We start from the raw sequence: 143,444 nt of genomic DNA, 5'->3' as shown, positions 1-143,444 counted from the left end.
GTACTTCTCCTCTGAGCACGCTTATTCACCTGTCAGATGGTTATCAGTGCCTGCCCTACTTCCCTCTCGAGATTGTGTGGCTAAAATGGAGAGACAGTGCAGCAGGTATTAAGTTGCAATCTTCAAACTCAAGTGTCCAAGGAATACTTCTATGTTTGTGAAGCGTAAGTCCAGCTCTGAGGACCCAGTCCTCTAAACCATGGGAAAATTAATCTGTCATTAGTGGGGATCTTCTCTGCCTTGGGGTTGCTCCAGGATTCTGGGGTCTTCTGCCACATCAAGCCTCAGAGAGGGCTTCTGGTCACCCATCAGTCATCTGCCCTACTTGTTCCTGCAGAGATGCCTGGGGATCCCAGCCTTATACTCCTAGCCAGCCAGTCGGCTCTGCTACTTCCACAGGACTCAGCCTGCCCTCTGAGGGCATGTCATCTCTCCTGGACATAGATCCCTGTGACTCCCTTGGAGGGACCATGAGGCTCTATCTTCTCTCTCTCTCTCAGTGTTTTCCAAGGTGCTTCCCACTTTCTAAGACACTCAGCAGCATTTAAGCAGGGGCTTTGACTTTTACAGAAGAGACTCAGCTCATCAATCAACTCCTGTTTTGCTTCCTGTAAGAATCCCTGAGGCAGAGGAAGTAGAAGGGCCAGGCTATTGGCTTGGAGCACAGGGATTGAGGAATAGAGACAAAGCAAAATGCATTCGTACGTCAAAAACCCATCCTGCCACAGGCATGCACCACAAAGCTTGCATAGATCGTGAAGGGCCGTGCCTTGGGCAGGAGTGACACAATGCCAAGTCCAGCCTGTGCAGAGGTTCAGTTACCTCCACGTGCAAACAACATCATTTGGATAATGCCTGGCCATAGCAAGCCATTAATAAAAATTTGTGGAAGGGATGAAAGAACAGAAAGGTCTGACTTCAGTCCCAAGCAGCAAGCTTTTCAGACTTAACCATGGCCATCAAAATCCACACATCAAAGGCTTGATACCTGGCATTAGCCTTTGGGCCCTTTGATTTCTCTGTTGTTCTCAACCCAGGGCAGGCTCTGCAGTCTAAGAGCCAGTGCTGTGTGACTGCCCTGGGCTGTTCCTCAGTACAAAATATCTTCCCAAGCCATCTTGGAAATAACCACATGGAAAATGACCAGTAACATTGAACACTGGTGTTTTCTAGTGCCAGGTGCCCTCCTGTCTTCAATGCAATATTTCAATTAATCTGCATGAGAGCCCTATTACATTTCTCTTTTTACACCAAGAAAACTATGGTACAGAGGTGGGTTCCACCCTACATCGTCTGACTCCAGAGCATGTGTTCCTAACCATCCTGGTACACACTGCCTCCGTTATGCCTACACATACATACAAACACTCAAAACGAGCTCTTTTTTTTTTTTTTTTTTTTTTTTTTTCCTGAGACAGAGTCTTGCTCTGTCACCCAGGCTGAAGTGCAGTGGTGCAATCACAGCTCCCTGCAGCTTCAATCTCCTGGGCTCAATCGATCCTCCTACCTCTACCTCCTGAGTAACTGAGGCTACAGGTGTGCACCACCCATACCTTGCTAATTTTTTTATTTTTTGTAGAGACAGGGTCTTTCTATGTTGCCTAGGCCCATCTCAAACTCCTGGGCTTAAGTGAACCTACCACTTCGGCCTCCCAAAGTCCTGGGATTACATTGTAAGCCACCACACGTGGCCACTCATTTTTGTTTTACTAAAAAAAAAAAAAAAAAAAAAAAATCTGGGCTACTTGCAGTGGTTCATGCCTATGATTCCAGCAGTTTGGTAGGCCAAAGCAGGTGGATCACTTGAGGCCAGGAGTTCAAGACTAGCCTAGCCAACATGGAGAAATTCCGTCTCTACAAAAAATACAAAAATCGGCTGGACATGGTGGTGCATGCCTGTAGCCCCAGCTACTCAGAAGGCTCAGGCAGACAATTGCTCCAACCCGGGAGACAGAGGTTGCAGTGAGCTGAGATCTCATCACTGCACTCCAGCCTGGGAAGCAGGGCAAGACTCTTTCTCAGAAAAAAAAAAAAAAAAAAAATCTGGAAATTTGCCCACTATGGAAGAAGCAAACCCAGTAGCTTTGTAAGGACACAATTCTTGGCTTCTAGCAGGAGTTTGTGGGGAGGGGCTGCCCTCTCTAGTCAGCACAGGCCCATGGCCAGAACCAGCAGGGCTCCTGAGTCGTAGCAGCCCTTGTTTGTGTGTGATTGTGCCCAACCACCACCTTCACTTCTAGGACTGCCCTGCGGGTCCGAGGCTCAGAATACAAGATCCCAACTGCACCATCCCTCTGGTGCAACATCTTCAGGGCTTTCTCATCATCCACACAACCAGATCCTCAGCCTCTTCTGACCTGCTGTGGAGCAAGCCCCGGACTGGAGTCTGGAGAGCTGAGCCTTGTTTTCCTGGGACCGTGGCATGTGGCTCGGCCTCCCTACTGCTTGGCTGCTGCTTCTGTAAAATGAAAGTCTGCACCTCTCATTCCTTCCAGCTCAGACGGTTTGACTTCATGAATATCTCTGGAGCTTTAGCTCCTAGCACGGCCTTTCAAACTCCACCCAAACTGCTTGCCTTGCCCTGGACTCCTCTCATACCTTTTCTCCCTGGACTTTTGTTCGTGATACCCCTTCCTGCACAATCTTCTGCCTCCCCCACCCTCATCTCTGCCCATCCAAATCCTACTTATTCATTCTCCCAGCTCCAGCCCAAACATCACTTCCCCCAAGAAGTCATCTCTGATCCCAAGAAGAAAGCCATCTCATCCTCCTCTGAACTCTCGTAGCACAGTATCTGTGACTGTCGCAAGGAACACAGCTCCCTACCCTTGTTTTTATGGTGGTTTGTGTCCTTGCAAGAGGCACTGTATTGTATTGTTTGGGTTAAGGGTGCAGGTTTTGAATCAAGTAGACTGAGGTTCAAATCCAAGTTGCCCTGACTGTGATAATCTGGGGCAAGTGACTTAACAGTTCTGAATTTCACTTTACTCAGGTGTAAATGGGAAGAACACAGCGTCTCCTTCAGAGGTCTTAATTCAATAGAACAATGCATTTAAAATTTTTCTTTTTTGTGTGTGTGACAGGGTCTTGCTCTGTCACCCAGGTTGGAGTCCAGTGGCACAATCATGGCTCATTGCAGCCTCCAGCTCATGGGCTCAGGTGATCCTCACACCTCTGCCTCCTGAGTAGCTGGGACTACAGATGTGAGCCTCTGTGCCTGGCCCTCTATTGTCTTTCTTTTTATGCAAGCTCCTGGAGGGCAGACAAAGCTTCTTTCTCATCTCCTTACAGAAGCTCAGCACAGGGTCCATCCTGAGCATGGCTAAGCATTTTAGAATAAATAATCAAAAGTCATTTTGATACAGAGAGGAGACAGGAAAACACAGGGTAAAAGAGGGTGGTTCCCCAGCAAAGGCCCCACCCTCAACCCTGGAGACCCTCATCCCTAAATGGGGACAGCCGTTCCTGTTTTCGTGCCCAAAAAGTTGCCTTTTGGCCCACCATGCATCCTATCCCATACCTGTTTGAGGTTAAATCCTGTTCGAGGTTTATCCCGCCTGCTCCAGAGGCAGACGAGCAGGTGAAAGGACGAGGAGACAAGCAGATGAATGGTGGAACGATACAGCAGGGAAAGAGAGAAGAGAAGGAACGCCTGAAGGCTGAGAGGAGTTTGACTGAAGGTGGTCAGGGAGGAGTTTGGCCGCTGGATGGCCAGGGTCCAGGGCAAGATCATCTTCCCACTCCATCCCCACTTCTGCCTCCCCATCCATCCCACTGAGAGCCACCTCCACCACTCCATAAAACCCCACATCATCCTACAAGCCCATGTGCGACCTAATTCTTCCGGGTCCTCTGGGCAAGAGCTTGGGATACAGAAAGCTGTCACACAGCCTTCCACCCTTGCAAAAAGGCAGATGGTCCATTGAGCTGGTTAACACTCAAGCCATCCACGGCAGGGCTAAAAGGGTACACTGTAACACATGCCCACTTGGGCTCCTGCACCTGTCTGTCTGCATGCTCCCCCTCTCCTCAGGGATTTGAGCAGCCACTGGTGACCAAACAGGTGAGCCACACCCCTGTCGCATGTCCTGCAAGGGGAGTCAGGGAACTCTCCCATTTTGATTTCAGACCGTACACAAATGTTCACAGCAGCAATAGGCAAAAGATGGAAGCAATCCAACTCCCCATTCACAGACGAAGGGATCAACACAGTGTAGTCTATGCATACAAGGGAATAGTATTCAGCCTTTAAAAGGAAAGCAATTCTGACACATGCCACAACATGGATGAATCTTGAGGACATGACGCTAAATGAAATGTCAGTCATGAACAGACAAGTACTGTATGATTCTACTTATATGAAGGACCAAATTAGTAGTCAAATTCATAGAAAGTAGAATGGTGGTTGCCAGGGGTTGTGGGGAGGTAGAAATGGGGAGTTGTTGAATGGGTGCAGAGTTTCAGTTTTGCAAGGTGAAGAGTCCTGGAGACGGTTGGTGGTGAGAGTTGCACGACAATGCGAATATGCTTAACACTAATGAACCTTTAAAAAAAACTAGTTTCAGGCTGAACCCCTCAAGGGTCTTGGCAGGAACAGAAGCAGCTGAGAAAAAAATATGCTTAAAGTTTTAAAATGTTTGGATATAAGTATTGTTTGTTTTTGTTGGGTTTTTTTGTTTGTTTGTTTGTTTGTTTGTTTTTGAGACAGAGTCTCGTTCTGTGGCCCAGGCTGGAGTGCAGTGGCGCGATCTCGGCTCACTGCACTCTCCACCTCCAGGATTCAAGCGATTCTCCTGCCTTGGCCTCCTGAGTAGCTAGGATTACAGGCACACCACGCCCAGCTAATTTTTGTATTTTTAGTAGAGACGGGGTTTCACCATGTTAGCCAGGAATAAATATTGTTTTTAACGACTGTGAGACTACTCATATATACATCCACCCAAAGCAAGCGAGCTCATTTTTCTTCTCCTTACTGTTCTGAAGGGTGACATGGAGATCATCAGCACAGGAAGGATCTGAACGACCTGCTGATTACAGGATAATATTCATACAATGAGGTTAAAAGCACTGGCTGAAAAGTTCTTTCATAAAATCTGCTACATGAGAAGAGAAAATAATTTATGAGAACATGAACAATTAGCACTTTGTAAAAAAGAAATAATGCACTTAACTTGATCCCTATATTTAACATCAATTAAAGATTATCCTCATGAATGAAACTCGACCTGGAAATTAACAAGGGATTTAAATTGCATTATGCACACGAAAGAGAGAAGCCAGTGCACTGGTTCAGGGCTTCCAATATTCAGCTAGGACGGCATCTATACAGTAAGGCCTGGCCATTTCCTCACATTTCTCTGAGCTGAAGACGTTGCTGCAACACAGAGGAACATTTGTTTCAGCACAAAAACCCCATGATAAAAATCTCTGGGTGGCTACAAACATAAGGTTGGCACCTTTCGCTTTTAAAAATAACTTCTGGGTCATTTTTTACCATAGAACTAACGCAGAGATTCCCTTAAAAGGACGTCTCTGCTGCTCCGAGATTTGAATCTGGATCATTTTCCATAGGCCTATTCAAGTGAAACTATAGGGCTGGGCTAGGTCAAAAATTAGATTCCGGGTCACCTGGTTCCAAGTCACAGAATAATTTATTCCCTAAGATGCACAGCTTGAAGGGCGCGAAACAGGTCTTAGAAAACAAGTGTGGAGGCCGGGCGCGGTGGCTCAAGCCTGTAATCCCAGCACTTTGGGAGGCCGAGACGGGCGGATCACGAGGTCAGGAGATCGAGACCATCCTGGCTAACACGGTGAAACCCCGTCTCTACTAAAAAATACAAAAAACTAGCCGGGCGAAGTGGCGGGCGCCTGTAGTCCCAGCTACTTGGGAGGCTGAGGCAGGAGAATGGCGTGAACCCGGGAGGCGGAGCTTGCAGTGAGCTGAGATCCGGCCACTGCACTCCAGCCTGGGCAACAGAGCATGACTCCGTCTCAAAAAAAAAAAAAAAAAAAAGAAAACAAGTGTGGACTATAGTTATTTATGTGTGGTTTTTTGAAAGTGTTATTGTGTATTGAGTCAGACTCTGTGCTAAGCAACCCACAAGGCCAGTATTACTCTCTCCATTTTATGTACAAGAAGACTAAGGATGGGAGAGGTCGTGTACCCAGGTTCCCTCCAGCAGATCTGGGGCTGGGACCCAGGTTGCTCTGCTTCTGATGCTCACTAGTAGCCACTACCCTTTACCCTGGAGAGCAGCTACAATGGTGGAAACACAGACACCCCCAAAGAGGACCAGCCTGAGACTCCCTAGGTGCTCCAGAGCCTGCACCTAGAACCTGAGACGGCCCCTTCCGTTTGTCTCCTTCTGGTACAAAGCCTCCGCCGCTTGCCAGGGGACATGTCAGAACCACAGCTCTGATGCTGATTGCTAAGAATGTGGCCCACTGGGAGGAAGGAGAGTGCTTCGTGCCATCTTTCAGGCCCCCTGGAGGAAAAGGTCTTGTTCACAGTGCAGAAAGTGCCCCCGAGACACTGGCTTTGGTTTTTTTTCCTATCACTGTCACGCCTGCTTCATCCAAGTTTTCTGGTTATTGTGCCTAGTGCCGGATCTGCGAACAATTTACCTCTTTGCTGAGAGAGTGAGAGAGAAAGACAGAGAGACAGACTCAGCCCTCGCAATCCTGGCTTGGTGTGTGCGTGAGTGCGCAGGTTTCCCTATTCTTATCTTGGGAAAAGAGAAAGCAGATGTTAACCATCACCCCTTGAGAATTCACCTTGCTGTGCTGTAAAATTCTGCATTATTAACATTCCAAAATCCTTCCACTCTTGTATCTTAGATAGGAGTGAATATTTGAGAATTCAAAAATGTGGAGAGGATGGAGGTGGCAGAAGTTTATTAAATTGGCCCAGGGCAGTTTTGAAATTTGAAAGTTTCTCACACTCTCTGGCTCTGAGCCAACTCTCAGCCGACTTGGCTGAGCAGTCTGTGTAAGGGTTTCCCATCAGGTACCCCTCTTTCCATCCTTATGGAAGCTGAAAAGCAAGTGTGGTTGAGTACCAAAGGAGGACTCCAGACTTCTCCAGGTCCATCTGGACTCCGGGGCACACCAGAAACAAAGCACAGAAACATAAGGAAGATCCTCAAAATGGCTTCACAACAAGTGCATCAAATATTGGTTAAATTAATGAATAATTTTTAAGGCAAATAATTCCAAGGCAACTTCTTTTTCACGTAAGTCAGCAATGAAAACTCAGCAGTTTCTTCTTCCTCTGATCTGGCTGACCCAAGCTAACTGACCCATTGGAAAGCAAAAGATTTGGGGGTTTTGTTTTTGTTTTTCTCTGTTTTAGAAAAAAAGAGCGAGAGAGAAAGAAGCAGCAAAACCAAACCAAACATCAACTCATTGTAAAACTGTAACACAGTTTAAAAGGGTGTTTCCCAAAAATACAAATGTGCTTTTCAATAAGATAACTGCAGGTGTCTGTAGTAATAGAGCAGAGTGATTAATTGCAAGGCTTTGAATCAAAAGGACTTGGGCTTTTGCCTCTGTCTCTTTCCAGCTGTGTCACCTTAAGCCAGTTAATTAATCTCTCTGGCCCTCAGTTTCTTCCACTGTAAAATGGGGATAACAATAACACCTATTTTACGAGACTGATCTGAAGATTAAACGAAATAATGGAGATAAAGTGCACAGTATCTGACATCTACTAGGTGCCCAAGAAAAATGTAAACTGCTGTACGTTATTATTTTCATCACCGTCATCGTTGGTGAGGTCATTTTTAAGCACCTTGGCCCCCAGAAGGAGAAGCATCCACAAGTCCTGCCTGAAGCCACAGCTGGGACGTGGTTTTCATCATGAACTCAACTCAATGATCCCCTGACATGAGGCAAACTGCAAAATCAAGGCCCCTTCTGGTGGGGGGCGGGTGGGTTCTCCTCCCCAACCCTCACTCCCCACCCCCCGGTTTTGGTTGCAGAATTCCCAGCTAGCTACGGAAGACTTAGAACATTTTGGAGTAGAAAGAAAAGAAAGACAAAATAGAACCTTATTCCAGTACTTAACGGATTCACTACAGTCCTCAATTAATGGAATTCTAAAATGTGCCATCTTTTAAAGAAGAAATGACCCAATACCTACGCTCTGATCTCTGTCTTCGCCATGGGTAAATTGTTCCCTAACCCAAGTGCCACCCTCAGAAGACTCAGGTGAGTCCTGGTACCTCCTAAGCCTCACGGAGACACACTTGGGTTTGCTGTAAAAGGGTGGAGTGGAGCCCAGAGGAGGCGACAGATGTGTGTGCGAGATTGTCACAGATCGGGGTGAAACTGAAAAGGACAGTCTCATTAACCCGAAATAACCAGCCAAGCTAACTGACCCAGAGCCCATAGTCTCTGAGCACTGGGGGACATGGGAGTTTGCTGAAGCCTCTGCGCCAGGTGTGGGAGGCTGAGTGCGCACCCTGCAGAGCTGTGCAGGCGCTCCCCCGCCTGAGCAGACAGCCATCCATCACTCCAGGAGAGGCAGCGGTGGGGACGTGAACTCGGTCACCTCCTCCCCCTCGCTCCTCCCCGGCAGGCTCTGAGGAGCCGAGGCGGTGGCAGCAGCGCGAGGAACAGAACACGCTGCAAACTGCTTGGCTACCCCTTTACAAGACTGACGCCGCCGACACAAGTTTTTCCATTTCCCCAAACAGCCTCTCCGGCTGCCAATAAAGACGGCTGCTCTAGGCCCTTGCCTGCTGTCAAAGGGGTACTTCTCCAGCGGCTTCAGAGACGGCTTGTTCGCCCAGAGCTGGAGCTGCAGGCCCCTAGAGAGAGCCACCTTCCCCCTTGGGCTGTTGGTGAGCTCCCTGCCACCCTGGCCAATTGCATGGCTGTGTGGAATAATTACCGGGTAATTTGATGGCAGGCCTGATAGGTGCTGGGTACTGGTTTCGAAGGAGACTTCGAAAAGGTATTCTGCCGCCCTATGCCTCCTCCCAGTACAAGGCACAGTTAATGCCTCAGATCCCACACTGCCCCTCTCCTGGAAGTGCGCTCTGAGCCACTGGGGCCTAAGCCGAGTTGACAGGCTCCATTAGACAGCGACTCTGTCATGGAAATTGTGATCTTAACAGAGGGGCATGTGACAGATACCAATTCCACTCACATCCTTGTACTATGTGGCTCTCCCAGGGGGCTACTGATGGGATCAAGGGATGTTCACACCACCAGTCCCCAACTGCCTTCATCTGAGCTGACCTGTAAGGCCCAGATTGGGGAAGGCAAGGCCTGGAGAGCCACAGTCTTCAGTGCCCAACTCTGCTCCTAGGAACTAATGGCCCATGCACTCAGGCACAAAGCTTCAGATGGTTCTCAAAAGCAATGCAAAGTATAGAACTTTGCAAGGACTTTGGGATCTAGAGGATGTCTTTCAAGCAGGCCTGGCAGCAACAAGAGTCCTGGACTGGGAAAGCTGGATGTCCCAAGTGACCTTGGCAAAGGCCTTCCCCCTCTAGGCCTCAGTGTCCCCACCTCCAAGGGCCAGGACGAGGCCCAATTTCTCCGAATCTGAAGCACCCTTCAGGTCTGTTGCTGCCCAATGCACAAAGATGACTTGTAGGCCAGGTCACATTCACAAGATTGAGCCCCTTCCTCCTAGAAAAGAAAGAAGCCACATCCTGAGAAGCGTGAACAGAGAAGGGAGGTGACAGGGTCCTTTGTAGACCTCACCTGCACATCAGGCAGATCCCAGCACTGTAATGTCAGACCTTAAAGTCAGAGAACCTACCACCCTGAGGCCCAAAGAAAGGGGCCAATGAAACGAACCCATGAATTCATATCGGTGCACACTCCAGAGACAACAGGACTGACCCCAGTCCCCTGAGTCCCACCTCCCCTCTGATGTAGGGAAGGCAGGGTTTGCCCAGCACCACCACCTCTTCTGCCCACACAGATGTCTCTCTCCGGTGACTGGGCCCAAATCACCCATGTGCCAGCCTCCGAGACATGCCAATCTCTGCTCGCCCACAGGTGCCGCCGCGGGGATGGGCGGGTGCCTCCACCTGCCATTGTGGGTTCTGGGTGTAGGTCGCTGGGGCTGAGGCAGGCAGGGACCGGCCCGCGGCCTCTGCCAGCTAGAGAGATACTCCACATGCCCAGGTCTGGAGCAGTAGAGGGGAGAGAGGGAGAAGGCTTGACCATGGGTCACGTCTAAAGGGAGCAGATCAGGACATAGTCAGGCGGCCTCCTGCCGCGGATTTCACCCCACGCAGTCCCCGGGCCCTGTGGGTGCAGCCGGCATTGCCCAAGAGGGGCTGAAGGCGCCCCCGCCTGGCAAAGCCCACCCCAGCGCGGAGCCCAGAGCGCTACGCCTCGGACCCCGCGCCAGGGAAGCCCGGAGCAAGCCCCCGCTCCGTTCCGGGCAGGGGAGCCTGGGCTGCTTTCGGCAACTCTTTCCTTCCTTTGGTCACTCCGGCCCCGGAAACCTGGGCTAGGGTGCCAGCGACAGCGCCTCCAGCGGAGCCGCGCGCGGGCCCCTCCAGACCCTGGCAGCGCGGCTGCCCGCCCGCCTCGGAGACCAAGGCTGCCATCTAGCGGCCACGCGGGCGCCGTCGGGGACCGGAGCCGGGCGGAGCGCCGGGGGCTCCCGAGTCCGCGGCTGCGCGGCGGGGTTCCCAGGACTGGGACTTGGGCGCAAGCTTCAACGTGAGCTGTGTGACCCCGGGCACGCCCAGCCCTCTGGATCAACCGTCCTTTCTCGGTAAAACGGAGAGGATACAACTCCTCTGCTCGGGGTCATCGGGAGACGCGGGACCGAGAGACGACGCCTCCTCGTTCCCGAGACCACCAGCCCCATGCACTCCGCACCGCACTCCCGTCCAGGGAAGTCTTGAGGAACCCAGTCCCCTAGACGGGAGGTGGAAGGAGGCGCTGGGGAAATCCCGCAAAGCAGGAATCCGCACTGAACAGCAGGATCCTTTTCTAGGAATTGTAAACCCAGAATTGTAAATAAAATGCTAATGATTTATTCGTGCTCAAACGCCGGGGGCTGCGTCGCCGCTTTTGAAGACAGCTCCGAGCGTGGCTTTCCAGGAAGGCAGGCCTCCCCGCGGCGGCTTCCAGGGCTCCCCGGGGCCTCCTCCCTGGCCGCGGGTCCCGGCTGGGGGACAGGCAGTGGTTCTTGGTGGAGCGCTCCCAACCCGTCCTTCACTGAGACCTGGGTGGTGGTGGAGGAGGTCTTTTTCCTTCCATCCACAGCCGAGTGAGCCTCCTCAGCATTCACCCATCATGCCTTCAACCAATGCTTCCCCGTCGCCAAATACCTACTAAACCCTTAGCTGACCATTGGTAGTCAAAAAACAGTCGTGGGAATCACATCTGGAAGGGAAGATTGACTTGATGAGCCATCCTACAAATAAACGAGTGCTTCTAAGTTACAGTGCCTGGGGTAGGGGTGGGGCTGGGGAAGGTAAATACAGTTTTTTAACTTCCGGGATGGATTCCATCAAAGTTCTGAGAGCCTGAAGGGGCACTGAAGAGATCGAGTTTTAACCTTCTCTTGTGAGTCTTGACTACCCTACATATTTAAGGTATTTCACTAAAGGGTAAGCTTTAAAAAAAATAAAAATAAAAACAAAAATAATTCAAGCAATATGCATTTGCATCTGCGACTGCAATGGTAGGGTCTGGTGCCTGACCTGGCTGGGGAAGGGGGTGGCGGGGTCACTGATCATAGGCAAGAGGAGGTGGAAAACAAGGACTTTCCTTCAAATTATGCAGCCTGCCCAGCTGACCAGAGCAGCAGAGATGGCTCCGTTTTCAGCTGCTTCTCCTGAGTTGGCAGGAGGTGCGCAAGAGACCCCAGAAGCGGACTCAGAGCTACCTAGAGAAGCTTCCGTGGCCACAGGGCCTCCACCTCAGGGCCAGGAGACCTGGAGTGGCCCCACCCAGCTCTGGCGCAACTCCCTGCAAAAGCACATTGCAGGCTTTGTTTGTTTTTAATAAAAGCTTCTCTTTCCCACACTCCCTTTATATAGTTTCTAGAGAAATAGCACGTCTGGTTAATACTGACCTTCCTAAGGTCCTTTTGAATGTAAGACACAAATGTATCAAGGATGATCAAGATTCCTACCTCCGCCAGCAAGCTGATTTTTTGCATTTGGTGGGCCTCCATCAGACCACCAAGGCAACAGTCGTAGACTGCACTGTGGAGGAAATTCAGGCGTCCTGCAGAGGCCTAGGCTGAGTGACCTTTATTCTTGTGTTCACTGGACAAATGTTTATTGATCTCCGCCTATAGACTGACTCCATCCTGGGCCTTGGGGATTTAAGACAGATAAAACAACTCCTGCTCCCGGTGGGCTCACAGCCTGAGTCAGGTGCCTCCTTTTCAAAGTAAGGAATTCTGGGATTGCCACCCTTTGCCCCTTGGACCTCCCACCACCTCCACACACACAATTATGTGTCCCTTAAATTAGTGTATATTTTGAGGGAATTCATGAAACAATCAGGTCCCTGAAGCTTAAAAAAAAAAAAAAAAAAAGTGATATTTGGTCAGAGCAACCAGAAACAAAGTCCAAAAACAACCTCTTTGGGGCACCCTTGTTGTAATACCCATACCCTAGGCTGAGCTACGTTAAGGATCACACTTTACTTCATAGGGCAGTGTTCTAGTAGATTTCTTTTAAAATAATTCAGTGTTGGAGTCGCACAATGTTGGATCAAAGAAATAAGACACAAAAGAGCACACACAGTATGACTCTATTTACATAAAGTTTAAAGCAGGCAGCAATATGCTATTTGGGTGTAAAATTATGAAGAAAGGCAAGGAAATGATCATCACAAAAATTAAGATCGTGAGTACTTCTAGGAGGGAGAGGGTTGAGATAAAGGACACTTAGCTCATATAGTGGGCTTCTGTGGGGCTGGCAATACTCCATTTTTTACCTGGGTGGTGGTTACAAAGGTATTTGCTTATAAATTATTTGTCAGATTGTATCTATGTTTTATGCATTTTTATATATGTAATAGCCCAAATTTTTAAAATGTTAATAAAAAGATAAAGGAAGGAAAAGAACATCCAACCTATTTTTTAAACGCATTATAATTGTCTCAAACTGAATTCTTCAGTTTGGGTGTCTGTATCCTGCCTGAATTCCCTGTCACTGCTTGTATCAACCATTTGATAGGTTCTTGCAACATAACCTGTTGCAACAGGTTCTGATCCTGACTTAGCCTTATAGACACCGGGAAGGCAAAGAGCTGAGCCCAGGAGACTTGCGCTCTAGTTCTACAGTATTACTAATTCATTGTATGACCTTCCCTCTCTAGGCCTCAGTTTCCTCTACTGCACAATGGCAGGGGTTACAGGAGATGACTTTTCAGGTCTGTAGTCATGTGACAGGTGCCTCAGATCCCACACATCTTGCAGTGATGTCACTGCCAGAACAAGTGAACATCCCCAAAGTCAAGTCATCAAACACCCAAGGTAGCCCTCTGACACTGCCACAGACTGTTCCTGGGGACTGGCACCCTGCCTTTCACCACCTCCCAGAATCTACAGCTAGAGAATCACTCCATCAGTTCTCAGATTCCTCCCCTCTGCAGAGACAAGAAATGTCTTTGGGCCTGATGTCCCTCGGGGATGTGAACACCACTAAAATCCCATTGATTAATCGGGTCCCACCCTTGGATCAATGGCTGGCATTAGAGGAGCTTAGCGCAGTTTTATTAGTCTGGCTGCCCTCTTGCAGATGTTATAGATGAAGAAATAAAATGAGGAGGAGAGGGAAAAAGGACAAAATCATTAGTCTGAAAGGAGCAAAAGAGCATCTTCTCTGTTTTGTATTCAGATTTAGAGCTGCACTGTCCAAGCCAGGAGCACACGCAACAATCCATTTGTATGCTGTTTCCAGGAGTTCAGCTCGGCCTCCTGATTTCTCACTTTCCCTGATCACGGAGATCCCAGGAGCATTTGGTCCATAGCAACTGCCAGCCCAACCTCTGAAGCCATTTTGCAGGGCTACGAAAACACCTGAGGTCCCATTCATTCATTTATTCATTTCTCACAAGGGCAGAAGGCTTTTGCCTGACATAGGGAAACAGGCCTAACTATCTACCAGATAATCCATCTTGAAAATGTCATATTTGCTCTGAAGAGACTGGTCCTTCCACAGGCCTTGCAGAGAAGCCTGCTACAGTCCTCACCTTACCAAAGCTTTGGTTCCAACAGAGAAAACCCAAGGGCTCAGCTTGCTAAAGCTCTCCAGAGAGGCACTTTGAATTAAGACCAGAAATGCTTTTAAAAGACTCTGGTCTCTGGTCTTCTAATGATGACCTCTTCCTTAATTTTGTGATGGCTTCATCTGCCTCTTTCGATCATCTAGGTAGCTATAAAAAGCTAAACACCTCCTACTAACCCCATTAGGATGAAAGCGGAGGATTTTATTATTCATTTTTCACAGGAAGAAGCTCAAACTCCCCCAGGAAGTGTAAAAGGTAGGTTTTGATGTATCTGGTTATGGAGAGGTTGCAACAAAGCAGACCCTCCGAGAACGGGAATGTCTTGTGGAAGGACAGGCAGGAAAGGTTGGGGTGACCAAGCTCTGCAGGAAGGGAAGGGAATCATCTCAGGCAGTTCCACTGACTCCAGCAAGGCATGCATCACCACTCTGTGGCATAGACTGATTTCAGGACCTGCCTGGGAATCCAGGAATAACCCAAATCCCCTAGAACACTGTCTCTTGGTAATTATCTGTTAAACATTTGCAACACACACACAAAGGTAACTAAACAGAATGGTTCCCCCCAGGACGGTGCCGTTCATAACAGTAATAAAGCCCCTGCCACAGACAATGTCATTATCCAAACGCCATTAACATCAATATTCGTATCAAATACCATCTGGCAAAGGAGCCTGCAAACCAAAGCTCTGGGGCTTCCCAGCCTGGTGGGGAGGGGGCAGCCCACAGCCTCCTCCTTCTTCACCTAATGGCATGAGGGGGCCAGGCCTGCCTGAGAATCCAGAGCAGCAGACCCACCCTGAGAGAATGCTAAGGTATAAGGGAAAAGAAGGACAGGGCGGGTGAACAGCATCTAAGTCTAATTTATTCACTGTCATTGACTTCTCTTCAAGTCCTAATTACAAAGATGCAACCAACTGCTCCTTCACAATGTCATAATAGGAAACTGATTATTTGTATAAACCTCGGAGGAATCATTGTTTTGAAGAGAAACAGAACTTAACCTCCCGCCCGTCCCCGGGGTTGCCTTGCAGACAGCATCACATGCAGAACCCTATACTTAAGTTGAAAGAGCTTTCTGTGGGGAGTAATTATGTGACCCCAGAACACTAGTTCTTCCTGGAGAGAGAAAGGCTGGGTGCTTGGGGCACAGCTCAACTCCTCCTCTGGGCTGGATCCTGCTTTCAGGCCACTGCATCGGTGTCAGGCATGTGGCCTGAGAACCGGAGGTCACCCAGGCATGAGGCCCAGCATCGCTGAGCCTGGGCATGTGCAAAAAAAGAAAAAGGCAGGAGCCTCATGGGTCTGGAGCTTGACAAAGTGGTGCTGGGCAAAGGCAGGAAGAAATACAGGAGCAGGTTTCGGGGAGATCCTAACAAACCATGCCAAGCCTCATCCTTCCCTTCTGTCAGTTTTAGCTATTATGATTATAAGTGTCCACAGGTGAATAAGTGAATACCTGTTTATGGGGTTACGGTGAGGGTCAAATGAATTCATAGTAACAATTATAAAAATAATAATAGCCACCATTTATTGGGTTTGATATGTACCAAGTAGGAAGCTGAGTGACTCACATTTTATATCATTTAATCCTCACCACTGGCCAGGTGCAGTGGTTTCTTACCTGTAATCCCAGCACTTTGGGAGGCCTAGGTGGATGGATCACTTGAGGTCTGGAGTTGGAGATCAGCCTGGCCAACATGGTGAAACCTTGTCTCTACTAAAAATACAAAAACGAGCCAGGCATGGTGGCGGGCACCTGTAATCCCCGCTACTTGGGAGGCTGAGCCAGGAGAATAGCTTGAACCCAGGAGGCGGAGGTTTCAGTGAGCCAACTGCAGCCTGGGTGACAGAGCGAGACTGTGCTTCAAAAAAAAAAGAAAAAGAAGAATCCTCAGCATCACCATGCGAGGTTAAAAAGCATTTTTCCCCACTGGTAAAGATGACAAGATGAAACAGAGGGTCAGAGAAATTGGGTAATGTACTCGAGCTAAGGAATTCAGTAAGTGGAAGAGCTGGAGTTTGAGTCCAAATCTACCTTAACTCCAGTGCCCAAGCTCTTAACCACGATTCTGTTCCATGACCAAAGGCATTTTGGAATCTCTGATATACTGAACATGGGATTTAACTTCTGGCTCTACTGCTCGCTGCAGAGCAGTTGTGTGACCTTGGGTTGGTCACTTTGCCTCTCTGGGTCATCTGCCTGCCTCACAGAGTGGTGGTGACACTCTCAGAGGTAAAGGCTGAGACTGCTTTTCCTAATGAGTAAATGAAACTGTACAAATGGAAATGGCAATCAAAATGAGCTTTACTATCAGGAACAGGATGGCACAGCAGTTAACATCTGGGAAGCGGCAGCAGCAAGTGCAAAGAGGAATGGCTTTTGGGAAATGCCAGGGAAGCAGGCTCTATTTGAGCCCACGCTCTGGGACAACTACAGAGCAGATGTTTCCAGCTGCTCTCGGCTCTTTAGGGAGCACCCAGGGACTGGAGAGATGCTGCTTGGGCTATGGGCTAAGAATCGGCCTTTGGTCCCATACAATCCTGCTGGTGGACAACCACACTTCCAGAGCCAGGGACCTGGACATTGATAATGAGATCACAATTACTCTTAACATCAGCTACAGAATCATTTGTACTGAGACACAGCTGGCTGCTCGCAGCACTTAGAACAGATCTGACTTGCACTGTCTCTGTGGAAGTGAAGATGCTATAAGGCAGGAAACTCTTCTCTACCTCCACTTTAATCCCTTCTGGAAAGATACAGGGCTCAACAAATTCAAAAAATACAGGGAAATGAGGATCCACGCACAGCCTGTAGGGTTGTTCCAGGGAGAAATTCCTGCAGTGAGAAGGGGGTCTTCATATCCTAGAACTTTTTTCAATCATCCAGCACAAAGCCTTCTAACAGGAGACAGAGACAGGCTTGGAGAGGGGACACAGATATTGTCTGGAAGAATCTAAGTCTTCGACTCCAACATGGTTTACACTCTGTGTGTCTCCTATGATAAAGCCTAATCATTCGTCATGGCCTCCAGCTCCCTGCATGCCTCTTGGGGCTGATGTGGTAGATACTTGTGGAGTGACTAGAACGGGGTAGGTTTGGAGGCCAGGACAGAGCTAGGGTTCATTCACCTGGGAAAGCAAAAGACACCACTGCCAGAGGGGAGCAAAGTCAGAGCACAGCTCAAAGAGTCCAGAGCAAGGAAACAAGGTCCAGCGAAGCAGGTCAGGATCTAATGGGAAGCCTGAGTAATTGCATGAAATGACAGCCAGCATTTAGAGCTCACCTTTACGGCCAATGAGGACGTGACTCACGGCTTCCTCAGCCCTGTTCCAAAAGCTCTGGGTTGATGAAGGGTTAGAGTGTAGGGGGCAGCTTCTGTCACTGAGTACACAGGTGCCAACACTCTGCCCTCAGCCGCCCACAGTGCCCTCTGAAAACCCTGGGCACTGTCTTCTCTGACTCCAACCCACTAATGTCACAATTAGCGGGCAGAGGAAACTCTTTTCTACTTTTTCCTAACTCATTCAGGCGGAAGAGTCATTAATACTTCACGAGCAATGAAAAATCAAAAGGGGAAGACTTTTTTGCTGTATTTTTTAAACATTTGGGTAGGGAAAGTCAGATGTCAAAAAAAATCCCCATTTACCTGTTTTAAAATATGAGCAATTAATATTTTCCATGAAGGTTCATGCTCCCTCTCTTCATTCTGTTTGCAGGGTATTGTTAAGCCATGCTTTATAATTTGTTGCATGCTTAAATATTCAGTCTGTATTTCATTTGGGCTACGCATTTAATTCAGCCAACATGTTCATTTTAAGATCAATACTGTCATAACTATGTTGAAAAATTAAATTATTGTAACTTTATTTACATTTCTTAAAAGTACTGTGAAAATTATTCTTAACCAGGACCTAATCAATGTTAGAGTCTAAAAATATGCCACTCTGCATGAAGCTATAAAAAGATTAATGTACATTTTTTACAAGAAATTAGTAGCTTAATGAAGTGGATAAAAACGCTGTCACAATTTTTATTGGATCTAAATTGCATAGTAGTGGAGGTACAGTAAGTGCCTTCTACATAATGACATAATGAGTCATGACTGGTGCTGGAAGGCTAATTTGCCCTTAACTGACACAAAACCAGGGAATTAACATCCCAGTCGCTCTACGCCAATAGCAGATGCATTATTTCATTGCACAGCAGGGTTTTTAACTAAACTCTTAACTGTAGAAATATTGATCTATTCTTCTGTGAAATGATGAAATTGGAATTTTTTAAAAGGACGTCTTAAATTATGGCTGCTGCAGTGACATTTGCTTTCACAGAACCATGCCTGCCTCCAGAGCAGATGCAACAGGAGAAGTGTGGTTAGGCTCATACCTGTGTTTTAGGGTCTGCAGTCAGAGGAGAAAGGAAGAGGGGAGTTTATATGAGAGTAAATGCCGGCATTAAGCCACTGCGAGGAAATGACAGACCATCCACAGGTGCCTAATTTCTACAGTGACATTGGTTGAACATTGTCCCAGCCCATAAATTGGTTTACTTGGAAGATTGTATCATACTTGGAAGTTGTTTTGAATACAGCATCATCAAAACAGTGATACTCAATCTAAGTCCCAAATAAAATCTTAGTGGTGCAAAGTAGAATGGGAAGTAGTTGAAGTAGCTAGAGATCCCTATAAGAGGCAAGTATAAAGTGAGAGACACTGTACTGTCCTGATTTCCATTTTGTCATTCACTCATTCATTCATTCATTCATTCCTCCTCCGTGTGCTGGGTTATCTACAGAGTGCCAGGGATGGTTAAATACTATAACCTGTGGTGACTAATTACTGCTTCTGTCAAATAGTGTAATGCAACATATTTCTCTGTTTAACCAATGAATCAAAATTCATTTGGCTTTGAAATTTTAACAATAACTAAATTTAAATTTGTACTAACCACAGATACTTTGAGCTGTCACAACCCAGGAATTTAGAAGAAAGAAGAACAATGTACTGACAAACAGATATACATCTGCCACCTCTTCACCTCTTGTGTGTCTCTCTTTGACACTGTGGGTTAGCACACGCACAAAAAAAGGCAGCAGCAAAAACAATTCTTCGTGCTTGAGGAGCTGAGAAACCAAACCTATTTAAGTCAATTCAACAAGCCTGCAAAATATGTCACATGACCCAGGCATAGGCACACAGAATAGCAGAGGTAGTTTGATCCAGCCTGGAAGCTGGTGGTTCTCAACCCTAACTGACATTAAGCCACATGGGAACAGCCTTATTTACTTATAATCATGCACCTCATAATGACAATTTGCTCAACCATGGACCACACATACTACAGTGGTACCATATGATTTGATTTTTACTGTACCTTTTCTATGTTTAGATACTCAAATATTTAACCATGGTGTTGTAATTGCCCACGGTATTCAGTAAGTAACATGCTGTACAGGTTTGTAACCTAGGAGCAATAGGCTACCCCCTATAGCCTAGGTATGTAGGAAGCTTTACCATTTCAGTTTGTGCAAGCACACCCTGTGATGTTCACACCATGCTGAAATTGCCTAACGACACATTTCTCAGAATGTATCCCCGTCATTAAGCAACACGTGACTGTAGTTTGGGATGGGTCTGGTATCACTATTTTTTTTTTACTTACCCCAAGTGGTTCTAATGTGCAACTATGGTTAAGAACCACTATAGACATGTAATAAAACAACACCAGAAACTGCACAGACCACGCTCAGAGGATTGGAAGAGCTGATCAGGTTCTGACGGAGAGCTACAGCCAGGCCAGATGAGAGTGCACAAAAGGGCACTTGGATATTTTGCAGACTGCAGTCAATAAACTTGGGTCCTTGCTCTCAGTACAAGACCGTTTTCTACGACATATTAAAACCAATAAACATCTCCTCCTCCTATCCCCTTCAATTTTTATAGGATTTTTAAAAATGCAAATATGTATATTGTTAATTATAAAAAGGATACATATTCATTCACTGTAGAAAAATTGGAAAACACTGTTAATATGGTTTTAAAAAAGTAATGAGATGTTTCAAATCTATATTATTTTAAAGACGTACAAGAATCAATCTATTTAAGAATGTCCTAAAATTGATTGTTAAAGCATGTATGAAAGATCCTGTTCTTGTATTTTCATCAACATCGAATATCATCCTTTGAAACAAATGCCCATTTGATAAAGAGAAAGGGAAGCTTATTATTTTAATGTTCATTTCTTCTATTATTAGTGAGGTTTTATCAGTTTTCATGGTTTTGGCCTCTTCTACTTTGTTCGTGTCACACGCTAATATCTTTCCCTCATTTCGTTTTAGAATGTATTTTTTACTGGTTTGTAAAATTGTATAAAAAATATTAACTTTCGGCCGGGCGCGGTGGCTCAAGCCTGTAATCCCAGCACTTTGGGAGGCCGAGACGGGTGGATCACGAGGTCAGGACATCGAGACCATCGTGGCTAACACGTGAAACCCCGTCTCTACTAAAAAAATACAAAAATTAGCCGGGAGCGGTGGCGGGCGCCTGTAGTCCCAGCTACTCGGGAGGCTGAGGCAGGAGAATGGCGTGAACCCGGGAGGTGGAGCTTGCAGTGAGCTGAGATCCGGCCACTGCACTCCAGCCTGGGGGACAGAGCGAGACTCCATCTCAAAAAAAAAAAAAAAAAAAAAAAAAAAATTAACTTTCAGACTGGGCGCAGGGGCTTACGCCTGTAATCCCGTCACTTTGGGAGGCCAAGGTGGGTGGATCACCTGAGGTCAGGAGTTTGAGACCAGCCTGGCCAACATGGTGAAACCCAGTCTCTACTAAAAATACAAAAAATTAGCAAAGTGTGGTGGCGGGTGCCTGTAATCCCAGGTACTTGGGAGGCTGAGGAAGAAGAATCACTTGAACCTGGGAGGTGGAGGTTGCACTGAGCTGAGATCACACCATTCCACCCCAACCTGGGCAACGAGAGGGAAACTCCGTCTCGAAAATAAATAAACGAATAAATAAATTTCTCTGTTATACATAATAAGCATGTTTCCTAGTTTCTCTTGTTTCATTTAATAGTACATTTCGACAGAAAAAATATGTTCATTCTAGGTGTGTAAAGTCATACACACACCAGAATTTGTTGTTAAATTGCCTCTAATGTTTATCCTCCTTATCCTCTTGATGTGTTGATACGTGTAGGGCTTGGAGTCAGAAGGTCAGCACTCATCAGCTTACCAGCTGCGTGATTTAGGGCAAGCCACTTCACTTCTCTGAGCCTCCATTCTCCCTCATCTGCATCCTAACTTCTGTCAGATGGAAATTCAGTCAGCACTATAATGGCAAGGACTTTGCTCTCTTGTTCACTGATAGATCCCGGGAACCTAGAACACAGCCTTGCATCCAGCAAGCACTCAATAAGTATTTGTTGAATGAATGAATAAGCATCTGGCTTGGACCCTAGCCTCACTGTCATCCACAGCAAGCCCGGCAACCACTGCCCCTGAGCAGCCTTAAATGGATCACAAGCTGTGTCTCCCAGTCATGTTGTTTACATTTTCCCCATTCTTCCCCAGCACAGCGAAGCCTGTACTGAGTGTATAGTATGAATTCAGCCCTGTGCTGGGCACCCCTAGTGGATAAAAAGAGGTCCAGCAAATACACAGACCCTGCCCTTCAGCCTAGTGACTGACTGGCAGAATCTCATTAAATATACAGAATAATTGAAAAAGAAATGAATGGGCCAAAATGTGGGCCAGGAATCTTCAAAATGTTGGGGCTCAGAGCACGATACCCTGAAGTATGGTGCCTGGACATGCTGAATACTTTGAACTGAAGGAAAGAGGCTCAGAATTCTCTTTCTGATCTTCTCCTGCTCTTCTTTCTCCTGCTCCCATTTTTACCTAAAGGCAGGCCATAAAACTGAAATTCTGGCTGGGCATGGTAGCTCATGTCTGTAATCCTAGCATTCTGATCCCAGGAGTTCTGAGACCAGCCTGGGCAACAAGGCAAAACCCTGTCTCTACTAAAAACACAAAACAAAATTAGCTGGGCATAGTGGCGCTGCCTGTGTTCCAGCTACTCAGGAGGCTGAGGTGGGAGGCTCCCTTGAGCACGGGAGGCAGAGGTTGCAATGAACCGAGATCACGCTGCTGCACTCCAGCCTGGGTGACAGAGCAAGACTCTGTCTAAAAAAAAAAAAAAAAAAAAAGAGCCAAGAAACAAAAAACTGGAATTCCTCTTCCCCGAGTTAGATCACAGCAACTAGAACCCCACTCTCCCAAAGCCAGTCACAAAACCTGTGATATTACTCTAACCTTTTCCCCCTTTCTAAGAGCTAACCAGAAGGAAATTCTCTGACCTACCTTGTCTCATAGTAGGTCTTAAGACCTCATTCCAGAAGATGTCCTGCCCTATACTCTGGAGGAAGGAGTGCTGCATAGAAAGGTCAAGAAGAATCTGGGCAGAACTTGCAGGGTCTCCCCCTTCAGTCTGTTACCATGAGGTCTTACCCTCCATGTCCAATCCCTTTTCTACACCGCTGTCCATTCTTCATCTACTTGAAGCATAAAAATGGACAGTTTTCCCTGGGTCTCTGGTTTTCGTTTCTAAAGGCTCCCATGTCATGTAAAACATTTTTTTTTTTTTTTGAGACAAAGTTTCACTCTTGTCACCTAGACTTGTGTGCAACGGTGCAATCTCGGCTCACTGCAACCTCCGCCTCCTGGGTTCAAGCGATTCTCCTGCCTCAGCCTCCCTAGTAGCTGCAATTACAGGCGCCCACCATCAAGCCTGGCTAATTTTTTGTATTTTTTGTAGAGATGGGGTTTCACCATGTTGGTCAGGCTGGTCTCGAACTCTTGACCTCAGGTGATCCACCCTCTTCAGCCTCCCAAAGTGTTGGGATTACAGACATGAGCCACCACGCCCAGCCCATGTCATGTAAAACTTTAAATAAATCTATTAGGCTTTTCTCCTGTTACCCTGTCTTTTTTTTCTTTCTTGTCTTGCTGTATAGTGCTGATCCTGTTAACCTGTCTTTGTCAGTTTCACTAGACCTGGCCAGGAACCCTCAGAGGGCTGAGGAAACTTTCCGTCCCCTCCACTGAGGAATGCCATTAAGAAGGGAGATGCCGAGTCGGGGAATGTTCGTTACAGAAGGGACCCGCCAGGGGACTCGAAGGACAGCGACCCTCAGACACACAGAGAAGAGGAAGTTGGTAGGCTAGAAGGGGGAAACTAATGAGATAGGCTTATTTTTCCTCCCAAAACCATTGGCTTCATGTTCTACTTGACCACAAGACAATTACGTTTTATATTCATGATTTCCCTCACCCAGACTATTTTACTTGCTCATTGACACTTGTACCATATGCCAATGTATCGGTTTCAAGAAAAGCTCTCCTTTTATAGTTTTTACATATATAAGGGGCAGAATTGGAAATCCTAGGGAAAAAAAAATGTGAAATCCAGAACATGCAGCCAAGTCCAATTTTGCATTTCTGTTCTAAATAAGCCTCCTGAGTGGCTTATGCTCGGATTCACAACTGGTTCCTCACCTTTTTGGAGACTGAAAAGGCCAGGTTCTCTCTGTCCAGTTGGTACATGTAATTTTGCACACAAATTCAAGGGCTCTTAAAACCTCTGTAACCCACCCACGGACTCCTAAGATAGTTCAGTGATCTCCTCGCATGAGAAGTTCACTCTGACGAGTATCCAATAAACCCGACTTCAAATTCTGTAATCACTATAAATCTCTTTTGCCTAAGAAACATTATTTCTTTCTAGTATTTTACAACCGGTCACAAAAACTGGATCTTTCTGGTTCATTCATCCAGTACCTGCCTGAGCTCCTAGCCAAGAATCATGACCCATAGAGTATGTTAGTGTGTAACTTAGGGTAACACTAGCCGTTGTAATAAATAAAGCCCATAATCTCAAAGGCTTAACACCAGAGACATCTATGCACTGCTTATCAGTCCAATGCAAGTGTTTCTGGTCAGCAGGTGAACCTTCCACTGTGTGATCCAGGAATCCAGGTTCCTTCCATGTCAAGGCTCTGCATTTTCAAGTGTTTCTGTGCTCATCTGCAGTGATCTAGTAGAAGGGAAAAAAACATGGAGGATCATACCTGAGATGATTATATGGGCTACGCCTAGAAATAGAATACATCACTTCCACTCACATTCCATTGGTAGAACTCACATAGCCATCCCTAATTGCAAGGGTGACTGGAAATATCCCTATGCCCAAGGAGAAGAAAGCTTATTCTGCCTCTGCCACAACGGGTGTGTACAGCTACTCTTAGAAAGTTCTGGGATAAGCTGCTCAGAGTCCCAATGTAGCATTTTCCCTCCTTCCTTCTTCCTTCCTTCCTGGCAGCCTCTAAGAAGCTCTGTTACTATCAGGAAGGCAGATCTTTGCTCTAGCATCAGACATATGGGACTTCAATTCCAAACTATGCCAATAAAACTAGCAATATGTTCCTGCAGGTTCTCTGTGCCTCAGTTTTCTCATCTGTAAAATGGACCACAACAATAGCTCCAACCTCATTACAGTGGATGGATGAGATGAGAAGGCACAAGTAAGGCTCTTAGCACAATGGCTGGCAAGGTCTAAGCTCTCAAATATTAAGATACTCATGCTACTGCTAATCATAATTTTAATTAAACTAGTACAATTATTAGTATAGGCTAGCCCAAATTTTTTAAAAGAAGAAAAGGATCTAAGAGATAAGCATTGAGGCTCCTGTGAGAATTGAGATAAAATATGGTAAGGGGTAACATGAAAATAATACTAGTTAAACAGCACTTTTTTGACCATTATTTTGGATCTGAAAGAAATCAAGAATAAATGAAGGACTTGATACTTTGGAAGAGGAGAGTCAAGGACCTATAGAGGCAGGTCCAGATCTCCACTGTGTGGCCCACATCTCCATCTGGAAGGCCTTTCAAGGTCACTAACATCCCAGGCAAAATCTAGGAGAATCTGTCTCCTTTTCCAGATTCCAGGCACAGAAACCTGAAGGATAAAAACAAATTAGAGACCTTAACTTCATTTCAACAAATAAGAGACATTTCAGTGGTGAGCATTCCTCCCTCTCTACCTGGTTTCCTTCTCATTGCATGAATCATTCTAACTTCTGTTCCAGCTGTCTTCCTTCCATTGACTGACCAAGGCCCTCCCTAAGGCCCAGTTCTGCCTCCCACCCCACCCTGCTCCCACTCAGTATGCCAAAGCGATGTCTAACTCAGTCCTCTTGCCCTTCATCCAGCCTCAACACCCTAGTAGTCCAGAAAACATTTCCATGGAGATCCTGTGGCCCCTGACCCTAATGAGTTTCTTTTTGCCAGACAGCCTGCCTTTCTCAATTGTCCCATTCCCATCAATAGAATGCCACAGGGGTCATGTGAGGAAATAGTCCAAGAAGCCTCCATGCTAGACATCTAGCCAGGAAGAGCTACAGTGCAGCAGAAGAAAAGAATCCTCCAAGCATGGAAATGGCCAACAGCTCCCTTTCCAAAGTCAAGACAGGTATTCGAGAAATGTTTGGTAGAGTTATAAGTGTATTTCTCAGTTCATCTTCCAAAGCTGTAGAGGCAGTACCTTTTCTGGGAAAAAGCCTGAGTACAGAGCATGCCAGCACTGCTTTTCAGAGAAAGATAGGCCCCGTCTGCAGGTGCATTACCTGGGACACAAAGTCTGCATGCCAATTTGCATGGAGATAAGAGAGAGGACATGGAAAGAAAGGAAGGAATATTCACAATTTACTATAATGTGTGTGCTAGCACCTCTTTTTTAAAGAAAAGCGAAAAGAATATTGTAGAAAATTAATATTCCATTTTTATATTTCAAGTTTCTGTCTGTTCTGCAGGTTATGTTGTAATAAACCAAATTAATTGTCTCCCACATGACTTCTCATATTTTATCACTCCAGGCTGGGCATGGTGGCTCACGGCATTCTGGGAGGCCGAGGTGGGCAAATCACTTGAAGTTAAGAGTTCGGGACCAGCCTGGCCAACATGGTGAAACCCCATCTCTACTAAAAGCACAAAACATTAGCCAGGCGTGGTGGTGCACACCTGTAATCCCAGCTACTCGGAAGGCTGAGGCAGGAGAACTGCTTGAATCCAGGAGGTGGAGGTGCAGTGAGCTGAGATCACATCACTGCACTCCATCCTGGGCTATATATATATAGTTATTGATCAGTTCAAAAGATGCGTTTTAAAGTGTAAGAATCTTTTTTTTTTTTTTTTTTTTTTTTTGAGACGGAGTCTCGCTCTGTAGCCCGGGCTGGAGTGCAGTGGCCGGATCTCAGCTCACTGCAAGCTCCGCCTCCCAGGTTTACGCCATTCTCCTGCCTCAGCCTCCCGAGTAGCTGGGACTACAGGCGCCCGCCACCTCGCCCAGCTAGTTTTTTGTATTTTTTAGTAGAGACGGGGTTTCACGGTGTTCGCCAGGATGGTCTCGATCTCCTGACCTCGTGATCCACCCGTCTCGGCCTCCCAAAGTGCTGGGATTACAGGCTTGAGCCACCGCGCCCGGCCTAAAGTGTAAGAATCTTAACGTGGAAGTTGCAGCACTTTGTGGGCAACACGTTGGTAGTAACTGGCACTTTCAAGTGTGGGGAGGAACAACTAGTTTCCTGCCATTCAGTTCCTCATTGTAACTGTCCTTTGCAATTTTCTCAATTATATTTTAAACAGGTCTGAAGATGCACTGGTGTATCTAGTTCTTTTTACATTAAAATTTGTCTTAGCAAAGTCACAGCTGGGGCTCGTGAAGAGATTACATGGCTCTAGAAGAAAGAAAAACAAGCTGGGAGCAATGCCTCACACCTGTAATCCCAGCACTTTGGGAAGCTGAGGCAGGGGAGGACTGCCTGATCCCAGGAGTTTGAGACCAGCCTGGGCAACAAGGAGAGACCCTCATCTCTACATTTAAAACAGAAAATTAGTCAGGCATGGTGGTGCATGCCTCTAGTGCCAGCTATTCAGGAGGCTGAGGCAGGAGGATCGCTTGAGCCTGGGAGGTTGAGGCTGCAGGAGGCTATGATCGTGCCACTGCACTGCAGCCTGTATGACAGAGTAAGACCCTGTCTCAAAAAAAAAAAAAAGAAAAGAAAAAATAAGTATCCATGGAAGGATAAGGTTCTGCAGCCTTTTCCTTTGCCATATTTTCTCTCTCAACCATAAGTGTGAAATAATTTCAACAAACCTCATTTGACACAAAGAAAAGTGGTGAAAACAGATATTTTAATTCAAATATGTGGCATTTCCTTCCATGGGAGTCTTGAAGAGCACACACATTTACAACAGATATCCATCTGTAGAAGAGGAAGCAAGAAGTTCTGCTATAGGAATGTGGCTAGAGCTGTCTTAAGGCCTTTTTGTAACTCATAATCCATAAAGCAAATAATGTTAATGACCTTCGTTTTACCCAACCCCCTCACTAAAAAGTGAAAATCATCAACTGTTCCACTTCCAATAAAATGTCTCAAATCAGTCCTGAATATTATCCCAGGGAAAATACTTCAGGAATTCTTTGGATCTGTAAGTTAGGTGTGCACTTGGGTGATATGGGCAATACATACTTTCAGGACAGAGCATACATGCAGAAGCCAGAAAGCAAGAAGCTTGTTTAAATAATACAACACCGCCACCTAGAGGCCTCACACTTAAGGACTTAGACACCACCACCAAACAGGCTGAAAACGTAGACAAGCTACCTGTGCTTCGCAGCACAGCTGGCTTAAATGAGTAGAGATATTGAGGAAATGTTACAGAGTAAATATGCTTCCCGCTCACTACCTACAAAGACAAGGAACCAGTTTGGTGATGGTTGTATTAAGATATTTGGAAACCAGTGTAAAAATCATACTTCCAATCCCATGAAAACATTTCAAAACAGTGTGAATTTATTACACACTGATTGAATATGCATTTAATGTGTCAAATAAACCTAGAAACATGGGATATATAAACCAAGGTAAACAGGCTTCCTTATTGCAGGTCTTCTCAGAACCTTTCATATTTGACTGTAGGTAGTGAATCTCCACAGAGAGACTGCAGAATGCAAGTTTCCAAAACTTAACTAAGGAATCCTTTTTTCTTTCTTTCTTTTTTTTTTTCCAAAACACACCAGTGAGCAAATTCCCCCATCCTACTAGGAAAGGAAGGTCGAGCGGTAGTGTGCAGCTGCAGGTTATGGAATCAACCCGCATGGGTTCCCATTCTAACTCCACCACTTTACAAATGAGCTGTTCTGTATCTATTTCCCCATCTGTAGCACAGGAATGTAACACCTACTTCCCAAAGAGTTGCGAAGATTACAAGGTAATACATGTAAACCACCTAAAATAATTAGTGGTGGTTGGCTATCCTCCCTCATGTCCTTCTTGGATGTTATTTGTATCCAAAGTCTCCTAATGTACAGTTCCGGAAAGCTACTATTAACAAACAACACTCGCCTGGCACGGTGGCTCATGCCTGTAATCCCAGCACTTTGGGAGGCCGAGGCGGGTGGATCACCTGAGCTCGGGAGTTCGAGACCAGCCTGGCCAACATGGAGAAACCCTGTCTCTACCAAAAAAGTACAAAATTAGCTGGGCGCATGCCTGTAATCCCAGTTCCTCAGGAGCCTGAGGCAGGAGAATCGCTTGAATCCCGGAGGTGAAGGTTGCAGCGAGCCAAGATCGCACCATTGCACTCCAGCCTGGGCGACAAGAGCGAAACTTTGTCTCAAAAAATAAATAAATAAACAAACAACACTCCAGTTATGCCCAACTGCTGTCCGCATTCCCTTTACAGACTATGTTCCTTTGGGACTCATGAGAGGGACAGCGGGAGCATTTAAACTACCTAGCTTACTTACTAGCTTACTTACTAGCTTAGACAGAAAACAATGATATTAATCATCTCTTTTGAATAACTGGAAGGGCTTTCAGCATTTGCAAAACAAAGGACAGAGATCCTTACCAAAGTCTAAAATTCACACACAGTGCTTTCTCCAACAATGCTTGAATTTACCTTTTAAATCATTTCTCCACACAGAACTCAAGATGTAGAAGGTAAATTAACAAAACTCCCAGCATTCTATATTGAAACATTATATACACACATATATGTATGTGTATATATGAATGTGAATGGGAGAGGTGGTGGTATGGGAAATAGCTAAAATACCTTGCTGCTTAAGACTTTAAGGTTTTTTTTTAACCATCTGTCCTAGTTCTCTTTGAAGTAGACTGGTAGAGATCAACATCTACTGGGATGCAAAACATTTCAAGCAAAACCCTGATCATTTTATTCTCCCGTTTTCTTCATCCTGAGTTGTCTCCTTTCACATTTACTTTCTATTTCACAATTAAGGATTTCTCCTTAATCACTAACTGAATTTATAATTTTCAGTAATAGGAAAACCTAACATTTGTTGGGCATCTACGTACCACATACATCTTGAAGCATTCTCTCCGTTTAACCAATGGGAGCCTAAGGCTGGAGGCTGCAAGTAGAGGCACGCAACGCTGGGCTGCCAGGCCTGGAGGACAAGCCCTGTTTTGCCACTAACTAGATCTATGATGAGGCTGGCCACCCTTAGTGCACCCTTGACAGTGCCAGTTCACACCTGCTGCTCAGGCATCCTTACTAGTGGCATCCCTTCCACTCTAAACAGTATCTGGAATTTAAGTTATACAGTCCTCCTAGCTATAGCCTCAACACGGCTCCTTATCCCTCTGCACCTGTTTCCAAAATCTGAAAAAGGAGACAGGATTAGATAGTTTCACAAGAGTTTTTTCAAGCTGTTTCTGTGATTTCCATTTCGGAATTACAACAGCTTCTAAAGTAGTCCAATTATGAAATGTAAAGATCTTTCAATCTGTCTTCCTCCCACTGATAAATTAATGTCTATTTTTCTCTGATTAGACCCAACCTAACTAAATGTTTGTATAGACAAACAATGATTTAACAGATATTTAAGAGTCCATGAGCATGTCAGCTACTGGAGGAAAAAGGAAAACAAGCTGGAATTGGTAGAATTGTTTAAGTGTGTGTTACTTCACTCATCTCCTCACTCCTTCCTGGCTTGGTGCATTACTGATGCCAGGACCAGGATACTGCCCACCATGTGTGAGATTTGCAGATATGAAACGCCCAACCAAAAACATGTTCACCTGAGCTTAGATTTACTACCCTAAAGCAGAAATGGGCCAGGGGAGATACCTGAACACAAGGCCATGAAATTCCCACATCGGGATAGAACTTGAAGCTCTGACACATAAGAAAACGTTAACCACATGAAGCAGCAAAAGAAATGGATGAAAAAATGGCAAAGTGGGACAACCCAATGTTCTGCCACCACCCTCTCATACCTCAAGCAAGGAGAAAAACTGATTTTGGAGTAAATACATTTATTGATACCCATTTCATATATAGTTCAATGAAATAATCTATAAATATAAAAAGCATTTTTCTTTTGGATATCACCATGGTCCATGTAAATACTCAACAGTCAGAATCATCTGCAGGAAGCACTCCAAGTCACACTGTTAGGTTTACAGACCTGAATATACATATTGCATTAAACAGTGGCACTTATGTACTCAAGTGGTCCAGTGGCTTTGGAAAATATGACTACTGGGCATGTGGAATAGAAATAATGTGTTAGGTTTAAATCAATGGAAAGGGTATCAACCATCAACAAAAGCAACAATTATGAATTAATATCCTAGGCAAAGAAAGTACCACAGTTGACACTTGGTGTCAGAATACTGGAGACAAAGTATGTAAAACAATGCCTGTTGCAGCACCACGTGCTCACTCCAACTCCCAGTGGACAGTCCCCCAGTGCCTTAGGGTCACTTGTGGTCAACAAAATGCAATGAAGAAGCTCGATAGCTTAGAATAAAAGGTCTGTAAAAGCTGATATCAAGATTAAAGTAAGCTAAACATTTCAGTGACATAATGAGTTTCTCCCCTAGAAGGGGACTGTGGGAAAAACTTTTAATTCCCTTTGTTACACTGAGCATGATCATTTATCTAATGCAGAAAAAAGAACCCAGATATCCGGTACCCAGAACATAGGTGCAAAAATTTTCTTCCATTTCGAAGTTTTTTCAACACTTCCGAGGGAACTAATGCAACCACTGTTGAGCCTTGCTCTCCACCTGATGCAGCATAAAATTTTCTCTCATTTCTTCAATACAGGAATGTCTTGCTGCAGACTATGTGTCTTCTGAGTTAGCAAGCAAATGCATTTAAAAGGTCTTAGTTGTGCAATGTCCAAAACTGAAATCTGAGAGGCAGTGTTAGAACTTAAGCAAGGCAGGATTTTTAGAGTCTACTCAAATGAAAGCCTAAGTGAAGCATATAAAAATTCAGTCTTTTCTATTATTTTCAACTGGAATTGATGGCAACATTCCCTGGTAAGGATGGGTAACTGGTGTCATATAACTCCAGGTCCAAAATATCCCAACTACGTAAAGTGGACCCAAAAGAGGAGAAATACACACTTGAGTTCTGTGGTCTCCAGAAATTTTTTTTTTTTTTTTTTGCCATTTTCAAAAAAGAAATAGTAGCTTCAGTTGTACACCACCAGCTGAAGGGGTTTTCATCCAAATGAGAAACTCTACCCCTTGTCTCTAGTGGAACAGGCACCAGATTCCCACAAGCGGCGGCTCTCATGTCCTGTAGCACGTGGCATCCGACCCTGGAGTGAAGAGTAAGCTGGCACAGAGCCCCGACGCTGGGATTCAGACTAGATGGCGTTTCGTGGTGTGCCATTGTGTGTCAGCGCTTTCAGACTGGAGGCACTAGTCTGGTGACCACAGCTCCTGTGAGAAGTCACACCCACCTCAAAAACCTCATGAATAGCTTTTCGGAAACAGTGGAAGTTGTAGTCTATTAAACCTGCAGGAAGGAAAAAGAAAAGAACGCCTCCTGAATTGTCAATTGTGAAATTTTATATTTGGGTTTGCAGCCAAAAATAACTCAGATAAACACTGGTTGGAAATTCTTAAGCCTCCAAACTAGATAGCAACCTTTTCAATCGTAAGAACAGCTGGTCATCACATATATCTACCATCATAACATTCTGCTAGACAACAAATGCAATTAGACCACTACCTTGGCCAAATTAATACCTCTGGCATCCAAGTTTCAAATCACTCAATTCACATTCAAGAAAAGTAAAATATTCAAATACACTGTGTGGCCTGCTTGAACATAGTGTGATCTTTCAGTAATTTATATTTGATTTGATGAAAGTCATTAAATACTTATTGAACAGCACGATAGAGGGTACAATATGTCAAAGGAAACAGCAGATATGGTCCATGCCTTCCAGACAGGATATGCTAGCTGGGGCATAAAGCCAAACTACAAGAAACAAACCAAAACAATCTGGTGTCAAATTGACTACAACTGTGAAGGAAATCCAAAGGAAAAGCCAAGTGCAGGGCAAAGTAATCAACTGAAAACTTCAGGGACAAGAAAGAACTTTGGGAACACAGACACGATTTAATTAGGCAGAAAGGGGGAACAAAATCACAAGAAAACTGCAGGGACCTGGCAATGAGAGCACAGCACAGGCAGAAGACAGGAAAAAAAACGGTCTGACTGGAGAGTGGGACATCAGAGAACTCCTGGTAGGAAATACTAAGAATCAGGTCTGAATAAGTAGGTTACAACCAAATTAAGGTGGACTTTCAGCCTCAGAAAAGAAACAAACTATAAAAGACAAGTTTTGATCAATTCAACTACATTAAAATTTATTTCTGTGCCAAATGTAAAACAGACAATCAAGGAAATTTGAACACTGGCCAGATAGTTGATGATATCATTTAATCACTGTTAATTTTGTCGTTTATTGTTTTAAAAACCACTACCTTTTAGAGATACCTACTGAAACCTGTAGAGACAAAATGATTTCATGTCAGGCCTTTGCTTCAAAATAATCTAGTAGGGAAAGTGGTATAAATATGAAACACAATTAGCTATAATTTTGATAACTACTGAATCTGGGCAAATGATTAAAAGGCTTTTATTATACTGTTTTCTCTACTTTTTTACATATTTGACAGTTTCCACAATAAAATAAAAAAGCTTAATAATCTATAATAACTGAGAAGCTGTCCAGGAAACATGATTGAAGTGTGTCCGTGGATGAGGGCTGAACCAAGGAGCTGAATGCATACAGATTCCTTGTGCTGTCCTACCTTTGTGTACACCTGAAAATTCCCATAAACAAAAGTTAATTTTTTTTTTTTTTAGAGATAGGGTCTCACTTTGACACCCAGGCTGGAGTGCAGTGGTGCAACCATACCCCACTGTAACCTCAAACTCCTGTGCTCAAGTAATCCTCATGCCTCAGCCTCCTGAGTAGATGGGACTACAGGTACGAGCCACCACACCCAACTAACTTTTTAATTTTTTGGTAGAGGCAGAGTCTTGCTATCTTGCCCAAGCTGGTCTGGAACTCCTGAGCTCAAGCGTCCTCCCACCTCAGCCTTCCAAAGCACTGAGATTACAGGTGTGAGTCACCACACCCGGTCTAAAAAAAATTTTTTTAAGATTAAAATGGTTAGGAGCAGGCCACAAGTGATGCACACATGTAATCCCAGCTACTTGAGAGGCTGAGGTGTGAAGACTGCTTGAGCTCAGGAGTTCAAGACCAGCCTGAGCAACACAGCAGGACTCCCATCTCAAAATAAAAACACAAATAAAAAAATAAACTAACATAGAGAAAAATAAGGAACTGCTAACGATCAGTGCAAAAAAAGATAAATATACATTGAATAGGTAAAATGTGAAAGAAGAAACCTGAATAGCCATGAAAAGGTACTTGCCATGAAAAGACACTTGCTCTAACCAGTAATTTAAAAAGTAAAAATGAGAATCAAATAAGATACCCTTTCACACCTACCAGATTGATAATAATTAAACAGTCTGACAATACCAAGCGTTACTAAGGATAAGAAGCGATAAGAACTTCCATAGACCAGTGCCAGCCAGGGGTAAAAATGGTAAAGTCATTTTGGAGAGCTGTTTGGCAATATCTTTATTAGTCAAAGACATATGTACTCTTATAAATTCCACTCCTAAATGCATACCCTAGAGAAATTCTCCACATGTGCAAAGGCAAACTTGTTCATGAGCATTTATTACAGATTTGTAATTTTTAAAATAATCCAAATGTCCAGCAACAAGAAAATAAAATGTGGTATAGTCAACCCATAGAATACTATACGGCAGTGAAAAGGAATGAACTAGAACTATGTGTCATCAATTTGAACATATCTCAAAAACGACCTAAACGAAAAGAATCAAGCAAATTGCAGAAGACTACTTATATTTTTATATCATTCATACAATACTCTATTGTTTAAGGATAGACATGAAGTAAAAAAAAAAAATAGGAAAAATAAAATACATATAGCTCAAAGGAAGGGATTTCAATTGAGAAAAACACACAGAAGACTTCAACTGGCCAGGCCATTGGCTCTCATCTGTAATCCCAGCACTTTGGGAGACTGAGGGAAAAGGATTGCTTGAGGCAACGAGTTCAAGACCAGTCTGGGCAACATAGAGAGATCCTATCTCTAAAAAAATTTTTTTTAATTAGCCAGCATGGTAGCATGAGCCTATACTCCCAGCTACTCAGGAGGCTGAGGTGGGAGGATCTCTTCAGCCCAGGAGTTTGAGGCTACAGTGAATTATGATCATGTGGGGGCAATGGAGTGAGATTCTGTCTCCAAAAAAAAAAAAAAGGTTTTAATTGTATTTGTTATTTTAGTTCTTAAGTTGAAAGGTGCATATACATGTTTTGTTTTACCCAAAAGTTTGTGTACATCTGAACTATCCCATTAAAAACTCAGGTATAAGAGGGAGGACTTGTTGCAGTAAATAACAGAGCTACTGTAGATCCTTGAGTAGTTAAATAATATAAATTTTCTGAAAACTAGTCTGTCTTTGGGATAAAAGATGATACATACTACCCCCTCCACATATATGTCAACTACAGGAATATTATCAAGTAAGAGACTACTGCAGCACCACTGGCCTGAAGCAATGAGAACCTGGAGTGGAATCACTGACAGTGACAATGGAAAGGAAACCCAAGAAACAGTTCCAAGAAACAAATGATGAGATTTGGTGAAAATTCAATATAAACAACACAGAAGAATAGAAAAAAGAGATCACAAAATCTCCTCTGTGAAGCAATCTGCAAGCGCCCCTTCAGCAATCACACCACACAATTACCTAACTACAAGATATCTACGCTCGGACAGGAGAAACTCGCGTGACCACTGACAGAAGTATGACAGCCAAGAAAGTCACAAAGCAGGAGAAATACTCGTCAACCAATGATTGACATGACGTTGAAGGTAACATTCACAATATTTAAGAAAGAACGTCTTACTAATAGCTCCAAACATGGGACAAGAGCATGAGCCAAAGTCATAGCTGGAGATGTGAATTTTTCAATCACATAGAGAAGATTAACTGAAGCCATGTATTTGATGAGCTGACCTAGAAAATAAGCAAGCAGAAAGACCTGGCTCTGACAAACAGGACTGAGGGAAAAAAAAAAAAAACAGCCAGAAGAAACAGGAGAGGTGGTCGGGAAAACAAACACACAAAATATCCCAAGAATTCAGCTTCAGAGAAGCAAAGAGAGAAGAAAGTTTTCAGAAAGGAGGGAGTGACAAGATCACATGCTTAGAAGGATGAAAAGGCTGCAGAGTAAGAAAAGGCCACTGAATGCAGCAAGGAGGTAACCTGGTAACTTCTAAAAGTCTAGTTTCTACCATCAGAGTGAACAGGCAACATATAGAATGGGAGAATATTTTTACAATCTATCCATCTGACAAAGGGCTAATATCCAGAATCTACAAGGAACTTAAACAAATTTACAAGAAAAAAAACAGCCCCATTAAAAAGTGGGCGAAGGATATGAACAGCCACTTCTCTAAAGAAGACACTTATGCAGCCAACAAATATATGAAAAAAAGCCCATCATCACTGGTCATTAGAGAAATCCAAATCAAAACCACCATGAGATACCATCTCACGCCAGTTAGAATGGCGATTATTAAAAAATCACAAAACAACAGATGCTGGAGAGGATGTGGAGAAATAGGAATGCTTTTACACTGTTGGTAGCAGTGTAAATTATTTCAACCATTGTGGAAGACACAATGTGGCAATTCCTCAAGGATCTAGAACCAGAAATACCATTTGACCCAGCAATCCCAAAGAATTATAAACCATCCTACTATAAAGACACATGCACATGTACGTTTATTGCAGCACTCTTCACAATAGCAAAGACTTGGAACCAACCCAAATGCCCATCAACGATAAACTGGATAAAGAAAATGTGGCACATATACACCATGGAATATTATGCAGCCATAAAAAAGGATGAGTTCATGTCCTTTGCAGGGACATGGATGAAGCTGGAAACCATCATTCTCAGCAAACTAATACAGGAACAAAAAAACCAAATACTGCATGTTCTCACTCATAAGTGGGGAGCTGAACAATGAGAACACATGGACATAGCAAGGAGGACATCACACACCAGGGCCTGTCAGCGGGTGGGTGGCTGGGGGAGGGATAACATTAGGAGAAATACCTAACGTAGATGACGGGTCAATGAGTGCAGCAAACCACCATGGCATGTATACACCTATGTAGCAAACCCGTGCATTCTGCACATGTATCCCAGAACTTAAACTATGAACAATAAAAGTCTAGTTTCAGTAGACTTGTTCAGATGGAAGCCAAACTGCATTCAGTTAAACAGGTAATGAAAGCATCTGAAGGCAGAAAGGCTAGATTTAAAATGAAAGATCAAAAAAAGAAAAGAGAAAATCTGATCTATATATGGAAGGGAAGGGACAAAAGCAGTTTGAGCTTTTTTTTTTCTAATAGCTATTTGTCTAACACTGCAATTATTATTTTCTCTTGTTTTCAAGAACCTGAAAAGTTATGGCAAATAAATTAACATAAAAAACAGCTTTTTAAAATGCTATTACCTTTTCGTTCAAAGCTTTCTTCCCTTAGAATGCAGACCAGTGCCAAAAATTTAGTCACCTCCTTTAAATAAAGGACAGTTGTATTATTCAGCTTGATAATTGCCATAGATTCTTTGTCATAAGCACTTCCACTTCCATCTTCCTTTAACCTATTTTAAAAGAAAGTACTATTCATTACAGGTTTCCCATCTAGGCATATGCCACATTTACTTCGCACAATGACATCCGCCAGTTTCCCAAATGTCTCTGGGAAATAATACTGGCTTAAATATACTGGGAGAGAGTGTTGTTAAGGTATAGTGTTCCTAAACACAGAATCTCAGGGATTCCTATTAAAAACAACAACTCCATACACATCCTTTAATATAGATAATCAGACATTTGGAGAAAAAGGTGCAAACATATGTATATCTTAACCAGGGAAATGACAACACTACCAACATCTCACTAAGTGGAGCTACTCACCCCCTACACTGTGTTCCGTAAACCCAGCTGAGGTGTCTCCTCTCTTCACTGCCCTCAGGTCACAGGGCCCCTCTGGGACCTGCCACCTCACTTAGATGAGCTCCTTCAAGGCACATTCTATATGCCAGGTCAATCACATTTTCACAGAAAACATATTTTTTGCTTCCTCACAAAAGCAAGAAAATACTTAAGACTAAACAAGAAGAGTCTCAGCTAGAGACTAGTAGGGACTATGTTGAAATTAACAACTTTTAAAAAAAGATATGGACTCAGAGTCTTTTCTGATGTACTTGCCTATAAAAATCTAAAGGTTATCTAGCTATTGTTAGGAATTAAGAGTTGTCAAAAATGCTTTTTTAAAAGTATTTGCCTTCAAAAACAAAAAAGGTGAGGGAAATAACACTAAAAAGAAAATGTCGGCTGGGCACAATGGCTCATGCCTGTAATCCCAGCACTCTGGGAGGTTGAGGTGGGCCGATCATCTGAGGTCAGGAGTTCAAGACTTGCCTGGCCAACATGGTGAAATCCCATCTCTACTAAAAAATACAAAAAAAAAAAAAAAAAAAAAATCCATTAGCCAGGCATGGTGGCGCACACCTGTAGTCCCAGCGACTCGGGAGGCTAAGGCAGGAGAATCACTTGAACCCAAGAGGCAGAGGTTGCAGTGAGCCGAGACTGTGCCACTGCACTCCAACCTGGGCAACAAGAGTGAAACTTTTTCTTTGATAGCAAAACAATGTATCTTTTTTCTCCTATTTTCACTTTTCTATATTTTCCATGCAGTTTTTAATGAATAGGGGTGAGGCTTATTTTTTAAACTATTCCAAGCCTCACAATTTATGTTCTCATATGGTAGCATGAGCATAATGTCAAACAAAATTTGGGGTCTGCATGGTGGGTCATGCCTGTAATCCCAGCACTTTGAGAGGCTGAGGTGGGAGGAACACTTGAGCTTTGGAGTTCGAGACCAGCCTGGGCAACACAAGAACACACATACACACACACACAATTTTAAGGTGACAGAAATAACACTAAAACAGTTGTTAGTAGTTGACCTGAATACTGGCTCTTTACTCCTATTTTCATTTCTCTATATTTTCAGTGTATTTTTTTTTTCACGAAGTGGGGGCTTATTTTCACTATTCTGAACCTTGCAGTTAACCTTCTTATACATTTCTTTGATCCTCACAACAACTCTGAGGACACAAATTATTACTATAGCCCTATTTAACCACATTATGTCCTTTCTGCAACAAGCGAAAGTAAACTACATAAATACAAAGAAGACTATGCCCATTGAAAAGATACAGAGGCCAGGCACATGCGTACACCTGTAATCTCAACACTTTGGGAGGCCAAGGAGGATCACTTTGGCCCTGGAGTTCAAAACCAGTCTGGGCAACAAAGTGAGACTCCATCTCTACAAGAATATCCAAAAGTTAGCCAGGTATGGCGGCACACGCCTGTGCTCCCGGCTACACAGGAGGCTGGAGGACAGCTTGAGCCCAGGAGGTCGAGGCTGCAGTGAGCTGTGTTCACACTACTGCACTCCAGCTTGGGCAACAGAGTGAGACCCTATCTCAAAAAAAAAAAAAAAAAGGGTAGGAACTGAAGTTCATTAAAAATAAAGTGATCTCCTGGCAAAGTCAGGACTCAAACTTAGGGTTTTTAACTCAATTCCATGCAGTTTCCAGTACCTTAACTAATATAAAGTTAATTTGGGAAGGCAGAGTGGAGGGGAAATTAGTGTCATTTGCTTTTAAGAGTATAGAAGAAAACAACTTCCTTCTAATTGGAGAAGAGGAAGTTGTAAGTGCTACATGTTCTCAGCTTATAGTTAAGATGTCCCATGCAGATCTTTTTCTGTGCCACATGGAAAGTGAGAACAAGAACTAACTCTGACAACAGGTTCCAACACAAACAACCCTGAAGATGATTCCCTAAACCAGTACCCACAGCCAGCAACTGTAAGAAACTATAAAGTTCCTAATGTCAAGCCAGCATATGATCTTGAATCACACACTAACACGAGAAAGAAATAAGAAAGGCACATTCTATTCAAAGTCTGGAGATTAGCGCGACTTGATTTGGCTGTGATTAATAAAATTAAGAATAAAAATATGTTAATGACCATAAAATGCTTACTCAGAATCTGTAAAGCAAAAGATCTGCTTTCTACATTTATCTGTTTTAAGTTTTTAAGACTATTAGGAAAATATGCTTATCTGAATCTTAGTCAAAATAATGCCAAGGCAGGCCAAGAGTGGTGGCTCATGCCTATAATCCCAGCATTTTGGGAGACCAAGGCGGAATACTGCTTGAGGCCAGGAGTTCAATACCAGCCTGGGCAACACTATGAGACCCTGTCTCTACAAAATATTAAACTTAAAAAAAAAAAAAAGGCCAGGTGCAAGGGTTCACACTTGTAATCCCAGCACTTTGGGAGACCGAGGCAGGAGATTCACTTGAGTCCCGGAATTCAAGACCAGCCTGGGCAACATAGTGAGACCCCATCTCTACAAAAATCAAAAATCAGCCAGGCATGATGGCACACGCCTGTAGTCAGGAGGATCACTTGAGCCTGGGAGGCGGAGGCTGCAATGAGCCGTGATTGTGCCACTACAATTCAGCCTTAGTGACAGACCATGTCTCAAAAAAAAAAAAAAAAAAGTTAGCTGGGTATGGTGTGGTGTGTGGCTCTAGTCCCAGCTACTCAGGAGGCTGAGGTGCGAGGATCACTTGAGTCCAGGAGGTAGAGGCTGCAGTGACCTGTGGCTGGACTGCAGTGATGTAATCATAGCTCATTGCAGCCTGGAACTCCTGGGATCAAGCAATTCTCCTGCCTCATCCTCCTGCTTAATCCCCCAAGTTTAGCTAGGACTACAGGTGCACACTACCACACCCAGCTAATATAATGTACTTTATTATGTATAAGGTATTTTAAAATGTATTGGCTGGGAGCGGTGGCTCATGCCTATAATCCCAGCACTTTGGGAGGCTGAGGCAGGTGGATCACCTGAGGCCAGGAGTTCGAGACCAGCCTGGCCAACACGGTAAAACCCTGTCTCTACTAAAAATACAAAATCATCCGGGCGTGGTGGTGCACCCTGTAATCCCAGCTACTCGGGAGGCTGAGGCAGGAGAACTGCTTGAATCTGGGAGGCAGAGGTTGCAGTGAGCCGAGATCGCACCGCTGCACTCCAGCCTGGACGACAAGAGCGAGACTGTCTCAAAAAAATAAATAAAATAAATAAAATGTATCTAACACTGAAAATAAATTTCACAGCTAAATTTGATTTTTATATTATAAAAAAGTTGGTTTACGAAATTTTGATTTGTTTTAAATAAAAACCAAACGTTCTACTCATCCATTTTTTAAATCAGAAATGGGAAATATGAAACTTTCCTAAAAAATATAATAAACGGACAATGCCTCATTTTCATTATGTAAAGAATTAAAACAAGCCAGGGACGGTGGCTCACGCCAGTAATCCCAGCGCTTTGGGAGGCCAAGGCAGGTGGATCATGAGGTCAGGAGTTCAAGACCAGCCTGGCCAACATGGTGAAACCCATCCCTACCAAAAATATAAAAAATTAGCCAGGTGTGGTGGCAGGCACCTATAATCCCAGCTACTCAGGAAGCTGACGCAGGAGAATCGTTTGAACCCAGGAGGAGGAGATTGCAGTGCGCTGAGATCTCACCATTACACTCCATCCTGGGCAACAGAGCAAGACTCTGTTTCTCTCAAAAAAAAAAAAAAAAAAAAAAGGGCCGGGCACAGTGGCTCATGCCTGTAATCCCAGCACTTTGGGAGGCCAAGGTGGGCAGATCACAAGGTCAGGAGATAAGAGACTATCCTGGTTAACATGGTGAAATCCCGTCTCTACTAAAAATATAAAAAATTAGCTGGGCATTGTGGCGGGCACCTGTAGTCCCAGCTACTCAGGAGGCTGAGGCAGGAGAATGGTGTGAACCTGGGAGGCAGAGCTTGCAGTGAGCTGATACCGCGCCACCACACTCCAGCCTGGGCAACAGAGCAAGACTTCATCTCATAAATAAATAACAAAAGAGAGCATATAATCACAAAAGTTAAAGGAATAGATGGACAGATATAGAATAGGTTAAGACAAATGTACTCTCCTACTCAGAGGCAGCTGGAGAAGGACACGGAAAAATTAGGCAAAAGACCAAACTGAAGGGCAGAGTCAGAGGTGAAAGAGACATTTAGACTAGATGGAGCAGAGAGAAGACACAGGTAGTAGAAAGTAAAGATAATGCTAAAGCATCTGAAAAGCAACTTGAGAGTGCCTATGTTAACATACCAGGGGAATCTAGGAAGTCAGAGTGTGCACAGAATGTTGTTAGCTCTTTTTTTTTTTTTTTTGGTAAGGCTGGGGTCTGTGTTGCCCAGACTGGTCTCCAACTCCCGGCCTCAAGTGATCCTCTCACGCCAGCCTTTCAAACATCTGGGATTATGGGCACAAGCCACCACACCTGGCCATTATCAGCTTTTGAAAAGCCAGTAATTCTCCAAAGTTTTCACTAGTCCTCTGGCCTATCCTACAAAATCACTTGCTGGCTGGCTTTCATAAATTTCTATATAGAGTTTGGCAAATTTACATAAAGGAAGAGCTCAAATTTTAGAGAATTATTTTGGAAACTTGTATATATGGGTCAGATTTTTAAAAGTTCTTCCAGCATCCAAAATTCTAATTACTTTCTTTGCTCTCTGAAATATTGAGAATCCCTAATTCCACAAAGCCTGAGGTTAAATCAGGAACCAGAACTTACTTTGTTATTCACACCATTTTAAATAAATTAATCTAGCTTTTCAATCTAGCTAAGTTCCAGTAGTGAGAAGACACCGTGCAACCCTCCCCCATTCCCACAACAGTGGGAGAAACTTGCAGTGATAAACAAGTCCAGTTCTAGTCATGCTTTCCAACTTTTCTTAGCCATTCTCTGAAGAAGTAAGACCCAGCAGCCCACTTCCAGAAAAATCATGCTCCAAGTTAAAGCACTATGGTCAGAACAATCCCAGTTCATGTAGTACTACTTGCCAGAGGCCTCAGAAATTTGTCTTCCGGACAAATCAAGTTAATAGTTTTCTGCCTGTCTGAGATACTGCAGGAATATGTATATAACTTACCCATATATACAAGAAACATCAATTACAACATCGATCATGTCACAGCAAAGTTCGTAAGACTGCATATCCACAGGGGAACTGTCTGTTGCAATGTAGATTTTGCTGACGACATCAAAGAGAAAAGCTTTTTCAATACCTGAATTCTTGGAAAAACAAATGGGAAACTGTTCAGTATTTTTTAAGAATCACAATTTACAATGGATTAAAGATCTTGAATTACTGAATAACATCCAAGGCCATTTTTAATTCTATAACCCATACCAAAAAACAAATAGCACTTGCTTGAGAGACACTTCTATTATCCAAAGAATGAAAGTGGAATTATTTCTCTACTCTGATTTACTGACATAATTTCATGAGTCAAATGTTCTTCTTCTTCCTCTTTACTCAAATGAATTATTTTCTAAGACATCATAAAAAATTTAACAAAAATCTCTAAAAATCAAGCAATGCTACATTTTCAATAATCCTCTTATTAATATAACCCATCTCTGATTTGAATCACCTTGCTATCAAGAAAGGCATTATGTGGGAATTTACAAAGCATAAAAGAATTACACTTTGACATCAACATCTATTTAAGAATTCAGAAAATAACTTGAGTAATACTTTATGTTATTTATTTTACATGTCAAGCAAGTCATTAATCTTTGTACTTGATTCAGATTAATTCAAGACTTTTTTAGAAAATTTGAAAACACAAATATATTCACAAAAATGGAATCAGAAGCTGCAGTGAATTAAATATAAATTGCTCACTTACTGATATAAAGATATTTAATAGGTTTTCCAAGGTCGGCAGTTGCGGAATGAGTTTCTGTACCACCTTACTAAAGGCTTCAAATATTGAATGGTCATAGATACTAGTCAGATAAAAGCTGAAAAACACAACATAGCTTGATTAATTTGAAAAATACCTTATGTTCTGTGACAACTATTATAATACATAAAATTTTAAGTTTCTTAACATTTGATTTCAGTAAGTTCAATAAAGCCTCTTTATCTTGTCTACCATGCCCATTACTCAAGATGACAAATACACTTTCCCACCTGGCTTCATCTCTCTACTGGATTTACACAGAGGGCAACTGAAGTCGTACTGACAAAAGGATTTTCAGGTACATAAACTCCAGTATTCACTGAAGTCTTTGCAATCTGATCCAAAAAGCTTTTTTTAAGCACATAACTGAGACCAAAAATAAGATTAAAAACCGAGAAAGCTAGAAGAGTTATGTGACATATATTAAATAAGAATATAATTCAGGTTTCTACTAAAACGTCACCTCAAAAAGTTCTTTCCAGACCAGCCTACCTAAAATAGCACTCCTGTACCCAATGCTTTCAACCCCTTTCCCCTAATTTGTTTTTCTTCACACCATTGGTAAGTACTTAAAACGATACTATACATTCATTTAGGTGCTTCTGAGCTATGTCACTGAAAATGTAAGTTCCAGGGGAAAGAGACTTTATCAGTCGTGCTCCTAGCAGAAAGCCCACTTCCCTGAACAGTGCTCATAAGTATCTGTTGAATAAACAAATGAGCACAACTGGTGTTTAGAATTTATGTAAAGAACCTATTAAAGAGGATGGGAGTCAGGACTCTACAGCGAATGGAGGAATCTACAGGAGTCTGGAGGCCTAAAAGGACTTACGGTGGAAAAGTAACACATGTAGATTCAATAAAACATGTATTTGAGAGGGAAGCCTTTAACAATTTAAACACTGTCGACAATTCTACCTGCTTTATAGCTCAGGGAGTATAATCTTCATTATATAGTCGCATCCACCACACATTTATACGTATATATATTACAACATCAGAGACACAGAACTGTGTATACTACTTTATAGATAATTTAAAGATACTTTCAGCTGGGCGCGGTGGCTCATGCCTGTAATCTCAGCACTTTGGGAGGCCGAGGCCGGCGGATCACTTGAGGTTGGAAGTTCGAGATCAGCCGGACCAACATGGAGAAACCCCGTCTCTAGTAAAAATACAAAAAATTAGCCGGGCGTGGTGGCGCATGCCTGTAATCCCAGTTACTTGGGAGGCTGAGGCAGGAGAATTGCTTGAACCAGGGAGGCAGAGGTTGTGGTGAGCCGAGATAGCACCATTGCACTCCCGCCTGGGCAACAAGAGCGAAACTCCATCTCAAAAAAAAAAAAAATTCCTTTCAAGGAGCTGACCTAAGAACGTAATCTAGCAAGACAGGGGTCTAATCTAGATGTAAGAGCACTAGAACAGGTAAGGCCAAGATGACCCTATAGGTCCTAGGGAGAAAGGAATATTTTAGTGTTTCCTGTAGGCCAAAAGGCGAGCAAAGTAAGAATGTCCTACACCTTTGAGGCTTGAGGTAGATGGGGACAGGGAGAACCTGCAAGTCACAGGGCATTTTAGTAAGCTGAGTTTCTAGAAACTGGAAATGAAAAGGAGCTTCATCCATAGGACTGCTAGTACTAACTAAAAGCCTTTTTTTTTTTTTTTTTTTGAGGCAGAGTCTTGCTCTGTCGCCCAGGCTGGAATCCAGTGGCGCGATCTTGGTTCACTGCAACCTCCACCTCCTGGGTTCAAGCGATTCCCCTTCCTCAGACTCTCCAGTAGCTGGGATAACAGGCACACATCACAATGCCCAGCTAATTTTTTGTATTTTTAGTAGAGACGGGGTTTCACCATGTTGGCCAGGCTGGTCTCAAACTCCCGGCCTCAAGTGATCCACCTGCCTCAGCCTCCCAAAGTGCTGGGATTATAGGCATGAGCCACTGTGCCTGGCCTAAATAAAAGCCTGATGCAACTCTACTGAAGTTAACAAGGTCTAGGACCCTACATGGTACTGAGGAAAGGAATGGCATGTACCACTGAGGTGGGATGCCCTGGAAAGGAACACAGACAAGGAGTAAAGAGAATCAGAAGGATCCCCATGGAGCACTGGGGAACACAGGACAAGAACAGCTCAAAATCCAGGTAAAAACTATTAGCAGTGGATTCCCAGAAAAATAAGATGGAATTTTTATGGAGAACCACTTTCATTTTCTCCTACAAACACTGCTGAATTTTTATTTTTTTAACCATGAATTACTTTCAAATTTTTTAGAAATTTAATCCAGGCAAACTAGAGGTCAATGAGACTTTTCTACATGGTTTCCTAGAAGAATAACTGAAAGATCAAGCAGCCTGAGACCCAGGGAATATTAAAGGAAGGGATAGCGGTTAGCTTGAGCCCATAAGGAAGTCACAACAATAGAAGAGGGACAGAGAAATAACTTGCTATCTCTCTCCCCTGCTCCCCCTTTAAGCTACTTCTATCATCAAGAGAACATTTTCTTGGGTACTTTTTAATACTCATTTCTACCTATATCACCAAATAAAATAAGATGTACAAAAATATTCCTCATACACTTGTAGAATGCATATACAACAAATCAATCCTATCTAGTAGGTATTATTTAATGATTTGTAATAGTAGTTACAAACCAATAGTCCTCTAAATTTAATAGCAGCCTTATGCACATTTATAAGATAAACCCACCTAAGCCAAACTTTAGAGATTCATAAAAGTATAAAGTGTTTTAAAAGCTAAGATATATTAGAGTCAGTCCAGCGGGGAGGTGGAAGGCAGCCAGCAGGAAAAAAAAAAATGAAAAATAAAGAGTCAGTCCAGATTTGAAAGTGCACTCTCTTTATAAGGCTATTCCTACTAAGAAAGATACTGTCTAACACTCAAGCTAAAGACTTCTACAACAAATGTGACAGATTCACTTCACTGATGCAAGGCGGGGAGAAGTAATGAAACCAAAAGGAAGGAGTCCCAAAGCAGATTTATGCCATGAAGAAACAGCCTGACTCCAGTCTCTTGAGATGCATTTGGAAAAGCACCAGTGGAAACACTTCACATGACTTCAATCTCCAGGAAAATGCAAAAAGTGGGTAAAGTAATTTCTCAATATCAGGCTCCCCAGACAGCTTGGAATTCAACAAAGAGATCAAAAACATAAAAGATGTGGCAAAGGGCACACAGGTAGCAGAAACCTATGGTGTTTGTAATGACAGAGATGGGAATACATTTACACATTGTTCAGGGCTCTCATATCAAACACACATGTTGTTACCTAAGATGGAGTTTTTCTAGCCCAGCATCTGCAAGGTCATCATTGGCCCTTTGATGAATATCCCTCTGTGTTTCTATTTTGTGATCATCAGACAGACCATCAACTTTGTGAATAAAAACCTCAAAATTCATGTCTGGGTTAACTTTGTAGGCTTTAGAAACAGTAATGTGAAGTCTTGTTAAAGCCTCCATGTAGTCATCCTGTAAGTCAGAACAAAATATTTTTTTAAAAGAAATCTCACAAAAGTCAAGTAATGAGTTAAAGCCTCAAACCACCTCTTTCCCCAACCACAGAAAAATACTACCCTAATTATCATCCATATTCAAACATTCAAATATATTAACTATACTACTAAATAACTCTTCAATTGTCTCAACATAAAAAAATTCAATTACCAAGTTAATGCTTGTAATTTTTAATACTAATTTAAGAAAGGAAAAAGGAAATGAACATTTCTTTCCAACATAATTTTTTAAGTAATCCCAGCTCTGCCATTTATTCAGTGTGTCACTCTAAGCAAGTTGATTAAACTCTGATCTCAGTTTACTCATCTGTAAGATCAGAATTACAATACCTAACCATATTGTGAAGATTAAATTAATTAGATCCTGTATGTGAAGGCACCCTCTGTACAGCCTATCACTCAGAAAGCATTCTTAACTAATGCTTAAGCTTATAAAAAGTAAGCTTCTTAAAGGATAGGGACTTGCCCCATTCATCTCACTGACTGCCACATGCTAGGCCCTCCATAAATGCTTGATGAGCTAAGCTCAGTTCTGACAATTAAGTAAACTATGCACTCTAATACCTACTGACTCAGTTCTCATATTCTTCTTTATGTTATGAGATGGGATCTTTTCAGGGAATGACGCCACTATTATAAAATATAGCAACATCTACCATTAACCAATAAAAGTGGAAAGCCAATGTTAGCTGCTCATGAACTAGGACTCAAGGATGTAAACCACATTTCCTAATCATCTGATACTCTGTACCTGCACAATGGCATGTCTGCTCCCAAAGCACCTCTGCAACTGCATCTCTTACACTGTTAGGGAATCTACTGCCAAAGAAATAAGCTGCAAGCACATGACAAAGAAGATAAACAACTTTCCTTTGTTTCTACATCTTTTTCCCACCAGGGAAGAGAAGTAAACACATTACTAACTACCTGTGCGTCAATGACGTATATCAATGCTCCTGTTCCCCTGAAGATCATCTCATAGTCAAAGGTTGGGTCAAAAAAGTCCATTTGCCCAGGAAAATCCCATATCTGGAAATTCACAAAGGAGCTATTGGAAATGTCATCCTTATAAATCTTGTTGGTACTTTCCAAAAACAGGGTCTCGTTGGGTGACATCTTATGAAACACCACCTGTTAAAAGAAAACGGGCAATTTTATGACTATTAAACTTAAGACTTTAAATTTAAAATTCCACCCTGGTTTAACATTTAAACATCTGATCCCATAGCAAAAAAAAAAATTTGAAAAGTAGAAACTGAAGGGTGAATCCATTGGTATTCACTATCCCTTTATTTTCGACAAAAGAAGACACCAAATTAATTTCAATTAAATCTATTTTGGAGCTGAATCTTTTCTATGTTCTATGCACTGTACTCAGTTCTAACAGCAGGAATCTTTATCACCTCCATTAGCTTTTCTGGGAGAAAGTTAACGTTAATTCTGTCAAAATCTGCTTTAAGATTATGAAAGCCTTACAGCTAAAGCTTAAGAAGTCTGTTTTATTCAAACATTACTTAAATGCCTACCTCAGGCTCTGAGGAGTAATTTAAAAAGTGAAACAGACTGGACTCTGCCCTCACTGACTTTGCAGTCTAAGAAGGGCAGTGACTACACCAAGAAGAAAGTGAAAACGTCCAGCGGGAGGCCATGGGGACTGACAGGGAAAAGATAGCTCCCATGAGAAAAGAAACATAAAGGCATTTGTTAAGAATCACAATAATCGGCCCAGTTTGGTGGTTCACACCTGTAATCCCAGCACTTTAGGAGGCCGAGGCGGGCGGATCACTTGAGGTCAGAAGTTCGAGACCAGGCTGACCAACGTGGTGAAACCCCATCTCCACTAAATATACCAAAAGTAGTCGGGGGTGGTGGTGCAAGCCTGTAGTCCCAGCTACTCGGGAAGCTGAGGCAGGAGAACCGCTTGAACCCAGGAGGTGGAGGTTGCAGTGAGTGGAAATCACACCACTGCCCTTCAGCCTGGGCAACGAGCAAGACTCCATAACAAAAAAATAAAAAATAAAAAATTCACAATAATCACAACCTACACAGTCCTAACATAAGACTACTTTGCCTCTAACTTACTTTCTAGAAGAGAAAAATGAACAACTACTCTCAAGGTTTTCTCAGTAACAAATGTGAATAACTAAAATTAGTTTGCTAAAAACCTACAGTCAACGTACCCAAGTTTTGCTGTAGAGGTGAAAATCAAGGTAAATAAAACACAGTACTCCAAGAAATCTGGAAGAACGCTGTTCTTTAAAAAGATCCCATCTACAAAATATCACAGATTCAGAAAGAAAGAAAGAAAAATCACAGATTTATTGCGGATAGGCCTTTGCAACAGAGTGGAGAGGTGAAAAGACCAGATGCCTGCTGATACCAGTTTCATTACCAGCTCACTCCGCGTGTAATGGGTTTGGCTGATGCTGGAAGTCAATCTTGCCTTTATTTAACCCTTACTAAACAGTGTAGGCTGGCATGGTGGCTCACGCCTGTGATCCCAGCACTTTGGGAGGCTGAGGACGATCACTTGAGGTCAGCAGTTCGAGACGACCCTGGCCAACATGGTGAAACCCCGTCTCTACTAAAAATACAATAATTAGCAGGGTGTGGTGGCGCGCGCCTGAAATCCCAGCTACTCGGGAGGCTGAGGCCGGGATAACCGCTTGAACCCAGGAGGTGGAGGTTGCACTTAACCGAGATTGCGCCACTGCATTCTCCAGCCTGGGCGACAAAGCGAGACTCCGTCTCAAAAACATAAACAAACAAACGTGTACAGCCCTTCATTTGTTCACGAAAGCCCAAAAGTGAAAAGCAAACTAGGTCCGCAAAATATTCTCAAAGTGTCAGATTTTTATAAACACACCCCTACAGAGGGTAATATCACCAGTAATTACAGTCACCAGGCCACAACTACTGAAATGGGTGCAATCTCACTACCCAACTCCCGGTAATGTTACAGCGAAGTCTCTCCTTCACATCAGTAGCGAGAATTACAACGCCCAGTGTCTTAGTCACAACTCTTTCTGACGCTGCTCCCTGGGGCTCTGCTGGGAATCCCTGCACACTCAGGTCACCTGAAGTGAGAGCAAATCAAAACGGGCCAGGGGAGGGAGTCCACGAAGTTCTCCAAGTGAGAACTGGAGAGTGCGTCTCAGTTTCGTAAATGACACAGGAGCTGGGTCCCAGGGGGCGGAGGTCTTGGGCGGTGCCACCGGGCACCTGCCTCCCTGCAGCCAGTTTCGCCTTCAGCGCTCCACTTGGCCTCAGGGGACTTGGGCGTGGACGCAGAGGTCGGGGTCCCCGCACGGGCCGCGCCTGTGCGCTCGCAAGAGTGGAAGAGAAAGTGCGGAGGGACGGAGCGCAGGCGGGCCCCGGCCGCCGCCCTCCCGGGCGTCCCCGCTACCGGCCACCTGAGCTCCGGAGAGGGGGCGGGGGACAGGGCGCAGCCCCGCTCACCTTCTGGATGGAGGACTTGCCGCTGCGCCGGAGTCCCATGAGCAGAATCCTCGGCTTAGAGCTGTCAGCGCCCCCCGGGCCACAGCCTCCGCCTGCCCCTGCCCCAACCCCGCCGCCCGCCGCCGCTGCCTCCTCTTCCTCCTCCTCCACGCCGTAGCCGAAGTCCTTTGGAAACGAATCGGCCGCGCCGTAACTGCCGGCGAGGGGCGTCTCCTCCGCCCCGTACTGCAGGGACATGGTGCTGGAGCCGCCGCCGCCCGCGCCCTGACAGGCCAGGCCAGGCCGAGCCAGGCCGCCGCCTCCCCAGTCCGCCTCCGCCGCCGCCGCCACCGCCACCGCCGCCGCCCCCGGCAGCCGCCACCGTCCGGCCCGCCCCCCAGAGCCTGGCTCTCATAGGGCCCGAGCCGAAGTCCAGCCGCTCATTGGCCGTCCGAGCTGCCACTCGAGAGCAGCAGGGTAGGTGGTGCCCCGTCACGTGCCGGAATCACCTGACTAGCAGCCGCGGAGGGGGGAGGAGGAGTCACGAGGAGGGCGGCTCGGCCGCGCCTCTTGCCTGTGATCTGGCCCTCAGCCCTCCGCCCCGGCCCGCATGCACCGCTGTCCGCACTGCTCCCCTGCCTTCTTCCGGGCTCCCAGAGCACCGCTATGGAGATGCTCTCCCGGCATTTGAGGGAAGAATTGATTATCCTCATCCTGCAACTGTACTTTCCCAACCGATATTTGTTGATGCCTGCCGTGTCCTGGGTACCTACCAAGGGGCACAGAACTGGATCCGACTCGGACCCTGCCTGCCCTCAGGTTGCTTGAAGATGAACAGAGAGATCGGACCTCTGCGTAAGTAACCTCGCTACGAAATATTATGTGGGAAGGTCACGGATAAATAATGCTCGGGAGTTGGATGAGAAAGCGTCTGAGCAGATCTAGGTGGATGGATAGATTGGGATGTGCAAAGAAAGGTATGGGGGAGCCAGCCACACTGAGGGCAAACCTCAACCAAGGCAGAGTCACGGGTCACCGTGACTTTGTTCTAGCAGGTAGCTGGACCCTGATAGGAAAGCAGATGCAGCCAAGCTAAAACATCTTACCTTCTTTCTTCAGTAAGTCTCCGATAGTGGATACTGCTGCCACTTCAAACCCAACGGGACTCAATTTGCCCTCCTTCCCGCCTTGTCAAAGTCTACTCCAGGAATTCCATCCCCCATAGAACACTGCCTCTTCTATGACCTCGTTCAGATTAGAGATCAAAGTATTGAATAATGAAAGCAAACAAAAGCAAATGCTTGTCACCAAGTATGTCCGAGAAATCTAGAGGAATTTTTATCTTTGACAATCAGGCTCTAGAACTGGAACTTTGACAAGAGGATCCTCTTAAAGCACAGCCCTATACGCACATGCGGGAAGGTATAGGACTTTGGTTTTGTCTAAACCCGTAAGTTAGAGGTAGGATACACCCTTAGAGGTCATCTAGCCCAACCTCTGACCCAAAACGAACCAACTCTATAGTGTCTAATAGACATGCAGAATGCACTTAAACAGTTCGAAGGGAAAAGAGCTCACCATCTCGAAAGGCAGCCAACTCCACCGTGGTAAACTTTTGTTTAAAAATTTCTTGAAGTCGGCCGGGCGCGGTGGCTCACGCCTGTAATCCCAGCACTTTAGGAGGCAGAGGCGGGTGGATCACGAGGTCAGGAAATCGAGACCATCCTGGCTAACACGGTGAAACCCCGTCTCTACTAAAAATACGAAAAAAATTAGCCGGGCGAGGTGGCGGGCGCCTGTAGTCCCAGCTACTCGGGAGGCTGAGGCAGGAGAATCGCGTGAAACCAGGAGGCGGAGCTTGCAGTGAGCCGAGATCGCGCCACTGCACTCCAGCCTGGACGACAGAGCGAGACTCTGTCTCAAAAAAAGTATTAAAGTCAAACCACACTCCCTGAAGCCTAATAGAATAAAATAGGAATAGTCTTCATCTTTTTCATGACAGCACTTCAAATACCAAATTGCAGTATTCATTACCCACTAAGTCTTCTCTGTTCCTTGCTGAACATCCTATTTCAACCATTCTATGGTGCTATTCAATACAACTGATATACATGATAGACATGTTATTTTTCTGCAGTCAAACATGTAGCCGCTAGTCCTATGAGGAATGAGCACTTGAAATGTTGCTAGTGTAACTGAGGAACTTTTTTTTTTTTGAGACGGAGTCTCGGTCTGTCTGTCGCTAGGCTGGAGTGCAGTGGCACGATCGCAGCTCACTGCAACCTCTGCCTCCCGGGTTCAAGCGATTCTCCTGCCTCAGCCTCCTGAGTAGCTGGGACCACACGCGCCCACCACCACGCCCAGCTAATTGTTGTATTTTTAGTAGAGACAGGGTTTCACCATGTTGGCCAGGATGGTCCCTGTCTCTTGCCCTGCATTCAATCTTGTCAATTTCATCAAACATCTGACTCCTACAAAGCAATACTAAACAGTACAACTTTCAGAATGACCATTTAACACCTAGACAATATTTCTATTTGTACTTTCCAGAATGGAATTTTTTTTAAGGATCCATAGAGTGGTTCACATTGATAATCACTGGAACTAACACTTTGTCAGCAATCCTAGTGCCTAAATGTCTATAGCTGCATTTCTGAACCTAAACGTTAAGACTTGATACTTCAACTTTTTGGTTTAGGCCCAGCAGTTTGGGTATTCCACGTGGTTAATCATTTTAAAGCTTGTTTCAATATAGTCTTCCAAACAGACTTTCCAATTTGTGTCACAGATTTGGCACTACCATCTGGTCTGTATGTAATCCTTTACAGTTTGCAAGGCACTTTTACATCCGTTATATTTAATTTGATTCTTACAACCACCTTGTGAGGTAGGCAAGATGTGAAGTTGATATTTTATAGACAAAGCAACAGAAGCATAACAGGAGCTTAACTGGTGGGATCTATTCTCTCTTCCATCGAGCATCTTGTGGTATATTGTCTTCATCCAAATCCTTGACAGAAATGTTGAAGAGGACCTCTAGAGTCTAGGCTGATCCTGAATTCTTAAATAGCACTGACTGTTACAGCAGTTTAAGCAAGTCAGTTTCACCTAAAAGTGTGATTATCGAACCCACATGTTGCCTTTCTGTTCAAAAAGGATAGTACCAAAGACAGTCACAGTCACCTGGCTTACTGACATAAATATTAATACTAATCCAATGAGTAAAAAGCACATGAGGATTGGCTGCCACAAAAAAATTTCAACCTGTATCTACCAAAAAACTGTCACACCAACTAAAGAAGCCAAGTCTCCCTCTCTTCCAAAACCCTCATGGAGCCATGCTTTATTATAATGGTCTGTCACAGGTCCTAACCCACACTGTATTTGATTATATAGTCTCATAATTAAGTCATTCCTCTTTATCACACCCAGCACTTAGTCCACTGCTGCCCATGTAGGAGGTACTCAAATTGGTAAAAGAGAAATCTATTCAAGCGAATGATCTTCTGGGCCCACTCCAAAAACAAACTTGTGACTTGAAGAGGCACCACCAGCCATAGCCACATTCCTACTAACAGGGCTGATTTAAATGCCCTTATAATTGGCTTGGCCATAGTCTCCAACAGGTGCCAAGGCTTTTGCTAGTTAAACCAGTTTTCATTGGATCATTTTGTTTTCTATGTGTTTTGACCAAAAACAAAGAAAGGTTCTCTAACAAGAGAGAGAGAATATATGAAATAGGAATATGTCTATAAAATGACAGTCTTATCAGTAAGGAAAATAAGTGATCAATAAAACAAAACATCTGACTGTAGGTCTACCCAAAGAAAGGAAAAAGGACTAACAAACAAGAATATAGTGCTTTACCATTTACAAATCTTTCACATACATTCTCATTTGACCCTCACAACAACCCTGTGAGGTAGGCATCACGGATATTCTACTCATTAAACAGATGAAGACAGTAAATCTTAGAGCAGTTCACTGATATGCCCAAGGCTCTACAGTTAGTGAGTGATTTGTATTAATATCAGTCTTTGGCCTAAAAATTCAGCACCCCTCTTCCCCTCATACTTGTCCCACCTACTTCACAGGGATTATATAATGAAGATAAAATGAATTCAAGACTAGAAAAATACTTTGAGGGAGAAAAGCACTATATAATTATACCTACAAACTATGATTTTCCACAATATATGGCTCATTCCTCTTCTCATCTCAGCTTGTGTGTGAACCCAGAGTTGTATATTGCCTCTGTCCTGTGCTCAGTAAGCAAATAAGGCAGGCAGGGGGTACAGTGTGATCCTGTTTAAAGTTACATAAATTACAATAAGGGTAACTGCTATTATTAGGCAAACTGAAAAACAGCACAGAAAGGCCAGTGTGCAACTAGGACCCACTAAAGCTTAGAGCAAAGCAATGCAAGATTATCAGACAAGGCATGATTGCATAGAAGGAAAATGTGGTGTCAGAGTTCAAACTGGCACACACACACAGTTATCTAAGGCAAAGTGGTGGCAAAGAAGTTATTTGTTCCATGTTACACAAACAAGAGCAAAAGATTCATGGGAACCTGTACAAAAGCATCTTGTGTCACACAGATCTCTCCAGCTGCCTATAGGGAATATACACAACAGTGTCACCTTCAAAGAATGACTGTACCTGTGTTCATATCCTGAACTATACCAAGGAATAGCTCCATGCTAAACTGTCTTGGCTAAAATACAACCAGTGCCATCATTCCTAATCAGACTAATAAACAGAATGTCTTTTAAGGTAATGAGTTAGATGGCTGTGTTTAGGTTTTTTCCAGGATTTACTTTGGATTCTCCTGCTTTAAGACCCAAAGAAAGTTATATTGAGTTTTTATTGATGATTCTATGTGTTTTTAACAGAGTGTGATAGGTGAATTAAACATATTAAAAGAGTTCTATAGCATCTGTTCAGAAAAGATTATATACTATACAAACTATTCAAGTCATACAAAACCATTTTTCATTGTCTTTTCAACTGAGAAGAATCCTATTCAGCACGCTTCTCCTCCTGAGGTGGTTCATACTGAGCAAGCTATGGGGCAAAGACAGAGGAATTTAGGTGAATTTCATTCTAAATTGGGTAAAAAATAGAAAAACAAGGTAACTATTCAACTAGTTATCAAGCCAGTAAATGGTATTTATATCAGTTTCTATAACCATCCATTTTAAATCCTTCAGTGATTTAAGATTTAATACAATCGAATCTAATGAAAGCCCTTTTCATATAAACCTTTAAAATTGCTTTGAAACTAAAATTTCATTCCAGATCATGACTGTACTGTTCAAATACTTGATATGCAATAAACTGTATCTTCCCAAAGATTCATTTGCTTATAGGGAACTTTCTTCCTCTCCACCAAAAGTTTACTGAAAATACCCACTGAAAAGTAGATAAAGAGTTAGGTGACATGTCTTAACTTAGCCAATAAACAACTACTAATGTCTTTGAGTTAAAAGGTTCCAAAGAGTTAACTAGCATTACACATTGTGGAACCTTGGATAATTTAAAATAAATGCATTTTATTTTATGCTAAGTGTGGTTCCTTGCAAGAACACCAGGCTAACATTAGGGTTCTGCCAACTACCTGTTGGAGTTGAGAAGCTTATTAGACTTCACTGTGCTTTCATTTCCTCGCCTACAAAGTGGCTTGTGTACTTGTTTCACTTATCTCACAAAGTTGTTGAGAAGATAAATTATGAGAAATACTCAGAGTAAGGTAAAATACATTATGTGATTAAGAACGTTTTAAGACCTCAAAGACTTAAGAGTTGATTAACTTGAAGTTCATGAAAATTCTCACAGGACTTTGAAAAAAGAAAAAACTGGCTGGGTGCGGTGGCTCATGTCTATAATCCCAACACTTTGGGAGGCCAAGCTAGGAGGAACGTTTGAGCCCATGAGTTTGACACCAACCTGGGCAACATAGCGGGACCCCATTTCTAAAAAAATTTAAAAATTAGCCAAGCATGGTGGCAAATGCCTGCAGTCCCAGCTACTCAGGAGGCAGAAGTCGGGGGATTGCTGGAGCCTGGGAAGTCAAGGCTGCAGTGAGACATGACTGCACCACTGCACACCAGCCTGGGTAACAGAGACCCTGTCTCAAAAAAAGAAAGAAAAAACTTTAGCACTAGATAAAATTAACTCCTAACAAATTTACAGAGGGCCACCACATATGGCCTTGCAGACTATGAACTGTACACATTCTAAGAGGTACCATTTACAAAGCAGTGGCCCCATATTGGCCTACTTAAAATCAACTGCTTAAGAACTTCAGAACTGACCATTTACTTATAAAGAGCATTAACCAATATTCTCATCCTTTTGTTGATGCTGGTTCCTAAGAACCTTTTTTTTTTTTTTTTTTTGAGATGGAGTTTCATTCTTGTTGCCTAGGCTGGAGTGCAGTGGCACGGTCTTGGCTCACTGCAACTTCCACCTCCCGGGTTCAAGCAATTCTCCCGCCTCAGCCTCCCAAGTAGCTGGGATTATAGGCATGCACCACCAAGCCCGGCTAACTTTGTATTTTCAGTAGAGACAGGGTGTCTCCATGTTGGCCAGGCTGATCTCGAACACCCGACCTCAGGTGATCTGCCCACCTCGGCCTCCCAAAGTGCTGGGATTATAGGCGTGAGCCACCACACCCGGCCAGACCTCTTTTTGACCACACTTTGCTTCTTTGCTTGTCCTATTTCCAGTATGTCTTGTGGTTTTCTTTTTTTCTTTTCTTTCCCCCTCCGCGAGATGAAGTCTTGTTCTGTCACCCAGGCTGGAATGCAGTGGCACAATCTCGGCTCACTGGAATTTACACCTCCCGGGTTCAAGTGATTCTCCTGCCTCAGCCTCCCGAGTAGCTGGGATTACAGGCACATGCCACCATGCCTGGCTAATTTTTGTATTCTTAGTAGAGACAGGGTTTCACCATGTTGGCTAGGCTGGTCTTGAACTCTTGACCTCGTGATCTGCCCACCTTGGCCTCCCAAAGTGCTGGAATTACAGGCATGAGCCACCACGCCCAGCCTGTCTTGTGGTCTTCTAGACACAGCATAACTTTGGCCTTTGCAATTAATTCAAATTGATATTCACCCACCTTCCTCCCCTCCTGTCCATTTTAGTGAGGTTTTCATCATATAATTATTACAGGTAAAATTATCTTCACATGACTTATTTTTAAAATTTTACCTTTGCTTTCAGTTTTTTATTTTCTTCTACAATAGCTTCATATTTCTCTTTCATTTCAGCCAGTTCTAGGCGAAGCAGCTCTATTTCTGGATTCTCTGGGGTAGCAGCTCCTAAGTGATGCTTTAAAAAACTATTATCAATGTTAAGAACTTACTTATTAGACATGAATGAAACTAATGAAATAGCACAGAGTAGTATCAATATCCCTGACCAGAGTCACCCACTTTACCACCAATATCTACCCAGAGATCACCATCCAAAAACTCAAGTGAAAGTAACTTTCTCGGCCGGGCATGGTGGCTCACGCCTGTAATCCCAGCACTTTGGGAGGCCAAGGTGGGCAGATCATGAGGTCAGGAGTTTGAGACTAGCCTGACCAACATAGTGAAACGCTGTCTCTACTAAAAATACAAAAAATTAGCTGGGCATGGTGGCGGGCACCTGTAATCCCAGCTACTTGGGAGGCTGAGGCAGGAGAATCGCTTGAAGCCGGGAGGCGGAGGTTGCAGTGAGCCAAGATCACACCACTGCACTCCCCACCAGGCAACAGTGCAAGACTCCGTCTCAAAAAAAAAAAAAAAAAAAAAAAAACTAACTTTCTCAATATTCAGAAGTATTTTAAAGGTTATTATCTATCTAAAAAAATAAGAGTTTCAAAATAAAGCCTTTTTCTGACTTGAAAGATGAAAGGATACTCCAAAGCACTGTTAGGTTTCTCTGGTTCTTCATATAAGGCTACCAACACTGCAAATCAAAAAGCAGAAAAAGCAACAATTGACGTATTCAATTTGAATGGCTGAAATTATATTCCATTACCCAGTAAATATTAGGTGCCAACTATATGCTGAGCACGTTGCAAAGACTATACAATGCTGAACAAGACAGACAAGGTCCCTGTTCTCAACAAATTTACAGTCAAGCGTAAAAGATATGCAAGGAACTAGAGGGTATCAAGCAGTAATACTGGATAATGGGTTACGATAGCACACTGGAAGAACACCTAAGCAAGCCTAGGACATCAAGGAAGGATTCCTAAAGGAAGGCAAAGACCTGATACCTAGGGGATGAGTGTTTTAAAATGGGAAGGCCCAGGAGCAAGAAAACAATGTATTGAGGAACTGAAAATTCAAGTATGGCTGGAGATGTAATTTGGCAGGAAAGGAAGCTGGAAAGGTGGTCATGGCCACATTATGGAGGGTCATGCAAATTTGGTTGGCATATAATTAAACAGTTTTAAGGAAGGGAGTGACAGGATCCACTCTTAACTGCTATGTGAACCAGCTGGAGTGGGATGAGGATAAAGACAGGAAGAACGGTTAAAAGGCTGATGTGGTAATCCAGTTTAAAAAGACAGCAACCTGCAGTAGAGTGATGGGAGTGATAGAACAGTGAGAAGAAAGAAATTCGAGAATTTAGGAAAGAATCAACAGGACTATGGTAATTACTGGAAGACGCTCTGAATTCAAACATGGTCTTAAAAGTGAAGTTTGTTTTGCTAAATAACCACTAATCAAAAATTTTACCTGTAGTCAACATGCTCAAATCAACATTAAAATAAGATATACTTGAGTGGTTTCATATCTAATCACTCATATGAGCACTGCCTTGCTCTTCATCTATGGAACAAATTCTTCCTAGAATTTACTACTTCAATAAAAAAACTCTAATTTAGTGGTTGGCCTTTTTGTGCATGGAACCCTTTGAAAAATTTAATAAAAGCAAAAAAAGCAACCACACACAAAAAAATGTGGCTGGGCGCAGTGGCTCACGCCTGTAATCCCATCACTTTGGGAGGCCGAGGCGGGCAAATCACCTGGTCAGGAGATCAAGACCATCCTGGCTAACACAGTGAAACCCCGTCTCTACTAAAAATACAAAAAATTAGCTGGGCATGGTGGCCAGCAGCTGTAGTCCCAGCTACTCGGGAGGCTGAGGCAGGAAAATGGCGTGAACCTAGGAGGTGGAGCTTACAGTGAGCTGAGATCATGCCACTGCACTACAGCCTGGGCAACAGAGCAAGACTCTGTCTAAAAGAAAAAAAAACAGTGATAGATATCTAGACCTCAAGTTAAGTCCTGTTGTAAACCAACTTACATACTTCTTTTGTTTTAGAGTTTTAACAACTTACCAAAATAATATACAGTATGAAAAAATCAAATGGGCAACTATTTTTAACAACTTACATTGAGTTGTGATAGTTACTCTTCATCTAAATACACTTAACGGCACTATTTTTTGAGAAATTCGTTGTTTTTGTTTGTTTTTGAGACGGAGTTTCGCTCTTGTTGCCCAGGCGGGAGTGCAAAGGCATGCAATCTCCGCTCACCACAACCTCCGCCTCCCAGGTTCAAGCGATTCTCCTGCCTCAGCCTCTCTAGTAGCTGGGACTACAGGCATGCACCACCATGCCCGGCTAATTTTGTATTTTTAGTAGAGACGGGATTTCTCCATGTTGGTCACACTAGTCTCGAACTCCCGACCTCAGGTGATCCGCCCTCCTCAGCCTCCCAAAGTTCTGGAATTACAGGCATGAGCACCCAGCCAAATCCTAATTTTATAAGACATGAATATTAATACTCTTTCCTCTCCTCTTATTCCCCCACCCCATTTCTCTCGGCTTCTAATTTCTGTCAGTGGTACTTACAAGGTTGATCATTGCAGAAGATACTGTAAATACTAAGTTTCCTGTGTTTTTCTATAAATGAAATGCACTTCCTTCTAATCAGACAAGAACTCTATACCCAATCGTGCACCCCTTTTTGCCTTCGTAGCCAGGATTTTTAGAGGTTGATATACTGCTCAAAATAGCTAAAATGCTTCAGCTTCCAAATGATTTATCATCTTTATCTTTAGCCATCCTTTCATAGTGTTTTAATGTTATAAACTATTTCAAATCATCTTGGAAATAAGCTGTAAAAAATTTAGGCCAGACACAGTGGCTCATGCCTGAAATTCCAGCACTTTGAGAGGCCAAGGCAGGAGGATTGCTTGAGATCAACCTGGGCAAAACCCCGACTTACCCAAAAAAAAAAAAAAAATTGGTCGGGCATGGTGGCTCACGCCTGTAATCCCAGCACTTTGGGAGGCCTAGGCAGGCGGATCACGAGGTCAAGAGATCAAGACCATCCTGGCTAACACGATGAAACCCTGTCTCTACTAAATATACAAAAAATTAGCTGGGCGTGGTGGCGGGCACCTGTAGTCCCAGCTACTTGGGAGGCTGAGGCAGGAGAATGGCATGAACCCGGGAGGCGGAGCTTGCAGTGAGCCGAGACAGAACCACTGCACTCCAGCCTGGGTGACAGAGCGAGACTCCGTCTCAAAAAAAAAAAAAAAAAATTAAAAATTAGCTGGGCATGGTGGTGCATGCCTGTAGTCCCAGCTACTTGGGTGTCTGAGGTGGAAGAATTGCTTGAACCTGGGAGATTAAGACTGCAGTGAGACGTGACTGCACCACTGCACTCCAGTCTGGGCGACAGAGACCTTGTCTCAAAAAAATATATATATATGTAAATTAAATTTGTGAGGCTGGGCACAGTGGGTCATGCCTATAACATCAACACTTGGGGAAGCTAAGACAGGAGGATCACTTGAGGCCAGGCATTCCTAGGTGACAGAGTGAGATTGTCTCAAAAAAAAATAAAAAGTAAAAACAAATAGAATTGTATAAAGCACCTGTGTTTGAAGCTGAAAATCAAATTTTTAATAAATCACGTCAATACTGTGTTGGCTGATGTTATTTAGGAGCCTGGAAATCTAAGGAGATTAAAAGGTTAAATTCTAGTGGAGGCCAGGCGCGATGGCTCACACTTGTAATCCCAGCACTTTGAGGGGCTGAGGCAAGGTAAGGAGTTCAAGACCAGCCTGGCCCACCTGGTGAAACCTCGTCTCTACTAAAAATACAAAAAATTAGCTGAGCATGGTGGCGCATGCCTGTAGTCCCAGCTACTTGGGAGGCTAAGGCAGGACAATCGCTTGAACCCGGAGGTGGAGGCTGCAGTCAGCTGAGATCATGCCGCTGCACTCCAGCTTGGGCAACATCTTCTGTGTAGTCAGTTACCTCCTACAACTGTCATTTTTCTGCCTTTTACCATTCAATCTTTCGCTTGCTCCATCCAACCACTCTGGCCTCCTTATACTTCCTGAAACTCTTGACAGATATTGTTTCTTTCAGGTTTCTGCTCAAAAGTACTTAAGAAAGGCCTTCCCCCCACCACCCTATATAAAATGACACACACATCCCACCTGTCACTTGTTTTTTTTTTTTTGAGAAAGAGTGTCACTGTTGCCCAGGGGCACAATCACAACTCACTGGACCCTTGACCTCTTGGGTTCAAGTGATTCTCTCACCTCAGCCTCCAGAGTAGCTAAATTACAGGCACACACCATGCCCAGCAATTTTTTCTTTTAAGAGACGGGAGTTTTGCCATGTTGCCCAGACTGCTCTTGAACTCCTGGGCTCTAGCAGTCCACCCACCTCAGCCTCCCAAAGTGCTAAGACTACAGGCATGAGCCACGTGCCTGGCCTCACCTGTTACTCTTTATCCCTAACTTCTGCTGTATTTTTATCTGTAACACTTACCTCTAGCTGACACTAGGTATTTATGTATTTGTCTCCCTCAACTAGGACATAAGCTTATGAGAGCCGAGACTTTTATCCTCCTCTGCTTATCTCCAGTGTGCAGAACAGATGCCTGAGTAAAATGATTAAATGAAAGAAATGAACTTATGGAGTTTTTAGAGGGAATGACATTCAAAGCATCTGTGACACTTCCAGAGACAACATAGCACAGTACTTTCAGAGTAGTCCCTTAATACTTGCTGAAGTTTATTTGCAAAGAGGTAAACTATTATCTGAACCCCAAATAGGTAACAATTCAAAATTACTAGCCTGCTTTCTGCTAAGACCCAGGAGTTATGCTCCTAGAATTTTCCTCTAAACTTTGCTTCTGTCCAAAGAGCAGTTACCTACTTATTTCCCACACTTCCCAAACTTCCTAGTTTGACCCAAGTCCTGATCCCTGCCAACAATTCCATTCTACACCCTTGAAAATCCCAGTGAGTTAAGTGACATAGCAGGCATTTAAATTACTGTTAAGCTAATGAAGTAAACTGTACCCTACCCCTTGGAATCCTCCTGTTTCCGACACTTTACTCATCTACTTACTTAGATCTCGAAGCCACGAATGAAGAGATACAGCGTTAACAGTAAGTTTTCATTTTAAAAAGTGAAAACAATGTAACCATTTTGATATGCCCTCGAGCTCTTTAAACTGTAATTCTACTTTAACTATGAAATATACACAAAATAAAAATTGACACAGACTAAGGAATGGGGGCTGAAAAGCCACAGCCAAATTGGCCATGCATCTCCTACTTCGGGGATTAGGCTCACTCAACTATTTCATAGCCCACTTTGAAATTCGGTCATTTTTCCAGTTGCTCTTTGTTGGAGGGAAACTGTTTCTTAACAAGATTCTGAGGACTCCACAAAAACCGTAAGGTGGGAGGAATTGGGATCTGAAGGTCTTTGGCAAACATGTCCACTGCGGCTGCTCGAGGCAAAGCAACGGAAGTTGAAGAGACTTTGCAACAGCTGCAAGAGTTTCACTCCCAGTGCAGAGAAGGGTAGCGTAGCTAGGCTACCTCACCCGGGCGGCCTCCAGCAGCCAGGTCCCTACCGAACCCCGAGGCCCACCTCGCTGGACCCCGGACGGGCCCCATCTGTTTCCCCTCCTTCCCCACGCTACGGCCCGCTGGGGAAAGGGGCAGCGCCGGGGAGCACGACGAGGGCACGAGGTACCCTCTCCTAGCCCAGGCTCACCCTTGGTCAGCGTGTCCAGCACCCCCGACTTCTCCAAGTACCTCCGGAACTGCTCACGCTTCGAGTCGGCGGCCTGAAGAGACACCGGGGGTCAGTGGCCAGAGCCCGGGAGCCGAGCAGGAAGAAGGTGCTAGGAGTCTGGCAACCCCGCCTCCGCCTCGCTACCTCGGGGCCCTCCCGCCCAAACCTGCGCGCGCGACCCCACTCCCACCCAGAGCCGACCAACGGCTTGCTACCGCCCGCATGCCCCCAGCCACGCCGCGCCCCCCTCACTTTGTAATGGGCCATAGTGACAGCGGCAGCGGCGTAGCTGGCGCCGGAGACCGCGACTGGCGGGTTGGGAGCAGAACTGCTCATGCGCGGAAGGGGGCGCGCGGCTGCGCACTTGCGAACCACGGGCAGGGATCGCCGGGGTGTGGCCTGTTTTCATGGCGACCAGGACGCTCTGCATCCCCCGTTGCAGGCTGAGCCGAGGGAGGCTGCGTATGCCCGCCCCTCTGGCTGTTGGAGCCGCACCTCTTCCTCTTCCGGTCCCCGTAGCGATTCGTTTTCTTTGCAAGAGGTGAGATTTTGGTAACTCTGTACTGGCGTCCGGAGGCAGGGCCCGGGAGCACTGGGACTATTGCGAGAGGAAGGATCGCCGCACGGTGGTAGCGAGCTCATTTTTCTCATCTGGGACCTCGGAAACTGTGGTGACCCATAGGTGCTGGACTTTTTGGCTCTCTTCCTGAGAAAGTGCTCACGACTTTGCAGTAGCTGAGGAGGGTGTTTAGAATCATGTATTTTGGTTCCAGCTTTTATCTTTGGAGTCTCCTTGAGTCGTGGCTGACTTGATGTGGGCTTCTGGAGAATGAGCAGTAACGAGCTTGCAATAGCTTTTGAGCGCTGTGCGCCAGGCACTGTAGAAAACACGGGTATTTTAAATTTTAATCCTCACAACACCCTTGTAGGGTGCGTACTGTTAATTAAGTGGAGAGGTTAGATGTCCAGTGAGTAGAGCCGAGTCCAATCCGGGCAATGAATCACGATGCTATGAACTGGTGAAAGAAAGCCACGGATCTTTTTAAGATTTTATTTACTAGGTAGCAACATGTGATTATACTCGAGACATATCAGGATGCAGTCTAGAAGGAAACTACGTGATTGTGTTTCAGGGGCAAACAAAATTAACCCAGTGTCCAAGGTGGAATTATGTAGATGAAGAACCGTGTCCTAAGGCTGTGGTCTCTTCAAAGAGAAAACCTGATCAAACCATTTAGCCCCAGTTCTGAACATGTGATATTCCCAAAATCAGTTACACACATTCGAAAGAATATCATTAAAAAAAAAAAAAATCCTGATTTGACAACCTTATGTCTTTGGATTTAGAAGTGTTCTTTCACAATCTAGAATTAGAGCTGTTTTTCCCTTGCTGAAATGAGTTTGCCGTCTGTCTTAACAGCTGGTCTTTAGAGCTGCCCATATCTATTTTGTCCGTGCCCCACCACCACTAGGCTACTTCTCTGATAATATATACAATGTCTAAAAGCCAACCGCTGTCTAGATCTGAAGATCTGTGGGAACCCGCCTACCAATGAGATTGTTCGTTAGGGACACTACGTGATTTGGAGGACACACAGGATTATTACAGGTTCTGACCAACCCTAGCTCAAAGGACAGCCCTCCCAAAGAATCAGCTGTGTTTGGAATGTCAAGTGATTGAGACTTTCCTTGTGAAGGAGGAAGGGTTCTGACTATGCCCTTTCTGAACTGGCCTTTGAGGTTACCTTTAGGAGGTGACCCCTGGTTTTCATGTTCTGTAGAGGAACCCCATGTAGCTCTAAGCCACCGCGGTTTCCAATCGCAGTTAGCTGGCAAGGAGAAAGCTGTTTGGGGTGACTGCCTCATGTTGTTCTCTCCATCTATAGCAACACCTGGAATAGAACGGTGACCTCTAGAGTAGTAGTTCCTTTTGCGGTCTTTGCCTTCAGTTTCTCTTTTTTCCCTTAACTGGTTACCATTAACTTCTTTTCCAAATATTTTATGAGTGTCTTTGTTATTATTTGAACCGATGTGTTGAAAATGAGTACAGCTAGTACTAAGTGTGGAAATCTCGTTAGAAAGTACAGTTTCCTGTTCATTCAAAATGCATTTCTCATCATTTACACTGTGATTGTCAGGATTTGGCTGGAATACAGAAGATGAATTTAAACTAGGGTACACCGCAGTGTGTGTTTGCTTTTCCACTAACAGATTATAATCAGGGGCAGAAGGGAGTCGCTTCAGTGAATTTGCAGATGTGCTCTGATATTTGGCTACGTTTTGTTTTGCCTCGTTTGCATGGAATTCGTTATGTTCCTTCTTCAACTTGTATTTTCCCCAAATCCCTCTTTTAATCTTTTTAAAACCTAAGTGGAAAATTTCTAGAATGTTTAAGAAAAGTGAAATAGTGGCTATAGATTGCATAAATAATAGGAATATTGTCTTTTCTGTTGGTCTTGAGACAAAACAGTCGATTATATTTGGACACGGGTGGCCATGACACTTAAATAGAGGCTCTAAGTGAAATCCATATAAAAGGTACTGTCCAATCATGAATCCAACTTCAACCACAGAGCGAGTGAAAATGTGTATCACATAAGTGCAAAGCAAGGTTCCTCTGAGTGGAGCTTTATTTAGTTTCCTTTTCTCCAGCTGACAAAGCTCTTGCTCCAATCTCCTCCGATCCCTAGGCATTTCAAACTCTACCCCCTCCAGTTCTACTCTTAACTGAGCTTTCATCCTTTGCCTCTCTTCCTCTAGAACTCTCAGTCGGTACAATGCATGGCCCATGTAGACCAGGGATGGTGAAGACACAAATATCACCTGCAGAACCCAGTATCTAATGAGGGAGATAGGAAAGGCCTGGTCGTAGCATACATTTCTGCAGCCTGGTTGTTCTGTATTGCAGACGAAGCTGGACTGCTCATCATTCCAGACATCTTCAGCTGCTACACCCAGAACAAGCATTCGAAATATGAATAGGATGGTGAGCCAGGTCTTTCCAATCGTGGTGGAGTGGATGTGAACTTCCTCCAGAGTATCTCCAAGGAGATTCCAGTCCCCCATGTTTATTTAGTCAGCCATCTTAGCTCTGATCCCCATCAAATAAGAAGCAGTTAAATTCTTCCATTCTGAAGGGAGCACTATTTCTTAAAGCAAACCTATGGTGAAAATATAACAATATGTCACTTCTATATGCTGGTTGCTTTACTTTTTCCCTAGATAGCTGTGGGGTTTTTTATTTTTTTTTTGTTGAGACAGAGTCTCCCTCTGTTGCCCAGGCTCGAGTACAGTGTTGTAGCCACAACTCACTGCAGCCTCAACCTCCCAGGCTCAAGCAATTATCTCCCCTCTCAGCCTCCTGAGTAGCTGGGACTACAGGTGTGTGCCACTACACCCAGATAATTTTTTTATTTTTTGTAGAGACAGGGTCTCACTATATTGCTGCAGCTAGTCTCAAACTCCTAGACTCAAGTGATACTCTCACCTTGGCCTCCCAAAGTGTGGGGATTACAGGTGTGGGTCACCACACCTGGCCAAAGTGTTAATCTGTTACCAATAATATGTTTAAATTGTCAGGAATTTAAAATCACTTATATTTAGACATCACAATATAATGAAAAAACATGATACCTGGAGGAGGAGTGTATATATTCTCTATTAAGAATATAGGCTGGGCGGGGTGGCTCACACCTATAATCGCAACACTTTGGGAGGCCGAGGTGGGTGGATCATTTGAGATCAGGAGTTCAAGACCAGCCTGGCCAACATGTTGAAAGCCCGCCTCTACTAAAAATACAAAAATTAGCTAGGCATGGTGGCGGGCGCTTGTAGTCCCAGCTACTCAGGAGGCTGAGGCAGGAGAATCACTTGAACCTGGAAGGCAGAGGTTGCAGTGAGCCAAGATCATGCCACTGCACTCCAGCCTGGGCGACAGAGTGAGACTCCATCTCAAAAAAATTTTAAAAAAGTATAATTTTAGGCCATGTGCATTGGCTCATGCCTATAATCCCAGCACTTTGGGATGCCGGGGTGGGCAGATCATCTGAGGTCAAGGGTTTGAGACCAGCCTGGCCAACATGGTGAAACCCCGTCTCTACTAAAAATACAAAAATTAACCGGGTGTGGTGGCAGGTGCCTGTAATCCCAGCTACTCGGGAGGCTGAGGCAGGAGAATCACTTGAATCTGGGAAGCAGAGGTTGCAGTAAGTGGAGATTATGCCACTGCACCCCAGCCTGGGCAAAAGAGCAAGACTCCATATCAAAAAAAAAAAAAAATATATATATATATATATACGCACACACACATACACACACATATATATGTATAAAATTGTACGCTGGGCACGGTGGCTCATGCCTATACTCCTAGCATTTTCACAGGCTGAGATGAGAGGATTGCTTGAGGCCAAGAGTTCAAGACCAACCTGGTCAACATTAGAGAGACCCTGTCTCTTAAAAAAAAGAAAAATTTAAATTAAAAAAATAATAATATAATTGTAGGATTTCTCATCAGAGAGGAGTCATCTTACTTAGCTGAAGTTTATTATTGTTGTTGTTGGGGTTTGTTTGTTTGTTTATTTTGAGACAGAGTTTCGCTCTTATTGCCCAGGCTGGAGTGCAATGGCACAATCTCAGCTCACCACAACCTTCGCCTCCTGGGTTCAAGCGATTCTCCTGCCTCAGCCTCCCGAGTAGCTGTGGTTACAGGCATGCGCCACCATGCCCAGCTAATTTTGGATTTTTAGTACAGACAGTGTTTCTCCATGTTGGCCAGGCTGGTCTGGAACTCCTGGCCTCAGGTGATCTGCCTGCCCTGGCCTCCCAAAGTGCTGGGATTACAGGCGTGAGCTGCCACACCCGGCCTGTTACTGTTTTTCAACTGAGAACTTTTGGAAAGGTTTCTAAAACTACTAACTTGACCTTAACCTTATTTATTAAGATTATTTGATATAAAAGTTGTAACAAAGTCAATTTTTTTTCCCCAACATGCCATTACTGGCTTGAAAAGTCAGTAATTTTTTTTCCTTTCTTTCTTTTTTTTGGGACAGAGTCTTGCTCTGTCACCAGGCTGGAGTGCAGTGGCGCAATCTCAGCTTACTGCAGCCTCCACTTCATGGGTTCAAGCGATTCCCCTGCCTCAACCTCTTGAGTAGCTGGGACTACAGGTGCCTGCCAGCACCCCCAGATCATTTTTTGTATTTTAGTAGACACGGGGTTTCACCATGTTGGCCAGGATGATCTCAATCTCCTGACCTCGTGATCCACCCGCCTCGGCCTCCCAAAGTGCCAGGATTACAGGCGTGAGCCACCGTGCCCAGCCAAAAAGTCAGTGATTTTTAAATCTCATTTATACACATAGGACAATGAATATGCTTCATTTGAGAATTCAGTAAGATACAGCATTTAATGAAGCCAAAGGAAATAGATCTGGCTCTCACAGAAATTTAGATTAGTTTTTTTTAATACAAATTGAATAAATTTGAAATAAATTCTGGTTTCTTCCTGGCAGTTGGTGAACATTTTCAGATATTCATCTCAGTAATATTTATGAATATGAATAAAGTACTTATACTTTACTATGAAAAAGTACACTTTTTTCTTTTTTTTTTTTTTTTTTTTTGGCAGGGGAGACAGTCTCACTCTGTTGCCCATACTAGAGTGCAGTGGCAGGATCCTGGCCCACGCAACCTCCACTTCCCGGGTTCAAGTGATTCTTATGCCTCAGCCTCCCAAGTAGACTACAGGCAAGCACCACCACGCTCGGCTAATTTTTGTATTGTTAGTAGAGACAGGGTTTCACCATGTTGGCCAGGCTGGTCTTGAACTCCTGACCTTGAGTGATCCACCCGCCTCAGCCTCCCAAAGTGAGCCACCATGCCCGGCCCAAATTTTGTAAATTCTTATCATGTTAAAATGAACTTCAAGCCCGGCACAGTGGCTCACACCTGTAATCCCAGCACTTTGGGAGGCCGATGTGGGTCACCTGAGGTCAGGAATTCGAGACCGCCTGGCCAACCTGGTGAAACACTGTCCCTACAAAAATACAAAAAATTAGCTGGGTGTGGTAGCAGGCATCTGTAACCCCAGCTACTCAGGAGGCTGAGGCAGGAGAATCGCTTGAACCTTGGAGGTGAAGGTTGCAGTGAGCTGAGATCATGCCATTGCACTCCAGCCTTGGTGACAAGAGCAGAAACTCTGTCTCAAAAAAAAAAAAGAACTCCAAAAATTCTCAACTATTTTATGGTACCAGAATCTTTTTTTTTTTTTTGAGACAAAGTTTCCCTCTTATCGCCCAGGCTGGAGTGCAATGGCACAATCTCCGCTCACCGCAACCTCCACCTCCCAGGTTCAAGTGATTCGCCTGCCCCAGGCTGCGGAGTAGCTGGGATTACAGACATGCGCCACCACGCACAGCTAATTTTGGATTTTTAGTAGAGATGGGGTTCCTCCATATTGGTCAGGCTGGTTTCGAACTCCTGACCTCAGGTGATCTGCCCACCTCGGCCTCCCAAAGTGCTGGGATTACAGGTGTGAGCCACAGTGCCCAGCCCTGTGGTACCAGAATCTCATTATAGATACTACTTGAAAGAGATTGTTCACTGGTATGGTGGTAGTATTATGGAAACTTTTCACTGTAGCAGTATTTGACCTATTAAAGACATATAGCTGCTCTCTTGAAGGAAACAGTGGGTCAAGTTATAATTTAGCTGCTTGGATTATTTGCCAGTAGATTCCATATTAAGGTTGGTATCCCAGGTTATCTCAGAGGAAATATACCCCAAAAGAAAGATTTTTTAAAAGTGAATGTTTTCATTACTTTTCATTTAAAATATAAATATTTTCTATTTTTCCTGTCCCCTTTATATAAAGGGAACTGTTACACAATCAAACAAACTACTAAGATACAAAATGTGTTCATCACTAAAATCCTGTGTGGTGAGTATGTTGTTTCGCCCATCTTACAGATGAGGAAACAGAAGCACACCTTAATTTACCTGAGGTCACCCAGCTGGAGCTGACGTTCAAACCCAATCATTGTGGCTCTAGAGTCAGTTCTTTAAATTTTTTACTAAACTATTATTTTTCCTCTATGAGCAAACTTCAGATTTGCCAGAAAGAAACATTAAGAGATCATCTGTTTTAAGTTTAATCATTTAAATTTAGGAATGTCAAATAGTGACAGCTTTGGCTTTTTAAATAACTAGTTCTAGAGTCTTTAGTTCCTTTCTTCAGCCATTGTTCTGTTAATATGATTTGCAAAAGCATCAACCTTCTAAAATATAGTTGTATTCCTGAGACAGAGAAACTTGCCATTGACTTTATTATGTTAAGAATAGCATACTCTGGCCAGGCGAGGTGGCTCACGCCTGTAATCCCATCACTTTAGGAGACCAAGGCCAACGGATCACTTGAGGTCAGGAGTTTGAGACCAGCCTGGCCAACATGGTTGAAACCCTTTCTCTATTAAAAATACAAAAATTAGTCGGGCGTGGTGGCAGGCACCTGTAGTCCCAGCTACTCAGGAAGCTGAGGCAGGAGAATCACTTGAACCCAGAGGCAGAGGTTGCAGTGAACCAAGATCACACCATTGCACTCCAGCCTGGGCGACAGAGCAAGACTCTGTCTCGAAAAAATAATAATAATAGCATACTCTGACCCAACAACCCAAAGCACTTTAAAACGTAAGCAAGTTGGCCAGGCGTCGTGGCTCACACCTGTAATCCCAACACTTTGGGAGACAGAGGTGGGCGGATCACGAGATCAGGAGTTCGAGACCAGCCTGACCAACATGGTGAAACCCCATCTCTACTAAAAATATAAAAATTAGCCAGGCATGGTGGCGCATGCCTGTAATCCCAGCTACGCAGGAGGCTGAGGCAGGAGAATCACTTGAACCCGGGAGGCGAAGGTTGTAGTGAGCCGAGATCTGGCCACTGCATTCTAGCCTGGGCGACAGAGTGAGACTCTGTCTCAAAAAAAAAAAAAAAGTAAGCAAGTTAAGTCTAATTTATGGTTCATAAATAATAATAATAATGTAAGCAAAGATGTAATTCATGTTTATAATAATCATAAGCTAAAAACATTAAGTAATTATCAATACAAGAAAAACTGATTAAATAATGGACCACATCCACGGTGTGATACTATGCAACCAGTAGAAATGTTAAACATACATAAAAAGGCATTTGATACTTCATTTCAGTGAAATTGATGTTATAAAATAAAATAATATGGCCCCATTATTATAAATTTAGTTACATTTACAAATGTATACAAAAAAGTCTAGAAGGATTTTCATGAAAATATTAACTGTGATTAGCTCTGGATGTTGGGATTATAAATTATATACTTAATATATTGTAATTATATGTATTTCAATGTTTTACTATGAGCATTTTACTTTTATAATCATAAAAAGAAATAAAGGATTTTTTTTTCATAAAGGACAACACATAGTATTTCCTGAAAGAAGGAACAGTATTATTTAGCTACAAATTAAAGCTTTCTTAGCAAATGACATAAAAACTAGTATACATAGATACAGTCCCATAGAATTCAAAAGAAAAAGATAAAAACATTTGAAACAACTCTTTCTTAATAAGCTAAAACAGAGAGATTAACACAAACCTTTCTTAGTTTAGGTAAATCTGAGAAGCAAACCATATTTAGCATGGCCATCTTCAATTTATTTTCTGAATTTGTCCCTTTGCAGGTATAGAGCAGATTCAGTTCAGTTCAATGTAGTGAGTGAGTCATCCATCAACTAAAATCCATTTCCCTTTCTGCTTATCCTTGCTTCTAAAACAGCACCGTCCAATAGAACTTTCTGCAACAATGGAAATATTCTATCTGTGCTAGCCAATAAGGCAGCCAGTAGCCAAATGTAGCTATTGAACACTTGCAATATGGTTTTTGTATCAGAGCGATTGAATTTTTAATTTCAAATAATTTTAATAAAAATGTAAAGAGCTACAGCTACCTAATGGCTGCCTTATTGGACAGCACAGATAAAGAATGCTTATAATAGTCCTGATAACACACTGCAGTCTAGAAGACTAAAGTCATGAGCCCCAAATTAAGCTGAGTAAATGATTCCTCCATAACTCAGAGATGTCAAATTTAAAATGACAGGAGATATTTGTGTGCTGTTTGTACTGTAATTTTTGCCACTGGGGGAACCCAATAAAATGTCATTGTTTTTTGTGCAATAAACCATGTTTCTAGAACCAAAAAAGTCTTTCTTACTAGATAATAATGTCTTGGTCATCTGCCTTAATAAATGGGTCATGTCCGATTTCATAGATAGATCCTGATTCTCTCTCCCATGTTCTGTTATTGACAATTACATTGTATTTTAGGTCATTAGAGGTCTCTTCAGAGCTAGTGATCTGGCAGGTTGGGCGTAACAGATAGATATTTCTTCTCTGGGCTTCTTTGCCAACAATAGCTACTTCTCAGATTAAATACAAACATTTCACCAGGGACACATATATATATATATTTACATTTTTTATATTTTATATTTATATTTATATATTTTATATAAATATATATATTTAATATATTTTTTATATTTATATATAGACACACAATATATTCATGTTTCTATATTGTGTTATCTGAATTACATATGTGTAACACATAAATTATTAATAAACTTGAAAATTGCTCAACCTCACTAGAAAATACATATTTAAGTGAAATATTATTTTTAACTATCAAAATGCAAAATTTTCAAGATTTATAATACCTTCTTTTGGCAAGGTAGGGAGGCACTGTTACTCTCATATCCTGTAGGTAAGAATATAAATGGATACAGCTATTTAAAAGGCAATTTTTTTTTAATTTATTTATTATTATTATACTTTAAGTTGTAGGGTACATGTGCATAAGGTGCAGGTTTGTTACATATGTATACTTGTGCCATGTTGCTGTGCTGCACCCATCAACTCGTCATTTACATCAGGTATAACTCCCAATGCAATCCCTCCCCCCTCCCCCCTCCCCCCTCCCCCCTCCCCATGATAGGCCCCGGTGTGTGATGTTCCCCTTCCTGAGTCCAAGTGATCTCATTGTTCAGTTCCCACCTATGAGTGAGAACATGCGGTGTTTGGTTTTCTGTTCTTGTGATAGTTTGCTAAGAATGATGGTTTCCAGCTGCATCCATGTCCCTACAAAGGACACAAACTCATCCTTTTTTATGGCTGCATAGTATTCCATGGTGTATATGTGCCACATTTTCTTAATCCAATCTGTCACTGATGGACATTTGGGTTGATTCCAAGTCTTTGCTATTGTGAATAGTGCTGCAATAAACATACGTGTGCATGTGTCTTTATAGCAGCATAATTTATAATCCTTTGGGTATATCCCCAGTAATGGGATAGCTGGGTCATATGGTACATCTAGTTCTAGATCCTTGAGGAATCGCCATACTGTTTTCCATAATGGTTGAACTAGTTTACAATCCCACCAACAGCGTAAAAGTGTTCCTATTTCTCCACATCCTCTCCAGCACCTGTTGTTTCCTGACTTTTTAATGATCGCCATTCTAACTGGTGTGAGATGGTATCTCATTGTGGTTTTGATTTGCATTTCTCTGATGGCCAGTGATGATGAGCATTTTTTCATGTGTTTGTTGGCTGTATGAATGTCTTCTTTTGAGAAATGTCTGTTCATATCCTTTGCCCACTTTTTGATGGGGTTGTTTTTTTCTTGTAAATTTGTTTGAGTTCTTTGTAGGTTCTGGATATTAGCCCTTTGTCAGATGAGTAGATTGCAAAAATTTTCTCCCATTCTGTAGGTTGCCTGTTCACTCTGATGGTAGTTTCTTTTGCTGTGCAGAAGCTCTTTAGTTTAATGAGATCCCATTTGTCAATTTTGGCTTTTGCTGCTGTTGCTTTTGATGTTTTAGACATGAAGTCTTTGCCCATGCCTATGTCCTGAATGGTACTACCTAGGTTTTCCTCTAGGATTTTTATGGTATTAGGTCTAACATTTAAGTCTCTAATCGATCTTGAATTAATTTTCGTATAAGGAGTAAGGAAAGGATCCAGTTTCAGCTTTCTACTTACGGCTAGCCAATTTTCCCAGCACCATTTATTAAATAGGGAATCCTTTCCCCATTTCTTGTTTCTCTCAGGTTTGTCAAAGATCAGATGGCTGTAGATGTGTGGTATTATTTCTGAGGACCCTGTTCTGTTCCATTGGTCTATATCTCTGTTTTGGTACCAGTACCATGCTGTTTTGGTTACTGTAGCCTGGTGGTATAGTTTGAAGTCAGGTAGCGTGATGCCTCCAGCTTTGTTCTAAAAGGCAATTTAAATCTATCAAAATTAGCATAGCCTTTCTGCTTCTGGATACTTGAAATATTCACTTAGCATGCACACTCAGAGACACACCACACATGCTAGGATGTTCACATGGCACTGCTGGTAATTATACAAAAGCAGCAACAATTTACATGTCCGACAGAGGAATGGTTAGCTATGGTACATCTATATCATTCAGCAATTCAGAGAATAAAGATCTCTATGAACTAATAGAGAAAGGTCCCTAGGTCATGTTGTAAAGCAAGTTATAGAACAATACATGTATCACATTTATCCTGCTAAAACCTACAGTTTATAAAAATATCTAACGAGAGGCCGGGCGTGGTGGCTCACATCTGTAATCCTAGCACATTGGGAGGCCGAGACAGGCGGATCACCTGAAGTCAGGAGTTCAAGACCAGCCTGGCCAACGTGGTGAAACCCAGTCTCTATTAAAAATACCAAAAATTAGCCAGGCATGGTGATGCATTCTTATAATCCCAGCTACCTGGGAGGCTGAGGCAGGAGAATTGCTTGAACCTGGGAGGTGGAGGTTGCAGTGAGCCGAGATGGTGCCACTGCACTCCAGCCTGGGCGACAGAGAAAGACCCTGTCTCAAGAAAAAAAATACACATACACACACACACACACACACATACATATATATAATATATATGCATATATATATATATTTAGCTACAATTGATTAACAAAAACTTTTCCTAGTTGAGGTAAATCTGAGAAGCAAATGATGTTTAGGGGAAGTGATACCATGGACACCTCTAATTTGTTCTTTGAATTTGTCCCTTTGAGGGTGTAGAGCAGATTCAGTGAAGTTCAGTACAGTGGATGAATTGGCCATTAACTTAAACCCATTTTCCTTTCTGCTTATCCTACATAGAAAAAAGTCTGCAAGGATACATACCATACTGTTGTGACCACTGATGATAGTCATCACTATGGAAAAACAGCAGGTTTGAAGTGAGAAGGTAAAAGGAGATTTTGTTTGTTTGTTTATTTAAGACAGGGTCTCACTCTCTGTCACCCAGGCTGGAGGGCAGTGGCATGATCTAGCTCACTGTAACCTCGAACTCCTGGGTTCCAGTGAACTCCTGGGTTCCAGTAATCCTCCCACCTCAGCCTCCAGAGTAGCTAGAACTACAGGCAAGCACCACCACACCTGGCTATTTTTTATTTTTATAATTTATAGAGTTATTGAATGTTACCCAGGCTGTTCTCAAACTCCTGGGCTCAAGCAGTCCTCCCACCTTAGCCTCCCAAAGTGCTGAGATAATAGGCATGAGCCACTGCACCTGGCTGAGATTTTATCTTTTAACTTCTTGTTTGAATCTTTGTTTAACCAAGAACATACTCATAAGGCCAGGCATGGTGGCTCACACCTGTAATCCCAGCACTTTGGGAGGCTGAGGCGGGTGGATCACTTGAGGTCAGGAGTTTGAGACCAGCCTGGCCAACATGGTGAAACCCTGTCTCTACTGAAACTACAAAAATTAGCCGAGCGCAGTGGCTCACGCCTGTAATCCCAGCACTTTGGGAGGCGGAGGTGGGTGGATCACCTGAGGTCAGAAGTTCAAGACCAGCCTAGCCAACATGGAAAAACCTTGTCTCTACTAAAAATACAAAAATTAGCCAGGCATGGTGGTGGGTGCTTATAATCCCAGCTACTCAGGAGGCTGAGGCAGGAGAATCATTTGAACCCAGGTGGTAGAGGTTGCAGGGAGCCGAGATTTTGCCATTGCACTCCAGCCTAGGCAACAAGAGCGAAACTCAGTCTCAAAAAAAATAAAAAATTAGGGGCCGGGCGTGGTGGCTTATGCCTGTAATCCCAACACTTTGGGAGGCCAAGGTAGCCAGATCGCCTGAGGTCCTGAGGTCGGGAGTTCGAGACCAGCCTGGCCAGCATGGTGAAACCACATCTCTACTAAAAAAAAAAAAAAATACAAAAATTAGCTGGGCTTGGTGGTGGCCACCTGTAATTCCAGCTACTCAGGAAGCTGAGACAGGAGAATCGCTTGAACCTGGGAGGCGGAGGTTTCAGTGAGCCAAGATTGGGCCACTGCACTCCAGCCTGGGTGACAGAGCAAGACTCCATCTTAAAAAAAAAAAAAAAAAAAAAAGAGCCAGGTGTGGTGGCACACATCTGTAATCCCAGGTACTCGGGAGGCTGAGGTAGGAGAATTGCTTGAACCCAGGAGGCAGAGGTTGCAGTGAGCCAAGATCTGCCCACTGCACTCCAGCCTGGGAAACAGAGCGAGACTCCATCTCAAAAAAAAGAAAAAAAAAGAACACACTCATATTCCCATGTTCATACTTAAATTTAACTTTTGAAACAAATTTCTGATCAGTTTTTCTCAATATACTAAAGTATTAGCTTTTCTCACTATATCTAAGTGTATATGCCCTTCCTAATACAGTAACATGTTTAGATGGGTGTTTAATAAATACGTTGATGATAAAAGAAAAAATTATATTTCCTATATTCCGAGGACCTAAAACTACCATTTCCAAAAACATCATAAACCACAGTCTGAATTCTACACAGAAAAAGGACACATGCTTCTCAGCTTTCAGGTATGACATTTTACCTTTTGTAAATAAATCCTACCCACTCCTAGGAGAGCCATGAGCCACACGAAGGATGACAGTCTGATCACAGATGAGAATCTGAAGTCTAGGTATATAGTGTGCACCAGAAAGCCAGTACCAGGTTCCTTGGGATCTTAGACACGGTTTCAGAATCTTAAACTAGCAGTCCAGAAAATCCTCAGTCTTCTTCTATGAGATATTTCCACCATTCATGGTGTACCCCGCATAGATGTTTGTTCCTGTACTCCTATGATACTCTTCAGTATTGGGGGAACAGAGCACTGTTGGACCTCTAGGAGAGACTACAGGTTTCCAAGTCATTACCTATGTTTAAATGCTGCTCCCCTCAGACAAGTACGTAATTCTTTAAGGGTTTATTTAAGGGATTCTTTACGATTACTCTAAGATGCAGAGTAATAACTACCTCTCTGGGTTGTTGATAACGTTATCAATAAAGTATGTAAAACACCTCAAACAGTAGTGATCTATCTTCTGAAACAGTAATCTATTTTAAAGTGATTATCAGGAGTCTGACACAGGTATAAAAAGTTTTTATTATCAGCATTGTACAGTATTCATAGATTTTATGAAGCATTCTCCAAAATATATCCTCCAAGGAGAAGTCTGGTTTATAGAATACCATATGCCTGGGAAAGAAAGACCCAATCTCTAGTTTTGTTTTGTTTTTTGAGATGGAGTGTCGCTCTATCACCCACGCTGGACTGCAGTGGTGTGATCTCAGCTCACTGCAACCTTCGCCTCCCAGGTTCAAGCAATTCTCCTGCCTCAGTCTCCCAAGTAGCTGGGACTACAGGCACGCAGTACCACACCCAGCTAATTTTTGTATTTTCTTTAGTAGAGACAGGGTTTCACCATATTGGTCAGGCTGGTCTTGAACTCCTGACCTCAGGTGATTTCACCCACCTCAGCCTCCCAAAGTGCTGGGATTACAGGCATGAGCCAGTGCTCCTGGCCCCAATCTCCAGTTTTTACTACCCTTCTTTTCTCTCTTCTTCTTCCCTTTCTACATTAAGAAGCCCCTTCCTTAAATCCTAAGGTCCTTTTGTAGGCAATCTTTGCAACTGATGAGTTTAATGCTGTTTTTTCCTCTATATAAAGTTGTTAACCTTTGCTGAGACTTCTGTTTCTTCATAGAGTCTTCCTTTTTTTTTCCCCCATCCAGATGGCTTTTTATTAATTGGCTTATAATAGGAGCAGGTCAGTTTGCCGGAGATAGGAAAATGTTGAAAAACACAGCAAATAAGACACAAGCTAAATAAGCAGCGATTGCTATCCAAAACCTTGGATCTTTCAGCAGTGCTTTATCAAAGCAGCTAAACACCGTGTAGCCGATGGACATTCCAGCAAATCCACCTGCAACGTGAGCTGCAAAAGACACCTTGGGAGAAAAGGAGAAAATGGAAATAAGTGAAGACAATGCTAATTGTGTATTTCAGTTGCATCTCTCTTATTCAAACACAAATACCATCACAGTCAAACAAGAGTCTTAAAAGTCTAGAGAACTAGGGGTAAGACAAAAGAGATACAAAACTCCATGTGCACAGAGAGAAGGAGATACTCTGAAACATACAAAGCTAAGAAATGTCATTTTCACCCATTCTTAGAGTACAAAAGACAAGAGAAATTGTTTCTCGTTCTTGATCATCATTGCATTTAAAATAATTCTATATGATGCCAACTAAGAGAATGGTTGAGTTGCCATGAGGGATCTCTATAGCAGCATAATCTGATTGCACATACATGGGGTGTCACATTTAAAACACAAGTAATAACGTACACAACAAATACCCAAACAGAAACTACCAAATTCAAAGATAAATCCCAGCAAAACTGGAAATTTTTGTCAATTTTCTTTATTGTCAGTTTATAGAACTCAAATTTTCATTGCTGTTTTCCAATCTGCTTTTTCGTTTTGTTTTGTTTTTTGAAATGGGGTCTCAACTCTGTCACCCAGGCTGGAGTGCAGTGGCATGATCACAGCTCACTGCAGACTCAACCTCTGAGACTCAAGCAATCCTCCCATCTCAGCTTCCCAAGTAGCTGGGACTACAGGCACATGCCACCATGCCTGGCTAAACCAATCTGCTTTTTATTCTATGTGGACAGGAAAATCCATTCTCTCCTGTTTACTGGGTTTTTTTGTTGTTGTTGTTGTTCTGTTTTGTTGAGATGGAGTCTCACTCTGTCGCCCAGGCTGGAATGCAGTGACGCGATCTCGGTTCACTGCAACCTCCGCCTCCCGGATTCAAGCGATTCTCCTACCTCAGCCTCCCGAGTAGCTGAGATTACAGGTGCCTGCCACCAAGCCCGGATAATTTTTGTATTTGTAGTAGAGACAGGGTTTCACCATATTGGCCAGGCTGGCCTCGAACTCCTGACCTTGTGATCCACCAGTCTCGGCCTCCCAAAGTGCTGGAATTACAGGCGTGAGCCACCACGCCCAGCCATTCTCTCCTGTTTTGGAATAGCTACCAATATGGCAGGTGCAGTGAAGTAGAGCCAGTGATTAGGGCTATGAGAGAGTTAAGTAGGAAGGACAATTCAAAAGTCTGATTTCCTTAAAAATTTTCTTAACTTCCAAATGGAAATTTGGCTGCCCTAAATCACAGCGTTGTAACCCCTATTTGATAACCCTTTTTGACAGTAAACAAATTTCCATTTTATAAAAGAAAGAAACTGAACTCACCGGAGACCCATCTTCAGGAACAAAGAACCTTCTGTAGAGAGCAAATCCCATGTCTAACACAACTAGAAGGAAAAACACCCTGATAAAGGCTCAGAATCTCCACAATAGTACACCAAATGTTTTTGGTTCCCCTCTAATAATAATAATACTAGCTATCATTTATTGAGACTTAACTCTGTGACAGGTGCTTTTCTACGAGATTTTTTAACTCATTAATCTTCATCACAACCCTATGAAGTAGGAACTATCATTATCCCATTTTACAGATTTATTCATCCAACAAGCATTCATTGTCCTCTATGTGTCAGGCATCATTCTAGCTGGTAGATGGGCAGCAGTGGGCAGATCTAACAGACCTGCCTCATGTAGCTGACAAACTGTTGGCAGGTGTGGCAGGGAGGCAAACAAATAAGTAAAACATACAGTATGTCAAATAGTGCTAAGAGCTATGGAGAAAATACAAAGAGAGGAACAAGAACTAGGAATACCAGATGTCAAGTGTGATTTCCAATAGGGGTATCAAGGAGGATCTCTCTGAGAATATGACGCTGGACAGAGGTAAGGGTCCAAGTCATGCTGCTATTTGACACAAGAGTGTTTCAGAGAGAGGGAAGACCAAGTACAAAGTCCCTAAGCAGGAATATGCCTGGTGTGTTTGAAAAATACCAAAGCAGTTGAGCTGGCTGGATCAGTGGTTTTCAAAGTGGTTTTTACCAAGACCAGCAGTATCAGCTTCACCTGGAAACTTATTAGAAATGAAAACTCTTAAACCCACCCCAGACCTACTGAACCAGAAACCTTGAGGGTGGGACTCAGCTTTCTGTTTTGTTTTTAGAAGGTAAGTTGTACACTCCTTAGCAGATTCCAACTTCCATGGCTGTGTTTTCCAACTACCAACTGTGGTCAAGTTGTTGTTTCCAACAACTTTGTTTTTTGTTTTTTTTTTTGTTTGTTTTTTTTTTGAGACGGAGTCTCGCTCTGTCGCCCAGGCTGGAGTGCTGTGGCCGGATCTCAGCTCACTGCAAGCTCCGCCTCCCGGGTTTACGCCATTCTCCTGCCTCAGCCTCCCGAGTAGCTGGGACTACAGGCGCTCGCCACCTCGCCCGGCTATGTTTTTGTATTTTTTTTAGTAGAGACGGGGTTTCACCATGTTAGCCAGGATGGTCTCGATCTCCTTACCTTGTGATCCGCCCGTCTCAGCCTCCCAAAGTGCTGGGATTACAGGCTTGAGCCACCGTGCCCGGCCGAACAACTTTGTTTTAACGAGACCTCCAGGTGATTCTGGACTAGAGTTAGGGATAAGGTTGTGGGTGATGACATCGAACAGGTAGCAGGGGACAGATTATGTAGGGTCTATATGGGCCATTGTAAGGACTCTTAACTTTTACTGAGTGATAGGAAGTCTTTGAAAGCTCTTGAGCACAGGAGTGGCATGGTACATTTTGTTTGTTTGTTTGTGACAGAGTCTCAACTCTGTTGCCCAGGCTGGAGTGCAGTAGTAAAATCTTGGCTCACTGCAACCTCCACCTCCCAGGTTCAAGCAATTTTCATGCCTCAGCCTCCTGATTAGCTGGGATTATAGACATGTGCCACCACACCTGGCTAATCTTTGTATATGTAGTAGAGACGGGGTTTCACCATGTTGGTCAGGTTGGTCTTGAACTCTTGAACTCCTGACCTCAGCTGCTCCACCTGCCTGAGCCCCACAAAGTGCTGGGATTACAGGCGCCTGCCACCATGCCCAGTTAATTTTTATATTTTTAGTAGAGACAAGGTTTCACCGTGTTGACCAGGGTAGTCTCCAACTCTTGAACTTCTGACCTCAGGTGATCCACCCACCTCGGCCTCCCAAAGTGCTGGGATTACAGGCTTAAGTGACTACACTGGTGGTTTTACAAAGATTATTCTAGCTGCCATATAGGAAGCAGACTATAAGGGAGCAAGAACAGGAACTGGAAGACCAGCTGGAAAAATACTATTGTAGCAATCAAAGTGAAGAAGGATGGTGGCATTTTATACATAAAGAAACCAAGACACCAAGGCTCCACTCTCAGTCATCATGGTAATTGCCTGTAATTACCATCGGGAGTTCTGAAGGTGTCAGGCCATGAAAGCAAATGATTCCATATTCTCCAATAAAACTGTGAGAGCCAGAAGTTAGGCAGTCTTCCAGTAAGTCAGATCTGTGCTGCAAAAGGAGCTTCCGATTTCTTGGCCTAGAAGAACTCTGCCCTATATGTGTAGTGCTAGGAAACATCTCTTGCAGCTATTGCATTCCACACCCACCCCCTAATTCCCTGTGCTCTACTTAGTGAGCCACTGTGTCCTAGGAGATGAAAAGACCTAGTCCTTGCCTTTGGGAAAATAGCATCAGGACATGTGTTCTGACTAGATTCCCTTTCAATACTGTATTGATTGATGTTGAAGTCACTGGACAGAAATTGAGGTCGAGGAAGTATTCAATATTCATTTAATTGTAAATGACTATTACAAAGTGCTAGATTAATGAGGCTGTATCATATTGTCTTTTTGTTTTGTTTTGTTTTGTTTTGAGACACAGTCTCACTGTCACCCAGGCTGGAGTGCAGTGGTGCATTCTCAGCTCACTGCAACCTCCGCCTCCTGAGTTTAAGTGATTCTCCTGCCTGAGCCTCTGGAGCAGCTGGAACTACAGGCCATGTCACCACGCCTGGCTAATTTTCGTATTTTTAGTAGAGACAGGGTTTCACCATGAGACCAGGATGGTCTCAATCTCCTGACCTCATGATCCACCCACCTCAGCTTCCCAAAGTGCTGGGATTATAGGAATGAGCTACTGTGCCTAGCCCATATTTTCAATCATCATTTGCATTTCCTGGTCCACATAAATAACATGCCCATGGGTCTAGGAAAGTATTTTTAAAAACACTGCCACATAACTGGAAACAGTTACTTTGGTTTAGTCTTCTAGGATAGGAGACCTCCTCTCAGAAAGTCTTTGTAACCATTAGTATGTCAATTTCTCCAACCAGTTTCTCTCCATCTTGCCCCTTCCTATATCTGAGTCTGGCTCTTTCCTCTTTCTGCTTCCTAGGGGACTTTTCTTCTGGGTTGCTGCTGCCTCTAAACTGAGACATGTCTTCCAACCTGAAAATAAGCCCTTACTCCAAGAAGCCAAACCATTGTCCTCATTAAAAATTTGACATTTACTTTAAAAGAGTTGCCTTCATATGAATTTTTTTTGAGACAACCTCGCTCTGCCGCCCAGACTAGAGTACAGGCCGGGCGCGGTGGCTCAAGCCTGTAATCCCAGCGCTTTGGGAGGCCGAGACGGGCGGATCACGAGGTCAGGAGATCGAGACCATCCTGGCTAACACGGTGAAACCCCGTCTCTACTAAAAAATACAAAAAACTAGCCGGGCGAGGTGGCGGGGGCCTGTAGTCCCAGCTACTCGGGAGGCTGAGGCAGGAGAATGGCATGAACCCGGGAGGCGGAGCTTGCAGTGAGCTGAGATCTGGCCACTGCACTCCAGCCTGGGCGACAGAGCGAGACTCTGTCTCAAAAACAAACAAACAAACAAACAGACTAGAGTACAGTGGCATGATCACGGCTCACTGCAGCCTCGACCTCCCAGGCTCAGGCGAATTCTCCCACCTCAGCCTCCTGAGGAGCTGGAACCACAGGCCCACACCGCAACACCCGACCAATTTTTTTGTAGAGACAGTTTCCCTATGTTGCACAGACTGGTCTTGAACATAGTGCTTGATGAAGGAATGTTTTTTGGCCAACTGCCATTCACAATTAAGAATATTTATAACTTAGCTGGGCACGGTGACTCACAGCTATAATCCCATAACTTTGGGAGGCTGAGGCGAGTAGATCACCTGAGGTCAGGAGTTCGAGACCAGCCTGACCAATATGGTGAAACCCCATCTCTAGTAAAAATACAAAAATAAGCCGGGCGTGGTGGCATGCACCTGTAGACAGGAGAGGCTGAGACAGGAGAATTGCTTGAACCGGGAGGCGGAGGTTGCAGTGAGCCAAGATCACGCCACTACACTCCAGCCTGGGCAACAGAGCGAGACTCCGTCTCAAAAAAAAAAGAATATTTACAACTTAAAACAAAATTGTATACATTTCCAAAGAAACATGTTTCAAATACAAATGCATTTATATTTTATTAATCTGGTATATGTTGTAACTCTTCCCATTTTCAATAGTAGGTAAACCAGGCCAAAGAACTTTTGGAAATGAAGCAGACTGACTGAAGACCCCGTATCTTGAGTGACAACCTTTCTGTGCCCAAACAATGTGTCCTCTGATTCTGGGTGTGACCCTGAACAACTGAGGAGGCAGCTCAGCTCCTGCAGCAGCTCTGCTGTCTCCCAGATACTCACTCTCCCTTCTCTTAGGTTTTGAATTTGTTATGAAGAAAAAAATTAAGAATAGTATAAACTACAAACAAGTGAATTATTTTATCTCAGAGTGAAATATTAATGTTCTTACAATTAAATCATCAATAAACTAAAGAGTCCCTTCCCACAGACATAGTTGCCTCTGTTCCTGTAATGGGGATAATTGAACCCTTGATAGAAATTGCAAAATCCTGTTTTCTTACTATGTGGACAGCCAACATCTTAGGCTTTATCAGGTATAACCTCTGCCTTGGCTTTCAGGTCTGACCCCAGGGTCTGTCATTCTTCCACAGCCCTCCAGGTAGAGAAAACTTCAACTGGAGCAGGTCCGTCAACACTAGTTACCACCCCCACCTTTGATCTTGTTTTCTTCCATGCTCTATGGCCTGCTGTCATCTGGAATCTACCTTTACTCTCAGACTCAGCTGCACTTCCATCGCCTCTCCAGACAGCATTCTTCCTAACCTCCTTTAGCATGTGATTCTAGAATTCTTGGAGATGTCAAAAGCCACATTAGTCACCCTCTTGGTCTGGGCTTCTTGAACAGTTGCCCGCCACCCCCGCCCCGCCCAGCTCTCTATCATTAATCCTCAACTATCAGCTATCACTCAATACTTATATTCTGGATCAGTTTTTTTTTTTAATCTGAAAATTTAGAAATTGAGGAAGAAAAGAGATTATATCAGTGGTTTCCAAGTTTTCCCTTTGCAGACAAAATCACATACAGCTTCCAATATATGAAAAAGTCCAGTATATAAAACATAAGTGAAGCTATTGTGGTTCAAGTAGAGGGGGTGCCTAGGTCTCTATTCTCTTGGCTTCCCCCACTCCATAAAGATACAAAAAGCAAAAATACATCATGTAGGCATGTCTAAGAACCACGCACGAGAGCCTGTAAAACTCCTTTGTTTAATTCTTTCTGCTTAGTGCTGTGAAGTGGACAATTTTTTTCTAACTGTAGGTTTGCAGTTATTCTCCATGTTAGTGTTTGGGAAATGTGGAAAGGCCTTCTGAAGGCTAAACCAATAACATTGTGAAAATATTGTGTGAGTTGATTATGCAAAATAGGTCATTCTTGTCAAACCCAACTAAATCAGAGTTGAGGAGCTAGGGGACAAAAGCACTCAGAGCACACGGCACTGCTCCAACAATTGAATTCTCCACAAGCCCAGCTGCTGAAACTACCTGCTCTAACCATAATATGGACTAGTTTTACCTAATAGCTGCTGAAACAAATTGAGTCTAAGAATCAGGTCTAAACAACACAAGTCTAAGACTAGTTCTCCCCGCTATCATCACTCACCAACCAGCTCCCAAAGGCTGCTCTAGTGCCAATGAGCTTTCTTTCAATATAATATGTAAAATTTATCTTTCTAATAAACCCTCCAGCCTTTTCTTTTGTACTTCTGACATACCATAGACCTCCCAGGTCTGTGTGCATGCCCCAAATTGCAATTCTGTGATTCCCAAATAAAATGTTTAGAGATTTGTCTCTATATTTTAGTTTCACTTCGACAGTATGAAGTGTTCACAAAACACACTTACTTATCAGGATGATGACCAGCAGTCTGAAAATTCCAAAGGCAGGAATCATTTCTCGAAAATTCTTGCAAAGAGATAAATAATAATTATATAAGCTATCTATGGACAAATGAAACCTCAACTCTATTCCCTCTTCATCTGCTCTTCATTTGAGATAATCTTCCAGTGTCAAATACTTGCAAATCAAAGCATGAGTGTCACGGCCAAGTTTTTAAATGTATTTAGGAAGTACAATGCACTTTGGGAAATAAAATGACAAGATATTTAATTTAATGATATAAATGACACAATTTTGCTAGCCAGAAATAATCTCAATAAAAGTAATATAAAATCAACACTTGTCAATAAATAAATAGATAAATAAATGCTGTTAAACTAAGATTGATGAAATATTCCTAAGATTTTTCATTAATATTCATTTGATATTTCTTCATCCTCTTTCCCAGTAGTATTTAGCAAAGACTTAACTGAGATTTGAGTATTACCTTAATTTTTTGAGGTAATTTCAAAAACATTGAAAATATTCGTCAAAAATTATTGCAGGGATTTTTGTGGGGGGGCTCTTGCAGCGGGGGGGTTCTGTGAGGGGAGGTAGAAGACAGGGAGGGTCTCACTCTGTCACCCAGGTTGGAGTGCAGCAGTGCAATCTATAGTTCACTGCAGCCTCGAACTCCTAGACTCAAGCCTTCCTCCTGTCTGACTCCTGAGTAGCTGGGACTACAGGTGCACGGCAGCACACCTGGCTCACTGTGGGATTTCAGCTTTGGGTCCCTTGCATGTCACTGGCGAACTGCTGAGTGAGACATTTCTAATATAATTTATTGAATTACTTGTCCCTTCCCTTTCAAATTAGTAACTCTCTTCCCAAGGAGTAAAGATGCTGAAATAGGCACGTTTATTCTAAATCAATTATTTTCAAACTCTTGTGACCACGACCTACAGTAAGAAGTACTTTACCTAACAACCCAGTACACACATAAATCAAACAATAACACTGACTTTTTTTTTCTTGGGCTTAACTTTTGGCCACAATTCCTTAAAGTGAGTCTACAACCACTAATGGGTTGCAATCGAAAGTTGAAAAAACCACTTTACTTAGTGATTTCTATATTTGGAACAGTTTTATAATTGCTTTACACTTTTCTACGTATAATTTTTTTTTAATTTTTTTTGAGATGGAATCTCACTCTGTCGTCCAGGCTGCAGTGCAGTGGCACAATCTTGGCTCACTGCAACCTCCACTTCCCAGGTTCAAGCAATTCTCCTGCCTCAGCCTCCAGAGTAGCTGGGACTACAGGCGCGTGCCAGCACACCCAGCTAATTTTTGTATTTTTAGTAGAGATGGGGTTTCACCATGTTGGCCAGGATGGTCTCGATCTCTTGACCTTGTGATCCGCCCACCTCAGCCTCCCAAAGTGCTGGGATTACAGGCATGAGCCACCACGCCCGGCTTAGAAATTTATCCTACCGAAAAAAAAAAAAAAATTCACACAAATGCAAAGAGATAAATGCAAAAGAGCTTTTTTTTTTTTTTTTTTTTTGAGACAGAGTCTCGTTTTGTTGCCAGGCTGGAGGGCAGTAGCGTGATCTCAGCTCACTGCAACCTCCGCCTCCCAGGTTCAAGCCATTCTTCTGCCTCAGCCTCTCAAGTAGCTGGGACTACAGGCACACGCCACCACACCCAGCTAATTTTTGTATTTTTAGTAGAGACGGGGTTTCACCATGTTGGCCAGGATGGCCTCGATCTCTTGACCTCATGATCCAGCCACCTCGGCCTCCCACAGTGTTGGGATTACAGGTGTCAGCCACCACACCTGGCCAAGAGCATTTCTTATAGTGTTACTTGTAAACATGAAAAGCAAGAATCACCCCAAATTTTTTTCAATGAGCAATTCATTAAATAAATCATGGTGCATCTATATAGAGGATGCTAGGGAGCAGCTGCTAAGCTGGGAGGATTTCTAAGCACTGACATGGGTAGACAGTCAGGATGCTCTGTGATAAAATGCAGAACAATATAAGGGTGATGTCACTGTTACAAGATTAACATTGGTAGGATTTTTAATACATGTAGAAAAAGGTCTGGGCTGCTCTGCCTATGAAGTAGTTGTTCTTTTATTCCTTTACTTTCTTAATAAACTTGGTTTCCTTTAAAAAAATAAAAATAAAACAGGCTGAAAAAAAAATATGAAACTGTCAACAATGTCTTTCACTACCCACCCAACTGTTAACAGATACTATATTGAGGACCTTAACTTTCTACTTTTTTATTTAAAATTTTATGTAGTAATCATTACTTTTGAAATCAGAAAAAAAAAATGATAAAATATGAAAGGAAACTAGGTGTGGCGGCTCACGCCTGTAATCCCAGCACTTTGGGAGGCCAACGTGGGCGGATCACTTGAGCCTAGGAGTTCGAAACCAGCCTGGGCAACATGCCGAAACCCTGGCTCTACAAACAATAAAAACATTAGTCAGGCATGGTGGCCCACACCTGTAGTCCCAGCTATTCAGGAGGCTGAGGTGGGAGGATTGCTTGAGCCCAGGAGGCAGAAGTGCAGTGAGCCAGTATCACACTACTGCATTCCAGCCTGGGCAATGGCGCAAGACTCTATCTCAGAAAAAAATGAAAGAAAAGGAAGGAAACAAAATGGCATTGCCATACGATTCTCAGAAAAATTAGTGCTCAGTAAATATTGATAAATGAAGATTCATTAAACGAAAGAACAGTTACTGTTTTCTGTTTTTTTAAGAGACCCGTGGACTCCATCCCCGTGGTTCTTACCACCAGAACATTCATAAAATAGCCTCCCATCAGAGCATAGACTCCTCCTGAAGCTCCCACAAGATATCTGAGTGGGTCAAAGATGGAGCTGGCAAGGGACCCTAAAGAAATAAAACACAAAGGATCAGACATGACTATATGGATCAGGAAAGATAAATCTTTCTAATCTAAGGTAGACATTTGGGAAATTTGGCCTATTATATTAGCAAGCAACAAATCTATTTTGTCCCTTTCATACCATAGAAGTATAGCTGTATATGCTAACTACCACAGTGTTTCTGAAAACATTGAATGTTCATTAGAACAGCAACATAACAGTAACAATGGAGAATTGTCTGGAGCCAGAATTACCACCAGTGTGATTTGAGGAAGTTAGTTAACTTCTCTGTGTCTCAGTTTCCCTACCTGCAAAATGGGGCTATTAACAGAACTTACCTCAATGGATTGTCAGGGTAAGTAAATGAGTTGATGTATGTTTCGTGCTTAGAATACTGCCTGATGTGTATTATATATTTGTTAGCTATTCAGTTGGTGCAAAAGTAATTGCGGTTTTGCCATCACTTTTAAGGGCAAAAACTGCAATTATTTTTGCCTCAACCTAATATTATTGCAAAATATCCTATGTTTAGTCAAAACACCTGAGACAATCCAACATGTTACTATCTAATGGCTATCTTTCTCAATGAGCCATAATGTGCCCTCAGAATCCTTCTCAACATACCGTCCAATCAGATTCCCCAAGCAAGATGAATCCTATTTGCTAAACTCATCCTAGACTTGCTGGACCAAAACAAAGCTTTACAAACCACCTTATGCAAAGACTAAAATATTCTCTCTACACTGCTTAGTTCTATTACTTGGTCTATTCCTTTCAAGGCCGTCTTTCATTTCCTTAGTGTATAATACAATACAATACCTACTTTGTGCAAGAAAAAGTGTCTGTCCTTAGTAACTTTACAAAAAGGTGAACAAACGACTATTATAAAGTGCAAAATATAACAACTACTATGACGAAAATAAATTTATTGTAGGAGCACTTAGGAAGGAGTGATTTTCTAGGCAGAAGGCTGGAGTCCTTGCTACTCTGAGGAGGAGGAGATAACATTTTGATTAAACTTTGAAGAATCTTTAAAATTTGGCCAGACATGGCGGCTCACTCCTGTAATCTCAGTGCTTTGGGAGGCTCAGGCAGGAGGATTGCTTGAGGCCAAGAAGTCAGGAGTCTGAGACCAACCTGGGCTACAGAGTGAGACCCGTCTCCAAAAATATAAGAAAAATATTAGCCAAGCATGGTGGTACACGCCTGTGGTCCTTGCTACTCAAGAGGCTGAGCTGATAGGATCACTTGAGCCCAGGAGATTGAGGCTGCAGTGAGCTATGATCATGCCACTGCACTCCAGCCTGGGTGACGGAGGAAGACCTCCCTGCTCATTCCCACATACAAAAGGATTGGATCAGAAAAACAAAAGAGAAGAAGGTATTCAGGACTTGGAGAACTGTACAAGCAATGGCATAGAAACAGGTATATGGAAGACTGAAGATCAGTGAGAAGTAGTCCAGTAGGCCGGGCGTGGTGGCTCACGCCTGTAATCCCAGCACTTTGGGAGGCCATGGCAGGTGGATCGCCTGAGCTCAGGAGTTCGAGACCAGCATGGGCAACATGGTGAAATCCCGTCTCTACTAAAAATACAAAGATTAGCCGGGCGTGGTGGCAGGCACCTGTAATCCCAGCTATTTGGGAGGCTGAGACAGGAGAATAGCATGAACCCTAGAGGTGGAGGTTGCAGTGAGCTGAGATCGCGCCACTGCACTCCAGCCTGGGCAACAAGAGTTAGACTCCGTCTCAAAAAAATTGGAAAAAAAAAAATATATATATATACAGGGCCGTGCGCGGTGGCTCACACCTGTAATCCCAGCACTTTGGGAGGCCGAGGTGGGCGGATCACAAGGTCAGGAGATGGAGACCATCCTGGCTAACACAGTGAAACCCCATCTCTACTAAAAATACAAAAAATTAGCTGAGCGTGGTGGCGGGCGCCTGTAGTCCCAGCTATTCGGGAGGCTAAGGCAGGAGAATGGCATGAACCCAGGAGGCGGAGCTTGCAGTGAGCTAAGAACGTGCCGCTGCACTCCAGCCTGGGCAACAGAGCGAGACTCCATCTAAAAAAAAAAAAAAGTTAGCTGGTTGTGGTGGCACGTGCCTGTAATTCCAACTACTGGAGAGTCTGAGGCACGAGAATCACTTGAACCCAGAAGGCAGAGGTTGCAGGGAGCTGAGATCACACCACTGCACTCCAACCTGGTGACAGAATGAGACTCTGTTTCAAAAAAAAAAAAAAAGAAGAAGTAGTCCAGAGCAACTTAGAGCAATGATTCTCAAATGCTAACCTATAGACTAGGGCTGGGGTGATTGTATCATAATCATATGAGAAATTTATTTTTAAAATAGATACAAATGTCTACTTCTGACCATGATAAGGTAACAAGAATAGGATTTGCTGTCTCACTTGAAAAAGCCAAAAGCACTGGACAACATATATGAAAGAATGGTCTTCAAGATACTACACCTCAGAAAACAAAACCAATAAACCCTTAGAGACAGGGAATCAGTTATTAATAGATGAGTTATCTGATTGCCCAGGTACTACCTTGAGGGAAATCACAGAATACAGTGCATGAAGCAGGAACCCAGGCAGATCTCAGCAACCTTTAAGTTGATGAGATGAAGTTTAGAGTCCAGATAGATCTGGACTGCTAGAGTTTATAAGACAGGGTACCAGAGAGCAGAAAGCTGCATACAGAAACCTCTAGAAAGGAGTATGCAAGGAAATTACCCAAGCCAAGGAAAGAACCACCAAAAATGAAGTGGGAAGACTACCTGTTGCTTACACAGCACCAGAGAGGCTAAGTAGCTTTCTGTACTGGAAAACTCTTGTTTCCACGCATCATAAGTCTGGGCATTGTATGACACGTAAGTTACACCTCAATCTTAAAATGTGTCAGGACAAAACCACACACTGCAGAGGGGCAGGGCTCCACCACCAGTTACTCACTTCCCTTGAAACAGAAGCTCAAGTATGAGTAGTGTTCTGTGGCTAAGCTTGCTTTCCCTCCTTTCTGACTTCTAGGAATGATCCTTGTTCTGAACAGGATTTGAGGTAATGTAGGAAACTGCTCTCAATACAGAATTTTTAACTTGATTAAAAAATTGGAAAGAAGGGAAATCAGAGTAAGAAAATCAAGTGTGATCAGTATGAAGTTAGCATACAAAGGAAGTGCAGCAAGGCCCAGGCACCCGCTGAGAAGGGACTCAGGCGACAGCCAGAGGGGGGCCAGGCAATCAGGGGCATGTCACTAAGGTCAAAGGTGGGGCAGACCTTGGTCCCCTGCCCCCGTGGCCACCTTACCCAGGCCACCCCAATAGCGTGAACTGTCCTACAAGGTCACCATACCTAGGGAAGATGGGGGGCGGTTTCTCAATGCTGGTGTTTGGTGAGCCCAAGAGTGCTCAGACTTTACTGTCCTCCCTAACAGGCATCTGGGGCACAGGGATGCTGACCCTTGAACTCCTAACTGGGATTGGAATTCAGGTCCCTTGGGAACACTGGGCACCTAGGGACATGAGGGCAGGACTGGCCACAGCCAGGTTTCCCTTAGAAACAGACTGGTTGAATTAATGAACTGAACAAATGAACCGATGTGTTTTGCCCCAAAGAAAAATGAGCTTTGTCCTGGGTGGAGTGATTGCCTTTGAAAAGCCATCAAGGCCACCTGCCAACAGCCGAGAGCTGAGCTGCTGTGTTCCTGGCTGACTCTGGCCCTTCCAGTCCTCCTCTGGGTCTGCCCCAGTCCTGCAAGCTCATGGCCAGGGTGATAATGATGGCAGCAACACCATGGTCCTCGCTGCTCTTCCTGGGGCAGGAGGGCCCCAAGGACTGATAAGCCAAATCCAGGGCTGCCCTCCACTGCTTTTCTGCCCTGCGACTTTTCTCTAGGTCCTTTCCTCCAAGCAATGTGGGGACGTGTACCGGAAAATGCCATAATTAATGGATGTTGCATAGAGTACACAAAAGGGTCCAGTGGTAGGAATAATTACCTTCTTACCAAAAAGAATCAAACTGCTTCCAAGTAACATAACTGAGTTACAGAACAAATCTAAAAAGTATTTATGGCCTGGCACGGTGGTTCATGCCTGTAATCCCAGCACTTTGGAAGGCCAAGGCGGGTAGATCACTTGAGGTCAGGAGTTCAAAAGCAGCCTGACCAACATGGTGAAACCCCTTCTCTACTAAAAATACAAAAATCAGCCGGGCATGGTGATGTGCACCTGTAATCCTAGCTACTCGGGAGGCTGAGACACAAGAACCCCTTGGGCCAAGTGCAGTGGCTCACGCCTGTAATCCCAGCACTTTGGTAGGCCAAAGTAGATGGATCATTAAGGTCAGGGGTTTGAGACCAGCCTGGCCAACATGGTGAAACCCCATCTCCACTAAAAACACAAAAATTAGCTGGGCATGGTGGCACACGCCTGTAATCCCAGTTACTTGGAAGACTGAGGCGGGAGAATTGCTTGAGCCTGGGAGGCGTAGGTTGCAGTGAGCCGAGATCCACCACTGCACTCCAGCCCGGGTGACAAGAGTTAGACTCTGTCTCAAAAAATAAATAAAAGAATCACTTGAACCTGGAAGACGGAGGTTGCAGTGAGCCAAGACTGTGCCGCAGCACTCCAGCCTGGGTGACAGAGTAAGACTCTATCTCAAAAAAAATAAGTAAATAAACAAAAATAAAAAATAAAAAGTATTGGCCGTGCACAGTGGCTCATGCCTGTAATCCCAGCACTTTGGGAGGTAAAGGCAGGCAGATCACTTAAAGTCAGGAGTTCAAGACCAGCCTGACCAATATAGCAAACCCTGTCTCTACTAAAAATACAAAATTTAACCAGGCAGTGGTGGCACATATCTGTAGTCCCAGCTACTTGGGAGGCTGAGGCAAGAGAATCACTTGAACCTAGGAGGCAGAGGCTGCAGTGAGCCAAGATCACACCACTGCACTCCAATCTGGGTGACAGAGCAAGACTCCATCTCTAAATAAATAAATAAATAAATATTTAAAAATTTAAAAAGTATTTATAGGAACACAAAAATACGCACCATCCAACTAGATAAAATGTCTAGCATCCAATCAAAAATTATCAGGTATATTGTCAGGTACAGTGGCTCACACCTGTAATCCCAGCACTTTGGGAGGCCAAGGCAGGCCGATCTCCTGAGGTCAGGCCTCGCCAACATGGTGCAACCCCGTCCCTACTAAAAATACAAAAATTAGCTGGACTTGCTGGCGGGCACCTGTAATCCCAGCTACTCTGGAGGCTGAGACAGGAGAAATGCTTGAACCCAGGAGGAGGAGGTTGCAGTGAACCAAGATCATGCCATTGCACTCCAGCCTGGACAACAGAGCAAGACTCTGTCGAAAGAAAGAAAGAGGGGTGGGGGTAGAGAGAGAGAGAGAAGAGAGGAGAGGAGAGGAGAGGAGAGGAGAGGAGAGGAGAGGAGAGGAGAGGAGAGGGGAGTGGAGAGGAGAAGAGAGGAGAAATTTAAAAATAAATAAATAAATAAATGGACCGGGCATGGTGGCTCATGCTTATAATCCCAGCACTTTGGGAGGCCGAGGCCAGTGGATCACCTGAGGTCAGGAGTTTGAGACCAGCCTGGCCAGCATGATAAAATGCTGTCTCTACTAAAAATACAAAAATTAGCTGGGTATGGTGGCACATGCCTGTAGTCCCAGCTACTCGGGAGACTGGGGCAGGAGAATAGCTTGAACCCAGTGGAAGTTGCAGTGAGCCGAGATCGCACCACTGCACTCCAGCCTGGGTGACAGAGCGAGACTCCATCTCAAAAAACAAAAATAAATAAATAAATAAAGCAAAAACTGATAGAACCACAGGAGAAACAGACAAATGCATTACTATAATCAGAGATTTCAATAATCCTCTCTCAATAATCTATAGAAAAAGTAGACAGAAAATCAGAAGACAACATAGTCAACCAAATGGACCTAATTGACATTTATACAATATTCTACCCAACAACGGATCACACATTATTTTCAAATGTACAAAGAACACTTACCAACATAGGCCATATTCTGGACCATAAAACAAATCTTAAAACATTTAAAAGGATTTAAGTCACACAAAGTTTGTTCTCTAACCACAGTTTTTTTCCTTTTTTTTTTTTTTAGACGGAATCTTGCTCTGAAGCCCAGGCTGGAGTGCAGTGGCATGATCACAGCTCACTGAAGCCTCGACTTCCCAGGCTCAGGTGATTTTCCTACTTCAGCCTCCTGAATAGCTGGGACTACAGGTGTGCACCACCAAGCTAATTTTTGTTTTTGTTTTTTTTAATTTTTTTATTTTTTAAATTATTATTATTATTATTATTGAGATGGAGTCTCACTCTTTTACCCAAGCTGGAGTACAGTGGCACAATCTCAGCTCACTATAACCTCTGCCTCCTGGGTTCAAGCGATTCTCCTGCCTTAGACTCCTGAGTAGCTTGGATTACAGGTGCGCACCACCACCTTGCTAATTTTTTTGTATTTTTAATAGAGACGGGGTTTCACCATGTTGGTCAGGCTGGTCTCGAACTTCTGACCTGATGATCCGCCCACTTCAGCCTCCAAAAGTGCCGGGATTACAGGCGTGAGCCACCACACCTGACCTTTGTTTTTTTTTAAAGATGGGGTTTAACCATGTTGCCCAGGCTGGTCTTGAACTCCTGGGCTCAAGTGATCTGCCCACCTCAGCCTCCCAAAGTGCTAGGATTACAGGCGTGAGCCACCATGCCCAGCCTCTAAACACAGTTAAACTAGATATTAACTATAGAACATCTTTGGAAAAATACACAAATATTTGAAAACTGAATAACACATTTTAAATAACCCATGTGTCAAAGAAAACATCAAAAGGGAAATTAGCAAGTACAGACAACATAATAATCTATGTAGAAAATCTAATGGAATCTACAAAAAGCTTCTAGAAGTAATAAGTGAGTTTAGCAAGGTTAGAAGACACAAGATCTATATACAAAATATACCAAAAAAAATTATATTTTCATGTGGTACAATGAAGAATGAGAAACAGAAATTTTTTTTTTTTTTTTTTTTTTTGAGATAGAGTTTCACTCTTGTCACCCAGGCTAGAGTGCAATGGCACTATCTCAGCTCACTGCAACTTCCGCCTCCTGGGTTCAAGCCATTCTCCTACCTCAGCCTCCTAAGTAGCTGGGATTACAGGCCCCCGCCACCACGCCCAGCTAATTTTTGTCTTTTTAGTAGAGACGGGGTTTCACTATGTTGGCCAGGCTGGTCTCGAACTCCTGACCTCAGGCAATCCACCTGCCTCGGCCTCCCAAAGTGCTGGGATTACAGGCATGAGCCACCATGCCTGGCTGAGAAATAGAAATTTTAAAAACATTACCATTTCTAATATGTCAAAAATATGACATATATAGAGATAAATCTGACCAAAAGCTCTGCAAGACATAAACACTGAAAACTAAAAAACATGCTGAGAGGAATTTTGAAAGACCGAAATAAATAGAAAGGTATACCTTGTTCAACATGGGTTGGAAGATTCAATACTGTTAAAATGTCAGTTTTCCCCAAGTTGGTCTATAGATTCAATGCAATCCAAATCCCAGCAGATTTTTTTTTTTTTTAGAAACTGACAAACTAAGTTATATGGAAATGCAAAGGATTTAGAATAACCACAAACATTGTGAAAAAGAGTAAAGTTGGAGTGGTAGCCCTTCCTGATTTCATGACTAACAAGTCATGAAAACTACAGTAACCAAGATATGTGGTATTGGTGTAAAGATATACAAATACAGAAGTGGAACAGAATAGAACCTCCAGAGATTAACACACTCATATATACAAACGACTTCAACAAAGATACAAAAGCAATTCGTATTTTCAACAAAGATATTAAAGCAATTCAATGGAGAAAGGACTGTCTTTTCAACAAATGATGTTAGAACAGACATCCACATGACTTCAGTCCTTTCCTTGCAAAACAAAAAACCAGACGATACACCTAAATGGAAAGCCTAAAATAATAAAACTTCTAGGAAAGAACATAGAAGAAATCTTGGTGATTTTGTGTTAGGTAAAAATTATTTGATACGGGCTGGGCATGGTGGCTCATGCCTGTAATCCCAGCACTTTGGGAGGCCAAGGTGGGTGAATCACGAGGTCAGGAGTTTGAGACCAGTCTGACCAACATAGTGAAACTCTGTCTCTACTAAAAATACAAAAAACATTAACTGGGTGTGGTACTGCATGCCTGTAATCCCAAGTACTCGGAGGCTGAGGCACAAGAATTGCTTGAACCTGGGAGGTGGAGGTTGCAGTGAGCCGAGAGCATGCCATTTCACTCCAGCCTGGGTGACAGAGACTCTGTCTCAAGATAAAAGAAACAAAAACGACTGGGCACAGTGGCTCAGGCTGGGCATGGTTGCTCATGCCTCTAATCCCAGCACTTTGGGAGGCCAAGACAGGTGGATCATGAGGTCAGGAGTTCGAGACCAGCCTGGCGAACATAATGAAACCCTGTCTCTACTAAAAATACAAAAAATTAACCAGGCATGGTGGTGGGCACCTGTAATCCCAGCTACTTGGGAGTCTGGAGCAGGAGAATTGCTTGAATCCAGGAGGCAAAGGTTGCAGTGAGCCGAGATCACTCCATTGCACTCCAGCTCGGGCAACAGTGTTAGACTCCAACCCCCCAAAAAAACAAACTTACAGCTAACATTACACTTTGTGGCGAAAGACTAATTGCTTTCTGCCTAAGTTTGGAAACAAGGCAAGAACATCTGTTCTCTTCACTCTTAATCAGCATAGTGCTTGAAGTGCTAGCCAATACAATAAGGCAAGAAAAAGAAACAAAAGGCATACAGATTGGAAAGGAAGATATAAACTGTCCCTATTTATAGATGACATGATGATTTGCAGATGACATGAAAAATCCCAAGGAATCTAAAACAAAACAAAAACCCTACTACTAAGTGAGTTCAGCAAGGTTGCAAGGTATAAGAAATAACATGCACAGGCCGGGTGTGGTGGCTCATGCCTATAATCCCAACACTTTGGGAGGCCGAGGTGGGCGGATCATGGGTCAGGAGATCAAGACCATCCTGGCTAACACAGTGAAACCCTGTCTCTACTAAAACTACAAAAAATTAGCCAGGCGTGGTGGCAGGTGCCTGTAGTCCCAGCTACTCGGGAGGCTGAGGCAGGAGAATGGCGTGATCCTGGGAGGCAGAGCTTGCAGTGAGCGGAGATCGCGCCACTGCACTCCAGCCTGGCCAACAGAGTGAGACTCCATCTCAAAAAAAAAAAAAGAATAATATGCACAAATCAATTGTGTTTCTGTATACTAGCAATGAACATATGGACACTGAAATTTAAAATACAACACCATTTAGGAGATATAAATAAAAGACACTCTTCATAGATTGAAACACTCAATATAGAAAATATATCAGTTCTCCCCAAATTGATGTACAGATTTAAGGCAACTCCTATCAAAATTCCAACAAGAATTTCTATAGCTATAAACAGAATTATTCTAATGCTTATATGGAAAGGCAAAGGAATTAAAGAATAAAGTGGGAGGAATCATTCTCATTTCAAAACTTATTATACAGCTACAGTAAGCAAGCCTATGTAGTTTTGGTGGAGGGATAGACATAGAGATTGATAGAATAAAAAGAACCCAGAATAGCCCCCACATAACTACAGGCAACTGATTTTTTTATAATGGTGCAAAAGCAATTCAATGAAGGAGGAAAAAGTCCTTTCAAGGAATTGTTCTAGCGTAACTGGATATCTTCAGGCCAAACAAACAAAACAGACCTCAAACTCAAAATGGGTTGCATATTTAAAAGTAAAGGCCAGGCATGGTCGCTCACGCCTATAATCCCAGCACTTTGGGAGGCCAAGGTGGGCAGATTACCTGAGGTCAGGAGTTCGAGACTAGCCTGGCCAACATGGCAAAACCCCGTCTCCACTAAAAATACAAAAATTAGCCAGGCATGTTGGTGGGCGCCTGTAATCCCAGCTACTCAGGAGGCTGAGGCTGGAGAATTGCTTGAACCTGGGAGGTGAAGGTTGCAGTGAGCCGAGATCATGCTATTGCACTCCAGCCTGGGTGACAAGAGCGGAACTCTGTCTCAAAATAAATAAATAAATAAAATCAAAGAAAAAAAAAAGTAAAGCATAAGGCCTGGTGCAGTGGCTCATGCCTGTAATCCCAACACTTTAGGAGGCCAAAGCCGGAGGATCACTTGAGCACAGGAGTTCGAGGCTGCAGGCTGCAGTAACCTACGATGGTGCCACTGCATTCCAGCCTAGGCAACCAAGTGAGATCCTGTCTCTAAAAGTGAACAAACAAATAAATAAATGTAAAGCATAAAACTATAACTTTTAGAAGATAACATTGGAAAAAATCTTCAGGACTTAAGGTTCAGTGAAAAGTTTGTAAGACATAACCCCAAAAGCACCATTCATAAATGGAAAAATTGATGTTAGACTTCATGAAAATTTAAAATTCATGTTCTCTGAAAGACCTTGGTAAGAGGATAAAAAGACAAGCTACAGACTGGGTGAAAATATTTATAAACTACATATTCAGCTAAGGGCTAGCATCTAGAATATACACACAACCCTCAGAATTCAACAGTTAAAAAATGTCAGAAAATGGGCAAAAAACATGAAGAGACATTTCACTAAAGAAGATAGACAGATGACAGATAAGCACATAAAAAGATATTCAACAATGCCTCTCAGAATGTCCCTCCAAATTTGAAAAAAAAAAAAAGATATTCAACATCATTAGCCATTAGGAAATGCAAATTAAGACCATGATCAGCTGGGCGCAGTGGCTCACGCCTGTAATCCCAGCACTTTGGGAGGCCAAGGCAGGCGGATCACCTGAGGTCAGGAGTTTGAGACCAGCCTGACCAACATGGACAAACCTCGTCTCTACTAAAAATACAAAATTAGCCAGGTGTGATGGTGCACGAGTAATCCCAGCTACTTGGGAGGCTGAGGCAGGAGAATCACTTGAACCCAGGAGGTGGAGGTTGCTGTGAGCTGAGATCGCACCACTGCACTCCAGCCTGGGCAACAAGAGTGAAACTCTGTCTCAAAATAAACAAACCAAAAAAAGACCATGATCAGATATCACTACCCACTTAGGAGTGAAATGGTAAAAGTTCCCTCGTTCTCCTTGCAGGGCGTGCGATGGGGGTGTGGTTCGCTTCTTCAGTGCCCCGCTGCTCAGACCTCTGGGGGAGTATTCATATGGGCAGGCTGTGGGGCTCTGACCCCATGGCAGTGTCTAGGGTTGAATTTACAGCTGAAGCCCCAGTGGGCACATGTTACAGGGTACTCTTTTAGTTTAGGCATCCATAGGTGGCTTCTGTTAGTCAGCTCAGTTTACTTCTGCCTTATTTCCAGGTCAGAGAGCTTTCCGTAATCCCAGGGTTCTTGCCTTGGTGTACAGGAAGAATTGGATGGATCACACGTGGGCTTGGAGAATGAGTACAAGATTTTATTGAGTGGAAGTAGCTCTCAGCAGATCGGGGAGCCAGAAGGGAGATGGTTTTCCCCTGGAGTCAGGCCACTTGGCAGCCAGGGATCTCCTCTGACTGCCCCAGCCAAACTCCGCATCCTTCTGATGGTCAGTGGCCTGCTGGCCTGCTGGCGTCTGTCCTGTCATCTGCCGATGTGTTCCTCTCCACATCCAGCCACTTGTGTGTCTGCCAGCTAGGGTCTCAGGGTTTTTATAGGCACAGGATGGGTGCGTGGCAAGTCAGGGTGGTATTGAGGAATGCAACATTTGGGCAGGAAAACAAAAATGTCTGTCCTCATGTAGGTCTGTGGGCACAGGCCTGGAGGTGGAGCCCTAGCCAGGCACTATGCCCTCCTCTACCCAGCACTTCCCTTCCCCCCTTCCAGATCACGAACACAGGTAAAATAACAAATCATGACAACATCAAATGCTGAATGTGAATAATTTAGGCATTGCTAGGGTGAATGTAAAATGGGAGAGACATTCTAGAAAATATTCTTTAAATGTTTACTATCTAAAGAATTCTCTTTAAAAATTCACCTGTAGGCCGGACGCGGTGGCTCACGCTTGTAATCCCAGCACTTTGGGAGGTCAAGGCAGGCGGATCACAAGGTCAGAAGATCGAGACCATCCTGGCTAACACGGTGAAACCCCGTCTCTACTAAAAATACAAAAAAATTAGCCGGGCGCGGTGGCGGGCGCCTGTAGTCCCAGCTACTCAGGAGGCTGAGGTAGGAGAATGTCATGATCCCGGGAGGCGGAGCTTGCAGTGAGCCGAGATAGTGCCACTGCACTCCAGCCAGGGGGACAGAGCAACACTCCGTCTCAAAAAAAAAAGAAAAAAAATTCACTTGTAATCCCAGCACTTTGGGAGGCAGAGGTGGGCGGATCACAAGGTCAGGAGTTCAAGACCAGCCTGGCCAACATGGTGAAACCCCATCTCTACTAAAAATACAAAAGTTAGCTGGGTGTGGTGGCGGGCACCTGTAACCCCAGCTACTCGGGAGGCTGAGGCGGGAGAATCGTTTGAACCTGGGAAGCGGAGGTTGCAGTGAGCCGAGATCACACCATTGCACTCCAGCCTGGGTGACAGGGCGAGATTCTATCTCAAAATAAATAAATAAAATAAAATAAAATTTAAAAATAAAATATGCCACTATCATATGATCCAACAACTGTGTCTTTGGACATTTATCTTAGAGAATGAAAACTCTGTTCACAAAACCCCATACTTATGTTCATAAAAACGTATACACAGGTGTTTAGAGTGGTGTCATTCCTAATAGCCAAAAGCTGAAAACAACGCAGATGACTTCATTGAGTGAATGGTTAAACAAGCGATGCTATACCCATTTTATGGAATAAATACTGGGCAATAAAAAGCAATAAACTATTGACATATACAACAACCTAGATGAATCCCCGGAGAATTACGCTGAGTGAAGAAAATCAATCCCTCAAGGGTATATGCTGGATTATTCCATTTATACAATATTCTTCAGATGACAAAATTATAGAAATGGAGAACAGATTCGTAGTTGCCAGAGGTAAAGGAGGGTGGGACAGAAAACGATATAGCTATAAAAAGACATCATGAGGGATCCATATGGTTTGAAAATGTTTTGTACCCTGACTGTATCAACGTGGGTGTCCTAGTTGTGACACAGTACTAATGTTTTGCAAGATGTCACCATTGAGGATCGCTGGTTTAAAGGGTACGTAAGACCTCTAGGCATTATTTCTAACAACTGCATGTAAATCTACAATTCTCTCAAAATTAAAAGTTTAATTTAAAAAATGCTTCCAATAAATAAACAAATGGATGGATGGGAGTTCTAATATTTTCTTCCCATGCCATAATGGATCATCTTAGGCACACCCAGTTTTAGAGATCACTAACATATGCTGCTTGTACCTACCCAGTCTTAGAGCCCCTTTGGTTATTCTCTACATTCTCTTAAAGTTGTCTTTCTTAAATGCAAATCTGATCATACTACTTCTCAAAATCATTAGTCTGACATATAAGGGCCTTCATGATCTGGCTTTAGGCCTTTACTCAAATACGTACCTATACACCAAACTACTTGTAGTTTTCTTTATTCTTTTTCTTTTTTTTTCTTTTTGAGACAGAGTCTCGCTCTGTTGCCCAGGCTGGAGTGTGGAGTGCGGTGGCACAATCTTGGCTCACTGTAATCTCCACCCGCTGGGTTCAAGCGATTCTGGTGCCTCAGCCCCCTGAGTAGCTGGGATTACAGGAGTGAGCCACCACGCCCAGCTAATTTTTGTATTTTTGGTAGAGACAGGGTTTCACCATATTGGCCAGGCTGGTCTCCAACTCCTGGCCTCAAGTGATCCACCCTCCTCAGCCTCCCAAAGTGCTGGGATTACAGGCAGGAGCACCTGGCATACTTGCAATTTGAATTATGCAAAACCCTGTGTTTAGTGTGAGATACCTGAGGACAGGCACAATGACTTGTCTTTGCTTGCCGATAGTATCTCTAATTCAATGATCTCTAAGGCTTAGTGTGTTCCTAGCACATATGAGGAGTGCAATAAATCCTGACTTAAAGAAGCCTACTATAAGTGTGTTGTCCTTTGCTTGTAATCCTGAGAGCCCAGAGGTATTGATTCTGTGTTACCTCAGAACACTGACCTGCAATCACTCCTGCCAGGTACACCAGCCCCACACGGAGGCCTTTGTGGACCATTTCCAATGGAATACCCAAAACAAGCTGCATACAAAGATTCCCCAAGATGTGCTGAACTCTGCAAAGACAAACAACAGTTGTCACATATTATGACTAAACCCAGCAGTTATTTCCCTGGGAGATGAACAGACTTTCATGTGTTTTCTCTAGTTAAGGATTTGCTTAACTAGAATTCCATTTTCTAATTTTTCTTAGCAGACAACTCTTTTTTTCTTTTTCTTTTTTCTGTGTGTGCGTGTGTGTGTGTGTGTGTGTGTGTGTGTGTGTGTGTGACAGTCTTGCTGTGTCTCCCAGCCAGGAGTGCAGTGGTGCAATCTCTGCTCACCACAACCTCTGCCTCAATGGTTCAAGTAATTCTCATGCCTCAGCCTCCCAAGTAGCTGGGATTACAGGCATATGCCACCACTCCTGGCTAATTTTTTTTTCTTTTCTTTTTTTGAGACGGAGTTTATCTCTTGTTGCCCAAACTGGAGTGCAATGGCATGATCTTGGCTCACTGCAACCTCCACCTCCCAGGTTCAAGCAATTCTCCTGCTTCAGCCTCCCTAGTAGCTGAGATTACAGGTGCCTGCAACCACGCCCAGCTTATTTTTTTTCTTTTCTTTTCTTTTCTTTTTTTTTTTGAGACGGAGTTTATCTCTTGTTGCCCAGGCTGAAGTGCAATGGCATGATCACGGCTCACTGCAACCTCTGCCTCCCAAGTTCAAGCGATTCTCCTGCCCCAGCCTCCTGAGTAGCTGTGATTACAGACATGTGCTACCACACCCAGCTAATTTTGCATTTTTAATAGAGACAGGGTTTCTCCATGTTGGTCAGGCTGGTCTCAAACTCCTGACGTCAGGTGATCTGCCTGCCTTGGCCTCCCAAAGGCTGGGATTACAGTAGTGAGCCACCGTGCCCGGCCTAATTTTTGTATTTTTAGTAGAGATGAGGTTTCACCATGTTGGTCAGGCTGGTCTCAAACACCTGACCTCAGTGATCCACCCGCCTCAGCCTCCCAAAGTGCTGAGATTACAGGCATGAGCCACCGCACCTGGCCGATTTTTGTATTTCAAGCAGAGACAGCGTTTCACCATGTTGGCCAAGTTGGTCTTGAACTCCTGACCTCGGGTGATCCACCCACTTTGGCCTGGAAAAGTGCTGGGATTACAGGCATGAGCCACCATGCCTGGCCTCTCTGGGCGTCTTATGTGGGAAAAAAATAACCTCTGTTTAAGGCCCTGTTAGATATTTTTGGTACTTGCATCCAAAACATTCCTAATTTATATAATTCTATACATGGTACGTCCTACACAGCCTTGCAAAAAAAAAATTTTTTTTTTTTGAGGTGAAGTGTGCTCTGTCACCCAGGCTGGAGTGCAGTGGCACAATCCCAGCTCACTGCAACCTCTGCCCGTGCGCCACTATGCCCAGCTAATTTTTGTATTTTTAGTGGAGACGGGGTTTCACCATATTGGCCAGGCTGGTCTCGAACTCCTGACCTCGTGATCCACCTGCCTCGGCCTCCCAAAGTGCTGGGATTACAAGTGTGAGCCACCGCACCTGGCCTTTTTTTTTTTTTTTTTTTTTTTTTGAGACAGGGTTTCACTCCCTTCACCTAAGCTAGAGTGCAGTGTCTCGACTTTGACTCACTACATTTCCTTCTCCTGGGCCTAAGGATTCCTTAATCGTCCCACCTCAGCCTCCCCAGTAGCTGGGACTACAGGCACACACCCTGTGCCCATCTAATTTTCTTTTTTTTAATTTTTTTTGGAGAGATGGGGGTTTCACCATGTCACCCAGTCTGGTTTTGAACTCCTGGGCTCAAGCAATCCACCCACCTCAGCCTCCAAAAGTGCTGGGGTTATAGGTGTGAGCCACTGCTCCTGGCCGAAAATTTTTTTTAAGTGCCTTACTATGTGTTGGGCACAGTGAAAATTATAGCCATTGGCCGGGCGCGGTGGCTCAAGCCTGTAATCCCAGTACTTTGGGAGGCCGAGGCGGGTGGATCACGAAGTCAGGAGATCGAGACCATCCTGGCTAACATGGTGAAACCCCGTCTCTACTAAAAATACAAAAAACTAGCCGGGCGTGGTGGCGGGCGCCTGTAGTCCCAGCTACTCGGAGGCTGAGGCAGGAGAATGGCGTAAACCCGGGAGGCGGAGCTTGCAGTGAGCCGAGATCGGGCCACTGCACTCCAGCCTGGGTGACACAGCGAGACTCCGTCTCAAAAAAAAAAAAAAAAAGAAAATTATAGCCATTGTCTCATTTAATCACAACAACCTTATGAGGTATATTGTACCCAGCCTACTATATACTATAATACTGTACTGACTTACATAGCTATTTAACTGACATGTTCCCTCTTATCATCTTAAAGTCCTTGTGTGCAGGAGCCATGTTTGCTCAGGATATACTCGTTAAATGGAAACTGAGCAATTGGTGATTTTGCCCCTGATTTGTCAAGCCTCTGAGCCATGTGTCCTGATGCCTATTTAGACACTAAGCAAAAGTGTCATCTTTTCTATTTTATTTATTTATGTATTTTTTTTTTTTTTTTTTTTTTTTTTTTTTTTTTTTTTTGAGACGGAGTCTCGCTCTGTCGCCCAGGCTGGAGTGCAGTGGCGCGATCTCGGCTCACTGCAAGCTCCGCCTCCCGGGTTCACGCCATTCTCCTGCCTCAGCCTCCCGAGTAGCTGGGACTACAGGCGCCCACAACCGCGCCCGGCTAGTTTTTTGTATTTTTAGTAGAGACGGGGTTTCACCGTGGTCTCGATCTCCTGACCTTGTGATCCGCCCGCCTCGGCCTCCCAAAGTGCTGGGATTACAGGCGTGAGCCACCGCGCCCGGCGTATTTATTTATTTTTATTTTATTATTTATTTATTTTTGAGACGGAGTCTCGAGCTGTCACCCAGGCTGGAGTGCAGTGGCATGATCTCAGTTCACTGCGACCTCTGCCTCCCGGGTTCACGCCATTCTCCTGCCTCAGCCTCCCAAGTAGCTGGGACTACAGGCGCCCACCACCACACCTGGCTAATTTTTTTGTATTTTTAGTAGAGACAGGGTTTCACTGTGTTAGCCAGGATGGTCTTGATCTCCTGACCTTGTGATCTGCCCACCTCGGCCTGCCAAAGTGCTGGGATTACAGGCATGAGCCACTGCGCCCAGCCTCTATTTTATTTTTTATTTATTTTTAACTTTTATTTTTTTGTAGAGACATTCTCTATGTTGCCCAGGCTGGTCTCAGACTCCTGGACTCAAAGCAATCCTCCCTTGTCAGCCTCCCAAGTAGCTGGAACTGCAGGCACACACCACCACACCCCAGCTACAAGTTGTTTTCAAGTACAGGGCTGGGTAAACTGCATAGACAAGGTTGGCCCCACCTGAGGCCACAAGAGTTCACCGGATAGGTGGGGCCAACAGGGAGCTGCCCGCTATCTGCAGTGGGCATGGTGGATCACGGATGCTGAGTGAGTTCATGAAAGGCCATCAGCATTTAACAAACTATAGGCGGCTGGGCGCAGTGGCTCACACCTGTAATCCCAGCACTTTGGGAGGCTGAGGCAGGCGGATCACAAGGTCAGGAGATTGAGACCATCCTGGCCAACATGGTGAAATCCTGTCTCTACTAAAAATACAAAAATTAGCTGGGCCTGGTGGCACGTGCCTGTAATCCCAGCTACTCAGGAGGCTGAGGCAGGAGAATGGCTTAAACCAGGGAGCCAGAGGTTGCAGTGAGCCGAGATTGCACCACCGCACTCCAGCCTGGTAACAAAGCTAGACTGATCTCAAAAAAAAAAAAAAAGAAAAGAAACTATAGGCAAAACTAAATGGCAGTCACTGCATCTCCTATTACCAGTATTATTCCAGATGGATAACAGTATCATACACTCATCAATATGTTCATGAACTAAATTTATTTTGTTTTATTTTTGAGAGAGAGTCTCGCTGTATCACCTACTCTAGAGTGCAGTGGTGTGATCTCGGCTCACTGCAAACTCCACCTCCTGGGTTCAAGCAATTTTCCTGTCTCAGCCTCCTGAGTAGCTGGGATTACAAGCACACGCCACCACACTCAGCTAGTTTTTGTATTTTTAGTATAGACGGGGTTTTATCATATTGGTCAGGCTGGTCTTGAACTCCTGACCTCAGGTGATCTACCCGCCTTGGCCTCCTAAAGTGCTGGGATCACAGGCATGAGCCACTGTGCCCGGCCATAAACTAAATTTTGTTTGATGTATGGTGATGGAGGAGGAGACTGGTGACTCAGCACCACCATTTTCATAGCCTAAAGAGTATATCTAACAACATTAGACAACTAGGGGAACATGCTTTTGGTTTTGCAATGATTTGGTCTCTTCTCATTAATATTCCTAAATAAATACTAATATTGGGCAGTTATAATGCAATATAAAGTATACTGGCCTTATGGGCACAGTGGCTCACGCCTGTAATCCCAGCACTTTGGGAGGCTGGGGCAGATGGATCACCTGAGGTCAGAGTTCGAGACTAGCCTAGCCAACATGGTGAAACTCCGTCTCTACTAAAAGTATAAAAATTAGCCCGGCCTGGTGGCAGGTGCCTGTAATCCCAGCTACTCAGGAGGCTGAGGCAGGAGAATCGCTTCAACCCAGGAGGCGGAGGTTGCAGTCAGCAGAGATCGCCCCACTGCACTCCAGCATGGCGACAAGAGTAAGACTCCATCTCAAAAAAAAAAAAAAAAAAAAAAGATATACTGGCCTTAGAGTTAGCACTAGTGGGCTGAGGTCCTAGCTCTGCAACTTAGCTGTGTGACTTGGAGCAAGTTTTTTTTTTTTTTTTTTTTTTTTTGAGATGGAGTCTTGCTCTTGTCCCCCAGCCTGGAGTGCAGTGGCACGATCTCGGCTCACTACAACCTCTGCCTCCCAGGTTCAAGCAATTCTCCCACCTCGGCCTCCTGGGACTACAGGTATGCACCACCATGCCTGGATAATTTTTTTATTTTTAATAGAGATGGGGTTTCACTATATCAGCCAGGCTGGTCGCGAATTCCTGACCTCGTGTGATCTGCCCACCTCAGCCTTCATGACTACATCTTCCAAGTCTCAGACATAAAACAGCGGGAGCAATACCTACTCCTTAGGGTTGCTGTGAAGATTATGGACATGAAAGTGCCTTATCAATAATAAAGCACTCAACAAATGTTAGAGGTTACAATGATATAATCAACTATGATACCAGGGGCTTAACTGTCATCGCTTACCCAGCATGTACCAGCATGTATGAGATAAACCTCCAGGCTTCCTCCCTCTTCTCAGGACTGTAGATAAAGGGACTCTCCAAGATGCCTGTGTCCAAGGTGATCCACTGTTTCTGAGGCTTCCACACAGCATAGTAAATAAACACTGCCAGCTGACGGAGGGAGCAGACATGAGTGTTAACCACACTGTCTCCAGAGAGGGGCCCCATTCAGGCCCATGGGCAGTAACTGTTTCAGATGATTCAGCTCTCAAGTGGGCCACACCACAGAGCCAGAAGATGACATGAAATATACTTCTTCACCATCCCCCGCTGTGATGGTTTCCACCATACCCCACTTCCTCCGATGGTTGGGAGCAGTGCTAGCTCATATTGTAAGGAAGACTTTCTGAACCCCTTTTGCCCTGCTCTTGGACCCCCTGCTCTCTGGCACTACGTTCTCTACTACCCTCTCACTCTTAAATACCCACTGCCCTCGTCGTCACACCAACTGATCTTTCATTTACAACTTCCTATGAAAGTAGGTCAATGCTGGCTTCCGAATAATAGAGCAGGGAAAGGGAAAAATAGTCACTTGCAAGGGGAGAGACCTGGCAAACCCTCCCTTAACCAAGGGATGGAGGTGAATGTCCCAGTGATGCCATGTGATGTCCTCAACTTTCTGAGGCTATGTGATGGGAAGAGCCCTTCACCTCCATGGTATTCTTCTCCCAAACTCATAACTCCAGTTAAATCACGAGAAAAGCATCAGTCAAACCCCAGCTGGGGGACATTCTACAGGATCCCTAGCCAGTCCCCCTCAAGACTATCAGAGTCATGAAAAACAGACTGAGAAGCTGCCATACATAGATCAGAGGAGCCTGGGAGACATGGCAGCTAAATGCAGTGGGTACCAGAGGAACAGAAAGAGGCCATTAATGGAGAAACTGGTAAAAATCCAGATAAATCTGGAGTTTAGTTAGGAATATGCCAATGGCACTTTCTTAGTTTTGACAAATGTACTATGGGGCCAGGTGCAATGGCTCATGCCTATAATCCCAGCCCTTTGGGAGGCTGAGGCAGGCAGATCATCTGAGGTCAGGAGTTCAAGACCAGCCTGGCCAACATGGCGAAACCACGTCTCTACTAAAAATACAAAAAAAAAAAAAAAAACTAGCCAGGCGTGGTGGTGCACACCTGTAATCACAGCTACTTGGGAGGCTGAGTCAGGAGAATCACTTGACCCTGAGAGTCAGAGGCTGCAGTGAGCTGAGATCATGCCACTGGCATTCCAGGCTGGGCGACAGAGCAACTCCGTCTCAAATAAAAAAAAATACATATATATATATACACACACACATACACACACACACACACTATGGAAATGTAATGTACTATATACAGAGATTATCCTGGGTTTGAAAAAAAAGAAAAACAATGCAATGTACTATGGAAATGTAGGATATAAACAATGGGAGAAACTGGGTGAGGAGCATACAGGAACTTTCTATTTTATCTAAAAGTTTATTTGAAAATGTTTAATTTAAAAATTGGTCTTTCTGTGAGAGGCAGGTGTCTCAGCACCTGCTCCATGAGCCTCCTATGGCAAACCACCCTCCTCCATAGCACTCACTATCTAGGCAATTGTGATTTGTACCACAAGAGCTTATCTCATTCTTCCCCATTCACCTGGAACAGACACACACACAGCTGATTGGAACACAAGACAACTCATAGGCCGGAAGGATAACAGGAGGGAGAAGCAGAAAAAGCAGATACAGACGCCTCAGATCCGAAGACTTCCCAGTTGCAAGCAGTCTCGCAATAAAATCCTGTGAAAACAATTAGAACTGTGCCCTTTCAACCAAAACAGACTTGACCACAGCATCTCCTGGGACGCTTACACCTTAGCCTTACCTTTATCTGAGCCATAAGAGGCTTGGTCCCTGCAACGGTTAATTTTGTGTGTCAACTTAGCTAGGCTATGCTACCCAGACATTTGCTTAAACATTATCCTAGGTGTTTTTGTGAGGGTACGGTTTACACTAATATTTAAATCAGTAGTCTTTGAGTAAAGCCAGTTTCCCACCATACAATGGGTGAGCCTTGTCTAGTCAGTTGAAGGCCTTGCTAGAGAAAAGACTGTCCTCTGTTAGGGAAGGGAATTCTGCCAGCAGAACTCTACCTTTGGACTTGAATGGCAAGTCTTCCGTAGGCCTCCAGCCTGCCAGCCTTCCCTGAAGATTTTGAACCTGCCAAGTCTCCATAATCATTTGAGCTAATTCCTTAAAATAAATATTAATCTCTCTTCCCCCAGGACACATACACCTATTGATTCTGTTTTTCTGAAGAACTCTTGACGAATACGGTTTGTGAAAAGGAAGCTGAGGCATCAGTGCCTCAGTGGGAACTAAAAGGGTTCCATTAGGAACTGCCTAATGCCCCTGAAGTGCCACTCCACAGGCAGCCACGGTTGGCCAATTCCTTTATAGGACATCAAGTGTGGGGACATCAAGTGTTAGGACATCACGTGTTCCTTTATAGGACATCAAGTGTGGGGGAAAAAACTAGGTGCCGTGAGGTTCAGGGGAGCCTCATCCTGGCCCAGTGACTATGATGTGACCTTGGGAAAGTCATCCCACCTCTCTGAGACTTGCAGTCTTTTCTGGAAAACAAGAGGACTGGCTAGATCAGAGCCTGAAAACACATCACATATTGCCTGAAGTAGGCATTGTTAAAGGATCCCGGTTTTTTCCTACTGAAATTCAGAAGCATTCTATAATAGTTCTAAACCTGGGGTCCCAGAAAGGCCTTACCAACCAGTCTCAATCGGTTCATGAGAGAAAGCCTATGTGCAACCCCAGGATGATTTGGTCCCTAAAGACCTCACGGCTAAAATGAAAGGAAGCCACTGAAACTGCAGCCACAGCTGGGCAGTTTTGTCTGACAAAGGAAACTCCACCTGGGTTGGCAGTGACCGTGAGTATAGGGAAAGCCTCAAAGGCAGCTGTGGGGAGGGCGGAGGCAGAGGTGAGGTGTGTGCTGTCCCCATCCCCGCCGAGCTCTCTCACACGTTCCCAGTCTCTTCTCTAGATCTAGATCGGACCCCTAGTTTGTTTGCAACTCCCCTGTGCCACTTACCCCATTGCCCACCCCGCTCCCCATTCACCTCGGCCAGGCTGATGGAGATGATGAACACAGGGGGCGGGAAGCAGTTAGCTCTCTCCAGGTATGTTCCTCGGGCCTTTTCAGGCAGCATCCATTTTGAGACGATCCTGTGGACCTTTCTACTCTTGGCACGATCTTTACCTCCCCCATCCTCTCTCATTTTCTCCTCTTCCTCCAGCTCTTCCTTCATCTCTCTCCCCATATTCAGATTCATGCTCTCCATCTCCAGATCATGAACAGCAGCCATTGTCCTGGGTTCTCCCTCCACCCCAGAAGGACATGAATCCCAGGGAACAGCAGGTGGCCCTAGGTCCTCAGGCTGTGGCTCTTCCCTGGGCTGTCTGGCGCAACCACCGCTTTCCAAGGCCTTTCCTGCATGTAAAGAGAAGACAGCTGAAGATGATCAAAATGATCTAAACCTCCTAAATGGCCCAAAATAAAGTTTTCCCTGTAATTGTTTTAAAAAGCATGAGCCAAAGAGCCAGATGACTGAGATTAAAACACAGCTCTACCACGTATCAGCTGTCAGTTAACATCAGGTAAATCACTTAATTAAATTCTCCAAGCCTCAAATTACATATTTCTTAAATTGTGGTGAAATACACATAACATAAAATTTACCATTTTTGCCATTTTTTTTTTTTTTTTTTTTTTCTTGAGTCATTTTGCTCTTTGGCCCAGGCTGGAGTGCAATGGCGAGATCTCAGTTCACTGCAACCTCCGCCTCCTGGGTTCAAGCAATTCTTCTGCTTCACCCTCCCTGGCTAATTTTTGTATTTTCAGTAGAAACAGGATTTCACAATGTTGGCCAGGCTGGTCTTGAACTCCTGACCTGAAGTGATCCACCCGACTCAGCCTCCCAAAGTGCTGGGATTACAGGCATGAGCCACTACACCCGGCCTAGAATGTCCTTTTTTTATGGCTGAATGCTGTTGCGTTGTATAGACATGCCACATTTTGTTTATCCACTCATCTGTTTATGGACATTTGGGTTGTTTCCACCTTTTGGCTATTGTGAATGAACATCCCTATACAAGCTTGCTTTCTTTCTTTCTCTTTCCCTTCCTTCCTTCCTTCCTTCCTTCCTTCCTTCCCTCCCTCCTTTCTTTCTCTCTTTCTCTCTTTCTCTCTTTCTTTCTTTCTTTCTTGACGGAGTCTAGCTGTGTCACCCAGGCTGGAATGCAGTGGCGCCATCTCAGTTCACCGCAAGCTCTGCCTCCCGGGTTCACGCCATTCTCCTGCCTCAGCCTCCCGAGTAGCTGGGACTACAGGCGCCCGCCACCTCGCCCGGCTAATTTTTTTTTTTTTTTTTTTTTTTTTTTTTTTTTTTTTTTTTTTTTTTGTATTTTTAGTAGAGACGGAGTTTCACCATATTAGCCAGGATGGTCTCCATCTCCTGGCCTCGTGATCCGCCCGTCTCGGCCTGCCAAAGTGCTGGGATTACAGGCGTGAGCCACTGCGCCCGGCACAAGTTTTCTTTAAACATCTGTTTCCAGTTTGAGGGGGAACATATACCTATGAGTGGAATAGCTGGGTCATATGGTAATTAATTCTATGTTTAACTTATGGGAAACCCTCAGATTCCATTTTAAACTGGGAATAATGATAGCACTTGCCTCATAACATCGCTGGGAAGCTTACTTGAGATAATGCAATAAAGCACTTAGAACAGTATCTGGGCAGTATCTGGGCCAGGCATGGTGGCTTAGCCTGTGATCCCATCACTTGAGCTCAGGAGTTTCAGACTAGCCTGGCCAACATGGTGAAACCCCGTCTCTACTAAAAATACAAAAACCAGCTGGGCATAGTGGCACGTGCCTGTACTTCCAACTATTTGGGAGGCTGAAGCAGGAGAATAACTTGCACCTGGGAGGCAGAGGTTGCAGTGAGCCAAATTCACACCACTGCACTCTAGACTGGGCCACGGAGTAAGACTCTGTCTCGAAAAAAAAAAGAACAGTATCTGGCACGTAGTAAACACCCTATAATTATTAGTTGTTATTGGCTATAGATGGATGAATGAGTTTTAGATGGATGGATGGATAGATGGAAGGGATGGAGCTGAGCCTGGGGCCTGTTTTCACACTGCCTGTTACTGGGAATCAGATCAAATTCTACTGATTTTCAAATGAAACTCATTAGGCAACTTTTCACATTAGAATAGGTTGTATTCAATAAATTGAGGAAGAGACATCTTATTTTGCTTTTCCCCAGCAACTTTTCTGAAAATAAAGGCTTTTGCTCTCCCCTTGCACTTTTCACCCACCCACTCACCCGCCTCCCAGAGTCAGACATTCAGTCCATAGATGTAACTCTTTGATTAATTTCCCTTGAAGACTGATGATTTTTTTCTAGTTTTTGCCACATCTCATAGTTGACAAAACTACAATGTGGATTTAAGATCAGCAGCTTTTAACCACAAATATTAAAGCATTTAAAAAATAAGTTCAATTAGAGACAGTTCACATTGTACAAATCGACCTTATTGTAAATCTAAATATCATACATAATCACTTTATGAGGAAATACAATTCCACATTGTTAACAATACAACTGTATAAAAGGAGCTACAAAAATAAGGATTACATTTACCCTTATCTTGGGATTTCAACAGTTCCAGAAATTTTACAACTTCAGGACCACCATTTTAGGCATGTTAGTGCCTAAACATATTTGCTGTGCTGCAAAGATAGTTGACCCAATCGGTTTAGCCAAAACTCATTGCATGACTGCTTTCTGCCTTGCCTTGTGCGGTAAAGTAGACATGGAGTTCTAGCTACTTTAGGCTTTAGCACTAAATGAGCACACTGGTAGCAATTAGAAACATTTAGGGTTTTTTTATTTAACTTTTTTGAGACAAGGTCTCTCTCTGTCACCCAGGCTGTATTGCAGTGGCAGGATCACGGCTCATTGCAGCCTCTACCTCCCAGGCTCAAGTGAGCCTCCCACCTCAGCCTCCCAAGTAACTGGGACCACAAGCGCACACGCCACCACGCCCAGCTATTTTTTTCTATTTTGTTGAGATGGGATCTTCCTGTGTTACCCAGGTTAGTCTCAAACTCCCGGGCTCAAGCGATCCTCCCACCTCAGCCTCCCAAAGTGCTGGGATTAAAAGTGTGACCCACTGCACCCAGCCAACATTTTGGTTTTACCTCTCTTTTCAGTCAATTACTATCATCCTCCAACTTCCATACCTGTCCACCCTGTTTCCTGAGAACAGGGGCCTCTCTCTGATTTATCTTATCTCCAATACCTGGTGCTATAATGCTCACAGGTGCTCCTTCCAGTCTCTGACATTTCCCTATCTCTCCTACTCACATTTATCTTCTGCCCCACTCCTGAATTTCTGAGGAAATATTACCTATCATATTGGTAACAATGAAAAAGACTTAGGCCGGGCACGGTGGCTCATGCCTGTGATACCAGCACTTTGGGAGGCCTCAGGTGGATCACCTGAAGTCAGGAGTTCAAGACCAGCCTGGCCAATATGGTGAAACCTGTCTCCATTAAAAATACAAAAATTAGCTGGGCATGGTGGCAAGCATCTGTAATCCCAGCTACTCATGAGGCTGAGGCAGGAGAATCACTTGAAACCAGGAGGCGGAGAGTTCAGTGAGCTGAGATCGTGCCATTGCACTCAACCCTGGGTGACAGGAGTGAAACTCCATCTCAAAAAAAAAGAAAACAAAAAAAGACTAATAATATCCCATATTTATGAGGTGTGTGGCAATGGGTGCAATGTATGAGGTATAAATTAATGCAGCCTTTTGGAAGGCAATTGGCCAATGTGTATAAACTATTAAAAGCATATACCTTTCAACAGAACCATCCAACTTCTAGAAATCCACCCTTCAAAGGTATTTGAGCACATACACAAAGGTATATTACAAGGCTATTCATGCAAAACTATTCACAGCAGTGAAGGATTATAAACAACCTAGATGGACTTCAGTGGGGTTGCTGTATTTTCTAACAGTTTTAATTCTTGGGTAGTTCTTCCTTACGCTGCTGGAATCTATTCACCAGCTCCTGTGTCCAAGGTTTCCCTCCCCGGGGCCTCACAAAGCAAATCTAATCGAAGGTCATGTTGTCATTAATTTTGTCCTTCCTTGGGCGTGGCCTGTATATAAACTCCATGGGCTCTATAGGTCAAACTTGGGATACAGCGTCTAGAAACACACTTCAGATTATTTTTGGAAGCCCAATTGAATGGAGCAGGAGTCTCAAAGCAAAACAAGGATTACAACACATTCTAGTCTCAAATAAATATTCAAGCATCATCAGCTGTCCATTCTTTTACTTGGCACTTGAGTCCTCATTTATTGGGTGTCATTCACTGGGTTGAGATTTACTGCGCTGACTCTGCTTTCTTACTCACTAAGCAAACCTCCTACCTCTTATCTGCAGCAAGTTGCTGCCCACTGTTTTTTGAAAGGCCTCAAATACACAGATCAAAACTGGGTGGCACTGCTGTGAAAAGTTCTCATCCTACAGGTAGGGAACAACTAGGTAGATTGTTAGAACGTCTCTAGCCTTCTGTTTAAAAATGGAAATGTTCCTTATGCACACCAAGAACCAAAACCCTTTCATGGGTTCTGAGAATTGGGGAGTGGGAAAAAAGAACCAAAAGGTAAGCAAAACCTTTCCTTCGTGGTTGCCAAGTATTCTTTTTTTAAACAAAAAAAGTTTTTAACTTTATTATCATTATTATTATTATCATCATTTTGAGATGGTGGCCTCCCCATGTTGTCCAGCTGGTCTCAAACCCTTGAATTCAAGGGATCCTCCCTGCTTGACCTCTCAAAGCATTGAGATTACAGGTGTGAGAGAGCCTGTAATCCACAAGTATTCTCAAGAGGAAACATAGAATGATCCCACCTGGTCACAAGTACTCTTAAAAGGAAACACAGGGCCAGGTGCGGTGGCTCGTGCCTGTAATCCCAGCACTTTGGGAGGCCAAGGTGGGTGGATCACAAGGTCAGGAGATCAAGACCATCCTGGCTAACACAGTGAAACTCCGTCTCTATTAAAAATACAAAAAAATTAGCCAGGCTGGTGGCAGGCGCCTGTAGTCCCAGCTACTCAGGAGGCTGAGGCAGGAGAATGGCGTGAACCCGGGTGGCAGAGCTTGCAGTGAGCTGACATTGCCCACTGCACTCCAGCCTGGGTGACAGAGCGAGACTCCGTCTCAAAAACAAAAAAAAAAGGAAACACAGAAAGAACTGTCCTACTTCCTGACTTTGCCTGGAATAAGCATTACTTGTTAACAATCACAGAGCCAGTGTGTTGGCCAAAGACTTGAACGGGCAGGACTGTGCTCATTTACTCAGGACAGTTGACTACCTTTAAAAAAAAAATCTGTTGAAAAGACATTTCTTTTTTTTTTTTTTTGAGATGGAGTTTTGCTCTTGTTGCCCAGGCTGGAGTGCAATGGCGCAATCTCGGCTCACCACAACCTCTACCTCCCAGGTTCAAGCAATTCTCCTGCCTCAGCCTCCCAAGTAGCTGGAGTTACAGGTGTGCACCACCATGCCTGGCTAATTTTGTATTTTTAGTAGAGATGGGGTTTCACCATGTTGGTCAGGCTGGTCTCGAACTCCTGACCTCAAGTGATCCATCCACCTAGGCCTCATAAACTGCTGGGATTATAGGCGTAAACCACCATGCCCAGCCGAAAAGAGATTTCTATAAAGAGATTTACATAGGAGACTCCTGACATTTGCAAAAGATTTTTCCAGACCTTTCAGATGCTCTAATGTACTACATACCACACAGTGCCTCCCAAAATTACATTGTAAAGTATAGCCAGGCCAGGCATGGTAGCTCACACCTGTAATCCCAGCACTTTGGGAGGCCGAGGCGGGCAGATCACTTGAGGTCAGGCATTCAAGACCAGCCTGGCCAACATGGTGAAACCCTGCCTCTACTAAAAATACAAAAATTAGCCGGCCGTGGTGTCATGCGCCTATAATCCCAGCTACTTGGGAGGCTGAGACAGGAGAATCTCTTGAACCCAGAAGGCGGAGGTTGCAGTAGGAGGCGGAGGTTGCAGTGAGCCGAGATTTTGACACTGCACTCCAGCCTGGGCGACAGAAACTCTGACTCAAAAGAAAAAAAAAAAGGTTAATCTCTTTCTTGATGAGTAGCTTTGGCACTGGCTGATGCACTCACTAAACAACTGATACCAGGGATCTTAGACACGACTGAACTTGACACACCATGCCAGTTTATCCAAAATTTCTATTTGTAGCCAAAAAACAAAGTCACTGTCTTGTACCTCCTCCTTTCTCTTTGTTTATATCACTGGCACCAATGGACGATTTATTTTATGAATCTTTTCTACTCTGCAAACAAGAAACAAATATTTTAATCACTGCATGCAAACTACATAAAGGATAACAGTCATGTGAGATGTCCAGGCAGAGCGGTAGGCCTGGCTCACTAACAGGCAAAGCCAATCATTCAACTCATATTCATTCATAATAGGCCTTTGGGAGTAACTAGTAAATTACTGAAATTGCAAGTGTTGAATCTGCAAATGTCAAGGACTTTCAGTGTATTCTTTGACAACATGTATGTAGTCGTCATTTGTCAGTTTTCTTGGGGAATTTATCTTCTCCTGGTGGACAGCAGGAAACAGCTGCCATTATAGACATTAACCATGCCCAATATTCACTTTCACATGTCCCGAGGCAGCTAGTCACCTACGCTTGACCAACCAGCTGCATTTGCTTAGGATTTCTGAGGCTGGAGGTGGGGATGGAAAAAATTCTTTACAGTGGTTGCAGCAGTGGCAGCAGTATCCAGTGTCCAGACAGCCTTGCCATTGGGGTCAGCATGGCATCCAGCGTCCAATGCCAGCTGTGGCTGTGATGAAGGCAGGAGCACTGGGCACTCGGCAGCAGCAACACTGAGGCTGTCCTCATCTACCTGGCTCTGTGATGGGATTTGTTGTAATTCTAGGTACCTGGTCTCTCCGTGTTTTTGCTTATTTCCCAAGCCTTGTTTCTACAGCCTTCCAATGATTCTGTAACTTACTCAATGTGCTTTGAATAAAATTCATTTCCTGATTTAATTAGACAGAATCAGTTCCCATCTTTTGCAATCAAAAAACCTGACTAGGGCCGGGCACAGTGTCTCACACCTATAATCCCAGCACTTTGAGAGGCTGAGGCGGGCGGATCACCTGAGGTCAGGAGTTTGAGACCAGCCTGACCAATACTATGAAACCCAGTCTCTACTAAAAATACAAAAGTTAGCCGGGCATGGTGGCATGCGCCTGTAATCCCAGCTACTTGGGAGGCGAAGACAGGAGAATCACTTGAACCCAGGAGGCGGAGGTTGTAGTGAGCCGAGATTGCGCCATCGCACTCCAGCCTGGGCAACAACAGCGAAACTCCGTCTCCAAAAAAAAAAAAAAAAAGCTGACTAGGCTGGCACAGTGGCTTATGCCTGTAATCCTAGCACAGTGGGAGGCCAAGGTGGGAGGATTACTTGAGCCCAGGAATTCAAGACCAGCCTGGGCAACATAGTGAAACCCCGTCTCTAAAAAAAAATTAAAATTTAGCTGGGCATAGTACCGTGCACCTGTGGTCCCCAACTACGTGGGAGGTTGAGGTAGGAGGATTGCTTGAACCTGGGAGGTTGAGGCTACAGTGAGCTGTGATTATACCACTGCACTGCAGCCTGGGCAACAGAAAGAGACCCTGTCTCAAAAATAGAAAATTTTAAAAAATAAAATAACCTAACTAATACATATGAATAGCCAAGAAATTCTTAACTCTACCTGGAGTGTTCCTGTTGCAAGTTAAATTCAGTTCTTGACTGAGCACGGTGGCTCACGCCTGTCTGTAATCCCAGCACTTTGAGAGGCCGAGGTGGGTGAATCACCTGAGGTCAGGCATTCGAGACAGCCTAGCACATGGTAAAACTCCATCTCTATTAAAACTACCCAAAAATTAGCCAGGTGAGGTGGTGGATGCCTTTAATCCCAGCTACTGGGGGAGGCTGAGGCAGGAGAATAATTTGAACCTAGGAGGCAGAAGTTGCAGTGAGCTGAAATCATACTGCTACACCCCAGCCTGGGCAACAGAGCAAGACTACGTCTCAAGAAAATAAATAAATAAATAAATAAATAAATAAAATCAGTTCTTGTTCTGTGTTTGGGAGACACAGTGAGAGGAGCACAGAATCAGGAGATGTGTTTTCTGGTCTAGACTGCCATTTCCTGGCTGTTTGACCCGGGGCAAGTTCCTTCCTGGCTCTGAGCCACAGCTCTCTCAGCTGCACCGTGAACTAGACCAGAAGTTCCCCAGACTGGCTTTGCCAAAAAAATTAGCAAAAATTAACCAGGACCGGGTACAGGGCTCACGCCTGTAATCCTAGCACTTTGGGAGGCCAAGGTGGGTGGATCACCTGAGGTCAGGAGTTCAAGACCAGCCTGGCCAACATGGTAAAACCACGTCTCTACTAAAATACAAAAAAAAAAAAAAAAAAAAAAATTGGCCAGGCGTGGTGATGCGTGACTGTAGTCCCGGCTACTAGGGAGGCTGAGGCAGGAGAATCACTTGAACCCGGGAGGTGGAGGTTGCAGTGAGCCAAGATCGTGGCACTACACTCCATCCTGAGTGATAGAGCAAGACCTTAGCTCAATCAATCAATCAATAAAAGAATGCTTGTGGTGCTCGCTTCAGCAGCACATACACTAAAAACTGGACCGATACGCACGGGAAGATGAGCACGGCCCCTGCACAAGGATGACACGCAAATTCATGAAGCATTCCATACAAAACAGCAGAGTTATTTAAAAAACAGTTTTTTAAAAAGGAATGCTTCTGGAAGAAAGGGAGGGAAAGAGAGAGGGAGAGAAAGAGAGGAGGGAGAGAAAGAGGGGAGGCAAAAGGGGGAAGGAGGAATTCCAACCACACATTGACTAAGTCTTTGTGTGACTTTATGTTGAAAAGAGCCTTCTAGCAGGCCAGGCGCGGTGGCTCATACCTGTAATCCCAGCACTTTGGGAGGCCGAGGCAGGTGGATCACGAGGTCGGGAGATCGAGACCAGCCTCACTAACATGGTGAAACCCTGTCTCTACTAAAAATACAAAAAATTAGCTGGGAGTGGTGGGAGGGTGAGTGCCTGTAGTCCCAGCTACTCGGGAGGCTGAGGCAGGAGAATGGCGTGAACCTGGGAGGCGGAGCTTGCCGTGAGCCGAGGTCGCGCCACCACTGTACTGCAACCTGGGTAACAGAGCGAGACTCCATCTCCAAAAAAAAAAAAAAAGAAAAAAAAGAAAAGAAAGAAAGAAAAGAGCCTCCTACCGACTTTTCCTCTGCACGGCCGCACCCCTTCCATTATCATTCTACCATCACAGGGCACCATTGCTGTGAAGCCGCCGTGTCACAATGGCTACCAAAAAAAGGACTTGCCATCTGCCTTTGAAGAATAGCCTGCCTTGTGTTTGACACTGTAAAGACCTGAATTCTACTCCTGGCATCCACATTTAGTTTTTCACTGGGCCTCAGTTTCCTCAGCTGTAAAACAGAGCTCACCTCTGCCCTGAGCATCTTACAAAATTGTGGTAAAAATCAAATAAGATAATAAAGAGCTACTAGAATAATAAACACTTACTGTGTGCCAACTTCTAGGCCAAACACTTTATGAGCATTCTTTTCATTAATTTTTACCACTTTGTAAGGCAGGGTAATAACGTTCCCATTTTAAGGATAAAGAAACCCAGGTTACCAAAGTAATTTGCTCAAGGTCTCACAGCTAATGAGGGGAAGGCTGGGACAAGAGTCCGGGCGCCTGACTCCAAAGCCCCCGCATGTTCCACAGCCCCTGTGATTTCTACGCAGCAAGTGTTATAGAAAGGTACTTCTTTATTTGTCATGGGATTAGAGTTAAAAATAAAAATTTACTCCAGCCTTGGCAACAGAGCAAGATCCTGTCTCAAAAATAAATAAATAAATTTAAGATTTTAAAACGTAAAATTGGTTTTTTTTCTTTTTTTTGAGACGGAGTCTCGCTCTGTCACCCAGGCTGGAGTGCAGTGGCGCGATCTCGGCTCACTGCAAACTCTGCCTCCCAGGTTCACGCCATTCTCCTGCCTCAGCCTCCTGAGTAGCTGGGACTACAGACGCCCGCCACCACGCCTGGCTAATTGTTTTGTATTTTTAGTAGAGACAGGGTTTCACCGTGTTAGTCAGGATGGTCTCGATCTCCTGACTTCATGATCCGCCCCCCTTGGCCTCCCACAGTGCTGGAATTACAGGCATGAGCCACCGCGCCCTTTTTTTTTTTTTTTTTTTTTTTGAGACAGAGTTTTGCTCTTGTTGCCCAAGCTGGAGTGCGATGGCATAATATCGGCTCACCGAAACCTCCGCCTCCCAAGTTCAAGAGATTCTCCTGCCTCACCCTCCTGAGTAGCTGGGATTACAGGCATGTGCCACCACACCTAGCTAATTTTGTATTTAAGTAGAGACGGGGTTTCTCCATGTTGGTCAGGCTGATCTCGAACTCCCAACCTCAGGTGATCTGCCCACCTCGGCCTCCCAGCAAGCTGGGATTACAGGCATGAGCCACTGCCCTGGCCACATTTTTTAAAAAAATTAAATAAGAAAGAATGGGCCAGGCCTGGTAGCTCATGCCTGTAATCCTAGCACTTTGAGAGACAGAGGCGGGAGGATTGCTTGAGGCCAGGAGTTTGAGACCAGCCTGGCCAACACAGTGAAAGCCTTTCCCTACAAAAAGAAATTTAAAAATTAAAGTTTGCCAGGGGCAGTGGTGTGCACAGCTGCACTTCCAGGTACTCGGGAGGCTGAGGCAGGAGGATCGCTTGAAACAGGGAGTTCAAGATTGCAGCGAGCTACAATGGTGCCACTTGCACTCTAGCCTGGGTGACAGAGCAAAACCCTGTCTCCAAAAACTAAATACATAAAAATTAAAAAAAAAAAAATTAAACAAAAGAAGTGTGAGTCTTCTTTTTGGTTATTGTCATCCCATCCTTTCCTGTACTCTTATCTCCCTCTTTTTCCTCCAGCTGCCTAGACAGTCCCAGACTAGTCCCTGGGAATTCCCGAACGGAAGCTGTAGAGGACGTGGCAGGTCATGACCCCTGGGGGAAGATGGGGCTGGGAATTCCCACCATCCCCACTGCTACCACGAGGACTCTAGGTGGACACAAGCGTCCAAGACGGGAAAAGCATTTGCCTCTTTGAGAAGCCGGAAGACTAAATCAGGCTCACCTTCCCTTCTTCGCCTCACCCAGAAGGGCCCTGGCAAGGCCAACGCCCTTACAACAACTCCTTTTCCATGGCAGACACTTTTAGTTGTGAGCTTGAGCCGCTTGCCTAGCTGCATTCAAACAGGGAGCTTTTAAATATCTGAATTGTTTATTCTAAACAGCTGGCCCCACCCATTCGTTGGTACCAGGCGGGCCCCTGCCGGGGCTGAGACCAGCCTTGATGTGGCTGGGAAGCTCAGGAGGCTGGGCAGTGGGCTGTGCTGGGTGTAGCCAATTGCTGCCCAGCTGGGCCTGGCATGGAGACTTTTGGTGGTGTTGCTAGGCGCCTGGGTAATTGGAGAGGCCAGGATTGGGCCTCTGGGCCACAGAGCTTAGCAGCCTCCTTCATCACACTGCAAACCGTCATTATGTCAGAGGCCTGCAGCAATCTCTCTGCGGTTACAGCCTGAAAGGATGCTTTTTTAGCTACAGAAATTAAGAACTGGCTTTTCAATATTACAGGTTTGTGGTTGTGGTTGTTTTCTTTTGGCTACGTTTCTGAGGATACACTTGGAATAAATAGGCAAAAGATTTAAAAACAAAAAATGCCTTCACAAACGCCCATTTCCAAAAGTTTTGCTTTTTCCTGAAGCAAAGCACACTTGACCTCAGCAGTTAGGGCAACTAAGGTAGACAACTCTGCTTCCTGAGCTCTCTCCATGGTCCACTCCGTGTCAAAAGCTTCTTCCTTGAAACTTCACAGGTGGGCTATGGTTCAGGGTAGGGGGACCAGAGAGAACCCCAGTCACGTGCAGGGCCTCTCACGGAATCATTTCTTCAAGTCCCTCCCATTCAAAGACCATCATAATACCTCAGCCTTCTCACTCTACAGAACCACTTTCGCTTATATTATTTTCTGGATCCTCCCATCTGCTCTGTGAAGAAGACATGTTTATTATTCCCATTTTGTAGGTGAACAACTAGGGCAAAAAAAGAGGCATCCATGATGACATACCTAGTGACAGCAAAGCTGGAGCACAAACCCAGGAATCTCAGACCAGAGTCTGGGCCGCCCCACAGCTATGTAACATATTACATATATTTGTGTACCCTGTTATAAGTATTTGTGATGGTGATAATAATACACACTGGTGTAGAAGACATAGGGATTTCATCCTGTATCTCGTATTATCCTAAACACATCATCTTTGTTGGTTGTGATTGGGCCTTCAAAGCTGTGGTGTGTGCACTAAGGGATATAGTCTGAAAGAATTCTCAAAGACAGACACATTATTTGCATGAGTTAACAGACCTAGCACACCAGAGCACAAGGCTGAAGGAAAACAGTGACCGTGAGGCACTTACCCCTTAATTCAAGGACAGTTGGCTCAGGCCCTTAAGTAAGGAGACAAAATCATGGCTTTCAATAGATACTTGTGGGCATTTTTCAAAAAAGGCTTTCACTGCCTCATCTAGAATTTTTTTTCAATAGTGGTCCATTGATAATGACCAACCATCTGGCTTGCACAGGACTAGGAGTTTCTCGGGATGTGCGACTTTTAGTGCTAAAATCAGAGCAAGCCAAGGGTGTTGGTCAACCTGTCATGGACCACCTGCATCAGAATCATCTGGGGAGGTTAGCAGAGATGGCTGGTTCTAATCCTAGGGCACTGGTTCTTCACCCTGGCCTCACATTAGAATCATCTGAGGAGACTTAAATGTGTTTGAGCTCACCCCAGATCGACAGAAACTGGGTCTCTGGGGTGAAGGCCTGGCACTCGTATCTTTTCATGTGCAGCCAAGACTGAAAACTTCTGCCCTACAGATTTGGATTCAGAGGGCCTGGGCTCAGGTCTTGTTCAGAAATCTGCATGCATTTTTAACAGCTCCCAGGGATTCTTATATACACCATGTTTCGACAACCAGTGAATGCTTATGTGATGTGTGCATCCAATGGTAGCATTCCCTGAATGCCTTGTATGTGTTACATTCTGAAAACACATGGGGGAAAAAAAAAATGGAAAGAAAAAGAAACCACCTCCTGTTCTCCAGGCCCTCTCTATTCAGTGGGGAATAAAGACCTATAAATTGTTCCAACATAGTATACTGTGGTTTAGATTTAAAAGTGGGTCAGCGCCATCAGCATGGTTAGGGCTATTCAGTTCCCAGAAGCCAAGTATGGTAGACTAAAGATGGAGCATATAATTTTCCATTCCTCTCACCAAGAGATACGGTTTGGGTTTGTTTCTCCTCTCCTTAAGTCTGGACCAGCCCTGTGACTGGTTTTGACCAATACTATGTGGCAGAAGGTGTGCTGGGTACTTTGCAGCGCCAGGCCTTAACAGCTATGCAGTCTCCACTTTTGCTCCTTTGGGAATGCTTCCGCTTTGAAGCCTAACACCATATAAGAAGGTTGACTATCTGGAGGCCACCATACTATGAGGAAGCCCAAGGTGCCCACATGGAGAGAGAGGCCATGTAGAAGAGCACGAAGGTAGGAGTCTCTCTGAGCCTGCTCCGGCTCAGGAGGTTGCCTGATTTAAAAAAAAGAAAAAGTCATGTGAAAACAAAGAAAAGCACCAAGGTGCCAGACCTATTAATGGAACCTCCTTGACCTACCAGCCCAGCTCATCCACCAGTTGAATACAGCTATGAATGACCCTAGCTATGACTACATGGAGAAGAACTGCTCAGCGGAACCCTGCCCAAACCCCTGACTTACAGAATTATGACAAAATAAAATGAGTCTTGGTTTTTCTGTTATTTGTTTGTTTTGAGACGAGGTCTGACTCTGTCTCCCAGGATGGAGTGCAGTAGCAGAAACACAGCTCACTGTAAGCTCCACTTCCCTGGTTCAAGGGACTCTTGTGCCTCAGCCTCCTGAGTAGCTGGGACTACAGGTGAGCACCACCATGCCTGACTAATTTTTGTATTTTTTGTAGAGACGGGGTTTCGCCATGTTGCCCAAGCTGGTCTTGAACTCCTGAGCTCAGGCGATCCACCCCCCTTGGCCTCCCAAAGTGCTGGAATTACAGGCGTGAGCCACCACACCCATTCTTGTTTTGAGTCACTAAATTTTGGGGTGATCTGTTACACAGTAATAGCTACCAGCATGCCTCATCAGAACCAGAAGACAGAATGACATCTCGTACCATTCTGCCTTTCTTTCCATTCACATTGTTCATCTTTGTATTCTTCCGTTGAGTAGATTACTGATATCTGACCCGAAAATGCCCTCCCAAATTAGTCTTCACTCTGTTTCCACTCCTGCCTCCCTCCAACATGAAACAAAACAAAACCGTGAATCAGAGTGTATCAACTCTCAGCTTAAAAATCCTTCAATGGTTTCCCATTGTCTTTGGGATAAATACAGGATCCTGAAGTCAAGTGATAAGATCCTGTATGACCCAGCTCCTACCTTCTTTGTGGAATTCCCTTTCTACTTCTTTCTTCCAACGACTCAGTGCTGCAGCCACAGCGGCGTCTTTCTGTTCCTGGAACACACCGAACCCTCTCCTGCCTCAAAGTCTTTGTACTTGCTATTTCTTCTACCTAGCCCTCCCCATTCCCTACAACGCACACACACAAGGTTGGTCTTGGTCCTTCATAACCCGTAGCACGTCCCTAGGAAGTCTCCCCTGCCCTTGCCTTCCCGCACCCCTATAGACTCTACTACATTTCCCCACTTCTATGCTCCCAGCACTTACCATTATCTAAAAATAGTTAGTTTATTTATTGTCTGTCTCCTTCTGCTAGAATATGAGCTCCACAAAAGCAGAAAATATTTCTCAGCAAGTGTTTGCTGAATTAACAATCACACGAATGGAGAAGGAAAGAAAAGGGAAGTATCATGGAAAGAGCTCCGACATTGCAGGAGTCAGAAAATCCTGGTCCTTGCTCTAATTCTGCCCCTGCTTACCTATGGATAAACCACTTTCCCTCACCTAACCAGAAACCTCATCCCCGCCAGCAAACACGTGGCCGGCAATGTTTATCGGTGTCATACACCACAGGTCTTCACAATTTTTTTTTTATTTATTTTTTTAAGAGATGGAGTCTTGCTCTGTTGCCCAGGCTGGAGTGCAGTGGTGCGATCTCGGCTCACTGCAACCTCCCCGCCTTCTGGGTTCAAGCGATTCTCCTGCCTTAGCCTCCCGAGTAGCTGAGATTACAAGTGCCCATCACTATGCCTGACTGATTTTTGTATTTTTAGTAGAGACGGGTTTTCATTTGTAGGCCAGGCTGGTCTCAAAATCCTGACCTCAAATGATCCACCCCCTTTGGTCTCCCACAGTGCTGGGATTACAGGAGTGAGCCACCGAGCTGGGCCCACAAGTCTTCACAATCTTTTGTTCATAAATCCCCATAAAATTTTTAAGAATGTCAGGTGTGGTGGCTCATGCATATAATCCCAGCACTTTGGGAAACCGAGGCTGGTGGATCACTTGAGGCCAGGAGTTCAAGACCAGCCTGCCAATATGGCAAAACCCTGTCTCTATGAAAAACGCAAAAAATTAGCCAGGTATTATGGAGGGTGCCTGTAATCCCAGCTACTCAGGAGGCTGAGGCAAGAGAATCACTTGAACTTAGGAGGCAGAGGTTGCAGTGAGTAGAGATTGTGCCACTGCACTCTAGCCTGGATGACAGAGCAAGACTGTCTCAAAAATAAATAAATAAATAAAAATAAAATGGCCAGGCGTGGTGGTTCACACTTGTAACCCCAGCACTTTGGGAGGACGAGGCCGGAAGATCATGAGGTCAGGAGTTCAAGACCAGCCTGGCCAACATAGTGAAACCCCATCTCTACTAAAAATACAAAAAAATTAGCCAGGCGTGGTGGTGGGCATCTGTAATCCCAGCTACTCAGGAAGCTGAGGCAGGAGAATCGCTTGAACCCAGGAGGCGGAGGTTGCAGTGAGTTGAGATCACACCACTGCACTCCAGCCTGGGTGACAGAGCTAGGCTCAGTCTCAAAAAAAAAAAAAAAAAAAAAAAAAATTTAAGAAGCTCTGTTCTCCCTCATACATTTTAAAGGTTAATAACTACAATTATTTTTTACAACTTAAAATTGGCTCCAAGATCAAATCTTTTGTCATACTCTTTGTTAGAGACATGTTTTAAATATATTTTCATCTAAACCTTAGAGCTACAGATTTTACTTGTTCAGTTTATGGAAAATGTCTACCACATAATCCAGTTGGCAAAGTCTGTCCCCACTGTCAAACCAATTAGCCAAATCAAACAGATTTTCTGTCCATAAGAAAATCTACCTTTATTTTTAAAAGGTTCCATAAATGCATTAATTTGCATCCCCATGACAACTGGCTCATGTCTCAATTCTAATTTTATAATACATAAATAAAGAGCTAAAGCACTTAAGTTTAGTATAGCATAATGACTAAAAGCACAAATTCTAGAGGAATTCAAAGGTGTCTGGAATTCAAATTCTGATTTCACCACTTAACACTTCTGTGACCTTGGGCAACTTATTAAACCTCTTTGTGCCTTGGGAGCATCATCTGTAAAAGGAGGGTGGTAAATGTCTACTTCATAGATTCAGTATGAGTATTGAATTCGTTTATTATCTGTAAAACCCTTAGAACAGTGTCTGGCACATAATTAGCATTGAGCAAATTTTTCATTTTGTTTTGTTTTGAGACAGGGTCTCACTCTGTTACCCAGGCTGGAGCACGGTGGCATGATCTCAGCTCACTATAACCTCTGCCTCCTGGGTTCAAGCGATCCTCCCACTTTAGCCTCCCAAGTAGCTGAGACTACAGGTGTGTACCACCACACCTGGCTAACTTCTGTATTTTTTGGTACAGATAGGGTTTAGCCATGTTGCCCATGCTGGTCTCAAGCTCTCAAACTGAGCTCAAGCGATCTGCCCACCACAGTCTCCCGAAGTATTGAGGTTACAAGTATGAGCCACCACACCTGGCCCTATTTGGGTTTTGTTTTGTTTTGTTTTGAGACAGGGTCTTGCTTTGTCGCCCAGGCTGAACTGCAGTGATGCAAACCCAGCTCACTGAAGCTTCGACCTCTTGAGCTCAAGATATCCTCCCACCTCAGCCTCCCAAATAGCTAGGACCACAGGCACATGCCACCATGCCCGGCAAATCTTACAGAGACGAGGTCTCATCACATTACCCAGGCTGGATTCAAACTCCTGGGCTCAAGTGATCCTCTCGCTTCGACCTTCCTAAGTGCTGGGATTGCAGGAATGAGCCACTGTGCTCAGTCTAAACAAGTATTTTTATTTATTTTTATTTTTTATTTTCTGGCTTTACTTAATCAGCTTCCTCAGGTTGAATAAACAAGAATTTCTTTTGGTTTGTTGGTTTTTTGGGGGTTTTTTGAGATGGAGTCTCACTCTGTTGCCCAGGCTGGGGTGCAGCAGCATGACCTTGGCTCACTACAACCTCCGTCTCCTGGAGTCAAGTGATTCTCCTGCCTCAGCCTCCTGAGTAGCTGGGATTATAGGCGCGTGCCACCACGCCCAGCTAATTTTTGTGTTTTTGGGTTTTTTTTTTTTTTTTTTTTTTGAGACGGAGTTTTCCTCTTGTCACCCAGGCTGGAGTGCAATGGCGCGATCTCAGCTCACTGCAATGTCCACCTCCTAGGTTCAAGCGATTCTCCTGCCTCAGCCTCCTGAGTAGCTGGGATTACAGGCACCCATCACGACACCCAGCTAATTTTTGGTTTCTTGGGTTTTTGGTTTTGTTTTTTTTTTTTTTTGAGATGGAGTTTTGCTCTTGCCACCCAGGCTGATACAATGCACTTTTCATAAAAATCTCTGCAGGCTTTTTGTAGAAATTGACATGCTGATACTAAAATGTATTTGGAAATACAAAAGACCTTCAATAGTAAAAACAATTTTGAAAAAGAAGAGCCAAGTTGAAAGACTTATACTACCCAGTGGCAAGACTTACTATAAAGTAACAATGGTATTGGCCTAAGAATAGACATATATATCAATAGAACAGAACAGAGATTGCCGAAATTGATTAATAGATCAATTGATTTTCAACAAAGATGCCAAAGTAATTGGTTTTTTTTTTCTTTTCTTTTCTTTTCTTTTTTTTTTTTTTTTTTGACACAGTCTTGCTCTGTTGCCCAGGCTGGAGTGCAATGGCGCGGTCTCAGCTCACTGCCACCTCCACCTCCTGGGTTCAAGCGATTCTCCTGCCTCAGCCTCCCAAATAGCTGGGATTACAGGCACCCACCACCACACCCAGCTAATTTTTGTATTTTTAGTAGAGATGGGGTTTCACCATGTTGGCCAGGCTGGTCTTGAGCTCCTGACTCGTGATCCATCCACCTTGGCATCCCAAAGTGCTGGGATTACAAGCATGAGCCACTGCACCTGGCAATTTTTGTATTTTTAGTAGAGACGAGGTTTCACCATGTTGACCAGGCTGGTCTCGAACTCCTGACCTCAAGTCATCCACCCAACTCGGCCTCCCAAAGTGCTGGAATTATAGACGTGAGCCACCGCACCCGGCCAACAAGGATTCTTTTCTTTTTTTTTTTTTTTTTGAGACGAAGTTTTGCTCTTGTCACCCAGGCTAGAGTGCAATGGCGTGATCTTGGCTCACTGCAGTCCCCACCTCCCGGGTTCAAGCAATCCTCCTGCCTCAGCCTCCTGAGTAGCTGGGATTACAGGCGCCCACCACCAGACCCATCTAGTTTTGTATTTTTAGTAGAGACCAGGTTTCACCGTGTTGGCCAGGCTGGTCTCGAACTCCTGACCTCAAGTCATCCACCCAACTCGGCCTCCCAAAGTGCTGGAATTATAGACGTGAGCCACCGCACCCAGCCAACAAGGATTCTTTTTTTTTTTTCTTTTTTTTTGAGACGAAGTTTTGCTCTTGTCACCCAGGCTGGAGTGCAATGGCGTGATCTTGGCTCACTGCAACCCCCACCTCCCGGGTTCAAGCAATCCTCCTGCCTCAGCCTCCTGAGTAGCTGGGATTACAGGCACCCACCACTAGACCCAGCTAGTTTTGTATCTTTAGTAGAGACGGGGTTTCTCCATGTTGGTCAGGCTGGTCTCGAACTCCTGACCTCAGGTGATCAGCCCGCCTTGGCCTCCCAAAGTGCTGGGATTACAGGCAAGAGCCACTGAGCCTGGCCGAATATTCTTAAATAAAACAAATACTACGAGTCTGTAGTAGAAACACAGCACCCTTTAGTTTCTCCTGCCTGATCTCTCTTTATTTGCTATCTCTCAGGAACAGAGCATTCTCTAACTGTCATTTTGAACAATAGACCTTGTTCAATGAATTTGGGATGGACAGAGGTGTAACTTTCTTATAAAGCCAAAGAAGAGAAACAATGAAAACAGAGTTGAAAAGGAGAACTTAAAAGAATCCAGACAAGCAGATGACTTTTAGGCAAAAGTCCCTGCAGAAGTTGAGAATCTGGAAATGGATTCCTTTAATGTTATCCGTGCCCCCTGCATCCCCAATTCCACGACCACTGGCTAGTTTGACACACCCTCCCTGGACACATTTGGAGCGAGATATAATTCCTGGAAACCCTTCTACAACTCCATCTGTAGCTCTCTGGCGTAGGATAGCACAAGGTACTGCAAGTAATATCCTTGAACTTATTCCAGATTATACAAAAGTAAAGTATTCATAAATTTCAAGACTTTTATTAGAAGGAACAGATTCGCTGTGACCCAGTATAGAGCTGAGGACAAAGTACCAGTCATCAGGAACAGGCCAACTCAAGAGACCCTTCATGAACAAACCATGATGAAGTCTTAAAAAGGAAGATTAATTTCCATAGATAGGTGGGCACCCATCAGGTCTGAAAACCTTGGCGTCATCATATCCTCGGCCCCCACACATCAGCCTCACTTCTGAAATGCAAATCAGGTGGTATCACTCTCATTGCTAAATTTTTTTTTTTTGAGACAGTGTCTCGCTCTGTTGCCCAGGCTGGAGTACGGTGGCGTGATCTTGGCTCACTGCAACCTCTGCCTCCTGCATTCAAGCGATTCTCTTCCCTCAACCTCCCAAGTGACTGAGACTACAGGTACACACCACCATACCCAGCTAATTTTGGGGGGTTTTTGTTGTTGTTGTTGTTGTTGTTTAGTAGAGACTGGGTTTCACCACATTGGCCAGACTGGTCTCGAACTCCTGACCTTGTGATCCACCCACCTCAGTCTCCCAAAGTGCTGGGATTAGAGGCGTGAGCCACCATACCTGGCCAAAATCTTTTCAATGGGTATCCAATGTCCTTGGTTTAAAGCCTAGGTTCCTTAATGAGGCACAGAAAGGCCTCATGACCTGAACCCTTCCTATTTTTCCACCTTCATTTCTTTCCATTTCCCCAAATACACCCTATGCCCCAGCCACACTGAGCCCCTAGCAGTTCCAGCTCCCACTCTCCACGAGGTCTTTTCATGAGCTCCTCCCTCTGCTAGAACATCTTCCCCCCCGCCCCATTTGTTGTCTCAGGGAAGTATTAACACCCCCTTTAAGACTCTGTTCCTTACTATCACATTTAGGATCAAGTTAAAGAAAAGAAAAAGAAAAAATTTTAATAAAAAAACAAAACTAAAAGACTCTGTCCTTTACAACTTCTCTGCAAAGCCTTATTGACCATCTAATATGTGCTTAGCATTGTGTTAGGCACTGCGGATGCATGGTAGAATTAAATGCTTTTCTGGCCGGGCGCGGTGGCTCAAGCCTGTAATCCCAGCACTTTGGGAGGCCGAGACGGGAGGATCACGAGGTCAGGAGATCGAGACCATCCTGGCTAACACGGTGAAACCCCGTCTCTATTAAGAAATACAAAAAAGTAGCCGGGCGAGGTGGCGGGCGCCTGTAGTCCCAGCTACTCGGGAGGCTGAGGCCGGAGAATGGCGTGAACCCGGGAGGCGGAGCTTGCAGTGAGCTGAGATCCGGCCACTGCACTCCAGCCTGGGTGACAGCGAGACTCCGTCTCAAAAAAAAAAAAAAAAAAAAATGTTTTTCTTAGTTCCGTCAGCAACCTCTGCTTGTGTCTAGAGCATCATTGTCTTCTTTGTATAATAACTGTCTCCTCTACAAGGCTGTGAGCATTCTGAGGACAGGACTTCCATGTTACTCATCTTTGACTCCCTATTACCTAGTCCATGGAATGCATCAGTAAACATTTGTCAAATTTATTTACTCACAAAGAATTCATTGAAAATTTTTGTATCAGGAATGAATGAGGTGCTGAATGAACAGGATTATAAAACTGAATGAACAGGATCATGCCCATGATCTCTGTCCTTTTGAAACCTTGCAGTCTCAGGGGATAAACAGAGCATTTGATTTAATGAATGATGTAGGAATGAGTGAATGAGTTAACGAATCAGGGAAGGAGTCTGGATGCAGCAGCCCAGAGCAGGAGATCTACAGGAAGTCAACGACCAGTGTCTAGGGAGGTAGTTGGGGAATGCTGATGCCCTTTTGGTCTTTCTTTTTTTCTTTTCCTTGAGAGGAGATAGTCTTGCTCTGTCACCCGGGCTGGAGTGCAGTGGCCTGATCTCAGCTCACGGCAGCCTTGACGTCTCAGGCTCAAGTGATCCTCCCATTTCAGCCTAAAAAGTAGCTGAGACAGGCCGAGCATAGTGGCTCATGCCTGTAATCCCCACACTTTGAGAGGCCAAGGCAGGTGGATCCCTTGAGTCCAGGAGTTTGAGACCATCCTGGGCAACATGATGAAACCTTGTCTTTACCAAAAATACAACAACAACAAAAGTTAGCCGGGCATGATGGTGTGCACCTATAGTCCCAGCTATTCAGGAGGCTGAGGTGAGAGAATCAACTGAGTTGGGGATGCCGCCACTGCACTCCAGCCTGGGCCACAGAGTGAGACTCTGTCTCAAAAAAACAAAGTAGCTGAGACTACAGGCGCACACCACCACGCCAGGCTAATTTTGTTTTATTTTTTGTAGAGAAAAGGTCTCACTGTGTTGCCCAGGCCAGTCTCAAACTACTGGACTCAAGCAATTCTCCTACCTTGGCCTCCTAAAGTGCTGGGATTACAGGTGTGAGCCACCGTGCCAGGCCTTCTTTTTTTGAGATAGTGTCTCACTTGTTGCCCAGGCTGGCTTCGAACTCCTGGCTTCAAGCAATCCTCCTCCCTCAGCCTCCCAAAATGTTCGGACTACAAGGCATGAGCCACTGCCCCCAGCCCGGTCTTTCTAATACAGAGAAACTTGAAAGACAGCAAGCACCAGAGCAAAAAGCATGGAGTTTAGAGTCTGACCTAGACTTGAATTCTGGATCCATTTCTTATTAGCCATGTGACCTTAGGCAAATCCCTTACCTGTTTGTATCTTCATTGCCCCATCTATGAAATGGTGTTAATAATAATATCATAAGAAGATTATGATTAAATAAGACAATGCATTTAAAGCCCTTAGCCTGCATCCATAGTTTAGGAATTGGTGGTTCCCATCACTTGCTCAGTGTTGAGTGTGCAAATTCAGAAACACAGCATGTCTGGACTCAGTCCTGGTCCAGTATTTTTACCACAAACCAGCACCTGACACCTTCCCTACTCCCATGCCTATGTGGCTTTCCCTTCCTTTTTATTTTATTTTTTAAAGACAAGGCCTCATTTTGTTGCCCAGGCTGGTCTCGAACTCCTGGACTCAAGCAATCCTCCCGCCTTGGCCTCCCAAAATGCTGGGATTACAGGAGTGAGCCATGGAACCCAGCCTTCCCTCTCCCTTCACCACTCCCCCGTCACTGGCCAGTTCTGTTTACATTCTGCCTACGTGCTTTCAAGGCCAGGGGTTGTCTAGCATATCTTTACAAGCCTAAGGTGAGGGAGTTGCTCGTTAGGGAGAGGCATGGCAAGAAGGCGGTCAAAGAGGAAGGGAAAAGCACAGGTGTTTAGGAAGGCTCCACAATGAGCCTGGCACCAGGCTTGGTATTCAACATGCATTGTTCCCTGTCATCTTCATAAAAATATCATTTTGAGACTGGGCGCAGTGGCTCATACCTGTAATCCCAGCACTTTGGGAGGCCGAGGCGAGCGGATCACGAGGTCAGGAGATTGAGACGATCCTGGCTAACATGGTGAAACCCTGTCTCTACTAAAAATACAAAAAATTAGCTGAGTGTGGTGGTGGGCGCCTATAGTCCCAGCTACTCGGGAGGCTGAGGCAGGAGAATGGCATGAACCCAGGAGGAGGAGCTTGCAGTGAGCCGAGATCTCACCACTGCACTACAGCCTGGGCGACGAGCAAGACTCCATCTCAAAAAAATATATATATATCATTTTGAGCTGGCCCCCGTGGCTCAGTTAACTCAGGAAGCTGAGGCAAGAGGACTGCTCGAGCACGGGAGTTTGAAGTTGTAGTAAGCTATGATCAGCCACTGTACATAGCTGGGCAATGTAGTAAGACCCTGTCTCTTTAAAAAAAAAAAAATTATAGCTGAGGAAACCGAGGCTCGGGAGGTAAACAGAAAATATGGGATATAAAGCCAGTCTCCCCGTGACTCCAAAATAATTTTCTTTTTTTTTTTTTTTTTTTTTTTTGAGACGGAGTCTCGCTCTGTCACCCAGGCTGGAGTGCAGTGGCCGGATTTCAGCTCACTGCAAGCTCCGCCTCCCGGGTTCACGCCATTCTCCTGCCTCAGCCTCCGGAGTAGCTGGGACTACAGGCGCCCGCCACCTCGCCCGGCTAGTTTTTTGTATTTTTTAGTAGAGACGGAGTTTCACCGGGTTAGCCAGGATGGTCTCGATCTCCTGACCTTGTGATCCGCCTGTCTCGGCCTCCCAAAGTGCTGGGATTACAGGCTTGAGCCACCGCGCCCGGCCCCAAAATAATTTTCTACTCTACCATGCTGCCCACCAGCTTGTAGATAATCATCAAATGTTTGAGGAATAAATTTCAGTTTTCTTATTCCCAAGAGGAGCAGAAATTGTGCAGCCCTCCCTCCAGAGTATCCAGGTGTATGCTCAAACAGTGATGAATAAACAAATGAACACTAATGAATAAATGAAACATTGAGTGAAATCTCTCTGATACCCACACCAGGAAGAAGGAAACAAATAACCCTGGAGGAGCCGCCTTGCAGGAAGACGTGGAGACTGTCTCCGTGGCTGTGGTCTCCAGTGTCCAGGTCAGCAAAGGGCTAGGAACTGGCTTAGTTGGAGTTAGAAAAACTTAGGAGGGTAGGGGATGCTGGGGAGAACGTGATGGCTGGAGAGAAAGCCAGTGTGAAGGGCAGGGAAGAAGAATGAAATTACCCTGTCCCCATCCTCAGCCCTTCCCTGCCATTTCCCTCGGGAAGATAGCCCCTGACTCTTGGCCCAACATGCTGCCAGCTTTTAAACTGAAAGTAGTAGGATCCAAAGCGGCCACACCAGGAGGTCACTCCAGAAGAGGGGTTACCAAGGGAGCACCCCACACGTCCCTCCTCCTTCCTGCACAGCACCCCTCGGCCCTGCACTTCCTGCTGCTGCCCCCTTGTCCTGACACGGGACTCCCTCCACTCCCCCCCAGCTCCCACATCTTACCCTGAAAGACCAAGGTAGGGGCGTCCCAGGCCGCGCCCGCCGGTCCTTGTGTTCCAGGCTTCCTGGGCCAAGGGGTTGCCCGCTGCCCTGAAGCTCCCTCTCTGCCAGGTGCTCCTCAGTCCCTCCCCAAACAAAAATCCTCCAGACAGGTTCCAAAGCTGCCCAGCCCAGGAAGAGGGAGCCTGAGGAAATCCCCTCCCAGCCGGGCTGGGCCGGCCTGCTTGGCAGTCTTGCTTCTGGGTTGGCCCTGGATGAATGAGCCCTCCCCTTCGTCTGCTTGGGTCTTAGCCAGGGAGCCGGTGGCAGCCTCTACTCTTTCTCCAGGGCACTGAGCTCCATTCGTCCTCCAAGTCCTGCCCTCCTGCTTCAGGCCTGGGTCGCCTGCTCTCCACTCTCAGCTCTCTGACACCTCAACCGGGTGGTCTGTATCACTCTGCATTTGGTTATGCTTCAGTGTGAAGCCAGGCCTGTACTGGGCACCAGGGTGGGTGACTTGATGATCCTCAGCAGAGATTTAGTCCACGGAAGAATTGATGACGCCATGGCCCCTGGTGAAATAGCTTTGCCAGCTCTGATTATTCATTCAAAGCATTTTGAGAATAACTGGCCTTGTGCGAGGCCCTGAGGATGAAGAGGTAGACTAATGGGATCCCTGACCTCCTACTCTACGAGGAGGACAAAGAATGAAGCTCTAAGTAGACGCTGCTCAAGATTCAGGCAGAAGGTGGCCAGGCGCGGTGGCTCACGCCTGTAATCCCAGCACTTTGGGAGGTTGAGGCGGGTGGATCACCTGAAGGTGGGAGTTCAAGACCAGCCTGATCAACACAGAGAAACCCCGTCTCTACTAAAAATCCAAAATTAGCCAGGTGTGGTGGTGCATGCCTGTAATCCCAGCCACTCGGGAGGCTGAGGCAGGAGAATCGCTTGAACCCGGGAGGTGGAGGTTACGGTAAGACGAGATCGCACCATTGCACTCCAGCCTGGGCAACAAGAGCGAAACTCCGTCTCAAAAAAAAAAAAAAAAATTCAGGCAGAAGGGACCAGGGAGGACTCCCGCTATGTGGAAGTGTTCTGGAAAAGCTCCTAGACGACATGACATACAAGATGGGTTTTGAAAGATGAACAGGGGTTTTCCAGAATTGTGAGCAGGGAAGGGGAGCACAGGCTGACAGAAGAGGTCATGGGAAGGGATGGAATTCAGCAGGAACTACTCAACGTTCAGAATTGTAAGCAGGGAGTGTCAGATCAGGAAGGGCCTTGTGTGCCTTGGTAAACGGTTTGGATTGTGTCCTATAGGTTCTGGGGAGTCACAGAAAGGTGTTTGTTCGTTTGTTTGTTTGTTTGTTTGTTCATTCGTTTGTTTGTTGGAATGCAGGGTCTCTCTGGGAGGCAGAGGTTGCAGTGAGCCAAGATTGTACCACTGCACTCTAGCCTGGGCGACAGAGTGAGACTACATCTCAAAAAAAAAAAAAATTGGGGTCTCTCTCAGTTACGCAGGCTAGAGTGCAGTGGTGCAGTCATAGCTTGAAATAGCCTTGAAATGCTGGGTTCAAGTGATCCTCCCACTTCAGCTTCCTGTGTAACTGGGACTACAGGCATGCACCACCATGGCCTGCCAGTTTTTAAATTTTTTGTAGAGATGGAATTTCACTATGTTGCCCACGATGATCACGAACTCCCGGCCTCAAGAGATCCTCCCACCCCAACCTCCCAAAGCGCTGGGATTACAGGTGCTACACCACACCCTGCTACTCACAGATAGGCTTTAAACAAGGGACACAAACTATTAGACTGCATTTAAAATAGATCAGTGGGGCCAAGTGTGGTGGCTCACACCTGTAATCCCAGCACTTTGGGAGGTCAAGGCTGGAGGATTGCTTAAGCCCAGGAGTTCGAGACCAGCCTGAGCAACATAGTGGCACCTGTCTCTACAAAAACAAATTTTTTTGTTAATTATCTGGGCAATGGTGGTGTGCACACGTAGTCCCAGCTATATTCCAGAGGCTGCGGTGAGAGGATAGCTTGAGCCCAAGAGGTTGAGGCTGCAATGAGCTATGATTATACCACAGCACTCTAGCCTGGATGACAGAGTGAGACCCTGTCTTAAAAAAAAAATCACTGGGACCTACAATGTAAAGAAGGGTTTGAAGGGGGCAAGACTAGAGGCAAGAAGACCAGTCAGGCTTGCATGAGTCAGAGCAAGTGATAATGTAGGCCTTATCAAGGCATTGGCTAGGGAGTGGGGGTGGGAGTGAGAGAAAGAAATAGATTCAAGAGATGCTAAGGGGGTACCATTGATGGGACTTAATGAGTAAGGGAGGAGTCTAGTATGACTCTAAGATTTCCAACTGGAATAACTAACTAGGTGGATAGTGGTGCCCACAAATAAGATAGAGAAATCAGAAAGAATGGCCAGGCACGGTGGCTCATGCCTATAATTCCAATAATTTGGGAGGCCGAGGTGGGTGGATCACTTGAGGTCAGGAGTTTGAGACCAGCCTGGCCAATATGGTGAAACCCTGTCTCTGCTAAAAACACAAAAATTAGCTGGGCATGGTGGTGCCTGCCTGTAATCCCAGCTACTCGGGAGGCTGAGGCAGGAGAATTGCTTGAACCCAGGAGGCGGAGGTTGCAGTGAGCAGAGATCACACCATTGCACTCCAGCCTGGGCAACGGAGCGAGACTCTGTCTCAAAAGAAAAAGGGCTGGGTGCAGTGACTCATGCTTGTAATCCCAGCACTTTGGGAGGCCGAGGTGGGCGGATCACGAGCTCAGGAGATCGAGACCATCCTGGCTAACACGGTGAAACCCCATCTCTACTAAAAATACAAAAAAATTAGCCAGGCATGGTGGCACGTGCCTATAGTCCCAATACTCAGGAGGCTGAGGCACGAGAATTGCTTGAACCTGGAAGGCAGAGGTTGCAGTGAGCTGAGATGGCACCACTACGCTACAGCCTGGGCAACAGAGTGAGACTCCATCTCAAAAAAAAAAAAAAAAAAAAAAATCAGGATCAGGAAGAAAAGCAATTTGGGGGGGAAATGAATTCTGTTCTGGACCTGTTGAGTCAGGGGCACCTGCGGAGATGTTCAAGGAGCAGTTGCTCCAGGGATAGGTGGGAGTTATGTATCAGTCAGGCTACCAGCAGGATGCAGAAGGCGTCTTCAGCTAGATTTGAAGATCTGGGAAGGGTAAAGGAAGTCATTAAGAGATGTTTAACATCCCGGGATGAACAACAGTGGGAAGCCTTAGGCCTGAAGGGACAAGGAGATGCAACATTCACTGAGTCCAGCGGGAGCTGGAGCTGTGGACAAGGACCCCTGGCAGAGCCGCGGTTGTGGAGAAGGCAGCCCCCACTGGAGCAGAATGGAAACAGAAGAAGGAATATCCCGATCACTTTAGTCTCCGGCTTCCTATTCCTGATTCCTCTCCTTAGCTAAACTCAACCAGAAGCCAGAGGGCAAGGTGCCCCAAGGCACAGAACAAGGCAGAGAATGGATGGGGGGTGGGGGGAGGAGTCAGCAAACAGCTGGAAAAAAGAGATTCAGGAGTTGCACAGAGATGACAACTCAAGCCATGGGAGTGGGTGAGGTCATTCAGGGAGATAAAGTAGAGACAAAGAAGAGGACCTAAGACAAGACTCAAGGGAACGCTGTAGGGGCAAAAAGAGTGAGCTCTTACCTCCCCATTATAAAGGGTCACAGAGAAAAGCATAACAGATTCATTACATGCACACCTGTGCAAGGGAGTCATACAAGATATTAACTCGAAGGAGGGCCAGATGGGTGATGCTTAAATATTCTCTTCACTGGGGAAAAGATGGATGGAGGGCTGGTTGTTGGAGTCAGTTATTTTCAGGATAAATGAGTAAGCCCAAAGAACAATGGCCTAGGACCAAGTTTCTCCAGGCTCTGAGGGAGGTGGCCACACAGGTTAACAGGAGGGTGAAAGAAGAAAACAAGAAAAGGTTACATCTTATTCTGCAGATGAAAATATCTCAGGTCAGCCAGGCGCGGTGGCTCTTACCTGTGATTCTAGCAATTTGGGAGGCCAAGGCAGGCCGATTGCCTGAGCTCAAGAGTTCAAGACCAGCCTGGGCAACATGGAGAAATTCCGTCTCTACTAAAAATACAAAAAAAGTTAGCCGGGCTTGGTGGCACGCACCTGTCGTCCCAGCTACTCGGGAGGCTGAGGCACAAGAATTGCTTGAACCTGGGAGGCTGAGGTTGCAGTGAGCCAAGATTGTACCACTGCAATCCAGCCTGGGTGACAGAGTGAGACTCTGTCTCAAAAAAGAAAAGAAAAGAAAAGAAAAGAAAAGAAAAGAAAAGAAAAGATCTCAGGTCATCTCAGAAAGAAGAGATGGCAGCCTGTGGTTGAGTTACTCTTTCCTAGATCTGGAGAAAGGAAGCAGGGCTCAGGGAAAGCCTGGCTGTGTATTTCACAAATGTGACTTTTTCTCTACAGATGTAAATCTCCTCCACAAAAAGCAGCTTTTCAGGGCTATTCCTGTCTACAGGCTCTCTGAATAGCCATATCAAAATAAGTCAAAGAAGTATATTTTGGGATGAAATATTTTTGGTTTCTTTTCACACCAACAAGGGCCATGCAGAGTATACAACAAGGGAAACTAAGAGGAAAGGCCAGAACTGAGAGTCAAGCACACTGTCCACCACAGGGACAGAGCAGAGAGAAAGGACTCAGATGGCACAAAAGCAACCAAGCCCTGGAATGGACAGAGTAGTAGAAGGAGGAACCTGGGAGATGCCTGGGGCACTCGTGTCGGGCACTGAGGCTTTCTGTAGGGAGCTTATACCTACATATGCATAAGGAAGTTACACCTCACCCACATTTTCTAGCTGCAGTGGGTGGCAAGGTTACCTGCTACGAGTTAGGAGGAGAAAGACTGGGTGGAAGCTTGAAGGAAATTGACAACTGCTTAAAAAAAAAAAAAACCAGCTGAGAGGAGAGAAAAGGGACCAAAGCAAGGCAGAAGCTCACAGAGGGATTCCAAGAATCGAATCAGAATGGCACAGATCAACAAGCAGGCAAGAATGAGGGACCCTCAAGGAGTGAGAAACTGGGGAAACCAGGTCCTGTCCTGAGTGATATGTTAGTAAGATCAATGCGGCATGGGTGAGAGCCAGGCGAATGCCGCCAGCAATGATTCAGCACCCAAGACTGGAGACAGCTTTCACGTAAAATGAAAAATGTTGACTGGGCACGGTGGCTCACACCTGTAATCCCAGCACTATGGGAGGCCAAGGCGGGCGGATCACGAGGTCAAAAGATCGAGACAAGCCTGGCCAACATGGTGAAATCCCATCTCTACTAAAAATATTTAAAAAAATTAGCTGGGCATGGTGGCAGGCACCTGTAGTCCCAGCTACTCAGGAGGCTGAGGCAGAAGAATCACTTGAACCCGGGAGGCGGAGGTTTCGGTGAGCCGAGATCCCGCCACTGCACTCCAGCCTGGGTGACAGAGCGAGACTCCGTCTCAAAAAAAAAAAAAAAAAAAAAAAAAAAAAGATGAAAAATGTCTACAGAATAAAAGTCCTGCTCAGCTATGGAAGTGCAAAGAGTATCAGGAGGCAGTGCTTAGTCGCAGACCTGTACTGGGGTTGTGGTTGGGTCACCTCAACTCTAACATCTGGTTATCCCTGGCGTCAAAGACACTACTGACTGTTGCAGCCCTCCAGCTAGCCTCCCTTGTTGTGATCTGAGGCTCAACAAGCTGCTTTCTGTGCTCTGTGATTTCAGAGAGAAAAGGTGTCTGCCCACATCCAGTGTACTCACAAGTTAGGGAGCTCTCAGAAAACAAAGCCTTGTGATCTATTCAGAAACAGGAAAATAAAAAAGAAAACAAACCCTATATTTTATTTACCTCGGTATCTCCAGCACCCAGAACAGGGGTTGGCATTGAGTTTGGTTCAAAAAGGTGTTTGCAAAACATATCTGGAGGAGGTTGATATGCCCTTAAATATTTGTAAATGAATAAATTTTCATTTAATGACCAGGCACAATGTCTCACACCTGTAATCCCAGCACTTTGGGAAGCCGAGGTGGGCAGATCACCCAAGGTCAGGAGTTCAAGACCAGCCTGACCAACATGGTGAAACCCCGTCTCTACTAAAAATACAAAAAAATTAGCCAGGCATGGTGGTGCATGCCTATAATCCCAGCTAGTTGGGAGGCTGAGGTAGGAGAATCACTTGAACCCGGGAGGTGGAGGTTTTGGTGAGCTGAGATCCCGCCATTGCACTCCAACCTAGCAACAAGAGCGAAATTCCATCTCAAAATAAATAAATAAAAATTAATAAATTTTCATTTAGAATTTGTACACCAGTTCCGTGTAAATTTCATTAATGTGAATCACTATCCACAAATTGTATCAGTTCTGAGATATTGACAAGTTCACATTTCTTTTTTTTTTTTTTTCTTTGAGACGGAGTCTCACTCTGCAGCCCAGGCTGGGGTTCAGTGGCACAATCTTGGCTCATCGTAACCTCTACCTCCCAGGTTCAAGCGATTCTCCTGCCTCAGCCTCCCGAGTAGCTGGGATTAGAGGCACCCACCACCACATCTGGCTAATTTGTGTATTTTTAGTAGAGATGAGGTTTCACCATGTTGGTCAGGCTGGTCTCGAACTCCTGACCTCAGGTGATACACCTGCCTTGGCCTCCCAAAGTGCTGGGATTTGAGCCACCATGACCAGCCACAAGTTCACATTTCTAAGCATGCAAACTTTGGAGCTTGACCCTGAACTGTGGTGAATTCACCGAGATCATGAGTCTTTGGGGCCAGAGAACCAGTCTTCTCCCTTTTTTTTTTTTGGACGGAGTCTCACTCTGTCACCCAGGCTGGAGTACAGTAGCACGATCTCGGCTCACTGCAACCTCCACCTCCCAGGTTCAA

General features: G+C 44.4%; 4 protein-coding genes, 1 long non-coding RNA gene and 1 other non-coding gene across 11 annotated transcripts; 2 read left to right on the top strand and 4 right to left on the bottom strand.

Annotated features, from left to right (window-relative positions):
* Positions 1 to 30,613: 30,613 nt before the first annotated feature.
* Positions 30,614 to 51,037, bottom strand: RRAGC (Ras related GTP binding C). 3 transcript variants are annotated; one of them, XR_012422308.1, is made up of 7 exons: positions 50,686 to 51,037; positions 48,154 to 48,357; positions 46,983 to 47,182; positions 43,639 to 44,860; positions 42,876 to 43,018; positions 37,261 to 37,409; positions 30,614 to 32,128 (listed from the first exon to the last, which is right to left on the bottom strand). XR_012422308.1 is itself a non-coding variant. In XM_005543906.5 (7 exons), the coding sequence occupies exons 1-7, from the start codon at positions 50,920 to 50,922 to the stop codon at positions 31,977 to 31,979; spliced, it is 1,200 nt and encodes a 399-aa protein (XP_005543963.1). In that variant the 5' UTR covers positions 50,923 to 51,037; the 3' UTR covers positions 30,614 to 31,976. The 3 variants fall into 3 exon arrangements, 2 of the variants coding, with proteins under 2 accessions (XP_005543963.1, XP_073867734.1); XM_005543906.5 differs by having other exon boundaries at positions 43,639 to 43,753; XM_074011633.1 differs by lacking the exon at positions 50,686 to 51,037 and adding an exon at positions 49,407 to 49,492 and having other exon boundaries at positions 43,639 to 43,753.
* Positions 51,038 to 54,505: 3,468 nt separating this feature from the next.
* On the bottom strand, positions 54,506 to 64,062 carry MYCBP (MYC binding protein). The gene is made up of 5 exons (XM_005543908.4): positions 63,977 to 64,062; positions 63,704 to 63,776; positions 58,575 to 58,623; positions 57,880 to 58,009; positions 54,506 to 55,731 (listed from the first exon to the last, which is right to left on the bottom strand). The coding sequence occupies exons 1-5, from the start codon at positions 64,058 to 64,060 to the stop codon at positions 55,687 to 55,689; spliced, it is 381 nt and encodes a 126-aa protein (XP_005543965.1). The 5' UTR covers positions 64,061 to 64,062; the 3' UTR covers positions 54,506 to 55,686.
* Positions 64,063 to 64,225: 163 nt separating this feature from the next.
* Positions 64,226 to 90,521, top strand: LOC102115179 (uncharacterized). Of its 2 annotated transcripts, none has more exons than XR_010579557.2 (3): positions 64,226 to 64,265; positions 75,941 to 76,028; positions 84,554 to 90,521. It is a non-coding gene; the product is annotated as an uncharacterized lncRNA (long non-coding RNA). The 2 variants fall into 2 exon arrangements; XR_012422320.1 differs by having other exon boundaries at positions 64,226 to 64,406.
* GJA9 (gap junction protein alpha 9) lies at positions 64,418 to 66,885 on the bottom strand. Its single transcript, XM_065524727.2, has one exon. It carries the CDS (start codon positions 66,788 to 66,790, stop codon positions 65,243 to 65,245), a length of 1,548 nt encoding a protein of 515 aa, XP_065380799.1. The 5' UTR covers positions 66,791 to 66,885; the 3' UTR covers positions 64,418 to 65,242.
* On the bottom strand, positions 78,182 to 136,676 carry RHBDL2 (rhomboid like 2). Of its 3 annotated transcripts, none has more exons than XM_005543912.5 (8): positions 136,530 to 136,676; positions 111,788 to 112,158; positions 108,644 to 108,792; positions 103,367 to 103,479; positions 89,076 to 89,176; positions 86,294 to 86,354; positions 80,354 to 80,415; positions 78,182 to 79,045 (listed from the first exon to the last, which is right to left on the bottom strand). In XM_005543912.5, exons 2-8 carry the CDS (start codon positions 112,031 to 112,033, stop codon positions 78,866 to 78,868), a joined length of 912 nt encoding a protein of 303 aa, XP_005543969.1. In that variant the 5' UTR covers positions 112,034 to 112,158; positions 136,530 to 136,676; the 3' UTR covers positions 78,182 to 78,865. The 3 variants fall into 3 exon arrangements, with proteins under 3 accessions (XP_005543969.1, XP_065380800.1, XP_073867746.1); XM_065524728.2 differs by lacking the exon at positions 136,530 to 136,676 and adding an exon at positions 123,031 to 123,151; XM_074011645.1 differs by lacking the exons at positions 78,182 to 79,045; positions 80,354 to 80,415; positions 86,294 to 86,354; positions 103,367 to 103,479; positions 136,530 to 136,676 and adding an exon at positions 123,031 to 123,151.
* On the top strand, positions 120,467 to 120,577 carry LOC123570964 (U6 spliceosomal RNA). Its single transcript, XR_006695182.1, has one exon. It is a non-coding gene; the product is annotated as a U6 spliceosomal RNA (small nuclear RNA).
* Positions 136,677 to 143,444: the final 6,768 nt, after the last annotated feature.

This window comes from Macaca fascicularis, chromosome 1 (genome assembly GCF_037993035.2).
Source record: "Macaca fascicularis isolate 582-1 chromosome 1, T2T-MFA8v1.1".
Taxonomy (NCBI): Eukaryota; Metazoa; Chordata; class Mammalia; order Primates; family Cercopithecidae; genus Macaca; species Macaca fascicularis.
This window is presented reverse-complemented; position numbering and strand designations above follow the sequence as displayed.

Bases quoted from the DNA above. Each gene is read 5' to 3' on its own strand.
- RRAGC (XM_005543906.5), bottom strand. From the start codon at position 50,922: ATGTCCCTGCAGTACGGGGCGGAGGAGACGCCCCTCGCCGGCAGTTAC. The intron at 43,754-46,982 runs GTAACAACATGT...TGTGTTTTTCAG, and splicing joins CTAGAAAAACTCCATCTTAG to CTTTTATCTGACTAGTATCT. The intron at 32,129-37,260 runs GTAATAGCATTT...TCCTTCCTGCAG, and splicing joins AGAAAGCTTTGAACGAAAAG to GTTTAATAGACTACAACTTC.
- MYCBP (XM_005543908.4), bottom strand. From the start codon at position 64,060: ATGAGCAGTTCTGCTCCCAACCCGCCAGTCGCGGTCTCCGGCGCCAGC. The intron at 58,010-58,574 runs GTATCCTTTCAT...CATTGATAATAG, and splicing joins AAACCTAACAGTGCTTTGGA to TTTTTTAAAGCATCACTTAG. The intron at 55,732-57,879 runs GTAAAATTTTAA...TTTGCCCCATAG, and splicing joins ATAAAAAACTGAAAGCAAAG to CTTGCTCAGTATGAACCACC.
- GJA9 (XM_065524727.2), bottom strand. From the start codon at position 66,790: ATGGGGGACTGGAATCTCCTTGGAGATACTCTGGAGGAAGTTCACATC.
- RHBDL2 (XM_065524728.2), bottom strand. From the start codon at position 123,145: ATGCAGCTAGGCAAGCGGCTCAAGCTCACAACTAAAAGTGTCTGCCAT. The intron at 112,159-123,030 runs GTGAGCCTGATT...CTTTACATGCAG, and splicing joins GGTGAGGCGAAGAAGGGAAG to GAAAGGCCTTGGAAAGCGGT. The intron at 108,793-111,787 runs GTGAATGGGGAG...TCCCTCCGTCAG, and splicing joins TCTCCATCAGCCTGGCCGAG to CTGGCAGTGTTTATTTACTA.